The 144179-nt window shown below is 34.0% G+C and overlaps 6 protein-coding genes across 9 annotated transcripts in view; 3 read left to right on the top strand and 3 right to left on the bottom strand.

Moving 5' to 3' along the window:
• The window catches only part of LOC100248024 (UDP-glycosyltransferase 92A1), a 1980-nt gene extending 1849 nt beyond the window's left edge, over positions 1-131 (top strand). Inside the window, exon 1 of the mRNA XM_010652122.3 lies at positions 1-131. This exon is cut by the window's left edge and continues 1849 nt beyond it. The gene's annotated coding sequence lies outside the window, so the exon portion shown is untranslated.
• Positions 132-9590: 9459 nt separating this feature from the next.
• Positions 9591-10211, top strand: LOC100244617 (putative lipid-transfer protein DIR1). Its single transcript, XM_002268706.5, has one exon. The coding sequence runs from the start codon at positions 9672-9674 to the stop codon at positions 9966-9968; it is 297 nt and encodes a 98-aa protein (XP_002268742.1). The 5' UTR covers positions 9591-9671; the 3' UTR covers positions 9969-10211.
• A 14704-nt stretch (positions 10212-24915) lies between these two features.
• On the bottom strand, positions 24916-57364 carry LOC100249763 (signal peptide peptidase-like 2). The gene is made up of 14 exons (XM_002268539.4): positions 56965-57364; positions 48694-48852; positions 48273-48384; positions 48022-48141; positions 45084-45241; positions 44699-44875; positions 43186-43220; positions 42918-43074; positions 39388-39441; positions 38868-38960; positions 36943-37085; positions 35164-35234; positions 25537-25620; positions 24916-25414 (listed from the first exon to the last, which is right to left on the bottom strand). Exons 1-14 carry the CDS (start codon positions 57097-57099, stop codon positions 25311-25313), a joined length of 1602 nt encoding a protein of 533 aa, XP_002268575.1. The 5' UTR covers positions 57100-57364; the 3' UTR covers positions 24916-25310.
• A 14691-nt stretch (positions 57365-72055) lies between these two features.
• On the bottom strand, positions 72056-107999 carry LOC100241153 (prolyl 4-hydroxylase 1). Of its 3 annotated transcripts, XM_002268373.5 has the most exons (12): positions 107781-107999; positions 107155-107202; positions 98778-98846; positions 87776-87828; positions 86823-86888; positions 84419-84493; positions 77442-77516; positions 74315-74385; positions 74170-74221; positions 73988-74077; positions 72553-72645; positions 72056-72382 (listed from the first exon to the last, which is right to left on the bottom strand). In XM_002268373.5, exons 1-12 carry the CDS (start codon positions 107842-107844, stop codon positions 72275-72277), a joined length of 864 nt encoding a protein of 287 aa, XP_002268409.1. In that variant the 5' UTR covers positions 107845-107999; the 3' UTR covers positions 72056-72274. The 3 variants fall into 3 exon arrangements, with proteins under 3 accessions (XP_002268409.1, XP_019075573.1, XP_059593017.1); XM_019220028.2 differs by lacking the exon at positions 107155-107202 and having other exon boundaries at positions 107781-107991; XM_059737034.1 differs by lacking the exons at positions 72056-72382; positions 72553-72645; positions 73988-74077; ... (6 more) ...; positions 98778-98846; positions 107781-107999 and adding an exon at positions 101223-102589 and having other exon boundaries at positions 107155-107203.
• An 8518-nt stretch (positions 108000-116517) lies between these two features.
• On the top strand, positions 116518-120705 carry LOC100246273 (pentatricopeptide repeat-containing protein At1g02060, chloroplastic). 2 transcript variants are annotated; one of them, XM_002266467.3, is made up of 3 exons: positions 116518-118794; positions 118876-119005; positions 120105-120705. In XM_002266467.3, the coding sequence occupies exon 1, from the start codon at positions 116539-116541 to the stop codon at positions 118777-118779; it is 2241 nt and encodes a 746-aa protein (XP_002266503.1). In that variant the 5' UTR covers positions 116518-116538; the 3' UTR covers positions 118780-118794; positions 118876-119005; positions 120105-120705. The 2 variants fall into 2 exon arrangements, with proteins under 2 accessions (XP_002266503.1, XP_010650422.1); XM_010652120.2 differs by having other exon boundaries at positions 116518-119005.
• A 292-nt stretch (positions 120706-120997) lies between these two features.
• LOC100251412 (uncharacterized) lies at positions 120998-128836 on the bottom strand. Its single transcript, XM_010652119.2, has 6 exons — positions 128332-128836; positions 125414-125609; positions 125132-125204; positions 122188-122237; positions 121489-121602; positions 120998-121338 (listed from the first exon to the last, which is right to left on the bottom strand). Exons 1-6 carry the CDS (start codon positions 128630-128632, stop codon positions 121200-121202), a joined length of 873 nt encoding a protein of 290 aa, XP_010650421.1. The 5' UTR covers positions 128633-128836; the 3' UTR covers positions 120998-121199.
• Positions 128837-144179: the final 15343 nt, after the last annotated feature.

Below are 144179 nucleotides of genomic sequence, written 5' to 3'. Positions count from 1 at the left end.
GAAGAAACTAGCCATACTGATCTTCGAATAAGAAAAACAGAGCTTTTTCTTTCCTTTTTTCGATGAATTATTTCATAGAAAGATTGTCATCTTCCAGTTTATAAACAAGAATCCTCTGTATCTTTTATTTATATTCATTTCTTTCTTCCTTCCGATGTTGCAATACTTTTAGAGATTTTGGATTTATGAGAGCATCTTGAAAGAAGGGGCCTCAGAGTGGATCACATTTGAGGGTCCAAAATGGTGCAATGTCCAATCATAGATTAAACATAAAGATCCATTCCCTCGAGGGAGACCTTAACTTTATTTTTTTAGCATATAAGCTAGATGATGATGAAATGCTTATGTACTTATTCTCTTATGGTAAGGAGCACTCTTTGTAGCTTTATAAATTTAATAATGGATTAATGAAATTTTGGGCAAGCCCACATATGGGTTCCACCCATGAAAATGTTTTAGGCTCTTCCGACTGGTTTTAAGCTCAATATATGGCGGCATCTAGGGCTGTTTTTCACAGGCTGAGAAAACTAGATTTGAGAAGATTGTGAAGAATGAAAAAGAGAGGCAAAAGTAGAGAAATAGGGGTTGGTTTGTGGGCATTTTCTAGGACTCGAGGGGTGTGTGGTATCCCAAAAACTCTCAAGTCTCAACTACCCCCCATTCCCAACAATTCTTAAAATGAATTTAGTGCATAGGGATATAATGAGAACAAGTGTCACATGGAAGAGAGGAATAAAAATCCTAATTTCAATCACTATTTCATATGAAGCTATTGTTTTGATATTGATTTTTAACTACTTGGACGGACTTGATTCTCCCGTTCCTTAAATGACTTCAAATTTGAATAGATTTGTAAGGTAAAGATGTAAATGGGGTGGACCAGCACATGCCAGGGAAAGGCTCCCCTCCTCATCCCTGCTTTAAGCCTCGTTATTATTCTCTGTACCCGCCCTGGACACATCCCGGTTTTTTTGGCCATCTTTAGATGAGATGACTCCACACGCCATTCTCAAAAGTTTCTTCTAGAGCAGCGTGGGCATCGAACCTGCACGCATTACGAAAGTAGGCGGCCTTTGTTTGTCAAATACTACGGCATCAACTCAGGAAGGCAATATGGTCCACAGCCTTTAGTGCTTTAGGTTGCTTTCTTCCCCTCAACATTCAAGCACAACCAAGACTTGGGCCTTGTTTTGGTGCTCTGGCTGTAGGACAATTGCACATGGTGATGTGTACTTTCCATGGCCAATGGCCACATCTCATACCTTTTCTAGCTTTCCCCAGCTCATAAATTTGTCTCAACAGCTTCATCTTATCATTATTGTGATGTATTGGCCGGGGAAGGAAATATTTGGAAAAGTAAAGAGGCATTGTTTGTTTGTTTGGTTTTTTTTTTTTTTTTAAGTATTTTAGGGTATTAAAAAATATATTAAATTTCTATTTTTAAAATCTTTAGCTTTATATTATCTTTATCTTAATTATTAAAAAAATAAAGAAATAATTATTTTTGTGAGGTTAAAGACCATTTATTTTTTTTAAAATAAATAAATTAATGAAAATAAATCATTTAACTCTTAATAATATGAAAATTTTAATAAATACAAATAATTTAATATTTAATAAAATTAAATTCTTTTTAAACTTAAGTAAAAGTAAAATCTATTAAAATAAAAATTAGCTAAGTCATTGGAAGCCCAAATCATGATCATGGGTACCAACCACCAACCTCTAGACCCAAAAGGAAATTGATATTTGCCTGCATAAGGGAATGAAGCATGTGGTTTTGAATGAAACAGCAAGCGAAACCTAACCAACCATTAACACATGTCCTGCTCTACCCACATTTCAGCATCTCATGTGCCCCGATTGAAGGTAGCACCCACGAGTAGCAATGTGATTGAATGCATGTTTCATGTGTTAAGAAACTGTCATTTTTGTCATAGACATAGCGACGGAGCTAAGAATTTAGGAACATGATTTAAAATTTTTTAGGGTGTTGAGTAAAACTCAACGTCTATTACTTAATGATTTAAGTTGATTTTGAGTTAAATTATTTTTAAGTTGTTGACTTAAAACTTATTACTTATCAAGATTGTTCGATAAAATTAACTTAAATTTTATTTTAAATATTTAAGTGGACATATTTACCCTCATCAATTTTGGCTAATGTTTATATTTTTACCAATCTTAAGTAATAAATTTATTTGTTCGTGTTTAAAGTATTGTAGAGACATGAGATAACGATAAAAATATTTATTATTAAAGATGAATTGTAAATATAGAATTATAGTTGTAAAATATGTTTTATTAAACATGGATAAATGAGGTAAATGAAATTTGACATTAAGAATAAATTAACTATTTTAACATAATACTTAAAATTATTTTTTATTTTAAGTTGTCGTATTAAGTTATTTTTATTAAACATACTTAATCTACTTAATGACTTAAATTAAGTCATTAAATTGATTTATTAAATATCCACTATATCTCAAAGGAGCAAAAAAGGAGTAAAAATAAATAAAGTGCTCAATTTAGCTTAGTAGTAAAAGTAAATATTTTTCATAACATAAAAATATTTTATTTATGCTATTGTTAATTTGATAAATTAACTTAAAGTGACTTAATAACTTAATTTAAGTCATTAAATAAATTACATATCAATATGATGTCCTAAAATTTTTCTAACTTAAATATCCCTATCCCTTTATTGCTATTTTTTTTTTCAATATTAATTCTTATACCCATGTCTTATTAGAGCATTTGGCCAAGGGTAACAACTTTAATCTCTCTTATCCTTGCATTCACATTATTTCTTTTGGCACATGGAGATAGTAATAGGAATATGAATGAAAATAGAAATGAATCATAATGTCATGTAAACGGGATAAATTAGTAGAACGTTGATAAAAATGAATTTTGGTTTCCATAAGAATAATTTTTTTTTTTTTGTATTTTTAACAAATAATTAAAATCTAGAAATAATGAATGTCCCTTTTTCAATCTTATTCCAACATTCCAAAGATTTTCTTAATTCAAAAGCTTTACTATTGCTAATTAACTTTCCTAAGTCTCATTTGGGATAGTTTCCTATTTTTGGGCTTTAGCTAAAACTAAGTTGCAATTTTTAAAAGACAATATTAATATTATATAACTTTTATTGAATATAAAATGACTTCTTATATAAGTCAAAATAGAGTTGTAAATATAAAAAAATTGGTGGATTAAATTATCATTAAATTGATCAAAATTATGACTCCTTAATTTAACAAAATTTGGTCTTAACAAGAGACGAGTCTTAGTGATCGAAGCATACAAAAGATGACACGTGTAAAATTTGGAATAGTACAAAATTAAGTCTTATAAAACAAAATCAAATTAAACAATTGAAGTAAAAAAAAAATTAGAAATAAATATTCTCTTGTTGGCAAATTACTCAAACAAAGGAAATAAATTCTTCAATTGAAGTAAAAAAAGAATTATAAATATTATCTTGTTGGTGAATTTCCTAATTGAAGGAGACAAGTGCTAAAATTATGAAACCAAATTCTTTGAATTAAGCAATAAAATCTTAGGAACTTCAAATTTGATTCCCTAACTTCACCTATAAATAATAGAGACTCCCTTCAATAGAGAGTATGGGGAAAACAATTTCACATGAGAAAAAAAACTTCACAAAGAGAAAAAGGCTTTACAAATTCTAACAAGTCTTAGAAATCACGGAAATACCACATACATGTCTTCACCATTCAATAAAGTCATTCTAGAACAAGCCACTCTAAGTCATCAATTGATCTTTAACTCTAAGAAAACAATGTCATTTCCGTTCTTTGAATTGTGGTCAAAGTGACCAAATCAAAGGAAAATACTATTTTGTAAAGAATATTATCAAGGAAATTGTACGTCCATTAATATTTCAATATAAATAATTTTTATATATACACATAGTTTTACATATTTTTGCCGGACTCCCAAAATTTGTACATATACATTTCTAGCATACCTAGTGGGACATCTTTGCATCTCATTTCTTTCGCTATATATATGGCATCAAAAAAGACACAAGTTGCATATGTCAACAAGGGCAATGCCAAAATTATCATTGTTCAATCAACACATGATACCTCACATGCCCCATGACTTGTATTTTTTATCATTATGCATCTAGATAACCAAATGTTAAGGAGTTCTAAGTTTCTACTTGATTGTTTTTATTTCAATCTTTATTTGGGCACATTCTATGGTTTTTTTCATCTTGATTGTTCTTTCTAGAGGTTGCATAGTTTTTTAACTTAGTTTAGTTGATTTTTGACGTAGTGATCAATCAACTGTATTGACCACCTATTTTTCATGGAAAATTGAGTTGATTGATGTGATCAAAACAATGCTCAATCCACAGTATCAGTGAAATATTTTTCAAGTAAAATCACAAACTATTTTTTGTGGTGTATTCAATTGACTGTATTGATCAACTATTTTTCAAGCAAAACTGGGAACTAATCTTGTATTATCAAAATGATGATCCATTGATTGTATTATGAGAAAACTAAAATCCATTTTCCTTAATCGAATGGGTGATCAATCCTTCTTGATCATTGACACTTATCTTAAATTCTCTTTTGAATTTTGTTTTAATGAAAGATTAAAAAAATACCTATTTAAAAGAAAATAAAAAACTTAAAAATTATGAACTCCTTTTAAAACATCCCTAAACCATTTTGATCCCTAAAATTTACTCCATCTTCTAGTTCTTTTCTTTTCCCTTCGTGGTCATACATTCAGTCCACCACTCATCATATTCAGTGTCTCAAGCCTTTCTTCCATTGCTAGCTCCAAATTTTAGCTGAAAAGTGTTCATGTCCTATCATTTTCAATTGGTAAAAGTCCTTGATCTCCTCTTGCTTCCACTAGTGCACTAGTTATCTAGTTTGGATTTTCTTGCATTTGGACATGTTTGACCTTTTCTCATTCCATAAGTTACAACTACTATTTTTGTCTATTGCAAGCCTTGATTTAGGTTTGCTATTCTTAGAGGCAGTTTATAGTGTTGGCATTGGCCTAGCTTGGATGTTATTTTTTTCTTGCAATTTGGTGCTTAATCTTGGTTCTTTGATACCTTTAAAAGGTTGTTTGGCAAAGCTTCTACTTGTATATAATTGTCTAATCCCATGGTAGGGGTTAAAAGGAGGATGCTTTTCGTATATATGTTTACATGGATATTTAATTTCTATTTGAGCATCGTCAGTCTATTTGAATATTCTCTCTTTTTATTGGTTCACTATTTATGCCTATTGGCAATATATTTTTAGGTTTTTGAAAATATTTCTTTCTTCTCTTTATCTCTTTTTAGGATAAAAATGGGGAAAGATTTCTATAGGTTCCTATTGTTGGATAATTGCTCTTAGGTGCTACTGATTGTTTTATTTGTTGAGTTTTGGTTGTAGATTATGTAATTCCTAGTTTGTAAGTTTTGAGTGTGTGTGCCTTGTATGAGAGTGGGTTAAGGCATGCATACTTATACTTATTTATGTTATAAAAGGTTTGTTCTAGAATTGCCAAAGGAGGAGATTGTGAGAGTTTTTATCTGTTGGCATTCTAAGCCAAAATTTCCATTATTTACCCCTAGCTTAGATGCTTCAAATCCTCCCTCAAACTCTTGTCATTTCAAAGATGGTTGTGATTGAAGATAGCTAAAGAAAATAATAAGTGTTTGTTTTGAAGTAGTAGACGGATACAAAAAATTGATCATGTTGAGCATAGGCTAGGAGTTGTTGATCTTGTTATTTTGATCTCCTAATTATAGTTGTTGATTGATTAGTGGAAATCATATGGATTCATGTGGAGCATAGGCTTAGTATGACTTTATGACCTATCGATGGAACATACAAGATCTAGGTTGTCACATGAACATTACTTGTGTGACCAATTTGCACACATCAATAGAACATGGAAGCATAAAAAACCAAGAACAAGAAGGGGAAGGAGGCAATAAGAGTAAGAGCATGGATATGCAAGTTAACCCAACTAAGAAGAATCAAAGTAACAACCAAGCAAAGATATCCTAATAGCCCAGCCAACATGGATAGTTATCCTGGCAGCCCAACTAATAGAGTCATCCCAATAACAACTAGTGCAAAGAAGAGCAAAACATCAACCAAGGAGACCTCACAACTAGTAACCATTACACTATTGATTGCATTTTAGTGGAACAATGTTAAGTTTGATTGTTTTTTATACGAATGCCATTAAGGTATGTTATATGTAACAAGCACATTTGAAAGTTCCTATTTCTTTTCAATTGTTTTCTTAATCATAGGTTTTGTATGAAGTGTATTGTCACGATCCAATCCTAAACTCATTAATTAATCCTCTATAGTAGTGGATTCAACTAGTCAGTCGAAAATTTAATGTTGATCAAGATGTGATGAGTCTCACCTTAATGTATATGGAATTTAAGGACATATGATGCATAAATGTGAAACCTACTTTAAGATCAAGACTTGCTAATATATCATACATAACAACACTATTTAATATCTTACAAGCCAAAAACAATTTTACAACGAGTTATGCATCCTATGTTCCTAGTCTTCATTAGGAATACCAAAATTTCAAGTTACAAAAATATTGCATCCCATCCCCTAAATAGCTTATTCATCCTTTCAATACAAAGTCAAAAGCCTCAAAAAAATCTCAACATAAACGAAACAATATCAAGTCAATACCACACGCAATGCTTAAGTATCTTCCTCGGCTAATATCTTTTTTACTTGCATCTATTTATAAAAAGAATAGGGTGAGTCCACAACTTAGTAAAAAAATCTATGCTCATTCCATGTATATCCTTAAAAAATAAATCAAACTATGACAAACATATAATAACATGAATTTCAATTTTTTAATCATTAGCAAACATGCAATAATCTCAACAAGAATAAAAATAGTAAGTGGCCCAATCTATGCTTTACCCCATCCATTCTCTTACATATAAATAACCTAAGAATTCCTGTCAAGGAAAATTCCATTACCCTGCTTTCGAGATAATACTTTATCACAAAGAATGATAAATTATAGGACTTCCAACCAACAATAGCCATATCCTATATCAATTAAGACTCATACCAAATGTTAGAACCAATCTATTTACCTTTTAGAAAATTATAACAATAGCTAAACACGTCTTTTAGGATTATAACCCAAAGGTAGGAATAACCCAATGTCCCTAGGAATAAAACCAAAGGTGAGAAAAACTCCGTACAACTACAACAAAGTGTTCTTGAATATCTTATAAGGATTTTCAACGAAGGACTCATGGTCCCATATAACCATAAATAATATCTACAGCTACTCATAGATAACTCTCCACATTCTAATTCATCTTTTGGATATTATTCACCAGAGTTAAATACGACATCGCTTGCCATGTAAACAAACCACCTTCACAAAGCCGACCTGAACACATAACAAGCTTTATTGATAATAAAGAATGATTTTTATTTTCAGACCACCTCAAACCAACCAATACTAAGACTACTTGGACATACTTTGCTTACCCTCACAACACAATAATCATAAAATTGTTAGAAGGTGGTGACTTGTCCCATAAGTTCCCACTAATGGAAGGAATTTCTTGGACTAATTGTAAATGCAACAAGGATATCATGGCACATTTGAAATACCTCACAAGATCATATGTAATATATAAACTCTAGCACATAATCTAGGAAAATGAAACGAAGGTACAAATAGATTGAGATAAAATCTCCTACCTATGTAAATCTACCACCATTAGTTATAATAATAAACTACTATGGAACACAAATAACAAGTTTTTATTTCCTACTTATGCAATGCAACTATAAAGTTTTGATTCAAATTATTACTACAATCTCCCCCTAATTAATTTATACGTGTCTCAATTAATTTAACATGTGTTTCATAATTTTTTATGTACAAACAAAACATCTTAAAAACTCAATTAATACATATTATATACACCCCGTATGATGCATATATAATTCACCAAACCTTTTATCACTATTTCAAAACTCATCTTTAAACTATAAAAATTAAAGAAAACTAAACAAAATAAAGATGTTTATTCTTCCTTAAAAGCGGCTTAATAAAATCTTTGTGCATAACCATCCTAATAAACCCTAATTAAATCTAATTAAGAAAAGCATAATTTTAGCATCTTGGAATCAATTTTGAGGGATAATTCATAGATTATTAACTTTAAATAACCATTTTGTTGTGTCAATGTAAACGTTAATGTAAACATATTAAAAGAAGAATGCAAAAATAAAGCAAACTACACAAAAGGTACATGGTTTGGCCAATCATATCTACCTCCACATATGAGACAACATTCCATTACATGATAAAAAATATTATAGAGGACAAAAAAAATAGATACAACTATTAGATCCTTTTGTATCTCCACCTTGAACCATAAGTCAATTTGTTTCATTAAGTGTCTCTTAACTTTTCTTCACATCTACACCCTACTGAGCTCTCTCGTTCAATCAAGTGTCTCTCGCCTTCCTCACATCTCTATCTCATCTCTCTCTCTAACTCATAACTTTTTCTCCTCGTGATCTAAAATATTTATAAAAATATTCCACTAACTTTTCTTATTCTATAAAAAAATTAATTACAATCACATATAAAATTAGAAAATATCCCATATAATATTCCTTTCATCCAACCTTTTCTCCTCACCTTGATTTCTTTATTTTATCTCTCTAGTTCTCTTTCTTTCTAAATCCCACCATTTCCAGTAGGTTTTGAGGGCTACAAATGAAGCCAGACAACCCCTTACATAATGTGTAGAGAATGCATGAGATGACATACTCTAGGGCTGTCACCCACCCAAGCTTTTTAATATATAATTTTAAGCCCAACTACCTTGACTTTCAAGGTTTCGTATCAAATTAAATTTAGCACGTCATATTCTCATTGTTAAAACTTAATTACAACAAGACTCCATGTTCACTAATACACAAGTTTAAATTGTAAACCAAATATAATTAATCTCAAACAAGGTTTGATCTATAGTTAAGCTTGATTGACATTAACTTAGTTTATCCTCTAATTAAAAGTACATTTGATAGTGATTTTAAAAAACATTTCTAACATTTCTAATGCTTGAACGAAAAAAAAATTTAAGTGTTAAAGAGGATTGAAAAAATACTTTCTAAAATCACTATCAAACATGCTCTAAATGTGTTTAACAAGGAAAAATTACTAACCTAATACCATGATGGCTATAACACATCTATCTAGATATGTGTGGTTCTAAAATTCTTAAACCATTAATTAGAAATGAAGTACTCAATCATGATGGCTATAGCACACCTATCTAATTTCATCACAAAAATCATATAGATATATTCCAATAGTTGAGACAAAGAAGACGGACAAAACAAAGACAACAAAGACTTCTCCACACCACTAGTGCACTGCCCGTGACACCACACTGTGGGCATCGTGCATCCCAATATTCAGTCACGGATTGCACAATGTTATCTCTTTCCTCACCAATCTCACTATACTTCAACGCCTTCCCGTCATTTTCTCCCTTTATAAGCACAGACCCACTTCTCAATACCACCAGCAAAAGAAGAGAAACAAAAGAGAGAGTGATCTGTATATTGTAGTACTGATCTGGAGTGATGGAGGCATTCGGGAAGCTTGCAATAGTGGCTCTAGTGTTGGCATCTTTGGCCAGCAGCAATGCCCAGACCATATGCAACATGTCCGGGGAGGGTCTGATGGCATGCAAGCCAGCGGTTTCTCCTCCAAACCCTGCTCCACCTTCGGCCGCGTGCTGCTCAGCGCTTTCCCACGCCGATATGCACTGCCTCTGCTCCTACCGAAACTCCAAACTGCTGCCTTCCATGGGAATTGACCCCAACCTTGCATTGCAACTTCCAAAAAAGTGCAAATTCCCTAATGCTGCCCACTGCTAGAGTGTACATGGAGCAACAGCAAAGTGTTCTACTTAACCATATATATATATATGTGTGTGTGTGAAACATATAATAACAAAATGCTCTTCTTGAGCATTTGGAGTTTGAATGGAGTTGTTAGATATTATGGAGTGTTGATAGGAATGCATGCCACCGTTGCATGCTCCAATTTGCTGCAGGTTTGGAGTATATATCTCCTTTGTAATTCAATACAAATATTATATAAGTATTTTTAATATGCAATACTATGTTGATGAATGAGAATATAAATACCAATGAAGATGAATCACATGCAGTAGCAAGTGGGAAAGAGGAATTAAAATCCTGAAAAAGAGTGAACTTTGATTTTTATGAGGATAAATTTTTTGATGCATATAATTGAGTCAATTCTGCACCTAAGAATGATCATATAAATACTACTGTATAAGAAGGTTTTGTTTGCATCAGTGGTATACTTATATGCAGTCACATCTTATAAGTCAGGATTAAGTTATCATCTACAAGTTTCATACTAGGCATAAGATTTTTCAATACATGTGGTGATGACTAAAGATTCTACTCATTCCATCAGTCATCAAATTTCAAACACAACTGTTTACTGTTCATGTGTATGATCTAAGTTCTGTCTAAATCATAGAAAATATTAAGAAAAAAGAAAAATAGTATAAACTGTTACAGTTTTAAATTCTGTTATATGTTCTTTACATTAATTTAAACCATGGATAGTAAAAGATGGCACAAAAAATAAATTTCTTGCAAATAAAACATTGCCATATGTACATGGCCTAGGCCCCATAGAAGATGAAGACAAATGATCCTTCTTCTTTTTTGTCATAGAACATACATCCATACAAGCATATATTCATATATAATGACCATTAAAATATGACGGTTACAATAAATAATGATTGTGAATTTGATATTTGAAAGGTAATTATTTCCTAAGAATATTCTTTTTTAAGTTAAAAGATTATCCAATATAATTATTTAGATCTCGTTAAATATTCATTCCTGTAGCTTGTTGTGGAAACAATGACAGGTTACCACTCTCCAACCTCTCTCAAAAACTTTCATCCAATAAGGACCTGATGTGAATGTGTCATTGAAAATTAGGACATAACCCTTTCTTTTTTCTAAAACAAATTTTTCCTCCCTTGTTTGAAAACTCAGATGTCACTGCATTCCATTGTCAAGTCTATGATTTGGCTAGACAGCCTAGACACCACTGAACCTTGTTTCTAGTAAATAATAAAAACTCATTTCATCCATCACATTAATTCATATCAATGCATTGGGTCCTTCTAGAATTCTAAATATTTCTAATTTTAGATGATTTGTATCTTTCATAGATAATTGTATTAAGGTAACTTGGCTTTATCTACTAAAAAATAAGTTTGATGTGAGTAATGAATTCCTTAGGTCCTATTTGGAAATTATTTTTAATAACAATTTTCTGTTTTTTAGAATAAAAAAACTGAAAAATACGTTTAACAATCACAAACTGTTTTCTGTTTTCTATTATATGAAAACAAAAAACATGATGTTTTCAGATAACTTATTTTAGTTGTTTTTAGTTATTTTTTTAGAGCTGTTTTAAAGAATAATTATACAAACATATATAATGATTAAAAATAAAGCTATAGACATAGAAATTATTTTTAAAACATATTTAAAAATATTAAAAACAGGTAAAAAAATAATTTTAAATTCTCAAACAAACTTTTATTTTACAAAACATTAGGTAATAATTTTTAAAAATTGTTCTTAAAAACTAGTTTTTCAAAAACAGTTACCAAACAAGGCTTTATATGTCACAAAATGATTGAAAAATCAATTTGGAGTGAGAATAAAAGTTATTAAGTCAAAAAGTAAGAGGGAATAATTTAATCATGACCTTTCACATTTTCTTCATCAATCTTCTTGCATTAATACCCCACAACAAAATGAGGTTGCAAAAAGAAAAAAAAAAAAAAAGTGTATGGTTGAAGTCATAAGAGGCTTACTATTCTAAAATAATGCGCCTAAGTCCTACTAAGGGGAAGTTGTTTTAACAACAACAAATTTGATAAAGAAAATGCCTTCTAAGGTTCTAGATCATCAATCCCCAGTAGTTTTTCTCTCACATTTTTTAGTTGACTTCAACGATTTCAACCAACACGCTTCTAAAAATGTTTGGGTGTCTCATATGTTCATATCCGTAACAAAATTATAGCAAGCTAGATCCTAGAGCCCTAATGTGTATCTTTATCTACTCCCTAACAAAGAAAGGATATAGAAGTAATCATCCATCTTCCATAACATTCTTTACATCCATATATTTTACTTTTGGGGAAAACTAACCCTTCTAACCTAAAACTTATATTCAAAGGAAGACTTTGTTAGAATATAAGTCTTATTTTGTTAGATCTACCAAATCTTCACTTACCTGTGACCTCTTTTCTACCCTTTCACCCAACTTATCTATTCAAGAAGGAAGTTGTCTTGTCTGAGTAGTAACAAGTCCAATCATTGGATCCCATAATAGATGTTGAACCATTTTCCTCTCTTAATTCACCTTTTTCACCACATAGTGACCAACTCGTGGAAAAACATGTGGATGAACTTGTCTTTAATGATCTAAATTTGCCTACTGCCATTAAAAAAGACACCCAAACAGGCATCCAATACACTATTTCCATCTTTGTCTTCTTTAATAAATTGTCACCCTCACACAAAGGCTTCCAAAGTCACCTAAGTCCCTTAGAAATCCAAAAAAAAAATTGTTTAAGAGACAATTAGGGATGAGAATTGGAGAAATACCATGAGTGAGGAAAGAGAGAACTTGAGAAAAATCAAACATAGGAGGTTGTAAAACTTCCTAAAGGGAATAGACTAGTTGGATGTAAGTGGGTGTTCACTGTGAAGTACAAAGATGATGGGACTCTAGAAAGATACAAAATTAGATTCGTAGTTAACGGTTATACCCAGACTTATGGAGTGGATAACTAAGAAGCCTTTGTACCAATGGAAAAGATGAACATAGTTCAAGTCTTATTATATTTGGTTGTTTACTTTGGTTGGTCTTTATAATAATTTGATGTTAAAAATTCCTTTTTTAGTCTACATGGAGGCTCCATTAGGATTTGATGGGAATTTCGGCACTAATTTTATGTAGAGACTAAAGAAGACACTATATGGGCTTAATCAATCTCATAGGGCATAGTTTAAGAGGTTTGCTAAAGTCATGTCGAGGATGAAGTACCACAAAGTCAAGGGGATCACGTTAGGATAGAGCACTTTAAAGCATGATATGATGTAACGGAATAAGATTTCATTTATATATTTATATGTTATGATTTATGGTCATCCATCTATATCCATGATTACATTATTTTTTATATGAGCATTCACATCTATATCACTTGCATTGTATATGACATGAGTATATTGTGAGTTACATAGAAGATCTAAGTCATGGGCTCTTTTCAACATGATAAGTTGTTCACAATTGATTCAAGGGAGGTCTAAGGGACACTAAAGGGCATGCTCAACATAAATACATGCTTATATGTAGGAGGGTAAAGTAGAAAAACTACGAAATTATCTATTTTGTACTCCCGCTCTCAATTGAGAGAAATTTTGATTGCTTAGTATTTTGCGTGAAATGTAATGGCTAAGTCACTATGCTTGCATGAAATTCACTACCCTTGTTTCATTTGTTTTTTGTTCTCTTTATTTGTTAAGGACTAGTAAAATTCAAGCTGATGGGAGATGATTAGAGCCACAAATTGTGCTCTAATGGCACATATAAAAGATGAATTATTCAATTAAAGGTTTAATTCACCTAACTTAACTCAAATTGTTGCTAAGACCCTAGCCATGAGTCTAATATATATCTTGAGATAAATTTCAGGTTTAAGAGGTGAAAATGATGCAAGTTGCAAGAATCACTTTCAGTCATGTTAGAGAAATGGCTAAATGTGCATACAAGGAGTTCCAAGAGTTATTAAGTATGGCGAGAGTGGTAACATATGCAAATGGAGAAATGCATAAGATGAAAAATGAGAAATGAAGTGTTAGCCCAAGGGTTCTCCTAATCAGGTTTTGATAATAACAAACCATGGTTAAGTGACTAATTGGTTTGAATAGTAAAGAATCTCAGGTATATTTTTGGAAATTCATCAAATGACCAAATGGATACAAGATCGAAACTTTTGGAAGACTTTTGATCATAGGAAACAAATGTAAGATGAATGTATGGGTGCACTTAGGTTTTTCATATCTTTTCATGCATCTTTGAAAACTCAATTTATTCTTTAAAATTACGATTTCATTAAAACCCGAGTTTTATCAAATGTACCTTAGGCAAAACGTTTCAAAATTGGCATATTAATTTACCTAAAGATCTTGCCTAAGTGTTAGAAAGGAAAAGATTGAAAAAAATAGATTTTCGGGGCAAAAAGAATTAACCAGTTGAGGCATAGGCCAATCGGCTCAACCGGCCAGGGAACTGGTCGACCGGTTGCCCTTGTCCGGTCGAGGAGTGTCAAAAACACACACTCTCTCTCTCTCTCTTCTAGTAGTATTCCCTTCCTAGTTGAGGTTCCCTTCTTCCCGGTCGACCCCCAGCTCGACCGATTGAGGCTGTTTTTTCCTATTCTTAGCTCCCGAGCTTAGAAACCTATAAATTGAGAGCTCCACTTCATTTATGACATACAGAACACTTGCAATCAATTGTCTACCCACTTGTTATTGCCTTAAAAGCTCTCATTTCTTTCTTAGTGCATTAAATCCTCACTTGCATATCTTTTAGTGCACCATTGTGAGTCATCCTAGTTTTGATTTGCATTTGAGCTATCTTTGAGCTAGGTTGAGGAATTCATTCTTGTAAAAGTTGAGTGTTAAAGCCTTCAAGAGGTTTGAATCTTGAAGAGTTTGTGTAAGAGCCCATTGGAGGCGGAATTCAAGTGTAAAGAAGTTTAGAAACTTGGTTGAAGCTTCAAGTTAGTGGAACCCTCACTCGGTTAGGAGCTTGAGGAGAGTGGATGTAGGCAAGGAAGTGTCGAACCACTATAAAATCCAATTTTGAATTCTCTAACTCTATCTCTTTATTTTTTATTATATTGTGCTTGAATTTGTTGTGTTGAAAAAGTTTTTGAAAAACCCAATTCACCCCTCTTTGGTGTTTTCCTCATTTAAGCATAGCCTTTATTTTCTCAATTGATATCAAAGATAGACCTCTTGTTTAAGACCTCATAGTATAAGAGGAAATGGCTATTCCATCAAGCTCATCTCATAATGAAATTTTTGCAAAACATCAAGCTCCATTTTTTATGGGAACCGACTATCCCTATTGGAAAACTAAAATGACTTAGTATTTACAATCAACTGATTTAGGCATATGGGACATTATTAAAGATGGCCCAACTTTTCCTACAAAACTAGTTGATGGAGTCATGGTTCCAAAACCCAAGCAAGAATGGAATGAGCTTGATAAAAGAAATTTTCAATTAAATGCTATGGCCATTTTTACTTTTCAATGTGCTATGGATAGAAATGAACATAATAGAATATGTCAATGTAAATCAGCTAAAGAACTTTGGAGATTGCTTGAAATAACTCATGAATGAACAAATCAAGTGAAAGGATCAAAAATGAATTTCCTTGTTCATATCTATAAATTGTTTTTTATGAAAGAAAATGAGACCATTGTTGAGATGATCACTAGGTTCACCGACATTGTCAATGGTCTTGAAGCATTGGGAAAGACCTACAAGGAATTCGAAAAAGTGATGAAGATATTGAGGTCACTCCCATTAAAGTGGCATACAAAGGTCACCGCAATTCAAGAAGCAAAAAACTTTACCAAGTTACCTACGGAGGAGCTCATAGGGTCATTAATGACATATGAGATCAATTTGGCAAAGAAGCTACAAGAGGGTGAAGACAAAAAGAAGAAGAGCATAGCTCTCAAAGCTACAACTAAAGAAGAAGAAGATGTTGAAGAAGAAAAACCAAGTGAAGAAAATGATGATTTAGCCCTCATCACAAGAAAGCTCAACAAATACATAAGGGGTGAAAGGTTTAGATGAATAAAGTTCACCTCTAAAGAGACCTTTTTAAAAGGAATCTTCATCTCATGGTCACAAGGAGAAATGGGAAGAGAAAAGAGATTTGGTGTGTTTCAAATGCAAAAAATCGAGACACATTAAGTATGATTGTCATCTCTACAAAAGTGAACCTAAGAGAAGAATGAAGAAGGCAATGATGGCCATTTGGAGTGAAAGTGAAGAATCTTCCGAAGAAGAAAAGGAGAAAGAAGTGGCAAACATGTGCTTAATGGCAATAGATGAACTTGATGAGGTAAACTTTAACTTTAGTGATGAAGATATGCATGATGTTTTTGAAGAATTATATGAGGATTTTGAAAAACTTAGTTTGAAAAATAATTTTCTTAAAAAGAAAATTCAAGAACTTGAAAAAGAACTTGAAGAAGTGAAAGAAAAATTTTCAATTATTGAAATTTCTAAAACTCATTTTAAAAAAGAAAATGAGATTTTGAGAAATGAAAATGAGATTTTGAAAAAAAAAAATGAATGGTTGACCTCCTCTCTTTTAATTTTTTCTTGTGGACAAAAATCTTTTGAAATGATTTTAGCTAGCCAAAAATGTGTTTTTGACAAACAAGGGTTAGGTTTCAAATCTTCAAAAAATCAAAAGTATTTTAAAAACTACTTTGTTAAAGAATCCTCAAGTGCAAGTCCTTCTACCACTTGCAATTTTTGTGGAAGAGGAGGGCACATTAGTAGTACATGTCCCTTAAAAAATGTTTCTCAAAAGAATTCAAATGCAAAAGCTAAAAAGGTTTGGATTGAAAAATCCAAGGTCACTAACCCTCAAGGACCCAAAAAGATATGGGTACCTAAATCAACTTGAATTTTATTTTGTAGGGTTCAAAGAAGGATAAGTAGTTCTTGGATAGTGGATGATCAAGACACATGACCGGGGATGAATCCAAGTTTGTTTTCTTTACAAAGAGAAAGGGAGGATATGTTACCTTTGGAGACAATGCAAAAGGAATAATCATTAGTCAAGGCAACATTAGTAATGGCACATCCTCTCTTATTGAAAGTGTTTTATTAGTGGATGGTTTAAAACATAACCTTTTAAGCATTAGTCAACTTTGTGACAAAGGTTTTAAAGTGATTTTTGAAGCATCTCATTGCATCATCAAGGATATTCAAAATAATAAAACCATTTTCATGGGCCATAGATGTGATAATGTTTACACTATAAATATTTCAAAATATGATGGCCATGATAGATGTTTTTCAAGCATGCATGATCAAAATTGGTTGTGGCATAGGAGGTTGGGACATGCTAACATGGACCTTATTTCCCAACTCAACAAAAATGAACTTGTTAAAGGCCCTCCCAAAATAAATTTTCAAAAAGACAAAGTTTGTGAAGCTTCTCAAATGAGAAAGCAAATCAAAAACTCTTTCAAAAACAAAATTTTCATTTTAACATCTAGACCTCTTGAGTTGTTTCATATGGATTTAATAGATCCCTCTAGGACACCAAGTCTTAGAGGAAAATCTTACGCATATGTTATTGTGGATGACTTCTCTAGATACACATGGGTTTTGTTTTTAACTCAAAATAATGAAGCCTTTTATGAGTTTTCAAAGTTTTGCAATAAGGTTCAAAATGAAAAAGGTTTTACAATTACTTGTATAAGAAGTGATCATGGGAGAGAATTTGAAAATATTGATTTTGAAGAATATTGCAATGAGCATGGTATTAACCATAATTTTTCAACTCCTAGAACTCCTCAACAAAATGGGGTAGTTGAAAGGAAAAATAGAACTCTTCAAGAAATAGCTAGAACCATGTTAAATGAAAATAATTTACCAAAATATTTTTGAGCTGAAGCGATTAACACCTCTTGTTATGTTTTAAATAGAATATTATTGAGGCTCATTCTTAAGAAAACTCCCTATGAGCTTTGGAAAAACAAGAAACCCAACATTAGTTATTTCAAAGTCTTTGGGTGCAAATTTTTTATATTAAACACCAAAGACAATCTTGGAAAATTTGATGCAAAATCAGATGTTGGAATTTTCCTTGGTTACTCAACTTCAAGTAAAGCCTTTAGAGTTTTCAACAAAAGAACCATGGTTGTAGAGGAGTCCATCCATGTTATCTTTTATGAATCTAACAATTCTCTCCAAGAAAGAGAGAGTTTTGATGATGATTTAGGCTTGGAGACATCCACAAGAAAATTGCAAATTGAAGATAGAAAGCAACAAGAAGAAATTGGAGAAGATTCCAAGAAAGAAGAATCACCATTGGCACTACCCTCTCCTCAACAAGTGCAAGATGAATCAAGACAAGACCGTCCTAAAGATTGGAAGTTTGTCATCAACCACCCACAATATCAAATTATATGTAATCCATCTAGTGGGCTAAGAACTAGATCATCTTTTAGAAATATTTGCAATAATCTTGCTTTTATCCCTCAAATTGAACCTAAAAATATAAATGACGCTTTAGTTGATGAAAATTAGATGACTGCTATGCAAGAAGAGTTAAATCATTTTGAAAGAAGTGAAGTATGGGAATTAGTACCAAGACCTTCAAATCAAAGTGTTATTGGAACTAGATGGGTCTTTAGAAATAAAATGGATGAAAATGACATAATTGTTAGAAATAAAGCAAGATTGGTAGCCCAAGGTTTTAATCAAAAAGAATGGATAGATTATGAAGAAACCTTTGCCTCTGTAGCTAGATTGGAAACCATTAGGATGCTACTTGACTTTGCATGTTTTAAATACTTTATTTTATATCAAATGGATATGAAAAGTGTTTTCTTAAATGGTTTTATAAATGAAGAAGTATATGTTGAACAATCACCCGGTTTTCAAAGTTTTAACTTTCCTAACCATGTTTCTAAACTTAAAAAGGCACTTTATGGTTTGAAACAAGCACCTAGAGCATGGTATGAAAGATTGAGTAAATTTTTTTTGAAAAAGAGTTTTAAAATGGAAAAAATTGACACAACTCTTTTCATAAAGACCAAAAAAATGACATGCTCTTAGTTCAAATATATGTTGATGATATTATTTTTGGAGCTACAAATGTCTCTCTTTGTAAAGAATTTTCTAAGTGCATGCATAGTGAGTTTGAAATGAGCATGATGGGAGAACTTAACTTCTTTCTTGAACTTCAAATCAAGCAACTAAAGGAAGGAACCTTCATCAATCAAGCAAAATATATAAGAGATCTTCTCAAAAGGTTCAACATGGAAAAAGCCAAAACAATGAAGACTCCAATGAGCTCATCCATCAAGCTTGATAAGGATGAGAAAGGTCAATCCATTGACTCAACTATGTATAGAGGCATGATAGGTTCTTTGCTATATTTGACCGCTAGTAGACCCGACATCATGTATAGTGTATGCTTGTATGCTAGATTTCAATCTTGTTCTAAAGAATCTCAATTAAGTGTCGCAAAACAAATTCTTAGATATTTGAAAGGGACAATGGACATAGGCTTATGATATCCTAAGAATGATAACTTTGAATTAATTGGATTCTCGAATGTCGATTTTTCCGGTTGAAGGGTTGAAAGAAAAAAAACTAATGGCACTTGTCATTTCCTAGGACACTCACTTGTTTCATGGCATAATAAGAAGCAAAATTCGATAGCTTTGTCAACAATAGAAGTCAAATACATAGCAGTCGGTTTATGTTGTGCACAAATTCTTTGGATAAAACAAACACTTAGTGATTTTAATTTGTCTTTTGAGCATGTTCCTATTAAATGTGATAACACTAGTGCCATAAATATTTCAAAAAATCCCGTGCAACACTCTAAGACTAAGCATATAGAGATTATACATCATTTTCTTAGAGACCATGCATAAAAGGGTGACATTACACTTGAATTTGCAAGCACAAAAGATAAACTTGCCGATATATTTACAAAACCTCTAAGTGAAGAACAATTTGTTGATATTAGAAGACAACTAGGGGTGATTTCTTTATGATCTAATGATTGCTTAATGAATTCTTGATGAATATACCCTCTAATTGCATGAATTTCATGTCATATGCATCATATAAACACATACTTAGATAAATGGTCAAATTTTGACCAAAAATCAAAATTCCCTTGGCATTAGGCATCAAAAATTGGGGATTTCAACTGAAAAGGGTAAGGGGAGGATCACGAGACGAGAAAATGCACAAAAGGTAAAAAGTCAAACACGTTGATCGTTGACCAAGCGGTCGACCGGATCAAGATCGGTCAACCAGTTCGTTGAGGTTTTTGTTTTAAATACCCCTCCCATGCTTCATTTTTCACCCGTCTCCTCTGGTTCTTCAAGGGATGTGCCAATTCAACTGCCAATAAGGGATTTTTTATGCCATTGCAGCTGATTGAGGGCTTCAGATTGTTTTTCAAAGGCTAGGGCTTTGGATTTGGAACCTAGGGCTTTGGTTTTGGGACAGCTTCTCCTCCTTCAGCCCACATCACAGCCGATTTAAGCTCTTTTCTTGCGCACCTAAGGTTTTGGGTGTGTGCTTCTCTCTCTACCAGTCTCGTCTCATTCATCTTTACCTTTCTGATGGCTCCAAGGAAAGAGATAGTTGCCTCTAGGGCACAGGGCAAACACCCTATTGAGTCGTCTTAGCCTACTCAGACGAAGGCTGGTTGAAAGGCGAGGTCTGACACGACCCTTTTCAGCACCATGGAGGTTTATCAAAGGTACAAGCATAAGTTCACTCAGAGGAAAATGGTTCCAGGGAGAAATATCAATTTCTCCCAACTGTAGCATTTCGGATTTGAGGGTCTCTTCAGTTGAATGGGTTGGCTACCAGTAGTTACGATTTTGGAGTTGAATTTCCCGACTCTAGTGCGTGCATTCTATTTGAGGGCTACATATGGACTCGGTGGCCAAAGCATTTCCACCGTTAGAGGTATTGAGATCCAACTGGACCCGAAGAGCATCTGCCGCATTTTCGACATTGCTCTAGTTGGACTCAGGGTGTATGAGTCCAAGGCTTGGCCCACTGTGCTGGGTTTCAAGCCTAGAGAGACCATTCAGATGATGTGTGGACTTGCAGACGCCCAATGGATGGGCAAACCATCGGCACATAGCCTAACCGTGATCAGTCGAATCCTTCACCACATGATCTGCTTCATTCTACTGCCACGAGGTGGGCACCGAGATGAGATCTCATACCTTGAGGCATTCCTCGTGGACTCCATTCTGACGGGGAGACAAATTCATGTGGGATATCTGATGATGTTGCACATGATATCATGCTGCGAGAGTACGACCCGTGTACACCCCTATGGTTGCTTCCTCACTCGAGTATTCAAATATGTCGGGATTGATTTGAGTAGAGAGACAGATTTCGAGACCCCTAATATTTATGATACATATGATGAACAGTCTTTGGGGTGAATGAAGTTTAAGAAGGCCACAATGGCTCATAGGTTAAGAAAGCAGAGTGACCACCAACATAGGCCCGGGGACAGGGACAGGTGCATCCCGGAGTAGAGGAAGAGGCCAAGATGTGAGAGATGGAGGGTGGGTTAAACCCTCAGAGAGGCTTTGAGAAGAAAGAGCCCGAGCTTGACATCCCTCCACTCCAGTCCGAGGGTGTTCAATTTGAGGTCACATTCCTTAAGTCGATGATGTTTGAGTCGGCTTACATAGCGAGACCATCTTCTTGACCATCCTTCACCAAGCCTCCTCACATAGAGACATCACCTCATCAGGCACCTCACGCTCCTAATCATGCTCTTTGGATGGATTTATCTACTCAGATCAACTCTCTTGGCACTCGTATGGAGGAGCTTACAGTAGTCAACGATACTTGATTCTACTCCATAGAGGATCGCATACTCCATAGAGGATCGCATGGATCAGTATCATACTGGCTTCACCTCTCAGTTTGAGTATCTATAGTAGAGATTTGAGCGTATGGAGGATTGCATGGATCAACAGCAGGCTGCATTTGAGCATCTCCAGTAAAGGATTGAGCGCATTGAGAGTCGCTGGGAGAGTCAGCATGAGAAGATAATGGCTTACCTACGCTCCGTGTTTCCACCTCCACCTCCTCAACCTTGATTTCATTTAGACCCTCTTCGCTTCTTTTTTATGTTGCCAAAAAGGGGAGAGATATCTAGGATCTAGGAGACCTACATGCATATCATCATCATATCATCTGTTTAGATTAGCTTATATGTTTATGTTTCGTGTACATTTGACTTTACTATATATATATATATATAATATGCTATTACACTGTTTCCTATTGAAAATTCGCATGTCTTGATTATCTTGGTTTTAAATTCATAAATTTTGATTGATTGATCCATGATTGGTTTGAGGGGAAGATTTTTTATCTCCTTCTAGATAACCAAGGTTTGTCATCATCAAAAAAGGGGAGATTGTTAGCCTAAGAGTTCTCCTAATCAGGTTTTAATGATAACAAACCATGGTTAAGTGACTAATTGGTTTGAATGGTAAAGAATCTCAGGTATATTTTTGAAAATTCATCAAATGACCAAATGGATACAAGATCGAGACTTTTGAAAGACTTTTGATCATAGGAAACAAATGTAAGATAAATGCATGGATGCACTTAGGTTTTCATATCTTTTCATACACCTTTGAAAACTCGGTTTATTCTTTAAAATTACGATTTCATTAAAACCTGAGTTTTATCAAATGTACCTTAGGCAAAACGTTTCAAAATTGACATATTAATTTACCTAAAGACTTTGCCTAAGTGTTAGAAAAGAAAAAAAATTGAAAAATATAGATTTTCGGGGCAAAAAGGCTAAACTGGTCAAGGCATAAGCCAACCATCTTAACCGGCCAGGGAACCGGTCGATCGATTGCCCTTGTCTGGTCGAGGTCCGGTTGAGGAGTGTCAAATACACTCTCTCTCTTCTAGTAGCCTTCCCTTCCCGGTTGAGGTTCCCTCCTTCCCAATCAACCTCCGGTCAAGGTAACAGTAACCTACCAAAGCATTAAATGCTCCAACGGCAAGTGAACCTGTCGACCCCCAACTCGACCGGTTGAGGCTGTTTTTTGCTGTTCTTGGCTCCCGAGCTTAAAAACCTATAAATTGAGAGCTTCCCTTCATTTATGACATAGAGAACACTTGCAATCAATTGTCTACCCACTTGTTATTGCCTTAAAAGCTCTCATTTCTATCTTAGTGCATTAAATCATCACCTGGATATCTTTTAGTGCACTCTTATGAGTCATCCTAGCTTTTATTTGTATTTGAGCTATCTTTGAGCTAGGTTGAGGAATTCATTCTTGTAAAAGTTGAGTGTTAAAGCCTTCAAGAGGTTTAAATCTTGAAGAGTTTGTGTAAGAGCCCATTGGAGTCGGAATCCAAGTGTAAAGAAGTTTAGAAGCTTGGTCGAAACTTCAAGTTAGTGGAACCCTCACTCGGTTAGGAGCTTAAGGAGAGTGGACGTAGGCAAAGAAGTGTCAAACCACTATAAAATCCAAGTTTGAATTCTCTAACTCTATCTCTTTATTTTTTTTATTATTATATTATGCTTGAATTTGTTGTGTTGAAGAAGTTTTTGAAAAACCCAATTCACCCCCCTCTTGGGTGTTTTTCTCATTTAAGCATAGCCTTTATTTTCTCATGAAGGTTATGGAGAGAGTTGGAGAACAAGCAAATATAAGAAGAAGGTTGGAGGCCGAATCTCGAAGTTAAACTTAGGAAATGGAGTTTAAGGTCTAGAAGATGCACATACTTCACTTTGAGGTAAATTTTGAAGGATTTCTTAAGATCAATTTTAGTCAAGCTATATATCATTTTGAATCTCAAGAAGTCATGAGTTAAAGACTTTGAATAATATGTGAATTGAAACTAAAATAAAGAAGTTATGGTCGTTTGAACCAACTAGGCAAAACGAAAGGGGCATTTCGAATTCAAAATGTATGATTTCAAAATCCAACTCACCAATTTGAAATCACACATTGCTAGGGAAAACCCTCCACTTATGACTTCAAAATCCATTTCGAAATGACCCCTTTTTTTATATCAGACAATGCCAAAGAATCCTAACTTACCATTTCAAAATCCAATTTGAAATCATGCCAAATTCAAAATGGGTGACTACCGCTTTGGGATTTCACCTTCTCCACCTCAAGAAGTGCATCTTAAGCACTCTAGGTCACGCACAATTGGAAGTCAAGATGTTATTATTCTTTAGTTATGTTTAGGTAATTATTTGGTAAATAAGTGGCCACCTAAAACATGCCACATATTAGTTTTTACTTTTGCTAAAAAAAAAATAAAAAAAATCCAATTTTAGGTTTTATGAAATATACTTGAAAAAACAATCACATTAATCTTTCAATTTGTGGTCCAAACACTTGCTTGATACCATTTCTAAACTCTCTTAAATGAAAAATCTAATCAGGATAACATTTTTAAGGTTTAAATTTTTTTTAAAATAACTAGGATGAGTTTTTAACTTAAAATATAATCATTTTTATTACATGGCAAAAAAGAAAAGGAGAAGGTGACGTGAGAGACAGCCTCCTCTATCCTCATCATCCAAAGACAAGACCTGGTAAATCAAAACTATTTATTTTCCCAAATCGTAAAACAAGCCCAGTTATATTTTTGAATTAGAATCCAACAGAACTTAATTATCTAAGATAGTCTCCAAGTGTTAACCATCAGAGAAGTCAGCACCCATTAAGATATTGAGATCACTTCAGATTAGTAAGAAATGTCTTAATCCTATCATCTGCATGCCTAATCCTGCAACATCACTTTTCCCTTTCTAAAACTGTTCAAACGCCCAGCTTGCTAACATTCTAACTGAAAAAAAAAAAGAGTAAAACCTATATCCGAAGAAAACTAGAATGAAATTGAAGTTGGTGTGCTCGTGTTCTGAAAATTCAACAGAGCCATAAGAGTAAAAATAAGTTCTTATTATCAAGGTTAAACGAACAAGGCAAATAAGTTAATGCACAAGCTCTGAAATCAGGGTGATAAACCAGAAAACAACGAATTCATCTTGTAAGACAAATAGTTCAGAATATGTTACAACATTAACAAGAAGTCAGTAGCAAACAATGAGGAAAAAGTTACTAGATACAAGAGATGATATACATGGAAATGGTTTCCAGGGGTGAGTTGCTTTTTTAAAGGCTTTGAAGTCCATCACTTATACCAATTGTGTTTCTCACACAATGTTGGACTGAGATCCGGATTCAGGAAAGATGTATGAAGCCATATCTTTCCCATCTGCAGCTTCTGCATCAGTGTAGTTCACCCGCATCCAGCTTAAAACTGATTAGATGCTCTAAGCTTCTCCAGGTCTTCCCAATATGGGTATAGGCACAGACGTGCCATGTTCCCATAGATGACCTAGCTCACCCCTCATCAGACCCAAAATAATAGTGACACCTGAATAACAGAATTGGAACAGGAAAAAAAGATCAAAATGATAATAATACAAATTCATGCCATCAGCAAAATAAAAGACGTAATTCATGCTATTTGTTGTCACTTGTCACTTGAGTTGTTACCTAGAGTACATGGAACAAGATAGAGGAGTGCAGGTTGACCATGCCCATTCATCAGATATAAGCCTAGGTAGGTAAACAAGAGACCTGCAATACCGTGAATCATTCATTATCATCAGCAAGAAACTCCATATGGCAGCTAGCTAAAATGAACTCATTATGAGTTACTTAAGTGTTTCTGGTGACCAAATAAAGTACTTTAAAGTGAAATTAAATGGTCTTCACTCACTCATTCAGTGAATTTGATAATGCAAATTGTTTATCATCTAAAAAAATAAGGTAAAACTTAATTTCAGATATGCCTAAGATTTCAAACACAATATGCTAAAACTTTGAAGTTCTATATTTTTAAAATGACATTGTTGTCTTCTTTCTCTACGTCAATCACTTTTCTTCATCAGCTGAATGATTCAAATTATAAAACATTCTCTGGGCCAGATGGTTGATGGGAAATAAAAGTTTGTTCATAGCAAAGCTATGTGAATGGGATCTGGTAAATAATGATTTTCTTCGTTTTACCTGCCATTGCTTTTTTCATATTTTTATTGGTCAAGAGTATTTGCTTCCTATACACACGACAATATTTTATCTTCGTTCTCTCTAGTTAATCGATATATTTCCCAATAGGAATCTCATGATGCAAAAACCTGAATCAATTGAAAGTGGATAAATAGTCCTTAAAGTTTAACTTACAAAGGAAATTTTGAACTCTCATGATGCATAAACATGAGCAATTGAAAGTGAGTAAATAGAGTCCCTCTAAAGTGTGACAAAATAAGAAACAAAAAAAATTGAATATCACAATGGAATCAGCATTTACAATACATTATAAATGTCTTATAGCTGGATCAGAACATGAATACATCAAACACTCAAAATGGATTTTTAAATGTAGTTTAGCTACAATTTCTGTCTTGACTCCTTTCCATAAATTTATAATGGGAGCTGCTAAAACCACTTACGATGGGAATACATATATATAACACCACACACAAAGAAATAAAAAAATTTATTGCACTTCTAAAATTTTGTAAATCACTATTACTAAATAACCGAAAGCATAAGAAAAAAAATTGTAAATCAATCAATTCAGACTTAATATGTCAAATAGTTCAATCAAACTCAACACTAAAATTTCAAACAATACAAATAAACTTTTCATTTTCATATATTTAAAATTTGAAAGGCTACAGTAGTAACTAGTACTACAATTTTCAATTTTACAGGAACCCCTTTAGCTACAATTTCTGTCTTGACTCCTTTCCATAAATTTATAATGGGAGCTGCTAAAACCACTTACAATGGGAATACATATATATAACACCACACACAAAGACAAAAATTTATTGCACTAATAAAATTTTGTAAATCACTATTACTAAATAACTGAAAGCATAAGAAAAAAAATTGTAAATCAATCAATTTTCAGACTTAATATGTCAAATAGTTTAATCAAACTCAACACTAAAATTTCAAACAGTACAAATAAACTTTTCATTTTCATTCACTTAAAATTTAAAAGGCTACAGTATTAACTAGAACTACAATTTTCAATTTTACAGTAACACCCAAATTGAAGAACAAAAAGCCTAACCTACTAGGTCATAAAACAAAACTAAGCCCACAGTCTATGTATGTTTCCCTTAACAAAGCCAATACCTTAGACAAACTCCTTAACACCCTTCCTGATGGACCCATAAACCACTATACAATGGATTCCCTTAACTTATTAGGAAACCACTTTTCATACCTAGGCATAGTTTGGATTGACTTATGAACAGGAAAAAAACTTTTTAAGCTCAATTAGAACTTTTGTACTTGTTTTGGAAATTTTATTAAGAGTTTTTGACATGGAAGCTCATTTTTGTCTTATGCAGAAAAAATATTTCATATTTCTTGAAACTTCTGTAACATCAAATTTACCTCTTTAAAATTATGGTTTTGGCATCAGCTATAAACAAGCTGAAGCAAAAAAACAAAAAGTTATTTCAATAATCCTATTCTTTATATGCTTTAGCTAGCCTTAAGCCCTTCACTGACCAAAGTAAAGTTCTACCTAGCTGGAGAGCTGACAGCAACAGTGCCATGATCAAGATGTATAAGCAGTCAATAAAGTAATGATAATTTGCAGACCAAAACTTTAACCTAGTGGGAACAAGGGGATACTGGCATTATACAGAGTTTAGTGAGTTCTTCAATAAGTTTTATTTTACATCATGATATTGATGAGTTTTTGGACTGTTTATATAGGAGTTACCATATTTATGATAATATAAAGAAGTATCTATCAGTTTGTTAAGTCTTAGGAGTTTACTAATTAACTGGGTGTGGTAAAATGTTTTCTAGTCTTCCAATGTAAGCATACAATTCTACCTATCCATAAAAGGCCTTACTAATATGCAAAGTTGTTAACTCGTAAAATGTATTGTGTATCATTTTTTTATTTTTTTTGTATTGTGTTCTGTATCACATCATGTGTTGTAAGTTTCTATGTAGTGAAAAATTAAATAGAAAAAATATGCATATATGTACATATATATGGGAAGCATGAAATATAGAATAATATATAACCAATTTTATAAAAGATAGTACTATATGTGTTGTTGATATATATGTCTTTATATGTCATCTCCAAAGTTCAACTTTTTATATTTTCAAAACTAATACATTAAGTAAAGTTTTTATTCACCAATTACCATCATTTTCAATGTCAAAATTCAAATCATTCAAATAAAAATTCTTCCAATATTCATTGTGAGAATAAATTTTCTTAACTCCTAATATGACTTTGGACAACAATGTATCTTTTCATATTAGGATTACTTACCTCTCTCTGCTCTTTATGATCAATTTCTAATCTTACTGCATATTTTAAATAATTAATACAATAATTCTTCTAGGAGAAAAAATAAATAAATAACTTTGATTTTTCTTAAATATTATGAAAAATAGTTGGAGTATATATTGTTGTATTGTTATGCATCACAAGACAAGCTTAAGATATGATATGAATTACCATAAGTATCAATTTTCATAAAATAAAATAAAAAAATGTACCTTATCGTGTATCCTATGTTTTTAACAACTATGCTTGTATGCATTTGAAAAGCAAATGAATGAGGATAAATGATTTTATGATTATCATGAGTGATGTACATATCATACAAGTTGAGGCCTTAAACAAGGAATGATTCCTAACTCTTACTAGAGTGATTCTAGATTCTAGTCCATACTTCTTCCTGTTGTTTCTTTAATTTTTACCTAATTGAATTTCCCAAATTAAGTTTTACAGCCCTGAATTCAAGTCTTTGTATTTCTCAGCTTCTATTCTTCAAGTCATACAGCAACAAGGAAAAGCAAACATACACGTGGAAACAAGCTCCTTCAAGCCTGTGACTACTTGGCACTACCAAGGCATTCCCTATGCCACAATTCATTTGGAAGGACTATTTCCCAAGAACCACCCACATGCCTCTCAAGCCCTTTCCATTAAATGATTTATGAAAGTGACCATTATAGTTCATTATTGCTATGCTAGAGATTAGGGTAGAAGAATCCAAAGGAGCCATAGTCCTAAAGAGAACATGAATAGCTAAGAATAAGCATTAGCAGCAATGGGTGGAGTCTTTGCTAACAAGAATATGATCCCTAAAACCACAAAGATCAGAAAGTCCAAAACTAGATGATGAGGAAGCAATCATGAACTCCTTCTAGTGGTGCTTCTGTTGCTCCAAGTCAATGGTAAAAGGCTGATACTACCATAACTGATCCCACAAAAATTTTCTCATTCAACTCATAAACCCCAGAAACATTGCTCTCTTGCAAAAACAATGTTTGCAAAAGTGGGGATTGAGGAGATTAAGGACAGGGTGTGGAGTTAATGGTGCATAAATAAGATGGCCAATGCTCGTAGTAGAAGAAATTTGATGACCAAAGTGAGAGTTAATTGTGCTACTCTGACAAAGGTTGACGAGATTAAGGACAGGGTGTGCAGTGCTTTTCATGCTCTTCTATCCAAGTCAGGAGATTGCAGACCAAGCATTAGGGACTTGTTTTGAAGTGTTGGGGAGTCTTAGTTCCAAGAGCTTAGAGGAGCCTTTTTTCTAAGGAGGAAGTTTTCAATGTGGGGACAAGGCTCCAAGTCCAAATGATTTTACCATGACTTCTTGGCAGCTTTGTTGGGACCTTGTTAAGCCTAAGACCATGGGCTTTTTTAGGGAGTTTTTCACTCATGTCACTTTCCAAAGAAGCTTAAGTTCCACTTTCTTGGTGTTGACTCTTAAAAGGGTGGGGTGGAGGATTTAAAAGACTTTATACCTATTAGTCTTGTAGGGGGATTGTAAAAGCTGCTAGCTAAAGTGTTAGCAAATAGGCCTAAGAAAGTGGTGGGAAAGGTGATTTCAAATTTTCAAAATGCTTTCATAAAAGGCAAGCAAATTCTGGATGCAGTTCTTATTGCTAGTGAAGCCATTGACTCAAGATTAAAGAGCAACTTGTCTAATCTTGTTCTAAAGATAAATATTGAAAAGGCTTATGACTATATTAATTGGGATTACTTATTGGCAATCATGTCTAAAATGGGGTTTGGGCAAAGGTGCATAAAATGACGTATTTCCACAGCAACCTTCTCCATTCTCATTAACGGCACTCTATCCAATTTCTTCCAGAATTATAGGGGGTTGAGGCAGGGGGATCCTCTTTCCTTACTTGTTCATTTTGGCTATGGAAGCTCTCAGTCAAATGTTTACTAAGGCCAAGAGCAAGGGCTTCATCACAGGTTTTAAGGTGGGTAGAAAGGATGGGGAGTTGTTGGAAGTGTCTCATCTCTTGTTTGCCGACAATATTTTGATTTTCTATGATGTCAATCCAGATCAGTTGAATTATTTGAGTTGGGCGTTTGTGGTTTAAAGCAAACTCCAGCCTAAAAGTAATTCTAGAGAAGAGAGAGACTATTCCTATCGAGGGAGTAGCTAATGTGGAGGAGGACTTAGCCTCGATGTTAGGCTGTAGAATAGGGAAGCTGACAAAAGGTCTCATTTAGTTAACTAGAATCTAATGCCCTTGGGAATTAAGGATGGGGTCTCAAAATACGCAACCTTTATGTCCTTAATAAAGATTTTTTTGGTAAGTGGAATTGGAAATTTTCTACAAAATCCCTTATGAAAACAAATTGTAACAGGAAAGTTCATAGACGAGAATAAGAGTGGGGATATGGAAAGCCATTAGACATGAATGGGAGGCGATAAAAAGTAGGTCTCACTTTTTAATTGGGAATGGGAGAAGGGTTAAATTATAGAAAAACCTATGGTGCAAGGATCAAACTTTGGAAGAAGTCCTTCCGAATTTACTTTTCGTGGCCTCCAACAAAGAGGGTTGGGTGGCAAATGCTTGGGAGTTGGAAGGGGAAGGGGGTGACTAGAGCCCCCATTTCTCAAGGCAGTTTAACGATTGGAAGATGACTGAAGTGGAGAGTTTCTTTCAAAAATTACATTTAATGGTAATTAAAAGGGAAGTAAAGGACAAACTAACGTGGAATAAATCCAAATGTGGCAAGTTTTCAATTAAATCTCTCCATTCTTCCCTATCTAGGGGTCATAGAGTGCCTTTTTCTAGCTAGTATTGTATGTTGGGCTTGGGCACAATTGAAGGTTAGCTTTTTCGCCTAGGAAGCATCTTCGGGTAGAATCCTTACTCTTGACTAGTTCAAAAGGAGGGAATAGACTTTCCCTAGTAGATGTTACTTGTGCAAAGGTGCGGAGGAAACAATAGACCACTAGCTTCTTCAATGATCCAAAGCAAGAATGGTGCAGCATCTAATTTTCTCTCTTTTCGGAGTGGAGTGGGTTATGCATTCTACATTCTACATTTAGAGAGCACTTGTTGGGTTTGCATGGCTCTTTTGTTAGGAAAAAACAGGAAAAAAAAAATATATGGAGGATCACTCCCTTATGTTTGATGTGGACTCTTAGGAAGGAGAGAAACAGAAGGGCATTTAACAATGTTGGGCAATCCAACCAAGCAATCAAATCTGTTTTTTTGTTTACTTTTGGGACCTAAGCTAGGGTATATATAGAGGATCATACAATGTCATTATTAGATTTCATAAATTGGTTGAGCTTAAAATAAGGAAACGAGTCTTTTTATTCTTTTCCCTAGTCGCTACTAAGCTTTTCTTTTTTTTTGTATACTTCGTGTGTACTATGCTACATCTCCTTTTAGGTGCCTATCAAAAAATAAACAAGAAAGCACAATCAAACATCCTCAAAGAGTCTAAAAATAGTCCATGGGTCCTCTCAAGCAAAAAAAAATACACTGAAATGCAAATGAAAAAATCAGCAAAAAACAGCCAGCATTTTAATCATCCTCTGCCCAAGCATACCACGTAGGACCAATTTGAACCAAAAACATCCATCAAAATAACCCCAAATTTCAAATCCAAAATAAGGAGTAAAATTCTAAAAATCATACACACACAGAATCCAATTAAACAACTTCAAAATAAGTCCTAAAACATTACCATAATTACCTAAAAAACTAGTAGATCCAACCTTGCAAAATTTTAGATTGGGATGATGACATTAGCATGATATCATTATGATGTGAGCATAATCTACCAAGTTGAAATTATAAAATTGTGATTCTAGGTTTTAAAAGGAGAAAAAAAGAAGAAAGAAACAGATGGAAGATATTTAGGCCGTGTTTGGTAACTGTTTTTTAAAACAGTTCTTAAAAATAGTTTTTAAGAATAGTTTTTGAAAATTGTTCTCTAAGGGCCTGTTTGGTTAGTGTTTTCAAGAACTGTTTTCTGTTCTTGAAAACAAAAAAACACTAAAAACTTGTTTGGTTGAGAAAGTTGTTTTTGTTTTTCTTGTTCTCCGTGTTCTCAAAATGGCACTTTTTAGAGAACAAAAAAAATGTTGTTTTGCCTGTTTTTTTACTATTTACAAAACAAAACAAAAAAAAAAAAAGCCATAAGAGAACAATTGTTCTCCGTGTTGTCAGTTTTTTTATTTTTCCTGTTTGGATACTGAGAAAAGTGGGGAATGAGAAAGAAAACCAAAAAAAAAACCTGATTTTTTCCATTCCTCAATTTTGATTTTTCTTGAGTTGTTTTGTTCAAGAAAAACAAAAAAAAAAAATTGCTTAAGGACATGGAAGAGAAAGAAAACGAGTTGATTATTATTGAAAGGATTTTGTAGGTGATTTTTTTCTCAGTTTTGAAGAAGATGAGAGACGAGAGAGTGAGGGTAGTAATATTGGGTAAAGACTTTTCTCAATATTCGAATGGTCAAAGATATTTTTAAGGGACATGAGGGTCATTTGTATGGATAAAATGGGTGGTAAAAAAAAAAAAAAAATTCATACATAAAGTGAAAATCTATTGGTCAAACATATTGGATGGTAAAATATATTGGTCAACACAAATATAACATCATCTTCAGCCTTGAGAATCCCTTGAAAAGTGACCATCTTCAAACTTCACCTTACTTGCATTTATTTTCATGTCCTATTTATTTTATTTACAAGCTTATCAGGTAAAAATTAGTTGTAAAAATTAAATTAATTCTTTTTAAAACTTTTCATCTCATCTTAATAGAATATACTATTAATTGAAAAAAAACACTTTATTAATTGGAAAAAAAAAAACATCTTTCAAACATGTTTTTTGTTTTACTTGTTCTAAAAAACTTTTTTACTAACTCAACCAAACATGTTTTTTTTGTTTTTGAGAACAAAAACTGTTTTCCAAAATTCAGTTCCCAAACACAATTTTTTTTTCTAAAAACACCAAAAATTGTTTTTAAAAACTGTTTTTAAAAACTGTTCTCAAAAACTGTTTTCCAAAACAGTTTTCAAAAACCGCAACCAAACAGGCCCTAATATTTTGTAAAACAAAAGTCTGTTTGAGAACCTAAAATGCTTTTAACTTGTTTTTAATATTTTTAAATATGTTTTAAAAATAATTTTTATGTCCACAACTTTATTTTTAATCATTATATATGTTTGTATAATTATTTTTAAAACAACTCTCAAAAAACAAGTAAAATCAACTAAAAACAACTAAAAGTTCTCTAAAAACACCCCGTCTCTCATAAAACAGAAAACAGTTTTTGATTGCCAAACGTGTTTTCCAGTTTTTTTATTCTAGAAAACAGAAAACTGTTCTTAAAAATAGTTCCCAAACAAGGCCTTAGGTTTTAGTCTTGGTCTTGTACACTTTCCTATACCTTTCCACCTATTTATATTATTAATGCTAAAAAAGAGGAGATTGCAATAATACCCTTACCATAATATGGCAATAAACTCTAGCATAGCAACAATAAATTCTAACAATAACTATTTCATTCTTCTTTTAACCTCAATATCCTTCACTAAATCTTAATCCTCCCCCTCGATGCAGTTTCACCCAAAAAATAAAGAGATTGTTAATATATTTAAAATAATTATGCATTCACAAAATACTGTCTGAACTAATACTATCTCATCAGATTTAGCATGCAATATGGTTTTCAAGGATGAATCGGGTATTGACAGTTCAACAACATTTTATTCTTAAACAAAATCCCTTTTTAAAAAATTAATTTCATCTATTCCATGCCTAGAACAGGAGTGATAAGATTGCTTCTCTACCCTTTCTTTCCCTTACCTTGACAAGCTCACATATCAGAATAAGTTCCCCGTCCTATGGCCCAACTTGCAAAACTGATCATCATACACATTCAACTTAGCCTCACCATTTCCTGAGCTTCCTTTCTAAATACCCCTGACCTCTAAGGCATCACTAATGTCAGTCCATTTCAACTTCATCATATCACACAAAAATGCATGATTATCTCAGCCCATAGAAAAAACGGTTGTTATACAATAACACCTCCTAACCAATCTCTTTGATTCTCAAGCTTTTATGAAGCAGATGCTTCTCATACTAATAATACATTCCTTAATGCTATTACGTTAAAAAAAAACCATCGAACAATTGAACTTGAAACTCAATATTTAAAACTTAATAAATTTTAAAAAAAAATGTCTCTAAGATTGCATTTTTTCTTTGTTCAGTTTTTATCATATGGTTATAGACAAACTGTCTAAGTCAGTTATGATGGTATATTGTCCATGTATCTAGATGGCATCCATAGCAAGAAAGTGCAGTCAGTATGTCACCATCACTAATTTAGGACATCATTAGTGTGATAATGCTTAATACGCTCTATAAGAATAGTGAAGGATTTTTTTATTTTTTATTTTTTTTGATAGGTAAGAATAGTGAAGTTATTGCAGCAAGATACCAAATTTGTACATTTTCTGCTCCAGTTACAAGTAATTTATCTCAATGCTTTGTATTCGTACTAGTAGGTATGTTGACCATCTCCTATGGTTTGGAAACCACATATACGAATGCAAGTTAAAAACACTCCCAATTCACATGAAACACGTCACACTGCATAGAAAATGGATAGCATCAAGCTAGAAAAAGGCACTCGCCAATCTCATTCTGCTAGGAAAAGACGTTGCAAGCAACCCCAATGAATATATTGCATTCCACATAAGCAACCAACTCTGATTTTATGATTGAAAAGAAATCAATAAAACAAAAATGCAGGAAGAAACATGACAAGTAAAAATACCTACCACATCCATAGCCAATTGCCAACCAAAGGAAATATCCATTTGTCATGCCCCTTTTATTTGTTTTGTCAAATCTGTGACAATCAAACAGAAAAATAAACCAAAATATTTTAGATAAATTATGCACAAAATATTTTAAAGGTGGACAGATATTGGATGTAGTCTTAGTGGCAAATAAGGATGTGGATGAGAAAAGCCAAAGGGAAAAGGGGACTCCTTTCCAGATTAAATATTGAAAGTCTGATCACATGGATTAAGGTTTTCTGGACCATGCATTAGAAAGGTAATGCTTTAGTCCAAAAATGGAGGTTATGAATTTGTTGTTATTTATTATGGTCAATCAGTTTTGCAGTGCTAGCAAATACAAGCTCCAAAGATCAATAAAGACCTTTAAGGATTTAAGACGAGGCAATCTACTCTCACCCTTTCCTTTTACCATAGTGGTTGATGTTTTATGCAGATTGTTGTTGAAATCTAGGACTATGAGTTATGAAAAGTATAGGTGCCTACCAAATAGAAGATGAGACATGCATCCATAATTATCACATCCCACCAAGCCTCACTTATGTATTGAACATCAATACAAATTAACCATGATAATTTACATGGCTTATGATGCTTCCCAAGCGTTAACTTGAGCTTATCTACTAATTGGTAAACCACACTGTCACAACTTCCACAATCAATGATTAGCTTGCATGCAATTTTGTTCATTGTACAAATGGTATGGAGACAGTTTTCTGTCAATCCTCTACATTCCAATGCCTTGGAGTAACAAACTCTTCCATATAACCAAAGACTCACACTTGTCACCATTAAGGAAATTGCCATCATCCTCCTCAAGATAGTAAATACACATTGGATCTCCTTCACAATTTGCCCCATAATCTAACTCTTCCTTATGTTCAGAAAGACAGATTCCCGCATTACAAAATTTCCTTCTATCACCATATATAACATCATTATCGTCACTCCAAATTTTTTGTTCAACCTCAGTCAAAAATAATCATCATCATCCTCTTCCAAGGGATTAGCATCAATCACTGGGTCAATAACTTTGGCTTGGCAATGTGATAAGCCAACATTTAGGTCAACATATTAAGTTGTCTTGGTAAGAACTCTACTCATTTTAAAATTGTTGAGGTAAAAGTTTGGCTACACCAAACACTTGATGACATCGACCTCTTGGTTGTTGTCATTGAGGCATGATCAAGAAAATGAAGGCTTCCATCTAAAGCTTTAATACCAAACCTGAACTATCTTACCAAGAATGAATAATCTAATGTTGTTCACAACAATTATTGAAATGAAATTAAGAGAACTAATGACAAGAAGGAGAAAGTTAAAGCAAAGTCATGTTGCAAAATACAACACATATATAAGTAAAGAATAACAATCTTGACATGGTAGTCATAAATATTTATAAACATAATAATTATAAAATTAAAAGGAAAATAATCCTAAGCATAAGGAATCTCATATGATTTTTAAAAACTTAAAAAATAAAAATAAAAATAAAAAAAGAAGAAGAAGAAAAGGAAAAAGAGCTGCTTTTTTTTTTTTTTTTTTTTTTTGGTTGGTGCAGCAATCTAGGCTTGCCTTCTTCTCTTTGATCAGATTTTGTTCTTTTTCGAAGGATATCTTGTCGTTCATTGTAATCACTAATTCATAGTGATGAGTTTGTTGATTTTTATTAAAAAAACTTAAAGGAAAATATAGGATCCATAATCATAACCTTCACTGTTATCTCACTTACTGGAAACTTGACAGTGTAAAGAGTACCTGAAAGCAAATGAAATGAGCAAACCAGGGAAGAGAATGTCCCCAAAGCCAATCATATCATAACCACCCCAAGGATCAAAGAAACGAGGAACTCTCAACAGCATGGGAATGGATTCTCCACCACTGTTGTCACCACGAGCAACCTATCAGCACAAAAGAAGAGAACTCATACCAGAAATTTGTCTAATTGTGGTGAATCTAAATATTTAGGTTGTCATTCTGAATTTATAGGTGTTAATAGAATCACAGTGAACAAGAACTGGGAGTACAAAATAATCCTTTGACATTCGGAATATGCAGATGTTAATAGAATTAGTGAACAAGGACTAGGAATACAAAATAATCCACTAACAGGAAAAGTTTCAACTAACTAGAAAGAAGTTCTAGAATATGACCATAATATAAACTACGAAGACCTTTGAAGTGATTGTCTCATAATGCAAATATCATTTCCTAATATTCACAACATGTGATAGGGGCAATAGGAACAGTCTAGAATTTACGCTTTTAAGATATAAGCTAGAATGTATACCAAACTAACACCTGGCCACACATGCAGTCCCATACCCCTATGTGGAGATAAATTAGCTGTCATATCCACACATAGAAAGACAAATTAGCAGTTACAGATTACAGATAAATAGATGGGGGAATAAATAGTAGGAGAGACTCAAACTTGAGACCTTTAGTTAACTATAGCTCTGATAATACGTAAAGCTACCAACTTTCCTAAAAGGTTAGCTTAAAAACATTCTTTTGTATGTAATTTGTGGAGTTGGGCTAGGGTGTATATGGGAGAGGAGTCCTCTTCGCTTTTAGGCTTTTTGGAGTGGCTAGCAACTCCTTAAGGGTTGGTGAGGTTGATTGTTTATGTGCTTTTGGTTTTTAGGCTGCTATGTATACTACCTGTATGCTTTGTGGCTTTTCGCCCTTTAATATATTTTGTGTTCATTTATCAAAAAAAAAAAAAAAAAACATTAGATACATGTTACAAGGTTGGATCTAAAGCACAGAAATTCACACCTTAGGGCTCATTGACCTGTGCATGACTCTTCCTCCCTCCCTCCCTCTCTCTCTCTCTCACATCTAAGCTTACAGTCATAGTAATCAGGCCAAAGTCTCCCTTCCTCCTCCTTCCCTCTTTCCCATCATGTCATATCAACTAGGAAATTCATCTCTCTCTCTCTCTCTCTCTCTCTCTCTCTCTCTCACATCCCCAACTAAGCTTACAGGCCCAGTAATCTGGCCAAACTCTCCCTTCCTCCCCCTTCCCTACTTTCCATCATGTCAGATCAGCTAGGAAATTCATTGGAATTTCAAGCATTTGTTAGAACTTTCAGTGAAAAATGGCCAGTATATTTATTTGGACATCCACCAAAATCCAAATTTTTTTCCACTTCTTTTCCCAGCTCCCCCTCATGTCAGATCAGCTAGGAAATTCATTGGATTTCAAGAATTTATTAAAAACTTCAGTAAAAACATGTCCAGTATTGGAGAGGAGTCCTCTTCGCTCTTAGGCTTTTTGGAGTGGCTAGCGGCCACTTAAGGATGGGTGAGGTTGCTTGTTTTTTGCGTTTTTGTTTTAGGCTGCTTTGTATACTCCCTGTATGCTTTGTGGCCTCATGCCCTTTAATATATTTGTGTTTATCTATCAGAAAAAAAAAAAAACATGTCCAGTATATTTATTTGGACATCCACCAAAGTCAAAAATTTTGATGAAAATCTTTATTGGATAACAGGTATCAAATTTCATGACATAGGAAATATTCAACTTGATAAGCAATTTAGCCAATTTTTAGCACACAATCCATACACCTACACCACATCATGTCAAAACAGATATTTCATGTAGTTTGAAGTGTACTTTCAATATAATACATACACAAAGATGTAAACAAGAAGTAGCATGTTGTATAAAGACTTACTGCTATCATAACACTGTCTTTGAATATTACTGGTGATATGAAGACCCAGAAGATGTCATAAACAAATGCACAACAAAGAAGTACAGAAGCAACCTGTGTGAAGATAACAAATGTCAGGCAAGAGTGTGTAGCATGAGTTATCAAAAGATTCAAAACATTAAGATAAGTGATTTCTCATTCTTCTTATAAATATAAATATATATATATATATATATATATATATATGATGACAGGCAAGAGTGTGTAGCATGAGTTATCAAAAGATTCAAAACATAAAGACAAGTGATTTATCATTCTTCTTATAAATAAATAAATAAATAAATATATATATATATATATATATATATATATACATATGTGTGTGTGTGTGTGTGCGCGCGCGCGTGTGTGCGTGTGTGTGTGTGATGTCAGGCAAGAGTCTGTAGCATGAGTTATCAAAAGACTCAAAACATTAAGATAAGTCATTTTCTTCTTATAAATATAAATGTGTGTGTGCGCACCAGACTAACAATTTCATTACCTTGATATTAGGCAATCGAGCTATCTGCAAAACTGTTATCATTAAACTAATACCCTGTCAAGCAGAAAAAAAGGATTTTGCTAAGTAATGGAAAGGAGATGTGAGGATCAACAATATCACAACTAAATCCAACAAGCTATACACCTTCAAGAACAAGGAAATATACCAATATAGAAAGACAATATACAATACATTGCAGTGAACTTTCTGGAGAGAAAATGACCAGGAAAGGAGAAAATCAAGAGAACTTAAAACCAACACAAAACATGATCACTTGCCCTTTTCTGTTGTAGAATATACTCAATGAAACATATTGAACCACTACCAAGTTACGTATATAATGCTAATGGAAGCTTCCTAGAATCCTTAAAGCTTAAGGTTGTCTTACAAGTAGGTGGTGGGAATTAAAAAGATTTGAAAGAAGAAAGAGAGAAGTAATTGAAGGTTGAATAAGTCTGTTCGGACGTGTGAAATTGAAAAAGAAATCACTTCTCAAATAACCAGATATTTCCAAATCAGTTTCAAACAAAGATAATGCATATCAAATAGAGATATATGCATCTATGAACCCAATTCTAATTTGATATGCATTATTTGAGAAGATATGACCATCTGTTTATTTGTTGTTTACTTCTATCAAGTTGCATTATGTATTTCTTACTAAGCTGTCAAGCTCATCTTTTTGTTTAAACAATTTCAACTACCAGTCAACAGAGCAGTGAGCTAGGATTAGTCACATCTGGATTGTTGGCTCAGTTTGGATTTGGACTTTGGATAGTAGTTGTTGGCTCAGTTTGGATTTCAGATTTTAGACCTATTAGCTTGGTTACAAGTTTATATAAGATAATTGCTAAGATCTTATTAGGGCGTTTACGCAAAGTCCTCCATGAAACAATCTTTGGCTCTCAAGGAGCCTTTGTTGAAGGGAGACACATTCTGGACGCTGTGTTGATAGACAATGAAGTGGTGGATGAGAAAAGAAGGTCGGGGGAGGAAGGGGTGGCCTTCAAAATCGATTTTGAGAAGGCCTATGATCATGTGGATTGGGGCTTTTTATAATCATGTGCTAGAAAGGAAGGGGTTCAGCCCGAAATAGAGATCTTGGATGAGGGGTTGTTTGTCTTCATCAAGTTTTGCAATCCTAGTTAATGGGAATGCAAAGGGTTGGATTAAGGCCTCTAGAGGTTTGAGACAAGGAGACCCCTTTTCTCCTTTCCTTTTTACTTTAGTAGCAGATGTTCTAAATAGGTTGATGATCAGAGCAAAGGAAACTGGGCTAACTGAGGGCTTCTTTGTGGGAAGGGACAGGACTAGAGTGTCTTTGCTACAGTTTGCAGATAACACCATCTTTTTCTCTAAAGCCTCTTTGGAACATCTTCAAAACCTCAAGATTATCCTTTTGGTTTTTGGGCAAGTACCAGGATTAAAAATCAACTTAGAAAAAAGTACCATTTCAGGTATTAATACAAGGCAAGAGTTGTTGTCTAGTTTGGCCTCGATTTTTTATTGCAGAGTGTCAGAGTGGCCTTTGTCTTATTTAGGTCTTCCATTGGGAGGGAACCCAAAGACAATAGGCTTTTGGGATCCGGTCGTTGAGAGAATATCGAGGAGGCTAGATGGTTGGAAAAAGGTCTTTTTGTCTTTGGGAAGGAGGATTACTTTAATTCAATCAAGTCTGTCTCACATCCCTAGCCACTTCCTCTCCCTCTTCAAAATCTCAGTATCAATAGCCTCAAAGATTGAGAAGCTGCAAAGGGATTTTCTTTGGTCTGGGGCGGGGGAAGGGAAGAATATCATCTTATAAGATGATATGTTGTTTGTAGGCCAAAGGAGTTGGGAGATTTTGGGTTTCGGGAAGACTTCTTTGAGAAATATTACTCTCTTAGGGAAATGGCTTTGGAGGTTCCCTAGAGAAAGGAATGGTCTTTGGCATAAGGTTATTGCGAGTATTTATGGGACACATCGTAATGGATGGAACGCCAACATGGTGGTTATATGGTCACACAGATGTCCTTGGAAGGCTACTGCTCAAGTTTTCCAAGATTTCTCCCCTTTTGTCCACCTAGTGGTGGGGAATGGGGAGAGAATTCGTTTTTGGGAAGATCTTTGGTGAGGTAACCAAACTTTGTGCTCTCAGTTTGTTGGTCTTTATAGAGTTATTTCTATGAAAAACCTCACTGTCTCAAATGTCCTTGGCAATTCCTTTCCACGGTCTTGGAATTTTAATTTTCGTCGTAATCTTACTAATACAGAAATTGATCTCCTTCAGATAATCATGTCCTCCCTTAGTTCAGTGTTTTTCTCTCCTTTGGCAGATTCAAGAGCTTGATCTTTGTCATCATCGGACTTGTTTTTAGTGAAATCTTTTTTCTTGACCTTGTCAAAAGTCTCAAATCCTATCTTGTTCCTTCCGGCCAAGTTTTAGTGGAGTTCAAAAGCCCCCTCAAAGGTTAAGGGCCTCGCTTGGTTAATAGAACATAGGAAGGTAAACACCAATGACAAGTTGCAATTGAGAAAACCCTACAAATCCCTCTGTCATCAATGGTACATTCTTTGCAAAGGAAATGGAGAATCAATCGACCACCTTTTCTTCATTGTCCTGTTACCATTGGACTCTGGCACAAGCTGTTCAATCTAGCAGGGTTGGCTTGGGTCCCTCCAAGGAGTATTGTGGACTTGATGGTTATTGATTTTAAAGGTTTGGGGAATTCATTAAGAGGCAAGACACTTTGGCAAATCGCTTGCCTCACTTTGTTATGGATGGTGTGGCAAGAGAGAAACAATAGGATTTTTGAGGATAAGGGGAGAACGGAAGAGATGTTGTGGGACTTGCTTCTTTTCTATTCCTCTCTTTGGGCCTCTTGTACTGCAACTTTTAGCGGAGTTCCTCTTAGTGTTTTACAACTCAACTGGACTGCGATTTGCATTTCAAAAGTTTGAGAGTGTTGGGGTCTTTCTATGTATTTAGTTTTCTAAAGTTGGGTGTTTTCTCTTTTGTTCAGTTTTTGTTTTTGTGGGAAGGACCTCTCATCCTTCTCTTGTTTCTTCTCTTTCTCTTGTATCTCTTCCTTCTCTTGTATCTTTTCATCTTTTAATATATTTTCTTCATTTCTGATTAAAAAAAATGATTATTAGATGCTCTGGTTACTATTAGTTCCACCACTATGTTGTTCTTAGCTGTCTGTTGTTAGCCTTTTTTTTTTATCAGATTAGGATGATGTGAAATGATTGTCATGCCCTTGGTTTTAGGGTAGATCAGAGCAGGGGCATGAATGAACATGACAGATGCATTAAACAAAGCCTATGAGCCAGACAACTTTTAGGCTTCGGCTTCCATATAGTTAAAGTGCCTATATCATTAGCATATAAAATAACTCCCATAATGTGAATTTGCTACTCTGTAACAGAATTCTAGACCTAGAGAGTTCAGATCTACATATTAAAACGGCAATTATGCCCATTGCACAAGAAATTAGAAAACTAGTCTGGACACTATTGTAGAAACAGAGATACTAACAGGAAGAACTTACAAGCACATCTTGTCCGATCCACGAAAATGATGCCTTACGAGTTATCGCCCAGGCGATAGCAAATGACAGACAGAACAATAGCACCCCAAGAGAAAGAACAGTAACTTCTCCAAAAAGAGGCAAATTCACGGTCTTCCGCTCACTATTTTTGCATCCTCTGTTCCACAAAAGAAAAAAAAAAAAAAAAACCTAGGATCAGGAAGGAGCCAAAAGAAACTGTAAGCCTAAGATGGCTAGTCGAATGGTAACAAAAGGATTTCATGCATACCTTAGTATCAGAGTAACTATACAAGCATGCATTCCCTGAAAGGAAAAAATCTCAATAAGCACATCCAGAATTTAAATACCGGGATTTCAAGCAATTCATTTGTTGGTGTTGTTGACAGAAAAAGAAAACTTTTATTAAAAAAATGAAAAAGAACAGCTTCCATTCCATTTACGTTCATTAACAAACAAAGTGCCCCTCACATCATTAACAAGAAAAGAAACTTTATTAAGAAAAGAGAAAGTAAAAATAAGAATGTGATATCCTTCCCTCTAATACTGAAAAATCTAGATTGCATCCAAGATCACCAATCAGACTGTAGACACATTTCAGGTTCATATATCTAGATTACGCAGTTCAACATGTCTTCCAATATGCAAAGCATCAGTTTTTAGTTAATAGTGTAGAATCTAGGGAATTAGGACTTTCACCAAATCAAGAAAGAAAACATTGAAAATCAGGAGCATAGGATTTGACAAACTTAAACAGTAAAATCAGAAAAAGATATTCTCAGTAGTTTAACTGATCCATTAGCAGACCACATTTTGAGTTTCCACAGGCAAACTGCCTTTTTTTCTCTGTTCTTGCCCATAATTAGAGGGCTTGGAGAAATTATTATGTGATTGGACTCCGGACCCAAATAGCACAATATCATTAGGATTTCTTTTGTTATGTGGTAATTAAGATGTTCTATATCATTGGAAAAAAAAAATCTATTATATTTTTGTGTTCTTCATGCATTTGACACTGGCTTATATTTGGCAAATTTCAGAAGCTAACTCATGATTCTGGTTGCCAAATCAAAAGTTGCAAAAGTGAAGCATCCGACTGTATTTGGTCAATTTGATATCTATAATGATAGTTCAATCAAATACCAATATCTATAGATGTACAATAAAAGGAAAAAAGAAATGCATAATAACAATCAAAATCTCAAGGTCAAAGATTACACTATGAGACCATACTCGTTAGTATGATCATTTTCAGCTGCTGGATATTGGATTAACCAGCAATAAACATTCTACATTTTTTTTCTCTTCTACATGCACCAGGCTCTTACCCCAAATGAAGATTGATAAAGGAAGTACAAACATGACAAATATTGTTCACTCCAATAGTGTGCAATATTTTTATTTTTATTTTTTTGATAAGCAAGCAAGGAAATAAATATCAAAAAAAGAAAGAAACAGCTATACACCAAGGAACCCAATACTTATACAATAGGTACCAAAAGGTATTGCCAGAAAGACACAGAACTCTAAAATAACAACTTCATCCCTCATATAGAACCCACCCAATCAACAAAATCAATTAAAAGCATTGAGCCTTCTTCTATGTACATGCAAACCCAAAACACTAGATTTCTAAGAAAAGAACACTTTAGCGCTTGAACTGGCTGCTCCTCACTTTCGAACACTCTTTAACTCCTTTCCTCCCAAATTATCCAATAGTATGCAATATGTTCTAATTTCAGCAACAAAAATAAATGAGGAATAATATGGAAAAACTATATTACCTCAACACCACCGATGCAAAAGAGTACAATCAGCACCCAAACAAACCATGATGACATAAAAAAGTAAAGCAGCACCAGAAAAGTGGATGCTGTTATGACAAAACCTACAGCACCCTTTGCACTAATATCAAGAACTTCCTTCTCTGGATCATCTTTCGTTGCCCCAGCTTCAGAAGCCTAGCCAATGAAAAAAGAGAGTCCATCTCAAATGCTGAGTCCCATTAATCATTATCTATTACACAATATTTAAAAAGTTAAAAAATCGAGTAATTTCAAATTTTCAACACAAGTTAGCTATGATGCATATCAAGACATCTGCAACAAGCATTCCAATTAAAGAAACTTAAATGTAAACTTCAAGATTCAAAAATGAAGGATAATAAACCTTTGGTGACAATTCATTATAGCGCTCATCATTCTGCTCACATGCAATATACTCTGACCAAAGTGAAGCACAGACAACAGTTCCAACAGCCATCATCCATAAGAATACTACCGCAGAATCTACGACTGGACGAGTTGGCGCATATAATAGCAGTTCCACTATATTGTACAGTAAAGGGTTAGCCATATCTACATCATCAAATATAAGCAAAATAAAGAAATAAAAGGTTCATGCACATCACATGAAAATGCTTCTTTTTTCTTCTTTTTCTTTTTTTCTTTTTCTTTTTTTCTTTTTTTTTTCTTTTCCTTTCTTTTTTTTTTTTTTTTTTTTCTGTTGAGGTGGGTGTGGGTGTTGATTGGGGGGGGGGGGGGGGGGGGGGGGGGTGGTGGGGTGGTGGTGGTGGTGGTGGTGGTGGTGGTGGTGTGTGGAAGGGAGGGGTAAAATGGGATTGTAATAAACTGATTCTTTGATATGAATTTTCAAGTTCAAGTGAAGGACAAGAAATCCTTCCAAAAATATAAAAGTAAGAACTGCATAAAATCAACAGTAAAACAACTATACAGCTAAAGGATTTGACAAGAACATGTACAAGCCAAAAGAAAATCTCTAGAAACCCAAGGGAGTAAAAAATCAGCCACAAAAGAATTCTTGTTCTGCTAACTAATCTGCAACATGATTAATTAAATGCAAGTCCAAGAGATAGAACAACCCCAAGTAGCTAGCAACACCTAAAATTCAGTGAGTCACCTATCATAATTCCAAGGACCTCTCTCCAATTTAGATACTTATGAGATCATAACAGAAAAATTCCCTTCCGGCCATAAATTGGGTAGACTGACAGCCCTACAACTAGCCATTCAAATGAGTTAAAATCTCTAGTTAAATGGTCAAGCTTTCTCTGGCCGATTCTTGAATGGCTCTAAACACTATATACAGTTATGACTTTGATCACACCTCTAATCCCCAGCTGATTTGGGCTACCCAAAGTGCACCCATAAAAATTTAACTTGAATCGAGGGATCCATTCAGGAAGCACCTATTGCCTACCTCTTTGACCTACAACATGCAATTGATCTCCTCCTTCCTTATACTTCCACTTCAATACAATAAAATTGTTGTTTCTTATCAAATTAACAAAACAAAAATTAAAATTAAAATTAAAAAAAGAAAAAGAAAAAAACCATCAAAAAGGAGAGTAGCCCTTGGGGAAGCCTACACAACAACAAAACCTAAAGATGGAAATGGATTTTATTTTTTTTTAATAGACAAAAAATATATATCAAAAGCACCAAACAAACGCACAACCAAGTACCTAGGTAGAATACAAAATGCACCAAGAGGCAAAGAAAAAAAACGCAAGGAACCCTACAAACACAGCCCCCTCATGAATACCCCAACCAATAGATAAAATCTATCATGGTTGGGGGAACCCCATCTATATATACATCCTAACCCATAACATGAGGTTGCCAAGAAAGGAGGACTTAAGGCTTTGATCAGATAATTCTTTACTTTTGAGAACACAGTAATTGGAAGTGTTCCAAATTACAAAATAATATTGGCTACCAAAAAACTATATATTTTGATACGCTAGGAATGAATTAATTAAAGAGCGCCAAGCAAGAGGGGCACCATAAGTACATGGGATATACAAAAGGGCATCAAAAAGCAGAGACGAGACAAGAACAACTCTAACGGACTCCCAATCAATATTTACAACCCAACCAATCAATAAAATCTAACACAAAAGAACAACCAATATTTATTACCAAAAGTAATAAAAATAAGGATACAGGAATACAAAATTACAATCAAACAAAAGAAACTAATATTCCATCTAATGTTATCTCCCTCCTATAAGAGTTTCTAAGATCCAAATGGAGGTTTAGGATAAAAATATAAAATAAAAATGGACCAAAAAGGAAAGCTTCATTATTAAATCTCTCTATGGATAGCTAAAAAATAAAGAAGGGACAACATTTCAAGTAGGAGGTGTATGGGCCTCCATCTCCATCAAAGTGGCATTTTACATTTGCATAAAAGAGTGGGAAACAATATGGCATTGATCAATTAGGTCATAAAGGGTGGGCAGTTCTAATTTAGGTTGCATCCACAAAAAGGATGAAGAAATAGAAAACCATTTCTAATTCACTATGCATAGCTCAAAATCGTTATATATATATATCGGGAGCTCAAAATCGTTATATATATATATCGGAAGCTCAAAATCTTAGGCATGATCTTTGTGCTTTCTCGAGTTCAGTGTTTTCGCCCAAGATCACAGCAGGTTTTAGCTAGCTGGTGCAGAAATTTGAACAGAACAGAAAGGAAGAAGGCATGGAGGACAGTCCTGCTCTGAATAGCACAGTAATTAAGAAAGGTCACAATGGGAGAAATTTTGAGGATTGAACAACCAGAATGGAAGTTTAGAAAGATAAAATATAAGAATTAAAAATTTAAAAAAAAAAAAAAGCATATTCACTTTACACGCAAACAAAAGAGACTATGATAAAGGGAAATTGGTGCATATTCATCAATAGTATGGGTGGTTCAGAAAGAAGTAGAATTTCCTGTGTAGTTTTCTTTTTTCTCTTTTTCTATCAGAAACAATAAATTCAATGAAATGAATTCAAAGGTACCTCATGGTTACTTCTTTTTGCTTCTTCTTTCTAGGACTGTGCATTCTATTCTTCATATGTACCCAAAGGCGCCCGTGGGCAGCTTATTATACATATATATATATATATATATATATATATGATTTTTTTTTACTGATAAAAAAAAGGCATACTCAACTTATAAAATTTATTATCCATCAATTCACCATCCAATATCTTTTGAAGGTTCCAACAGTCCAGGTAAAGAACAGAAACTCACACATTTGATAATCATAAAGTAAAAGCTGAATATAAAACTATAAACCTCAGGGATTCACCTTTCTTTCCATCTGCTATAGATTTGCTGAGTGTATCTCCTCCCGACTTTGGAATCATCACGACAGGAATTGTAATGTTTACAATGGTATCATTTTCAGAACAAACCATCTTGTAAATATCTTCAAACCAAGGGGAAAACAAAAAAGAGGCATCAGATATAGAATTAGAAAAAATAGAATGACAGATACTATCATGGCCAAAACATTGGATTCTGAAATACAAATAACATATGTGCATTGACAAGTGCAACCTTCTTTGTCATTTATCACCAACAAGGCTGCAGCATCTCCTGACTGTGCAACTTTTGCCTTAGCCATGAAGGAACAATCCCCACGTGTGGACAAAGCAATAGAGCCCGAAAGCTGCAAAAAGAATCATTTGTTGGCACTCGGTTTTATTACAATGACACTTACCAATAATACGATGCTTTATCCATCATTTCCTAAAATATCTATTCAAATTTCAAGCTTTTCCTGAAGTTCTTATAAAGTTCAAAAGGCATATTGTGTAATTTTCTTTGAAGACAATTAACTCCAACGGTTTTCTATCCACATCAAATAGAATTAGAAGCTCCTAAGAAAATATACATAAAATATTCTTAACACTTCCAAGTAATTTTCAACAACCACATAGTAGATGGGAAAAATCAATCAGGAAACCCAAAACAAAACCTCTGAAGAAGAATCAGAACAGCAGTTCATGGGATTTGAAAAAACAGCAGGTAGTCTGAGATGATCATGAGCTTCAGTAGGCAAAGAAGCACCAAATCTTGCAGTTAACCCAACTAAACTTTCATGTTCCTTGCCATCAACCCAGTTCTTAACCTTGACCTGAAAATTTAATTCAGTAAACACACCAAATCAGTCTATTTGCAATTATAATATTGGTTGTATATTTGACATAGACACAATTTCAAAACATAAAAATGTTTCTGAGTAACACATGACATCTTTTTTGTGAGGCTTCATTTGTCATTGTGTGAAAGTTATATTGCATGGTGTTGAAATATTTGATAGAATAGTGGTTTAATTCATTTTTCCTTAAATAGATTACATGGCTATCTAGAATTATTCTGTATTCCTAGAAATCAGATGTAATTAGAATAGGTTAGTTGTATTTCGTTTTCTCTTTTGGCCTAAGAGAAGTCAATTTTGTATGTATTATATATGTGTACAAATGTAATTAGAATAGGTTAGTTGTATGTGTTAGAGAAATGATAGAACAGTTCCAATTTTTGAGCCTTTAAGTGGATACAAATGTAAGCATCAAGTGAGGGTGTTTATTTTAACATCTAATTCATCCACAAACTCACACATCTTAAAAATCCATGGACTTGCCCAAAAAGGAACCACATATGGGTATGAGTGTACTTTCTTCCCTTTTTTAATAGGATGGACCCCATCTTGCTTTCCAAGAACCAAAGATGGCCTAAGTATAAGGTAAAGCCCAAAGATGACTAAAGGCATCAAAGGAAACCAAAATAGCTTCAATGCGCCCCCTCCAACGAATCCATCTTCATAGTTCTAAGATAAAGCAGCCACAACGGCCAATCCATTCTTTCTTATCAATAGAAATAAGATGGTTGTTTCTAATTAAAAAAACACCCATCTGAACCATGTTAAATGAGAAAGTGTGTCTGAGATGTCATGGGTGAGAATAGTGGTGTTTAGTCACAAATCAGTCATGGCAGCTCAGCTAGTTTGTTGGTCTTAAGACACAATTTTCTGTTTTTATCAGAAGCAATATATATATTGATAAGTAAGAAATTGTATTAAAAAAGCACGAAAAGAGCGCAAGAGTATACAGATCATATACAAGTAAAACAAGCAAAAAGTAGAAAAGAGGGTACAAAAAAATACTCTCTCCCTCACCCAATACCCAACCACTCTATAAAATCAATCAAATGCGTATACCCATCACCTATATACACCCTAACCCACATAGAGAAATTGTTTAGGAATAAACTTTTTAGCCTTTGATCAGAAATTGTTTAGGAATTCCTCACTATCAAAAAATCTCTTGTTTCTTTCCTTCCAAAGCGTCCAAAAACTGCAAGTAGGGGCTGCTCTCCAAGCCTTACTACGCCTTTTCTCTATAAAAGTCCCATTCCACCCAAGGAGGGATTCCCTAACTATCTCATAAATAACCCACCGAACACCAAAAATGGAGAACACCAATTGTCATAGTAATCTCGCCTTGTCACAATGAAGAAGTATATGGTCTATGGTCTCTAACTCTGTTTTGCATAAAGCACATCCATTGGCCAAAGTCCACCCTCTTTTTTGAAGCTGATCCAAAGTCAAAATCTTTCCCCAACAAGCCTCCCAAGTCAAGAAACTCACCTTTGATGGAATCCAAGGGTTCCACACTATTTTTAAACAGAACGGGATTGTACAATAACATAGAATAAAGCCCCCTAACAATGAAGACCCCTTTGTTCCCACCCTTCCATACCACTGTATCCTCTTGTTCCCTTTTCATTGAATGACCTTGAAGTAAAGAAAGAAAGCGCTCCATGGCACCCAACTCCTAATCATTCAGGTTCCTAACAAAACAGAAATTCCAATTGCTACCTTCTTCTCTATGCTCCCACAGATCAGCTACCCATGCCTCTTTGAAATCAGATAAGGCAAACAAGGACGGAAAAATCTCACATAAAGGCTCCTCACCACACCACCAATCTTTCCAAAACTTCACCCTCCTCCCATTACCCACCTCAAAGGAAATCATAGAATTAAAAAGCTCCCAATGCTTCTCAATCTCTTTCCATGCCCCAACTCCATAGAATCTCTCACCACTCTTGACCTCCACCCCCCTTCCTTCTCCCCAAACTTACACTTAATGATTTTCTTCCATAAAGAATCTCCTTCACTTGCAAAATGCCAACACCACTTACAAAGGAGAGCCTTGTTGAACAACGAAAGAGAACGAACCATAGTGGAGGACAGAGATGAAAATAAGGGAGTATGGTAAAGGAAGAAAGTTTTTGGTTGCTTCGAAGTTTGAGAGGGAACTTAAGAAGCTAGAAAACTCTATTAACTATGATGTTAATATATCTAAAAAAGGAGGAAGGAGGAAAGAAAGATGGGTTGTAGTGTCAGTTTGTCAATGATTATTAAAATTCTTTCTTGGAATATGAGAGGGGTAAATGATGCTGAGAAGAGGAAGTTAATTAAGTTGGTGATTAGGTCCCAAAGAGCAAAGTTGGTTTGTCTGCAAGAAACAAAGGTTCAAACAATGACGATGGATCTTGTTATAAGTCTAGGCGTGGGGAGTTGCTTAAAGTGGGGTTCAGTAAATGCGAATGGTGTTTAGGGGAGGATCTTGGTGTTTTGGGATTTCAAAGTGTTAGAGTTGTTAGATTTGGAAGTGAGAGAATTTTCTATCTCTTGCAGGTTTAGAAATTGTGAGAATGATTTTGTGTGGGTGTTTGCAAGGGTGTATGGGCCCTATTCTGGGGAGGAAATAGAGGGTCTTTGGGAGGAGTTAGGGGCGATCAGGGGGTTGTGGAATGATCTGTTGTGTGTAAGAGGTGATTTCAATGTAGTAAGATTTCCTATTAAGCGTACTAGTGGCTCAAGGTTGAATGTGCAAATGAGGAGGGTTTTTTATGTTATCAATGAATTAGAATTAACAAACCTTCCACTAGCAGGGGACTCCTTTACTTGGTGTGGAGGTCAAAACAATAGCTCAAAATAAAGATTAGACGGGTTCCTAGTGTCTGAGGGTTGGGAGAGCTATTTCAGTGGGATGATTCAGAGGGTATTGCCTAAACCTATCTCAGATCACTCCCCTGTTTTGTTGGAAGGGGGGAAGGGGGGAAGGGGGGAAGGGGATCATAAATGGCCCAACTTCTTTTAGGCATGAGAACATGTGGTTAAAAAAGGAAGGTTTTTTTATCTGCTCAAAGGTTGGTGGGTGGGGATGTAATTCTCAGGGTCTGCTAGTTTTATTTTGGCTTTAAAGCCAAAAGCTCTCAAGGTGCTTTTGAAAAAATGGAATAAAGAGGAGTTTGATAATGTCTCAGTAAGGAAAAAAGAGGCCTTTAAGTACATAGGTTTCTAGGATGCGAAGGAAAGGGAAGGAGTTTTATCTTCAGTTGAGGAAAAAGCAAGAAATTTTGCGAGGGAGGAGTTTAAAAAATGGGCTTCAATGGAAGAAGTTTCTTGGAGACAAAAATCAAGACAAATATGGTTAAAGGAAGGGGATAAAAATTCTAAGTTTTTCATAAGATGACTAATACTCACATAAGGAAAAACTTCATTGCCAAGATTAAAATGAATGGGGAATGGCTTACAAGTGACAGGGAGTTGAGAGAGGGAGTAGTGGGGGCTTTTAAATCTTTTTCCTCTAAGGAAGGGGACAGGAGGCCTGGTATTGAAGGGTTATCTTTTGAGGCGTTGGAAGAGGAGGAGGCGAGGAATTTAGATGGGGTTTCCTTGGAGGAGGTGTTGGGGGCACTATTGGAACTGAATGGCGACAAAGCTCCAAGCCCAGAAGGCTTTTCGATGAATTTTTAGCATTTTAGTTAGGAGTTTGTGAAATTTGATGTGCTGAATTTTTTTAATGAGTTCCATGAGCATGGCAATTTTGTTCGAAACCTTAATACGACATTTTTGGTTTTGATACCCAAGAAAAAAGGGGCTTTCAACGTCAAGGATTTTAGGCCGATAAGTTTGGTGGGAAGTCTCTATAAGTGGTTGACAAAAGTATTAGCCAATAGGTTGAAGAAAGTAATGGGAAGGGTGATTTCTTGTTTTCAAAATGCTTTTGTGGAGGGAAGACAAATTTTGGATGCAATGCCAAATGAGGCAATTGATTCAGTGCTAAAGAAGAAAGGTAGTGGTCAAGTTGGACATTGAAAAGGCTTACGACCATGTAAATTGGGATTTCTTGGTAGCAATCCTTGCTACAATGGGGTTTGGGCACAAATGGATAAAGTGGAAAAAGTGGTGTATCTCTTCTCCAAGCTTTTCTATTCTAATCAATGGAACCCCCTCCGGATTTTTTCAAAGCTCTAGGGGTTTGAGACAAGGGGACCCAATTTCTCCCTACTTGTTTGTGATCGCTATGGAAGCCCTTAGTAGGTTGATTTTGAAAGCTCAAGATGGTGGTTTCATTTTGGGTTTTAAGGTTGGGGGAAAAGGGGGTGATGGAGAGGAAATCTCTCAACTCCTTTTTGCGGATGATACTATTATTTTTTGTGAGGCCTCTTAAGAGCAAGTTACCCCCTTGTGTTGGGTGCTTAAGTGGTTCAAAGCCATGTCGGGGCTGAAAATCAATTTCGAAAAGAGTGAGGTAATCCCAGTAGGGGAGGTGGACTTGTTAGAAGAGTTGGCTTGTGAAATAGGTTGTAAGGTGGGAAAACTACCCTCTTCTTACTTAGGGCTCCCCTTGGGGGCCTCTTATAAGTCCGTGATAGTGTGGAAGAACGTTTTCAAAGGAGGCTTTCGTTATGGAAGAGACACTACCTTTCAAAAGGGGGAAGACTTACTCTACTTCGGAACACTCTTGTCAGTTTGCCAATCTATTTTATGTCCTTTTTTACTATCCCTAGATTGGGGAAATTGAGATTAGAGAAGATTCAAAGGGATTTTTTACATGAGGTGGGACTTTAGAGAAGAGAGTTCATTCAGAAATCTTTACATCTCTATCTCTTCAAACTACCAATAACAAAGTGAGGCAAGTCACACACCAAAGTGTCATTCCTCTATTAGCACCCCCTAACCTTATAAAAGAGATAATCATTATATATGTCATGTTATTGGGTGGAACGCAATCTTTCCTAGTAAAGCTGAATAACTTATGCCAAAGCCTCAAAGTCCTAGGGCAATGTAAAGAAGATGATTAATCAATTTTGCTCTTTAGGCACATAATGCAACAGTTGAAGATGAAAACTTTGAAAAGACTCCTCTCTTGTTGCAAATCACTAGTGTTGATTTTCTTATAGGCCACCAGCAATGCAAAGGTCTTAACCTTAGATTTTCAAAATTGATTGGAAAAAAATGCGGTTGAAATCAAGGACATAGAGAAAGCAAAAAAGCAAGACTTTACAAAAAAAAAAAAGCCCAAGGAAGTCAATAATCAAAATCTTACCTCTCGAAAATAAGTAGATAAGTATGATAGGACAAGAGATGTTTGAAAAGTCCAAGCTCCTAAAATTCCAGATCAATCAATTTGCATGGAAAGTTAAATTTCAAATTGAAGAGGAAGAAGAGAAAGCTAAAAAGAATGAAATATGAGTGTCTTTAATCATCACAACTCTAAAGAGCCCTTGAGGCCTGGATCAAGTGATAAAAGGATGGGGAGGGTTTGTGGGAGTTTCCAGGTTCAAGTTCCGAAGGAGCAAAAATTTACCTATCAAAAAAAAAAAAAATAACTCTAAAGAAATTAGGATATTAAGCACAAAGTGGTTCATTTCCCACCATAGGACAACAAAGTACTAGATTTGATTGACATGGAAGTGGGTGCATTCCCTATTTCTTGTCTTTTCAAAAATTATGAAGACAGATTCATATGGTTGTTCTCAGGGGTGTACAATCTAGTCAAAAGGGAGGAAAGAGTGAATTTGGGAACTATAAGAGGTCTTTGGGATAAACCTTGGTGCTTATAAGGAGATTTTAATATGTTACATTCCCAAGGGAAAAATGAAACTGCTCAAGGATATCGTCCGATATGTGGCGCTTCTCGGAGATCATAAGAGAGTTGAACTTATGGGATCTTCAATTAGATGGTGTGCCCTTTACTTAGTGTGGAGCAAGGTTTAAAAGATTGGTGAAAGGCAGAGAAATATCACTAATATAATGGGTTATTAATGGCAATGGAAAGAAAAAATAGGCAAGAATAAGTTGCTAGGAGTGCACCATGTCAATAAATCGTGGAAAATCTACGATAAATCGTTTGAAATTTTTATTTTTATTTTTACATCGTCAAAAAATAGAGTCGATATGGGACCTAATTTATTTTTATTCCTCTTCTCAGGCCTTAACAACTAAAGCTTTCAAGGGCACTCATCTCAATCAAATTCAACTCAATTGGAATTTAGTGAAAAGTGTAAAATACTTTGGTCTCATTTTGTAGAATAGCTAATGTATTGATCCTTATAGAGAGTAGAGCCACTATTCCCTTGTATAGTTTCTTGTGGTATTATACCAAGGTATATATCAGAATTTGTATATTTGGGAAGAATTCCTCATCCTTCACATGTACGTTTAAATCTTTATCAATGAATATTCTCTTTTCGATAAAAAATAAATAAATAAATAATAGAAACTAAGACAAAAAAAAATGCTTCATCAATTTTTTTTATAGGAAACAAACACTTTGTTAGTAGCAAGCAAAAATACAAGAATGAGATCTTCTTCATGCTAGTTTAAATAGAAAGAGTACAAAAGGGAAAGACCAGCAAAAACAAGAAACACATTGAACCCATCAAGGGACCCTAAGAGACAATAAGAAAAACTATAACTAAGGGAGGCATGAAATTCCCAACAATTTTTTTTTTTTTATGAGAAACAACAATGCTATATATTAAATTAGGTTGTAAAAGGTACAATAGAAGGATGATGAAATCCCCAACAAAATCCTCTAATGAAAAGGACATTCACTTAGGAAATTCATTTGTAATCTCATCAATTGGCTTCACAATTTATATGAAAAAGCAACTTTAACCCTTGATCAATCTAAAATTCTTCCAATCCACACCTTCAATTTCTAGGGCCACCCTTGCTGCACTAGGACACCCAAGAAACAATGGCTAACCAGCCCCATCCCCACCCCTTTAGCCTGAAAATTATTTAATGCCCAAAGATGTCGTGTTCAAAAATCTTCTAGAAAAACTAAAGCCTCGACTTCAAAGGCTAAACTAAAACTAGCAATCTTGGAGAAAATTCATTTCATGTTGTTATAATGGTATCTAAAAAACACCACCAATGCCTATTTGGCCCTAGGTCCCAATTAAATAGTCATCAAAATTTAAGCTTACAAAACCTTACATGGGGTTTCTGCAGGTATTCATCCCAATTAAATATAGAAAATCAAAATTTAAGATTTGCTTTTAACAGCTATAGAACCATATTTCATTCAGTATGAGACTGCATCCAGGCACTAGACACGTGAAAGATGTACAACATGTAGGTGTTTTTGTTATGTTAAGCTTGGATCTCTTAAACCTTACAGAATGCCATTCTATATGCCAATATGCTATGTGCTACTAATTATGAGCCTTAAAGAAGCCATATTATACACCTCATTAATCTTTATTGAGTCATATTATACATGTCGCTAATCTTTGTCGAAAAAAGTGTTATGCAGTAGGCCTGTTAACAACCAATAATCATGGTAGAAGAATACTTTATCAAGTGCTACAACATAGCATTCATAAGTAACAATTATCTTCAGTTTCGTCTTTTCCCCTTTTTGTGTGTGTTGTTTTGGGGCACTGGAAAAGGGGCTCACAGGCCTTGTATGTGCTGCAAAAATATTATTTCTAGCACACATGCCAGAAACAAACCCTATGATGAAACCTCAGGCCGCAATAATATGCTCAATCGGAGCTCAATCACTATACAGTATATACAAATCCAATTTTCAAAAGTGAGACTCCTGGTTTTCTTCAAGAGAACATCAATTACCCAACCCCTTTCACCATTCCTGTTAAATTGATTAGCACTCCTAAATTGCATAATTCCCCACATTCCCCCCACCAAAAAACCCTTTTTTTCCCAAAATATCTTTCGAAATCTCCCCATTCTGGATCCCCCACACCTCCCTCAACAGCCACACCCAAAACAAATGAGCTCTTAATCCAAGGAAATTATTAAAAAGAAAAAAAGAAAAAGAAAAAGAAAAGAAAAACATAGCATCAGATCAACATCTTAACCCCCAAGGAAATAACCTCAAAATGCAGGAGGAAGAGGAGGGGATGAGAACAAGAAAAATACCAATTGGAAGGTGTTGTTGCAGAAGGGGGATTTAGGGCCGGAATCGTCCTGGTCGGAGGCATCGTCGGCGGCAGCCAATGGCAGGGCGACAAGAAGGAAGAGAAGAGGGATCGCGAGGAGGCGGAGAGACGCCATGGAAGCCACAGTTGACGATTGCTTGGGAACGAAGAGATCTTTTTCCGAGAAGGATTTTTGTTTTTCTTTTTCTTTTTTTCTAAATTTTTTTATTTTTAAATTTTTCTTTTACTTTTCTTTTTTATGTTTTAAGGTATGCGGGGGCGTCTCTGTCTGTGAGCCTGCCGTCTCCACCGCATTGGCGAAAAACTCGTTTGGAGAGAGGGAAAGGCCGAGACAGGTTTCAGAAGGGCGTCGGTGGACGGTTGAAAAAAATGGGGTGTCCACGCCCAATGAATGATTGACACGTATTATTCTAATATTTTTTATATTTTTTTTTTAAGAGAATTGTATTTAAAGGTGAAATGCATGAGGAAAAGAGCCTTCTATCATACATATTTTAACTTAAAAGACTTAAATAAAGTGTAAAAATTAAATTGAAGGATATTATCATTTATTAATCCTTGAAATATCTTTAACCATTACATAAGCACAAAGAAAATGTGAATTTCAATTTTTTACGGTTTTTTTTCATTTTTTATTCCCTATTATGTATTACACATTTCTGAAAAGCAATAATGTTTCTTTTTTTCTTTTTATTTTTAAAAATATTGAATTATTTTACTCTTATTATAAGCAAGGATAAATTTTTTGAGATTTTTCATCCAAATATTTTTTATCTTTTTGTATTTATTTTCTAGTTTAATTTTCATTTTTTATTTTAAATTTATATTACCCTTGTATTTATATTTTTCTCTTATTTTTAATTATTTTCTATATTTTTCACATTAACCATATTTAAAAAAATTAAAAAATGGACTATCATTTCACTATATATATATTCCTTTTAGCTTTTTAATTTTTAAAGTTTTTATTTTAAAAAAAATTAAATAAATTTATTGAAAAAATAATAATATTATATTAATAATTTTTCTTATCTAGATAAACTAATACAAAGTATTTTGACTCATAACAAGAAATTTGTCAACACAATTTTTTTGTGAAACTTTAGAAATTAAATTTCAAATACATCATGTTAGATAAAATTTTATCTAAAAATGATTGAAAATGATATTTAATTTTTTCTATTGACTTTCAAGCTTATTTAATTTTTTATTTGAAAGGTAATAGAGCATGTCTAGAAAAAAATATATAGTTTTTTAAATAAATGAGTATAAATATATTTTAAAATTTTAAGATAATCTTAGTAAAAATATTGATAAATATGATTATAATTTTAAATATAGATTCATTTGGATAAAATTTCACAAAAAAGAAAAGTGGAAAGAAAGAATATTACTAAAACTATAAAAGCAAAATATACAATTACAAAATTTTGATAATGAAATTTAAAAATAAAATTCGAAATAATTCTTAAGTGAGAATTTAAGTGGGAAAAAAATCCTGAGTGAAAAGAAAAAAAAAAAAAAGTTTTTCAAAATCACTTGAAATCCTTAACAAAAAAACAGTCTTGTATACTTTTATATAATTAGTAAATTTGTCTTATATAGTTAGTTTAATATCCTTATACAATAACTTAAATTTCATACATCCTCTCATAAAATATTTGACAATATATCAATTAACCATGTTTGCATGGGTTTGGTTTAAAAGAAGATAAAAAATTGTTGTATAATTTTGTTCTACAATCATCATAAGTGAGGTACCTATGCAAATGACCATATACAAGTTAGAAAAAGTGCATGAGGTGAATATATGTTTAATTAATACATGTAAGGAATGTCATCTATCCTTGGTTAGGGGAAATAAATAAACAAATTTTTTAGAATCACTTAAAATCCTTCATAAATGGTAGTTGTCACACCCTCGAAAATCACCCTAAAATTTTCACCTGGTGCACGGTGCTAAGAACCCTTCCTTAGCCAACCTTCTCTCCCAGCCTTATCAAAACGCATACAAACAATAGCAAACCAAAGGAAACAAGGACACAACGAGGTTACAGGAAATCCTTCCCAACTTGTATTAATCTCAACTACAAGATATAAAATTGTTTCCCTGAGTCAGAGAGCAATGCTTACATCCCAAGCATTCAGAGACTACTTTCCCTCTTGTCTCTCTCTTCCCCCTCTCAAGGCTGCAGGAGCCCTTTTAAAAGACTCACCCTGCAGTTTTTTCCCTTGGTGGTTATGCAACCATCCTGAACTGCTTGCACAACCACCCACTGTGGGATCCTCCCTAAAAAGTGTCGCATGGCTCCCTCTCCCTTGGACACACAAACGGCCCCTTGCGACACGTGGCATTGCTCATTCCACCACGATGGAAATTCTCCCTCATTCCACCCAGATGTCTCACATCCGGAATTCTGTCTGGCCAGTGTTCTACCTTATCTGGATGTCTCACAGCTGCAATTCTGTCCGGCCGACATCTCACCTTCTCCGGATGTCTCACATCGGCGCCTACCGTCGGATGGGAGAGGAGGACGATTCAATTTCCCCGGGCAGACATGTCCGGATCCTTCGGTAACGCCTATCCGGAGTGCGCGCTTGACTTGTCTACGATCCCCACACTTAGCTCCTGGGGTTTGAACCACCAAACTTCTAGGCTTTCCTTGCTTTCCGCCTAGACTCTCATGGGTGTAAGGCCTACCCATGAGGCCCATTTCTCTGGGTCTGAATCAAGTGGCTAAGGGGCTGACAAACCCATCCCCGCCTGCTGAAGTCAACGCCCTCGTCGACTTAGACTACCAGTATGCCTAGACCTCCTTCTCAAATTGCCATAAAGTAACATCTCTTTCCCATGAAGCTTCGGTTTCTGAAATCCCCTTCCACTAAACCAAGAAATCAGTTCGTCGGTTCTTTCTGCTGTATCCCATGGTCCTGTGATCCAAGATCTTCTCTATCTCCCGATCAAATTGTTTCATGACCAAGGGAGGGGCTCGCTTTGTCTACACCCTCTCTGCATCCAAATCCTCATGGTAAGGTTTCAGAAAACTTACATGGAAGGTCGGGCGAAGCTTGAGCCTCTCAGGCAGCTTCAACATGTATGCCACCTGCCCAACCCGTTTTATTACCTCAAAGGGTCCATCATACTTGGAAATAAGTCCCCTCTGCCTTGTCTTGCTGCTGATCTTCTTCCAAATTTGAGGAGTCAATTTCAGGAGGACCTTGTCCCCAACCTGAAATTCTAAGGGCCTTCTATCCCGGTCTGCGTACTTCTTCATGCGTCTGGCCGCCTTTTCCAGACTGTCCCGGGCTTCAACAAGCATCTCTTGTCGGGACTGCGTCATTTTATAAGCTGCAGGGTTGTTACCTCCTGCCTTCTGCTTTGCCACCTCTAGAGGCATCCGAGGCTGTACCCCAATGGCTAACTCAAAGGGACTCATCCCTGTTGCTGAGCTTTTCTGCAAGTTGTAACACAATTGTGTAGTGTCCATCAAGTCCACCCAATTCTTCTGTGTTGCAGTCACATAGTGTCTAAGGTATTCCTCTAACAAGGCATTGATCCTCTCTGTCTGCCCATCAGTCTGAGGATGGTTGGCTGTAGAGAACTTCAACTCTGAACCCAAGAGTTTGAACAGCTCAACCTAAAACTTGCTTGTAAATCTTGTATCCCGATCACTGACTATGTCCCGTGGCAACCCAAAGTGCTTGACAACGTTGCTAAAGAACAGTTTAGTCGCTTCCTCCGCAGGGCAAGCATCAGGGGCAGATATAAAAACAACATATTTTGAAAATCTATCCACAACAACAAAGACAGATTTAAAATCGCGAACTTTTGGAAATCCAGTGATGAAGTCCATGGAGATGTTTTCCCAAGGTTTCTCTGGAATGGGGAGGGGCTGCAGCAACCCTGCAGCCTTCTACCTTTTAGTCTTGTCCATTTGACAAACCAAGCAGGACTTCACATAGGCTTGCACGTCCTCACCCATCTTAGGCCAGTAATAGGATCTGGCTAATAGGGTCAGAGTCCTTTCTTCTCCGGGATGGACTGCCCATTTCGCATCGTGAGTTTCTCGCAACAGTTCCTTTCTGAGGCCGCCTGTAGGAACATACCATCTTCCTCCTTTTGCCACAAGGAGGTCACCTTCTAGCCAATACCTCCTAATCACACCCTCCTTCACTTGCTGCTTCAGCCTGCCATATGCAGCATCCTGCTCCGCAGCTTGTTTGATTTTCTCATTGAAGTCAAAGATGACTTCTGAGAGGGTTGTGATGTAGGCAATCACTTCTCTCCTGCTCAAGGCATCAACTACAGTGTTATGTTTCCCTGGTCGATGCAACCACTCAAATCTGAAGTCGGTCAGGAACTCCTGCCACCGTGCTTGTCTGAGGCTCAGTTTCTTCTGGGTTTTGAAGAAGGTATTGGCCACATTGTCCGTGACCACCATAAAGATACTCCCCAGCAAGTAGTGTCTCCACTGCTATAGGCAGTGAACCACAACAGTCATCTCCTTCTCGTGAGTGGAGTACCTCTGCTCAGCATTGTTCAGCTTCTTGCTCTCAAACGCCACAGGGTGCCCTTCCTGCATCAAGACTCCACCCAAAGCTCTATCAGAGGCATCAGTTTGGACTTCAAAGGGTAAGTCCAAATCTGGCAACCGCAGCACAGGCTCAGTGGAGATGGCTTCCTTCAGGCTTTCAAAAGCCATCTAACACTGCATGCTTCAATCCCACTGATTGTCCTTCTTCAATAGGTCAGTAAGGGGAGACACCATCTTTGAATACCCCTTAATGAACCTTCTGTAGTAGTTAGCCAAGCCAAGGAAGGACCGCAGCTCCGTCACTTTGGTATGGACTGACCACTCCATAATAGCCTGCATCTTGCCCTTATCCATCCTGATCAGTCCTGCACTGATCTTATGTCCTAGAAATGTGATCTCCTCTTGAGCAAACTCACATTTCTTTGGCTTCACATAAAGCCTATTCTCCCTCAATCTCTTAAACACCAATCTCAAGTGTTTCTCATGTTCTATTAGTGTCTTGCTATAAACAACAATGTCATCTAGATACACTACCACAAACGCATCCAAATAGTCTAACAGAACATCATTCATTAAATTACAGAAAGTAGCAAGGGCATTGGTCAATCCAAAAGGCATTACCAGGAACTCGTATGAGCCATACCGAGTTACACAAGTCGTTTTCCCCTCATCTTCTGCTGCAATCTGCACTTGCCAATAACCTGATCTCAAGTCCAACTTGGTGAAGTAAGAAGCTTTTGACAATCTGTCAAATAGCTCAGTAGCCAAGGGGATTGGGTACTTGTTTTTTATGGTCACCTTGTTGAGTGCTCTATAGTCCACGCACATGCGGAGAGAGCCATCATGCTTCTTTTGGAAGAGCACTGGTGCACCATATGGGGCCCTTGAGGGCTGGATCAAGCTTGCATCCAGCAACTCCTTCAACTGCTTACGCAATTCCAGCAGCTTTGCAGGGGGCATTCTGTAAGGGGCTTGTGTCGGAGCCTTAGTTCCAGGCATCAACTCTATCTTGTGGTCAATAGGTCGTCGTGGTGGCAGTTCCTTGGGGAGTGCTGCAGGCATGACATCCTTGAACTCCTTAAGGATACTGACGACTGAATCAGGGACTTCCATAGACTATCCCTCCTTGATCTCGATCAAGGCTGCAACATAGGTCTCCTGGCCCCTCTTCAATCGTTTCTTCAACTGGATAGCAGACAGCATCTCGGGTTGGCCCTTGCCACCATCCTTTGCCCTCAAAGCTTGCACGAAGCAAGGTCGCTTCTCTTCCAACACCATCAACCCACCAAGGTGTGGGATCAGGGCCACCTTAGCCCTCAATAGGAAGTCCACCCCAAGGATCAAGTCAAAATCGTCCAAAGGTACACAGAGTAAGCTACACATACCTTTCCAGTCACCAATTTGCATGGGGACATTCTTTTCTACCCCTTGGATTTTCTGAGCTTTGCTGTTTACTACCTTGATCCTACTAGTGTCCTCTTCCAACTTTAGTCCCAACCTGGCTGCTTCTTTGGTGGCCACGAAATTATGAGTGGCACCACTATCCACCAAGGCCTTCACCTGCACACCATTCACTATTGCATGAATATGCATTAGAGACTTCTGGACTGGAGTCTCACCATGAATCACGTTCACAAGTTGCAGGGGATTGACTCTAGGAGGAGTGTCTGGGTCAGAGTTTCCCTTATCATCTGCAGTCACCAGGGCTGAGAGTTTTTCTCTTTTGGGGCAGTCTTTGGCTCGATGTGGGCCATTGCAGATGAAGCATCCTATCATCCGAGTGGTCTGCTGCACAACCTTTGTGGTTTTCGCCACTGGTTTTCCTCCTGCAGCAGGCTTTTTGTTCTGCTTCTTCCACCCAGACTCTTTAGTCTTGCCCTCAATCTTAGCCTTCTTGCCCCCTTCTGACATGGGTCTCTGCGTGATGGAGATGGCACCACCCATCTTGTAGTCCACCAAGCAGTCTGCTGCAGCTATGGCAGCAGGGAGATCACGAACCCCTTGCCTCCTGAGTTCCGCCTGAGCCCATCCTTGCAACCCAGACATGAAGTTGAACAACTTGTCCTCTTCGGACATGTTCTTAATGTCCAGCATCAAGGAACTGAATTCCTTGACGTATTCCCTCACAGATCCGGTGTGTCTGAGTCTTTTTAGTGTCTCCCTAGCCACCCAAGCCGTGTTGGTGGGAAGAAACTGATCCTTCAATTCCTTCTTCAAAGTCTCCCAAATGGTGATTTGGGGCCTTCCAGACTCTGCATCGTCCTCCATCCTAGTTCGCCACCATAGTTTGGCATCACCAGTCAGATACATACTGGTGATGGAAACCTTCTCGCCGTCAGGAACATGAGTAGCCTTAAAGAACTACTCGATGTCCCATAAGAAGTTCTCCAGTTCCTTCGCATTTTTGTTGCCATTGAAGCCTTTGGGCTCTAGGACTCGAACTTTGGAAGGGGCTTCAGGGCCTGAGGCAGATCCCTGCAACACCGCCTTCTTAAGGATGACGATGTCTTCTCCATAGGACTGCAGGGTCTCCTTGAAGTCATCAATCCGGGACTGCATCTCGGCTTTGAACTCAACCAACTTCTCCTCAAAGAAATTGTCATGGGACTCCAACATACTCCTCCGCACTTGGACTTCTCCCCTGGTGTGCTCTGCCCACGAAGCCACTGTGCCATTCTCACGTGGCCATTCTCCCAGCGCCTCTTCTATTTGAGTCATCCTCTCCCGTAAGGCCTCCATTGCACTACCACCAGCCATCTCTGGTGCTTGCTCTGATACCAACTGTCACACCCTCGAAAATCACCCTAAAATTTTCACCTGGTGCGCGGAGCTAAGAACCCTTCCTTAGCCAACCTTCTCTCCCAGTCTTCTCAAAACGCACACAAATAATAGCAAACCAAATGAAACAGGGACACAACGAGGTTATAGGAAATCCTTCCCAACTTGTGTTAATCTCAACTACAAGATATAAAATTGTTTCCCTGAGTCAGAGAGCAATGCTTACATCCCAAGCATTCAGAGACTACTTTCCCTCTTGTCTCTCTCTTCCCCCTCTCAAGGCTGCAGGAGCCCTTTTAAAAGACTCACCCTGCAGTTTTTTCCCTTGGTGGTTATGCAACCGCCCTGAACTGCTTGCATAACCACCCACTATGGGATCCTCCCTAAAAAGTGTCGCGTGGCTCCCTCTCCCTTGGACACACAGATGACCCCTTGCGACACGTGGCATCGCTCATTCCACCTGGACGGAAATTCTCCCTCATTCCACCCGGATGTCTCATATCCGAAATTCTGATTGGCCAGCGTTCTACCTTATCTGGATGTCTCACAGTTGCAATTCTGTCCGGCCGACATCCCACCTTCTCCGGATGTCTCACAGCCGCCGCTTGCCGCTAGATGGGAGAGGAGGACGATTCAACTTCCCCTGGCAGACATGTCCGGATCCTTCGGTAATGCCTATCCGGAGTGCGCGCTTGACTTGTCCGCGATCCCCACACTTAGCTTCTGAGGTTTGAACCACCAAACCTCTAGGTTTTCCTTGCTTTCCGCCTAGGCTCTCATGGGTGCAAGGCCTACCTGTGAGGCCTATTTCTCCGGGTCTGAATCAAGTGGCTAAGGGGCTGACAGTAGTCTTGTACACCCTTGTACATTTAGTATATTTGTCTTGTACACTTAGTGTAAATACCTTGTATAGTGGCCCAAATTTCATATGCCCCCTACTCAATGTGTGCCCATAAGTAGGTTAATCGTGTTTCCATTGGTTTGGTTCAAAAAATAGTGGAAGATGAAAAAACAAAATATTCCCTCAAACAACATTAGTAAGATAAGTATTCGAATTGTCACATGCAAGTTAAATAAAATGTATAAGATGAGTGTATGATAGAGGAATGTGTGACATGAGAGTGTGCAATCCTTAGATGGTAAGACAAAAAAAAAGTTGTTCAAAATTGATTGAAATATTTTATAAAGGATAACCTTATACACCCCTTATACAATTAGAACAATTGTCTTGTATAGTTAAAACATTTGTCTTGTATAGTTAGAACATTTACCTTGTATAGTTAACATAACACCATTATACAATGGTACAAATTTCATCCACATGCATACATTATGTGTCCACATATGATGTGTGAACTATGTTTCCAATTATTTGATTTACAAAATAATATAAAGCGTAAAAATAATTTTTTTTCCTCAAACATCATTATTAAAGTATTTGAATTGTTAAATGAGAGTTAAATAAAATTCATGAAATGAAGAATTTGTGGTAGGAGAGTGTACAATTCTTAGATGACAAGAAAAAAAAATTGTTCAAAATATACAGCTTTATACACCCTGTGTATAATTAGTATAATTTTTTGTACAATTAGTGTAACAATCTTGTACAATGATATAAATTTTATATATATATGCATAAATTATGTTCACATGGGTGTGTAAATTATGTTCCCAATGATTTGACATTTAAAATAATTAAAACAAACAAAATCATTATCTTATTTTATTTTCAATGCAAAATGTAATTAAAAATAAGACAAAGAAATTACTTAAAAACTATTATTTAAGTCAAATTTATTTATTTATTTCCTTTTATTTTTTGAAAATAAAGATAAAATAATAGAAAATTTATTTATCCATAAGAAATATAAATATAAGATTTGTTAGAAAATACCAAATTTATTTATCTATTTCATTTTATTTTTGAAATTAAAGAAAAAAGAATAAAAAATTTATTTAACCACAAAAAAATATTAACATAAGATATGTTATAAAATATAAATAACCTCAAATTTATTTACTTATTTTATTTTATTTATTTAAATTAGAAAGTAATTTATTTTAATAGATCAGAATGCACAATTAATCTATTACTTTGTTAATTATGGATATATTAAAATTTTCTATTACACAAAAAAAAAAAAAAGAGTAATAAATATATATAATTTAGTTATTTAATTATTTTTCATGTAAAAGATAGTCACACAAAAAAACACACAATTGATCAATTCCTTTATTTAATTGTAAACATACTATATTTTATTTTATTTTATTATATTATTAAAATAACTAATGGAAAAAATAAAAATGGATAATCAATGAATGAAATTTAATTCTTTTTATTATTTTCATATAAAAAAAATAGTACTAAGTACTAAACAAGGTTTTCAATTTTTATTTATAAAAATAGTTTTCATTTTTTAATTAAAAGGTTTTTTAAAAAGAAAAAAGAAAAAAGAAAAATCATATTACCATATTTTTTTAGAAAGTATTTTTTAAAATAGTTTTTGAACGTAATTTTTCTTTATTTATAATTTAAAATAGAAAATAATGTTGATTTTCAATTATTTATATATATAAAAAAAGTTTTTTAAAAAATGAAAAATCCAAATGGTTAAAATAGAATTATTCAGGGTGTGTGAACAGTGGTGCAATAAAGACCAAAAAAAATTTATGGGTATTTTAATTCATCACTATTTTATATCCTTAAAATCAATTAGAGGTGATATATGGATCTTTGGTCAATTTTTACGCCCATCTCACCTCAAATTATAATTCTCCTTTTTTTTTTTAAACCATGTTTAGAAATTGGAATGATGGAAATACAATAATTCTCATTGTACTTGTATAGATTATTTTGTCGGCTTGTTTGATCATTGAGAAATTTGAAAGAAAAGAAAACAAATGGGGAGAAAATAGTAAGAGAAATAAAAAGGAAAAAAATTAAATTAAATTTATAACTTGCTTCCTACTCCTTTAATGTATTTTTTTTTATTTTATATATATATAGAGATCATATAATTTGAAATGTATTTTCTATATTAAATCAAATATGAGAACATTTTTTTCCTTTGTTACTTTCACTTAAAGTTGAATATGATCTTTTTATTGGATCAAGCTACTACTAGGGATAACAATAGAATGAGTTTTTTTCAAATTCTCATCCTGCCCGTCTTAATGGCATGAGTTTGAAATTTAAATAAGCAGGTCAAGGACTGATTTGAGATTTTTTTTTTAAAAAAAACCTAGGATGGGTTCAAAGCAGATTCGATAGTGCCTCGTCCCACCCTGCCTCACCCCATCTCGATTATATATAAATAATTTAATTTTTATTTTTTCATTTTTAATATATATAACAATAATAATAATAATAGGTTATAAGTTATAAAATATATTTATTTTAATGTAATTAAAATAAATTGTTAAAAATATTTAAAAAAATCAAGAAAAAGTTAAAATGGGTGGATATGGGAAATTCGCATGTCCACCATGCCCAGCTCTGTTTAATCTTTTTAAAAGGACGAGATGGAAATTAATTTGAATAAATGTGCAGGATTGAGATGGGGGCAACTCATCCCGAACCTGTCGGTTCGTTGCCATCCCTAACTACAATTGTTGTGCCTTGATATTAGTTGCAAGATCAAGTGGGTTGAGGTTGAAAATCACATAAAAGAATGGGTCCTAATAATATGGAGAACATTAACTCATTTTTTTAGTTGTCATCTTATTCTTCAAAGTGTTGTGCTGGTGAACACCTTCTTTGGAGTAAACGAAATTGAAATCCTTCTTTTTCTGAATTTTGTGTCTCCTCTAGAATGTCATATCTATCCTATACTATTCTCCAAAGTTCTTACACAAACTTAAGAGACACGAATACTAATCCTCCTGTCTTTCATTTCAAAATTTGAGATGATGTCTTAAGGATGCTACATCAAATGTACTATTAGCAGACAACATCCTTTTTGGCTTCTCGCACATGCCACCCCATTCCTAAAGACTTGAGTGCATCATGTTTTCTTCTTTCAGTCTTATACAATATTCAGTGGTGACAAGGCCATACGTCTTTGGTTTTCTCCTTGATTTCTTTTCACGTCTTGAATTTCCACTTAGCTAATATGGCTATTCCAAGAAAACTAAGACAACCCTGAAGCCGTGTTTTGATACGTATATGAGGTCAATAGGTGAATTAGGGTTCCCTTGACTTTGTATATGGAGGACCCCAATTTTAATCTGATAACTCTTCATTTTTTTTAGAGATAAAGAAGTTTCTTATTTTAGTGACTAGGAATAGGCAACCAAATCTTTCAAAAAAGACTAAAAAAATGTGTGCATGAGATGAAGCCAAAGCTACAAGTTCGAGGACAACTTAGGAACCTCCTTGGCAAGATGATCCACTGAGTTAGATAGACATCACAAGACAAAAATCAAATATTGTTATTCCAAATGTTGGCAATGCACCTAGTGAGGTAGGTTGCTTAACTTCATTGGAAATGGTTTAGTTTGTTAATGTCTCCAACTTTCCTGAAGATTAAGCAAGAAATGCTTCTCCAAAATTCTTAAAATTGTTTCCTTTTATTCTAGGTTCTCATATGGGCATTACTTGTTTTTATGCCATCTTACTAAATGAGATAGAAAGACAACACTTGGCCTTTATTCCCTTTCTTTTGTGTTGTTCCAACAAATTGCTTGAATTCAATATATCTATCTCTCCCATCTTGTGGCACCTCAGGTACTACCAACTTTCATAAAAACAATTGTTGTTAGGAAATGCACATACCCTACCCTTATAGTGCATTCACCCAAGTGCCCACGATATTTTGACAGGTCAATCCTCCGATCTGCCCCCCCCCCCTATTGATTCGAACATGTGATCTCGACTCTGATACCACTTGTAGGACCTCAGGCGCCACTAACTTTTCTAAAAACAATTGCTATCAGGAAAAGCGCATATCCTAATCTTATAGTGCATTCACCCAAACACCCACGACATTCGAACATAAAGGGAGTTGATAAACGCAACCAACTTTCCAATTTGCCAATAAACCCCTTTAGGCGATTTATTAATACCTTTATATATATGATTGTATAACATAACAAATATTGTTGGAAGAAATTATGACTTCAAGGGTAAGATCAATATTGATATCATAAAAATCAAATAGTTTGATAAATACAATGAATTTTACACAAGGATAATCTTAGTGAATCCTCATGCTATTCTTAAAGAAAAATAAATTTTATCAAATTGAATAAATACAAAACAAATTAATATTAAATTTTAAACAACTTTTTTCACCTTTATAAGGGTATATTTGGCACATTTAAATTGAAATGAAAATGAGATTCAAATCAAAATGAATCACAAGGCCATTATAAAAGAGGAATCAAAATCCTAATGACTATGAGATTTGGTTTCCATATTAATGAATTTGTTATTTCCATTACCATTCTTAAAAACAATCCAAACATATTCAATTCTCATTCTTTATTCATATTCCAAAAATAATATAAAGATAATTCAAATATCGAAAAAGACACGTGTTCCATGTACTCATTTGAAAATATATATCAAATAAGAACTTATCTTTTCATATTTCAAATCACATGATGCAATACCAAAATATTTATCTTCAATGGGTACTGTCTTCAACTTCAAAACGAATGAAACTTTAATTATTTTTTGAAAATTTCTATTTTATCTTTGAAAGTTTTCCGACAAGAACCACTTTTCTCCTCAAATAATACCATTCCTAAAAGTCCCACTCTTGAAAATAAATTACCTCATAATGCCATCAACTATGTTAGGCTATGATTATTATTATTATTATTATTATTATTTTCACATTGGTGAATGAATTATTAATTTCTTTTTTAAGGAAAAAGGAATGACAATGATCTCTCCAAAATAAGGGAGGACTAGTAAAGTAGATTTGAGAAGCTTAATGTAATATTTAGTTAGTGGAAAATTCTAAAGAAAGAAGAAAATATTTAGGAAAATAATTTTATGATGATTTTCCTATAAAAAAATATTAAAGAAAATTAGATATAAATAAAATTTATAAGTTAAAATAATTAAAATAAGCTTGAAATAACAAATAAAAATAATTTATTGACTTTAAATTTAATTTTTATTTTTATTTATTTTTTCATTCCTTTCATTTTTCTTTTCTATTTTCTTTCTCTAACACTTTCCCTCAAAATTTTCAAGAACCAACCATAGCCTAAAAGATGTGGAAAATGAGGAAATATTTGGGGGGTCATATGGTATTTCTTAGTTTATTTATACATTAGTAGAGATGAAGTAAAATTATTTATCATTTGTAACATTAATAATATTAATTATTCCATAGGCATAGAAACCTCTGCATGTGCCACTTTCATTGCAACGTTTAACAAATTTGTTGTGACATTGACATTTTCCAATAATTCAAAGCTGCTAAATAATTGAGCCAATTGAACCAATTGAATGAGTCTTGACAAGTTCGATGGCTTCTCTATTTTAATACGTAAATTACAAGATTCTCCTCTATTTTAAGTTTTAACTTGAATCGTATTCAGGAAAATATATATATATATATATATATAAGTTGCTTTGAAAAAAAGAATATTTAAATTCTAAAGCTTACCTACTCTCACGTATCGAACATTCTCTAAAATCTTACATATATATATATATATAAAAGATATAAGAACCATACTTAGATGATAATTGGTAAAACTTATTACTTAATGATTTAAATTAAGTTAAATTATATTTAAGTTATTGACTTATATCTTATTATTTAATTTTTACTTTAAATATTAAAATTATTTGATAAAATTAACTTAAAAATTATTCTAAATCATCAAATTGACATCTTTTATTATCATTAATTATAATTAGGACAAATGAAATTGAATAACCGTTAAGATCATGAAATAGTAAAGGAAATAATTGAGGTAATTAGGATAAATATGCATAAAATGATAAAAAGATAAAATGAACTTATTACCTAAAGTTATTTATTTTACTTTAAGTTATATCATTAAATTATTTTAATAAATATACTTAATATGACTTAAATTAAATTATTAAGTTGGTTTAGGAAATACCCACTTACATTGAATAAATAATGACTTTAAAATTTGTTTTTTAAAAAAAATTTCTAATATGAAGAAAATTTTACTACCTCAAATGTCAAAATTTTTTAAAAGAATTTTTAAAGATATAAAGTAAATCTACGAAATATTTTACTTTTTATGTAGAATTTATTACTATTTTTTTATTTTAAAGTAAAAAATCAAAAAGTATATCCAACATTCTTAATAATTTAATTTTCTTTACTTAATTTCCTTTTCCTAAAATTTTTACATGACAGCTAAATAAAAAAACTTTATAAAATTTTCTTACCTTCCTCATTTGTTACCTAAATCTCTCCACTGCATAGTCAATTCAATGTTTAAGCAATAAAAAAAAGCATTTGTACAATAAAAAATCAGAGCTAAACCGTAGCTGAGCCTAAATAGTAGGTACAGCTATCACCCTGATCAGAAAAATGTAAATAATAAATCTCACTAAGGCCAAATCAATCTGTTAGGTTTCAATCTCAAATTAAACCTGGTTTCAGCTGTTTCTGGGCTCACCTAAGAGATTGAAAATGCTAAACCCAAGAAGACGGCCAAATGAATAAGGCTTCAGGGGGTTCATTTGGATGGAGAAGAGACCTCTCTTCCTGCTTGCTTTCAGGACTCTGAATGAGTATGGTTTTTAAGTCATGGTTGGGACATAAATCAAGTTCATTTTGGTCTGCCTATTTAAGATTTTATACCACTAAAAATTTGACTAAGAGTCTAAATTTATGTCATATCATACACAATTCCCATCCACTTGTTTTTTGAAGCAAGATTTCTGTAAGAATGAGGAAAAAGAAGGAAAAATGCTCACTGAAAGGGTGCGTCCTTTCGATGTATGCTGGAGATGTTGAAGGGATAGAGAAATTAGTGGGTTGATCTCTGCCTCATCCATTTTGTAGCTGACCACTTCTCCCCTGCCAGTACTTCGCATCCGCCATGGATGCTATTTGGGTCTGATTGTCCATCTAGTCCCTGAAAGAATCCAAACAAATCAAATTATCGTGTGGTTAGTGCACCATAACTACCTTCATTCCATCCAATTATTATATATTTGAGGTAGGAAAGGGCTGAGAGGTTTGTGATTAGATAGATGTGTATGCTAAAGAACATGGTATTATATGAAGTAGTATCAAGGAACAAACCATGCTCCAAAAAAGCACTGCATTTCCTTTAACTGGTGCCACAGACAACCCTCTAACAGACTTCCCACCACAGCGACAAAAACCAGAACCAGCCTGAGATCATTCATAAATTAAAATAACTAAATGTGATAAGAAGTTAAACAAATGAAACACAAACAATAAAATAAAAACTTTAGATTTGTAATTGAGGAGCTTCTGTAGATATAAAACTGAAACAAGGCAAAATCAACTCAGAATGTTCAAGAGTGAAGCCTATGAAACTATAACGGAACTGAAGCAGATGCAGCATTTATTATTGAAGCCTATGAAGTCTCAGTTAAATGTAAACAACCATGCCCTATAAGTGTTTATCATCCTCTCATCATTCGATCTATCTTCATAGGTGGTTTCCTATTTGGAAACTATTTTTGAAAGCAGTTTTTTGTTCTTTAGAACGGGTAACTGTTTTCCAACTTCAAAAATATGTTTGACGAATCTTCAACTAAAAACAGTTTTTTAAGAAATTGTTCTGAAAACAAAGTAATTTTTTAGAACAAATTTGAAGTATGTTCAAGTGTTTTCTTAGAGTGTTATGAGAAACAATTAGAACATAAAGAAGAACAAATTTAAAGTATGTTCAAGTGTTTTTTTAGAGTGTTATGAGAAACAATTGGAACATAAAGAACATGACAAAAGTTTTTGCATTGCACATGAGTGCATGGTACCTCGATTGAAAATAGCTTGAGAAAACTGTTTTTCATATTGAGTTGCAAACAAAATTTTGTTCTGAAAACAATTGAGAACTGTTCTCAAAAACTGATCTTGAGAATTGTTTAAAAAAATTTTCCAAACAGATTTGTAATTTCTCCTCCATGTTTTCTTGATCCCCCTTAGTTTGGTAGCTACTATACATTGCAATCCCATATAAATCTCCTGATCTAAATTTGAATTCTGGAGTTCCTTGCATACCCATCAAAAGACAGAAATGTAATTTGTACACATCAATAAGACATGAATGATAAAAGCTTCTTTGTTTATGGGCCAGGATATTGAGCAGTTAAGAAAAAATAAGTTCAATATATAAGCTAAACCATGCATATTAAGATTAATGAGTGTCAAAATGAGAAAAGATACCACAGGAAATGAATACTTCTATGAGTCTACAGGTAGCACTAATTGAAAGGAAGGAGAAGAATCTTTTAAGATGGCTGCACATGTGGAAAGAAGACGATAATGAACCATTAGGGTGGATTGGCTTGAATCAATTTGAAGATGCCACATCAAAAGAGGAATATACCAAAGAGTGCTTGATTCCAGACAGTGAGAAATGAATGGTATTTAACTTAAAGAAGGAATGCCCCTAGATAGAACCAAATTGCAGAAAATAGTTCAAGTTGTTGAAAGTTTTGATTTACAACATTAAAAGAACAATAAGTATCAAGTTCTAACTAATTACCATAGGGAAATATGTTTCTCCCCCCTCAACATTATCACTTAAATAAATGAGCATTGTTGCTACTCGTTGACCACCACGCTTCAAGTTAAACTGCAATTGAAAATCTTTGCACTCATTACTAGTTCACAAGGCTAAAAGATTGAAGGAAAGGTCACTAAAAAAGGCAGGGGTAAATAACTTACAGAATCAGAGAAGTAGTCATGGTGAGGCTTGTAGAACTGACTCTTTTTATACCTGTGCTTCTGCAGATGTTAGCCTTGTTACTGTAACATATTAGTCTCCCTGTTCATGAGCTGTATTTTACCAGTAAATAAGTTAGGTCCCCACCTCAATACTTGGATGAGCTCCCCATTTTCAACTGGAACTTGAGAATAGACGGATATTCGTTTTTCAATGGCCTGATTGCGAAAGAAAAGTAAAGAAACAATTTACTACAGCATTTTGCCAAGTATAATACTGACAAGAATGAAGGGCAACCTCATCAATACAATTTCAGAAACAAATCTGCAAGGCTAAGAACTCAACATGTGCATGACATGTGTTGTGTAAGCACAGAAATGAGACACAACATGAATTTACCAACATGGCAATATAAAAAATGTATTATACACATGACATAAAAGTTTGATTAATTTATGTAAAAGATTCTAATCTGACAATTGTCTAACCAGGAAGAAACTCAACAATATATATTAACAAATCATGGACAGACATACATATATATATGCCAGATGGTTTGCTGTCTAAAAGTACCATCATTGTCCACAGCAAAACAAAAGAGTTTTGTCTAAGGAATGCTTGAGCTTTGCAAGCCATGTTACATGAAAAATTATTTTATAATTCACCGTACACATGAGAAGTACCCAAGAGTGCTGGAGGAGCATCCTGTCCCATGGACAAAGCAAGATGATTCTTTGAAGACCATGCAGTGTCTACATAAAGGACCGCTACTGATACTTGACATTAATCTAGGATGCTATAGCTATAAAACACTCTTTATTTTTATTTTTTTAAATTACCCAAGAAACTATCAACCCTTTATTGATGATTTTTTTTTTTTTGATAAGTATCAACCCTTATTGATGATGGTCTGCACCTAGTATCTTAATGAATAGTTTACCCGTCATGTCTCAGGCACATGCATGTAATCTACTAACAATTTTAATGACAACTAAATAGTTCTCTGAGATGCCCCTAAAAGCTGAAATTATGCGCACGCATGGACATCTTAGTACTCATTCCTTAGCATTTTACTTCTATGATTGCACAGAAAAATACTTTTTAGAACTAGAAATAGTAACCTATAACTTCATGCATGGCAAGCAGTCAGCACACCATTTTTCTTTTACTTGTAACTTAAAATGGATGGTACAGGCTAGTCAATGGTTGAATGCACCCGTACAAACCTGAAGGAACAGACATAAACTGTTGGACAACCCACAGCTGTTCCAAAAGCCTTCCATAGGTGGCACAACAAAGACCTGAACAAGGATACTAAGCACTTAGGTGAGCCCTAAGGATTCAATAGAGATCTGGGTATTTTAGCCCTTGGGTGGGTCCCACAGTGCAGCCAAATCTACCAATCAAAGAAACAAGTGGACTTTCAGAAGAGTATCAAATCAGAAGGCAGGGTTGGAGAATTCCCAACAGATGCTATATGTACAACGAAGAAGAAGAAACGTGTGATCACATGTTTCTTCATTGCATAAAAGCACGAGTTTTGTTGCAGTAGATTTTTTGCTATATTTGGTGTACAGTGGGTAATACACTCTTTAGTTAGGCGGTTTCTCCTAAGTTGGTGCGGTTCTTTTGTTTGAAAAAAAAGAAAAAAGGCTTGGAAAGTTGCTCCATTATGCGTGTTCTGAACCTTAAGGAGAAAGCGAAATAGGAGTGCTTTTAATAACTGTGAAAATTTGGATCAAACAATTCAGAGTTCTTTCTTGAATCTTTTTGGGAGTGGGTAGGATTGTATATTGGGGACAAATCGTTATCGTTGTTAGAGTTTGTGGACTGGATAGGCTCTTTGTAGTGCGCGATTGCTGGTTTTTGTATTCCCACTCTTCTTTTAGGCTTTTTGGTTGCTTTGTATATGTGTATACTTCCTTTTTTTTTTAATATACTTACACTTACTAAAAAAAATCAAATCAGCCAGTCAAAAAAAATGCTGAGCTCTAGAGTGAATTCTTATGTGTTCAAATGTGTATCACTCCCCCAAGCAAAATGTCTGAATATCTCTATAACTACAGTACACAGCTGTCCCTTCCTCTCCATCTCCCTATCTACTCCTCCCCACACCCATACCTTCTCTATTCCCCATCTCCCCTGCCCCTCACCATCCCCCAACTCCCTCTCCCTCTCTCTCTCGTAGCCACCCGTCCAAATATCTCTTTGACTTTACTAAATGCCTCTCTTTCTCTCACATACACACAGTACCTTCTTAAGTCATGTACTCTCTCAATCATAATAGGAAAAAACCTTATCTCAAAATTTTGAAGTCGGTCCTATTCAAATTTATATAACTCTCTTTTGCATGTGCACTCACACACACACACACACACCCTAGTAAGCATCACAAGGTAAAACACAGTTTGTTCCTTCATTTTTAATAGGAAAAAAGTGAATATATATAAATAGGGCCTAAGAAATTGGCACACCAAAGTATACACAAGGGATACATTTAGCATCAAACAGGCAAGCAAGAAGAAGAGAGAACAAACAAGAAAGCAACCTCCCTCTCCTTACTTGGGGCTAAGCCAATCAACAAAACCTATATAGTCAGAAAAAGATCATCTATATACACGCAATTCTTTCCTTCTGGATAAATTATTTTATTTTCTGGTATTTTATATGGTCCATAGGAAGGCAGATGGGTGGTTGGGGTTTGGGAGGTGTACCTCCTTAAACCATGCATTCTTGACCATATTAGGAATTGTCATTAACCTAACTGAAGTTGGCCATATTTTAAAGAATTAGATGATTTACTGTGTCTCCAAATCCTACTAACTGGGACAAGAAATCTAGCACCTACCAGTAACATTTCAAATTGCATTCACATAAACCACTTAGCAGGTAACTATGCAATGAATGACATTTCCAAACCTGCATATTACAGAAGGAAACATTTCCCGTAAAATGCAAAACAAGAACCTACAAATGCCACTCAGATAATAAAAAAGAAAAAAAGGAAACAGGAAATATGAAAACAATGATGATAACACCTAAATTATCAAATAAAAGTTCTGCATCAAGAGGGCCACATCAGCCATTAGTAATGCAGGTATGGTACCTCAAAGGAAACTCAAAGCATGTCCTGTTTTGTGGAGAAGTTCAGATTATAAGCTTAATTCAACCACAGTGTTTTACATTATGCAAGTCTTTTTCTGTATATGAGTGAGGATTTATACTCTGGTTATATGAAGCTGAAGAAAAGTAAACTTGACTTCAGACCACTCACCCGTACAATTGGATATGTGCTGTCATCAGGACTCAAGAACATGCCAGAGCTTGTCCTAACATCACTCTGAATTCCCTGAAAATAGACACAAAAAGAAAAGATCAATCAACCACATAGTAGACACCACAAGAAACCCCAACCCCAACCCCCACCCGTACAATCCCAACCAATGAGGAAAGAGAGAAACTAGGAGGGAAAAAAAGCTAACCAAGAAAGTTTTTTTCATATGCAGAATTTTGAATTAATCTATAACCACTACATGCCTTTCCATTTTAACAATTGCAAACATATAACTTCAGAAAATTTCCAATGGTACAAAGCAAGCATTTTAGCTCTTACCATATGCCTTTTCCTTTCACCAAATAAGACAGTTTCCAGTGGAACAACTAGGAAAATTTTCCATGGTTATTCTGTAATGGCACGTTTACTAAACATTTTAGAAAAGGGAATGGGAGGAAAGGTAATCAAAATGGGAAGGAGAGGTCATGGATGGAATCTGAATCAAAATCAGGAATTTAATTTATGTATTTACTAAACTATCAAGAAAGTGCATGAGAATGAAAAAGATTTGACTTTGAGGCATTTATTAATTATAAGAAGGGAAATTATATTTGCATCCACCAAATTGATCTTTGCATCCACCCTATTTATACATCCACTTAAAAATAATAATATTATTAATACATCCACCTACAATTTTAAAAATACCTTAAACACCTTTCTCATTCTTCTCTCCCACACCCATCTTCTTCTTCCTTTTTATCTCAACTTATTTCTTCTCAACCACAAATCTAAGAGAAAATTTGCATAGCCAATTCTAATTTTTTTTTTATACATTTTCGTTTGAATCCATATAACATACCACATGAATGCCTTTCAAGACCTATTTTTTATATAATTTTTGAGAAAAAAAACTTGTTTTAAGAATAGTTGAAAAATAATTAAGAAGAATTTAAAATGATTTAGAAGTGAGAAATTATGAAAAAAATGCAATATAATTGGACAACAAAATTCTTGTGGTGTTTGGACCTAAAAGGTTAAACACCAGGGAAATGTTCAGACCTAGAAGTTCAAACAATGAGGAAATGTCTAAAGTTCGAAGGCTGAACACAACATAAATGTCTGGAATGTCAACATATAAGGCTGGACATAGTTCAATTGTTTGGTAGATAGGTGTTTAGAGGTATAGTTCTAGACACCTATAAGAGTGTCTGAATGTGAATGTAAAGTTCCGGACATACTTTGTAGTTTTGGACGCCTATAATAGTGTCCCAATGTAAAGTTCCGAACATTTGAAGTACATCCGAAAGTATAATGTTGGGCATTTATGAAACATTCGACCCTTCAACACTAAACACAATTTGAGACGCCTTCTTCAAACTCCAAAATGTGAAAAGAAATACAAAAAATATTATAAACGGCATATCTCTACACTTGTAATATCATTGAAGAGAATTATTTGTTTATCCATTGGTGAGAAACATAACTTGCTTGATAAATTTTGTTAAGGTTATGTAGACTATAGAAGAGGAGAAATGAAAGAAGAAGAAGAGTATAGTTTAAGGATTTCATTAACAAGCATATTAAAGGGTGGATGCAAATATAATTTCCCTTATAAGAAATGGAAATGAAATGTATAATTTACCACAATGACCTTTTACAAAATCTATATTAATATTTTTTTAAATAATTACTACATTTAAGAAATCAATATTATTATATAATTTTAAATATTTAAATATTTTATATAATATATAATATTTTTAATAACTCTAGAAAGATATATTTTATATATTTAAATAAATAAAATCTTAAATAATTTCAGTATATTTAAATATTTATATAATAGAAAATAGACAAATATTAAAATATTTATTTAAATATTTTAATAAATATGCATTATTACGATATTTAAATATTTGATAAATTATTATTAATGATAAGGACATTTTTGTCCAACTCGAAGTGATTATAGGAAACAAAATTAGATTCCCATGATGGGGGAGTAGAAACCCATTCCTCCAATTTGAGAAATGGGTTTCCTCCCAATGAAGTGGGTCCCAAGTTCTATTTTGTTTCCAAGTGAAGTAAGGGAATCACTCCCTTTCCTTTGATTCTTTTGGATTCAAGTAAATATGCACTTAGGTAAGAGACTAAGTAATATGTAAATGGAGCAACATGAGACAATATAATCAACAGGTGATAAAATCTAAAGGAAGCATCTGGCAGATATTGGATATCAAATCAATCTGTTTGGAAAGAACATACAACAAAGTTAAAGTTAGGTTCACATGGAAATTACCATACATCAGAATCCTATTATAGCTGAAGACTTCAGAGGTCATATTGAAGAACCTCATTGAAGCAACACTTTAAACATTAATTATGATGGCTTACAAAGTGAAGAATGTCATTCCGAAAACTCAAGTGAAAAATGTGGAAATTACATAAAACCAAGGGAACATTTAGAAAGTATTTGCAAAAATTCTTAAAAACAATAGCATTGATCTTACAAACAAAAGACAAAGGTCTTTACAAACCAGAAATTTTTTTAGGACAGGAGCAAATCGATTGTTGATCTGTGGGAGAATGTATGTTAGCTTAAAATTTTTAACAATGTATGTCACCAAGGAGTTTTATCAATTCATTGTTAGTATTATTTTGTTGAATTGGAGATCTGCTCGCCTAAAGGGGTCTAATGGGCCGTGTCGGGCTGGCACAACCCAATGTTTAGTGGGCCTTATGGGCCCACTTAAAAATCATGTCATGCCAAGCCGGTCCATGCAAACCAAATAGGTGGTCCAGCATGGCCCATAAGCTTGCAGGCCAATTGTGCCGACGGACTGTGCCGATAGCCCACAACCCATGGGCCACTCACTTTGTTAAAATTTTTAATTTAATTTTTCAAGTCATTTTGTCTGAATTTTTTTCATTATTAGATAAAATTTCTTTTTCGTTACTTTAAAGATCTCTTATAATTATACCTATTTATTTTTTTATATTTATCAAGTTTATAACCTTACCCCTTGAGTGTTATTCAACTTAGTTAGCTCTCGATTTGTACACATTAGTGTTGAGTTATTAATGCTGATGTTGTTATACTTATATGGGCCTTTTGTCTTTTTTGTAAAGTCTTCCTTGTTTTGTGGAGGTTTACTTAATTTCTTTTGATCAGGTTTATACATCATGGGGAGGACTTCATATCATTTTCATGTTTTTATTATCAATGAATACATTTGTTTGTTTCTAATCAAAATTTGTAGAAATGTTAATTTTTTGTTTTTAAAAATAGGGAAAAAAAATCATATCTAAATTTGTTTTTTTTTTTTGTGTCAAAATAACAATAAATTTAAAATATTGGAATGTAAAAGAAAATGAAATATATATATATATATATATAAACAATTTTTTATTCAATATTTCAACAAATAAAATGAAAAAAATATAGAAAAAAAAATTGAGAATTGCATCGCTATAATTTGGGTACATCCCAACTAGTTTATCCTTTAAATTAGTCGTTATATAGTTGTTGGGATGGATAATACAGACATTTGACATGAAAAATAAAAAATAGCTATTGATTCACTTTTTTACCCCTTAAGCAAGTTGTTATATAGTGGTTGAGAGGTGTATTATAGATATTTAACATGTAAAAAAAAGGAAAAAATAAAAAGTAATATTTGAACGGGCCAAGTGGGTTGGCACGATGGCAAGACGAGTCACCTCTTTAGGCCCAAAATGGTTGAAAGGAGCAAGTCGTGCCGGAACAGATCGCTACAGTAATTGGGTTATGCCAACTCAGCTCGGCCTTTTAGCATGTCGGGACACAGCCAAAATGAGTGGCCCGACCCATTGGACACCTCTATGCTCACCTCATCTATAGACAATAGGTAGTTGTGGGCTGAGTGGATGACTACGTCTATAGGTTCACTGAAGCTTAATTTTGGTGATTGCTCCTTAGTTACTTCAAAATAGATGGGGGATGGTGGTCTAGTTCAAGATCATAGTGGTGACACCATCCAAGCTTTCTCCAATGCAGCAGGATTTCAGTTAGCCATTGAGCATAGAGCCTTTTTCATTTCTAGGACAACTAAAATTTCCAAGGGATTTAAGAGTTCCAGCCTCACAGATGAGGGAAATTTGGTTACAATTATTTTTTGGGTGGAAAATAGGTGGGCAGGACATTAAAGATATGACCCAGGATGTGGAGAATTTTGGACCCTGCAAGACTTTTTTAGGCTGTCAAATTTCTTGGAAGCCTATACTGACAAATAAGGAAGTCATTAGACTGACCAAAACAGAAGCCATTTCTATTTTTAACTTTGCTTGGGGGATTTCATGCCCCTACTAGTCACAGATCCATTCCATTCTCTGTTTGAGGATTGAGGTGCTTGGGGTAGTTAGTTCTAGGCGCATTGTTTTCCTACATTCATGTACGTCCTTTTTTTTCCTTAATTTAAAGTTTGTTTCTAAAAAAGAAAGGGGGAAAACAATGGACCAATATGAGCCTAAGGTTGGACAACAAAATAGGAAGTCACTGTTGTTCTTTGCTGGACAATTTTGTCGGATACATATCTCACCAATATGCAAGTTGAACAGATGTCTCATAACCAAACCACTATCATGTCATACTTGAATTCCTTTTTTTTCCCCTCGATAGGCAAACAAGAATATATAAATGATGCCAATCAAAGAGTTGGTGGGGGGCACCCTAAGTCCACAAGAGGTATACAAAGGATGCCAAAACAACAAATAGAACCACCTTAAACAGGCACATAAGACACTCTCTCAATAATTAACACTCAACCAATCAATAGAATCTAACAAGGAAACAAGACCATCTTGAATATGTTGGAGTCCATTGAAGAAGGGTGCAAATAAGAGAGTCCATTAGCACTTGATCTAAACGTTGAATTCCATCAAAGTATCCTCCAAATATTTTTTCTATTTTTGCTAACAAAACTCCCATGCAATCCCTTTGGCAAAATCTTTCACAAAAAAAGTGAGGACCCAAGAAAAGCTAAAGAGAGAAAACAACAAATGCTAAAAACCTCTTGCCTTTCCACAATGGATTAGTATGTGATTATGGAAAGGCAAGGGGTCTTTGGCATTTGTTGTTTTCTAAGGTTAGGAACCTTTCCCAAATGGCCTCTTAAGAAAAAAAAACAACTTTTAAAGGCACTAAGAGTCCCACACTACCTTTAAGGGAAAAGCCACTCCTCCATCTGATTCTAAGGAAGAATAGAAAGATTTCATGAAGAAGCTCCGACTCTTGCTAGCCTTCCAAATCAGCTTATCTTCATCCTCAATGCACTTCCCAAGCACTTTAAGTCTCCTAAGTAACTCCTCAATGCTATGTAACTCCCAGTCTTGAAATTATCTTGTGAAACCTGGGTTCCACACAACCTGCCATTTACGACCTTCCAAGTATTCACCACCAAAGCCTATTTATTAGAAGCAAAAAAGAAAAGAGAGGGAAAAATACCTTTAAAGGAGCATCCCGCCACCAAACATCATGCCAAAATCTTGTTCTAGCCTTAAAGGCTTCCCAAGCTCCTCTTATTGTGTTCCACAAGCCAACACCATGCCCCTCCCTCCTTACAAGAGAGCACCATCCTCCAAGTTCTTCCCCAAACTTTCCCATTATAACCCATCTCTAAAGGAACTCCCACCCTGAAGTAAATCTCTAATAACATTTTCCGAACAAAACTTTATTAAGAGAGGACAAGACCCTAATATTTAGCCCTCCAAATTTCCTATCTTTGCAAATGGAAGAGCAATTGATTGAGTGAGGTTTTTTCTCAAGAGCTGCTCCACAAGAAATCCTGTTGAATTTTTTCCAATCTTAAAGCCACCACTTTAGGAATGAGAAGAATAGAGATAAAATAGATAGACAAACTGCAAGAGAGTATTTTTAACCAAAGTGAGTCTAACACCCTTTGAGAGATATTGTCTTTTCCAAAAGGCTGAAGCTTCCCCACTTTGCAACCCATCAAAGAGGCAAACTCCTCAACATTAGGGACCTTCCCCATAGGAATCAATTTGCTTTTATCCAAATTAATTTTCAACCTTGAAGAAACTCCAAACCAAAACAACTTAAGTGAGTCAATTGATCTAAGCAAGGCTCACAAAAGAGCAGGGCATCATCTGCAAATAGGAGGTGAGAAATCTCCACTCCCTGTCCTCTTTTACCACCTTCCTTGAAGCTTGAAATGAAGTGACCTTCCTCTGCCCTTCTCTAGAGAATACTGAGGGCCTCCATCACTACCACAAATTGATAAGGGGATAAAGGATTCCCCTACCTCAATCCCTTTGACCTTTGAAAGAAACCAATAAGTGATCCATTAGCTAAGACCGAAAACCTAGCTCTTGAAATGCAGAGTTGGATCCAACCAACCCACCTCTCCCTAAAACCCATTTTCTGCAACACTGGCAAAAGAAAGTTCAAGTTTACATGGTCTCAAGCTTTCTCAATGTCCAACTAACAAGCCCCCCACCCCACCCCACTTTTTTCAGCTCCTTAATCTTGAATTTATATCCTCATTTGCAATTAGGGTTGTGTCCACTATTTGCCTCCCTTGCATAAAAGCATTTTGAGATACAATTCTTAAATGGCCATCTAATATAGTTCAACTATAAAGATCAAAACATTATAGACCTCAAAATACCAAAAGAAGTAATTTTCTTATGCCCGCTTTTTGGAAACATCAAAGTACAATGTGTTTCCACAACCACACAATACAAAAACCTGACACATGTTTGAGTTATAACGTAACTGACAAAAAATAAATAAATATATAAAAAATAATAATTTAGCATAAAAAGACAGGTGATTCAATGAATGAATAAATGCCAAAAGAGATACAATTTTATTAGCATATATGGGAAGAAAATGATAAACCACCAGCTTGTAATTAGAAAGGAACAAAGAAAGAGGAAACCAAAACAGATAAATGAGATTTGCAGGCCATACATACTTTCCCTGTTTGTGCATCCACTACAGTGGAAATCTGAAGGAGAGGCTCCGCCATAGCTCTAAGATAGTCACATTCCTGTTAGGGTTGTAGAAGTATTATTCTTATACTCAATTTCACAGCTTCATATGCAAAATAGAATCTCTTTATTGTCTAGTAATCAAGCAAAGTATTGTTTTGGTTGCTACAACAGTAGAGAATTAGAAAATATTGCCAGATATTTGCAATGCATTAGATTAACTGATTTGAAATATTGTCCAATGTGAAAGGTAAACAAAGAAAAGACATTCAACAGTAGTGATATTCTTCAGTATTAAAAGGATAACAAACATACAATTATGTCAAGTATGAAGGAAAATGCAGCATCTTAGAAAGATTTCGGAAAAAATAAGTACAACAAGATGAAAATGAGATAATTACACTCACAAATAGTACTTCTCTCTGACTTACCCCTTTTTATTTTTTGATAGACAATAAAAGATTTATATTTAAGGCAAAAAAAGAGAACACCAGAGTATGCTGGACCTATACAACAAGCATAAAAAGGCACAACCACACAAGAGAGAACACAAAAAACAACTCTCTTTCTCTCTGGCCTATACATGATTTTGTTATATATATTTTTTTATCTATATAGCTGTCCCCTTCTTCCCCGCAAGAAGGCCTTCCTTTTACCTTGTTGATCAGCTTTTGTGCATTTTGGAAGAATCTTAATCCTTTGTTATATTTCCAAATATCAATGAATTAAGCTTGTTTCTAAGGAGAACAAAGTATAAGGAAAGACTGGAAGACATTTCTTTTCTAGAACAATAATTTAATTGAAGTATGAAAGGTCAATAGAGAATGGCATCATATGAAACAGAAGGAAATCAATTTCTTGAAACATTTCTGTGAAAAAAAATAACATTTACAAAATTTAAGCTATTTTAGCAACCGCTATGTTACAAAACATAGAGCTGAAAGGGGAAAAAAGAGTACTGACCTAAGTTGAGGCTTTTTCAAGTTGTGCTGAGATTACAGCAATGAATAGTAAAAAAGAACCAATAAGTAAATAAACAGTGAAATATGAACTTTATAAATTTACGTCAATTAAATATTTCTCCTTTTTTAACCAGAAACAAAAATATTTTCATTAAAAATGAGAATACAAGATAAGGATAAGAAATCCTACCCTAATTTACAAAACCTGATCACAAATATTTATCTTTTCAAAAAATATCATCATTTTGTGAATGTTATAGATCGTTATAGGTCGACCTTGAATATCAAATTAAAACCAAAGCCCAACATTTAAAGTTAGCTTTTTATTTTTATAAAATATTCCACACTTGCTTTGAGCATAATTTAGATTGCAAAGTTTAGGGAGATCTGAAATCATTTTTAAATCAGAAAAAACCATTTCAGTACATTTAAACAGAAAGGAATAGAACAAATCCTTCAGCCAAGCACATATGCATGTGTATAAATGAAAAACACCTAACAAAAAGGGCATAATCAAAGTACACAGGCACCAAACAACCCAAAAAAGAAGAAAATCAAATAATCCCCTCCTTGAACTAGAAATCAACCAATCAATAAAGTCCAGCAAAGACAATGAAACCTCATCAATGAACTTTCTTGACCAAAGAAGAAAAGCATCGAGGAATGACTTTTTAATCGCATAGTCTGAATGCTCTGCATTTTCAAACAATTGATGATTTATCTCTTGTTGTATAGTCTAAAACAAGTTCAACAGAATAGTCCACCATACATTCCTATGTTTTTTCCCTACAAAACCCACTTTCCAACTCAATAAAGTTTCTTTAACTAAAGAGGACAGCACCAACTCTACTCCAAACAAAGGGAAGTAGAGCTGAAACAAGATTCTTGTTTCATCTACTTTTTAACTAAACCAAAGTCAAAATCCTCCCCCATGCCACTTCCCAAGCCAAGAATCCTACCTCACTAGAAAACCAGTCCTCCTACTCCAAATAAGAATAGAAAGCTTTGACTGAAAACTTCATGTCCTTGAAATCTTTCCAAATCACTCTATCCCCAACACTCCTCATCACTAGTCACTATTGAAGCCTCTTAGAAAATGACTCTCCACTGCCAAACTCCCAATCATGGAATCATCTTAGGAGGTCTTCAATATCCTACCCCTTTGGATTCCTCCCATACTTTCACAACCCATGCATCCTAGAACCAACAATAGAGAACAAAACAGAGAAAGCTATACTCAAGGGCAAGTCAGCACACCAAATATCCTGCCAGAACATCAGCATTTATACAAAGATTTCAGAATCTGATTTATGATCATAATTAATTCCCCACAAACTCAACCTCTACTTGGACATTTGGATAACGCAGATCCAACATCATCATACCAACTAAGAAAAGGTAATCACAAATGTTAAATTTCATCTACCTCTGAGCTCAAAAAACTATGAAGTAGAATGATTCGCGGTGACCAGTTAAGTATTTCAGGTTTGACCTGCATCAATAAAGATAGGAAACTGTGAGGCAAAGTCACAAATACCAAATTCTATAGAAAATTAAAGAGAGGGCAAGAGGGCAAGGGAACAAGCTCTCAGACAAGTTTCCAAAGAATTTTTAGGTATTCCTGTGAGTTCAATTCAATTGAACAGGGGAGAGGCATATCATATTGGCAGAAGGATAGATGAGGATTGCATGGAATAAGAACCTACTTTTTTTTATTCCTTGAGCTAAACATCAATGCTTGTTCTGTACGAAAATTGAGGTTTTGGGGACTTGTATTGCATTCAGATATCACTATTGCAGTGAAGTCAAAAGCCTTCCCCAAAACAATGGGGTTGTGATTAGCTGTTAAGACCAATATCTTAGTCTTGTTAGAATGCTCGACTGAAGCAGGTTCATTGAGATTTAACAATCTTGTAGTGGAAGACGACTCAGGAACTGTTATGGTCTTTGAGGAAGAAACATCCTTGATACTGAGAGCTAAGATTACAAAATTTTGATATTTCAAGGGGGTTGGGTTGCTCTTTTACTTGGATCTTAAATCAACCAAGTCATGGATAAGCTAGCCCAATAACAGGTCTTGGAGCTTCAGGCATCCATCAAGGATTTCAAGCCTCACTGAGAAGTAGCACTTTTAGAGTTTTTGAGCCCTCGTAGTCTTTGGTTTTTGATGTTTTTCCAGTTCTACTCTTATAGTGAGTACTGGCTTGAAGCTTACCCTTCATTGTGTTTTAAATTTACTTGATGAATTATTTGTTTGTCCGGAAAAAATAAAATAAAATTGATTGAAATATCCAAATCTAGTTCTAGTTTTCAATAATGTGGACCTCAAGACCCAAAATTTAACCATAAAGGTACAGGGGGGAAAGGCCAAGAACATACATATCCAATACGTAGAATATCTGCATCCTTGTCATTTACCCACTGAGAAATACCTGAAAGTCATGATGATACACAAAATGTTGGTACGTTAAAAAATTTATTTTTCTAGGACTTAAATATACATGGAAATACACATGAAATGTGTGTCTGCTAGACATTAATAAATGAAGGTAAATGACATACACAAAGTAATCCAAATTTTAAAAATACTCTTGCCAGGGATAAATGCTTCAAATCTAGTGCACTCAAAATAGATAAATAAATAAAGAACAAGAATAAGATAGTCATTTATGAATAAGTCACCAAACACATCTAACTTGGAACAAGTTAGACTTCCCAGTATCATGCAGAGAACTTTATAAAAACCAATTTCTGGCCATTGCCTGGTGATCTTGGATTCTAATCATATCAAGTGGAGGTCATTGCTTTCCAATTTAAGAACATAAAACATTCAAATTTTGTTCTTCAATCAAGCACTAGTGAGAAGAGGGTTTGATCAAGGGATAGGAGGATCATAAAAACTTAAGTCTAGTCTTAGGAGGCTTGACGATCCAAGGGCAAGAATAGCTTTTGTTCTTAAGGGCATAGAATATATCAACACTCTGGAAGCCCTTGGTCAAATGACATAAACCTTAACATCTCTTATATTGTGAGGTGATTATGCTTCACAAGCAGTGTTTTAAATGGATAATGAGGCTAGTCTAGATGCCAAGCATTGTGAATTAGCATTACGAGATATAGCATGAACACAAGCTAACTAAGGCCTAAACCTCACACTATTATAGCCTTGAGGCTATAGACTCAAGGATGTTGAGACTTAAGGCTCAAATATTCAATGGATTGTAATGAGGTTATGTGGCCTTTGTGGGCTTCTGGCAGATGTTTACAAGAGACTTAAGCCTCAATAATCAACAAATGATTTTATCCTTGTATGGGTTTTGGAATAGATTTACAAATTGTCTTAGGTTTAAGGTTTGAGGAAACCTTTTACAAACTAAGGGCTTAGTTGGCTCCAAATGAGTCCTTAAATCGAGTGGGAAAAGAGAGATTAAGAAGAATAGAGGAATGGCTAGGTACTACAATGGAAGCTCATGCATAACCATTATTTTATTATTGATTAATAAAAGGAAAAATGTCATTGCAATTGATGGATGAAGAAGAAGAATTGGTGAATATAAACACTTATAGGGAGGATAATAAAGCAATTGAATACTATTATAATTCTTTGTAGCATTGCCTAAATAAGGCCAGACCTAACAAGATGTAGGCTTTAGCTTAAACAAAATGATGGTAAAGCACAAAATTATTTGATTACGCCACGACAAAGAATTAGATTCAAAAGAGAAAAAGATGAATTAAATTAGAAACTATTGGCACTAACAAACAATTATCACTAATTTTATGGTCTTTTTATAGTTCAATTCTTATTGATTTTATTAGTTTTTTTTTTATTTAATTTTTTGATATTTTTCTTTCCTTCATCATTTTGTTTAAGCTAAAGCCTACATCTTGTTAGGTCTGGCCTTATTTAGGCAAAACAACTAAGATTTCCTTTAGCCTTTTAAAACATTATTCACAAGTAAATGAGTTGGAGGCCAAAATTGAGGTTGAATAGGATTAAAGAAGTGGACTACAATTCTGAACTCTTTTTTTTTTTTATTAGAAACGAAGAAGATTATATTAATATAAGAACAAATACAGGAGAGATAAAAGAGACAAGAGAAAGAGAATGTGCATTCAGGAGACAAAAGTGCAGTGTATGACGGATAGCATTGCGAGAAGTATAGGATCAGGGAGATTCCTAGGCTGGAGAGCAGTGAATGCGGAGGGAGCATCAGGAGGTATTTTTATATGTTGGGATAGAAGGGCCCTAGACATGCTAGATTGGGAGGAGGGTCAGTTTACCTTGTCTTGCAGATTTTGTAATATAGAAGATGGAAATGTATGGGTTTTTACGGGAGTGTATGACCCTTTTACTAAGGTAGAGAGGAATGCTTTATGGGAAGAGTTTGGGGCGATCAGAGGGCTGTGGGAGGATCCTTGGTGCATAGGGGGGGATTTTAACATTACTTTGTTCTCAAGGGAAAGGAGTGGGCAGAGGAGGATTAGCTCAGCAATGAGAAACTTTGCTGAAATTGTGGATGATCTTGGGCTGGTGGATCTTCCGCTGCAGGGGGGAGATTTTACTTGGAATGGGGGTCTACATAATCAGACTTGGGCTCGTTTGGACAGGTTTATGGTGTCTCCTAGTTGGATAGATCAATTCAGTGGGATTAACCAGTGCAGGCTGCCCCGACCGGTGTCCGATCATTTCCCAATTATGCTAGTGGGGGGTGGGATAAGACAAGGCCCGACCCCATTCAGATTTGAAAATATGTGGCTTAAGGCTGAGGGATTTAAAGAGCTTGTACGCAGCTGGTGGCAAGGAATCGATGTTAGGGGTAGTGCTAGCTACAAGTTGGCCACTAAAATGAAGGAAATCAAACAGAAGCTGAAAGTGTGGAATAGAGAAGTTTTTGGTAAGCTGGAGAGCAACAAATCTGCAGCTTTGCAACAGGTGGAATTTTGGGATAGGGAGGAAAATGACAGAATTCTGACTATGGAGGAAGTAGAACTGAAGAAAGAGGCAAAGGAAAATTACAAAAAATGGGTGATTATGGAGGAAACTCATTGGAGACAACTTTCTAGGGAGATATGGCTGAAAGAGGGGGATAGAAACACGGGCTTCTTTCATCGTATGGCAAGTGCCCACCATAGAAATAATTGTATGGAAAGAGTTAAGATTAATGGGGAGTGGTTCCTAGAGGAGCAGGAAATTAGAGAAAGAATTGCTAATGCGTTTAAAGAACTTCTTTCAGAAGATATGGGGTGGAAGGCGGATATTGGGAGTCTTCAGCTAGATCAGATCAGTCAAGAAGAGGCTGAGATGTTGAAGAGGCCCTTTACAGAGGAGGAGATTCAGGGGGCTTTAATGGAGATGAATGGGGATAAAGCCCCTGGTCCGGATGGTTTTACTCTGACTTTTTGGCAAAGCTGTTGGGAGTTTGTTAAAGAGGAGATTATAGAAATGTTCAAGGAATTCTTTGAGCATAGCTCTTTCCTTAAAAGCCTTAACAATACTTTTTTGGTTTTGATCCCCAAGAAATGTGGTGCTGAGGATCTTGGGGATTTTAGACCTATCAGTCTATTAGGGGGTCTCTACAAGTTATTGGCTAAAGTGCTGGCCAATAGATTGAAGAGAGTGGTTGGTAAGGTGGTCTCAAATTCTCAGAATGCTTTTGTGAGGGGAAGACAGATTCTTGACGCTTCTCTAATAGCAAATGAAGTGATAAATTCATGGCAAAAACGAAGAGAAAAGGGTCTTATATGCAAATTGGATATTGAGAAAGCTTATGACAGTATCAATTGGAAGTTCCTATTGAAGGTGTTGCAGAAAATGGGCTTTGGGTCTAAGTGGGTGGGGTGGATGTGGAGTTGTCTATGTTCAGCTAAATTTTCAGTGATGGTTAATGGAGTGCCTGCAGGGTTCTTTCCTAGCTCCAAAGGCCTTAGACAAGGAGATCCCTTGTCTCCTTACCTCTTTGTCATGGGAATGGAAGTGTTGGATGTTCTTATTAGGAGAGCTGTGGAGGGGGGCTTTTTATCAGGGTGCAACATAAGGGGCGGTAGTGAATCTCCATTGCATATCTCTCATTTGTTCTTTGCGGACGATACCATCATATTCTGTGAGGCTAAGAAGGACCACTTAACTCATTTAAGTTGGATTTTGTTTTGGTTTGAAGCGGCTTCAGGACTAAAGATTAACCTTGCAAAAAGTGAGATCATTCCAGTGGGAGAGGTGGTGGGGATGGAGGAGTTGGCTGTTGAACTAGGGTGCAAGGTGGGCTCTTTACCTTCTCAGTACTTGGGTCTACCCTTAGGGGTACTCAATAAAGCGCCTTATATGTGGGACGGGGTGGAAGAGAGAGTCAGGAGAAGACTAGCTCTTTGGAAAAGGCAATATATATCTAAAGGGGGAAGAGTTATCTTAATAAAAAGCACCTTGGCTAGCATGCCAATCTACCAAATGTCACTCTTCAGGATGCCCAAGATGGTGGCTAGAAGACTTGAGAAAGTGCAAAGGGATTTTTTGTGGGGAGGAGGACAGATGGAGGGGAAAACTCACTTGGTTAATTGGGAGGTTGTATGTACAGATAAGACCAAAGGGGGGCTAGGCATTAGAAAGCTAGCCTTGTTGAACAAAGCATTACTTGGCAAGTGGATATGGAGGTATGCTAGTGACAAAGATAATCTTTGGAAACAAGTGATCAAGGTGAAGTACGGGCAGGAGGATTTCGGGTGGAGGCCAAAGAAGACTAAGGGGGCGGTGGGAGTAGGGGTTTGGAAGGAGATTTGGAAAGAATCAGAATGGTGCTGGAATAACATGTTCTTCAAAGTAGGGAAGGGCAACACAATCAGGTTTTGGACAGATGTGTGGTGTGCAGAGACAGCGCTGTCCCATTGTTTTCCTCATCTCTTTGCTATGGCGGTACAAAGGAACACAACGGTTGAGGAAATGTGGGATCAAAATTCGGGTAACGGAAACTGGAATCTAAATTTTCTGAGGGACTTCAATGATTGGGAGTTGGGGTTGGTTGGAGATTTTCTTCAGATTTTGAGGGGCCACAAACCCTCTGGGGTAGAAGACTCAGTCCTGTGGAGTAAAGGAGGAAGGGCGCATTTCAGGGTAAAGGAAGCGTATAATTTGCTGGTGAGATCTGAGGATACAGGTTTTCCTTCTAGAAGCATTTGGGTGACAAGGGTGCCAACTAAAGTTTGTTTTTTTGCATGGGAGGCGACGTGGGGGAGGGTGCTGACTTTGGATAGACTTCAAAGAAGAGGGTTACAACTTCCAAATCGCTGCTTTCTATGTGGTTGTGAGGAAGAAAGTGTAAATCATATACTCATACACTGTACAGTGGTTAGAGTTTTATGGGATATAGTGTTTGGTTTAGTAGATGTGAAATGGGTTTTCCCAAAAACTGTAAAGGATGTTTTAGTTAGTTGGAGGGGTTCATTTGTGGGAAAGAAAAGGAAAAAGATTTGGGAAGCCACTCCGTTGTGTATTTTTTGGACGGTGTGGAAGGAAAGGAATAGGATAGCTTTTAGGGAGGGGGTGTTGAACGTTCAGAAGTTAAAGAATATTTTTGTTTGTAACTTGTGGAGTTGGGCCAAACTGTATGTAGGTGAGGAGGCGTTCTCCCTTATAGGGTTTCTTGAGTGGATGGCTTCCACTTAATGGGAGTTGTTTTTGTTTTGTTGTTTTTGAGGCTTAGTTGCCTTGTATACCCCCCTGTATACTTTATGGCGTCTTGCCTTTTGAATGAATTTCCTTTACTTATCAAAAAAAAAAAAGAGAGAAAAAAACCAAGGGAAGGATGAGAGGTCCTTCCTACACAAATTGAACAAAGGAGAAAACTCCCAACAATAGAACTCTAAAAACATAGAAAAACCCTCTCAATCTTCAAACTTTTGAAACGTAAACCTCAATCCAATTGAGTTGTAGAATTCTGAACTCTTTTAGCCAACAACAACTGGAAAAAGAAAGGAGAAGTCAAATCCATCCATGTTATTGATGAATGTGACTCAAAGGATAAAAACTCTATAAAAAGAGTTGTTAAGATTCTTCTACCACTCAAAGATTATGGTTAGAGAACCTTGGTTGGTCCCATATTTTTTTGGGGAAGATGGTTTGGCTAGAGAGACCTTTCTAGGAGAATGAGATTAGAGATGCAATCTTTTAATTGGATCCAAATAAATCACTCAGTCAATATGTATTTGCTATGGCCTTTTACCAAGATGGCCAGAAGATTAATAAGAGGTGAGGTAAGACAACCCTAGGTTGGATGTTTACAATCAAATATGTGGGCTAGACCTTCACTATATTTTAGGTTTTAAGCAATAGAAATATGATTAAAAGTTATGGTCGCTCGAAAAAGTAAAATTTTAAAAGAGAAAAGAGAGAGAGATGATGATGAAGGAATAAGATAAAGCCTTAGAATCTCACTAAGGTTTTCTAGAAATCTCACCTAGAAGAAAAACAATAGTCTCATCTTTGGAGGTTACAAGTTTCAAGAAGAAGTATTGATACTACTCACATCCATAAATCACTAAGTTGCATCAAATAGACTTTAACAAACTACAAAAAAAAAAAAAAAAAAAAAAAAAAAAAAAAAAAAAAAAGAGAAAAGAAAAGTAAAAAAAAAAAAAGGAGGAAACCCAATCCATATATTAGCATATGAAGACTCTTTTTTCTTTCCTTAAACTCTAAAATCTTCTAAATAAATGGAATTATAAGAAAAATAAAAACTTTCTCAAAACTAGAAACTTATGGCCCATTTGGCAATGTTTATATAAAAAGTTCTCAAAAGCCAATTGTTGAAAACAATTCTTAAATATTTTTCAATTGTTTTCAAGAACAAAATTTTGTTTAGGAAGTCAAACATGAAAAACAGTTATTCTCTCATGAAGTTGATGTGCATTTATAAGTAATGCAAAAGTTTTCAAAGTATTATTCATCTTTTTAATTATTGCTCAAAACACTAAAAAAATAACAAAAATAAAAAATAAAAAATAAACCTAAAAACACCTTAAATTTATTCTAAAGAACCACCTATTTTCAAAACAAATTCTAAAAAAACTATTTTCTATCAAATGTGTTTTCTAAGTTAGAAAACTGTTTTCTATTTTCAAGAATAAAAAACCATTTTAAAAAAACAGTTACCAAAGCTTTATAGAAACTTCCTGTGATAGAAGTTTCTACTAAAGGAAATTTTCTAGATTATAAAACCGACTCAAATAAAAACTTCAAAAAGAAAAGAAAAAAAGTCTCTTTCTAAGAAGAAATTTCTAACAAAAGTAGAATTTAGAAAATAGGAATTTTGAGTATGGAAACTTCTCGCTTGAGAAGAAATTTCCAAAGGAAATTTCTTGCATATTTGTAAAAGTAGAGCTCTTCTTATTAAAGAAGACTTGTTAGACAATAAAAATTTTGGAAATATAGAAGCTTCTTTTGAGAAGAAATTTCCAACCAATTTTTTTCCAAATTGTAAATAAGATTCAATTAAATAATTACTTACAAATTATGAACCAAGAAAAAACCAAAAAACTATAACATTTTCCTTTTCTTCCTTCCTTTTCTCAAAAGGGTGTAGGATACTCATCCCCATCACGAGGTCCTTGTGAAAGCTTTTGAGTTCCATTCTTGGGGACCGATTGATCACAACACTATACCTACTTTTACATTGCTGGTTTTTGACAGGCATTATTTTTTTATTTTTTTATTTTTTTGATAGACAACAAAAACGTGTATTAGAAAACACCAAAAAAGGAGCCCACCCTACGTATATAGGCAGTATGAACAAAACAACCTAAAGCAAGCAACAAATAAATACAAGGTTAGCCCACAAAAATAGGACAAAGCTAACCACAAGAAAGAGCATCTAAGAAATTCAAGATAGAGGGGTTCTCCATTTCCAATTAATCATGGGACCACTTTAAAAGTGATTTAATGGAGAACTCCTTCAATCTTTGATCTGAGAGTTCTTCATCTTTGAAAGTCCTATAGTTGTGCTCTTTCCAAATACACCAAAATAAGCAAATTGGAGTCAAACATCAAACTATCATTCTCTTTCCATTCAAGGAGCATATTTCTCACTAAGGCCAAAAACACCCAAATCAAGCTAAAGACCACTAACAAAAAAATCCATAACACTCTTGTCTTATCACAATGCATCAAGATGTGATAAACTAATTCTTCACTATCTTTTCAAAGGCTATATCTATTGACCATGGGGCATCCCCTCTTCTTTAACGTATCTTCCCCCAAACTGCTTCCCAAGCAAAAAAACACATTCTAAGTGGAGCATGGGATTCTCAAATCTTTAGCTAGAGTACTAAATTATTCTCAACACTTAGGGATTACTAATATGACTTGATATTGAAGTTTCTTCTCCTACCATGTTTTCAAAGTAAAGCGTCCTTTCCTTCTTGCACTTTTAACGGGTAAATAAGCTCCAAAAAATGGATCACCTCCTTTATCTCCCAATCTTGGAAGTGTCTATTTGGCCCCGCAATCCCATGGAACACAACGAGAACATTATATTTTCATTACAAGGATAATTGTGATATCCTACATCAGATAGGGGAAAAAGTTTCTAATATTATATATGTATGAGTTCCTTTTAACCATATAAATGTGTTTTAAACTGTGAATAATATCTACATCTCCCTAAATTTTCCATGAATAATATTCCTCCAGAAGCCTCCCACTCAAAAGAAAATCTCCATAACCATTTCCCTAGTAAGGCTTAAGTAAGACCCTCCAAACTTCTTGGCCCTAGCCCTTCATACTTCTTAGCTTATAAACATTTAACCAATTCACCAAGTGGATCTTTCTTCTTTCTCCTATATCTACCCATAAAAAGTGTCTTTGAATTCTCTTTAATCTAATCCTTACTTTTATGGGAATTGATAAGAGACATAAAATAGATAGGGAGGTTTGATAGAGTGCTCTTAATAAGGATAAGTCTTCCTCCTTTGTACAGGTACTATTCTTTCCAAGCAACCAATTTCCTTTCAAACCTCTCCTCGATTGAATCCCACAAACCCCAAAACTTATGAGGGGCCTTAAGGGGTAAACCAAGATAAGAAGTAGGAATTCCCCTTCCTTTACACCCAAAAAGAGAAATCGCTCTATCCACATCCTCCACTTCTCCTCCAAGAATAATTTCACTTTTTTTGAAAATTTACTTTCAAACTCGACACCATTTCAAAGTAAGTGACTATCCACTTCCAATATTTCAATCAATGCACATTCTTCTCACAAAAGAGAAGTATCATTTACATATAAGACGTGTGAGACTTAAATCTCTTCTTCCCTCTATCCTCAATCTTAAAGCCCCTAATGGAACCTCCCTACTTGGCCTTTGCAATTAAGTTACTAAGGGCATTTATGACCAAAACAAAAGGATGGGGTGAAAGAGGGTTCGTTGCATCAAACCTCTAGAGGTTAGGAAGAAGTTTGTGGGGATGCCATTGACAAGTACTGCCAATCTCACAAAAGATACACAAAAGTGGATCCACCATCTCCATTTAGGACCAAATCCCATATTTTCTAAGATCGAGAGAAGGAATTTCCAGCTTACATGATCATAAGCTTTTTCTATTTCTAATTTGCAAAATAAACCCACATTGGAACTTCGCTTCCTCGAATCAACTGCCTCATTTGCAATCAAAGTTGCATCAAGAATCTATCTGCCTCCCATAAAAATTGATTAAAAAGGAAGGATTGATCCTCAAAGTAGACTTTAAGGAAACATTAGAAAATGTTGTGATATCCTTGACCATCCCTTTTTGCATAAAGGCTTTGGCTATAGATGATATAGATGGATAAGGGAATGACTATCAATTGCTAGCTTTGTGATTCCAATTAATGGAAGGGCTAAGGATAGATTTTGAGGTTTCTAGAGTCTACAACAAGGAGATCCACCATCTCCTTTTCTTTTCACCCTTGTAGTTGATGTTCTTGCTAGATTGATTCCTTTTTTCCATAAAATTTTAGTAGATTGATTCTTAAGGTTGAAGACTTTAGCCTTATGAAAGGCTTTCGTGTTGAAAGAAAGTAGGCCATGATCTCTCATCTCTTGTTCATATATGTTACAACCATCTTTACATCTACTTCTACATCAGAACTCTTTAATCTTACAATCCTTCTAAGAGTCTTTGACATATTGTGAAGTCCCAAGATCAATCACAAGAAGAGCTCTTTTTTTTTGGATTAAATGCCAATCAAACATGTCTAAGACATCTAGCCTCCTCTTTAGGTTATGAAACTAGGTAAATGGCCCACTAGTTATTTAGACTTTCTCCTAAAAGGTAAACTAGGAGCTATTTCTCAATGGTTTCAAGTTTCAAGCTTCGTTCCTTGTGTTAGTTCAATTTTTGACAATTGATTAAAATCTTAGGGAGTATTGATGCACCTATTCCCCATGATCCCCTTTTTTTTTTTCTTTCTTTTCTTTTTTTTTTTTCTTTTTTTTTCTTTTTTTTTTTATGGCATGGGCAATAAAATAAAATATATTAACAATGCCTCAAAAAGGGCATATCAAAATGTACACAATGTATCCCTTAATAATCCATGAATCCCTAGTTGCGAAAAAGGAGCCTACAAAATTGAACTTAACTCAACCCTTGTGATGCGATATCAAAAATGAAGAATTTCTACAAACATCCTCTTGGATTTGTACAAAAGGTTCCAATTAAGCAATAAAGGCCCTCTTGCTAATGAGTTGTTGTGTTACTTTTCTCTTTGGCAAGTGAACAAAGGATGATCCTGAAAATAATTTAAGATATGCTAGCTATTGCTTTTTAAGGATTTTGAAGGGATGCTATGGGTAAAATCTTTTGGTTTTGTGTGCTACTTGCTATTTTATGGGTGATTTTAAATGAGACAAATGGTAAGATTTTCAAGGATAGACAGAAATCTATCGAACAGTTAAGGCATTTAATTTACTTTTTTGACATCTATTTGGACATCATGGTCAAGGGATTTCTAGACACCCCTTATAGTATGATCTTGCTAAATTGGGGGGTTATTTGATCTTCCTTTTAAAGGAGTACTTTTTCTAGGTCTTTTTACCTTTTTGCTTCTAAATGTCATGCATTCAAGGTTGGGGTTTAGCTGCGGCTTTGTTAAGAATATTTCTTCCAATTATATATTTAGGCTTCCATTTTTACTAATATTTGCTAGTTTCATATGAAAAAGTATAATAGGAATTTCACCAAAAAGAACTTCAACTCTCTCCTCAGTGTAGCCTAATTAAAACACAAAAACATAAAATAAAAAAAACAATTGATAGAAGTTATCAAACAATGAATATTCTTTATAGAATAGCTCAACTATAGAAACTAATATTGTAGCTTTTATTTATTACAAACAGACATTAATAGTAACCATACCAACCTCCATGTAGCTGAAGAGAGCCATCATTCTGTCTCTTATGCACTTTTCTAAATGATGGAAATGCCTTACCTGCAAAGGATATGGTTTGTAAAAAATTATCGAACATAAAAAAAAAAAAAAAAATTATAACAAATAATGATATGACTTTAAAAGCATAGGAAGGTAAAAATGAAATTCCCTTGGCTATCTCAAGGTACCATATTGTGCCAAAAGTATATAATTATATAAGATTGCTATATAGAATATGAAATTCAATTTGGACAAAATATTTAGACAGGATATAAGAATTTCTATACTTGAACTAGATTCTTTTCTTTATATTCACATTGATCAAATTTGGAAAATGTGAATGAACAATTTCAACAAGGGAAATTTAAGCACATCCACCTTTTCTCTCTTCACATCCACCTCTTTTTAAAAATAAATATGAAAAGGCAATATTGCCTTCTTCTTCTTCTTCTTCTTCTTCTTCTTCCTTTCCTTCTTTTTCCCCTTTCTTTCTTCTTTCTTCTTCCTCCATCCGTTCTTCATCTTGACTTCCTCTTCATTTTTATTTTTATTTTTTCTGGTTTTTTTAAGAGCAAGATAAATTGGAGAGAGAGGTAGCTATGGCGTGGCACAAGTGGCCACTGTGACCACCGGAATGCCATGGCCACCCCCCCCCCCCCCCCCCTTCCGCCTTTCTTATTTGGTTTTTTATTGAGAAAAATTTTAAAATAAAAAATAAATAAATAATAGGAGGTAGAGAAGGGGGTGGTCATGGTGTGACCACCGGTCGCTGTTGAGAATGGTGGCTGTGAAAAGAGAGAAAAAAAGGGAGAATCCCTAATTATTGTTATTGAAAAGCCATAAAGAATACACATTGGACTTGGGTATATATATACATGTTAGTGGGACCCACAATACAATAAGGAAAGAAAAGGAAAAGGAAAAGGAAAAGTAAATAACCTAAATAACTGTACACAATCTAACACTCCCCCTCAAGCTGGAGCATATATGTTATATGCACCAAGCTTGTTACAAATGTATTTAATTCTAGGACCTCTGAGAGATTTAGTAAAAATATCTGCTAGTTGATCATTTGAATTGACAAAACTAGTTGCCACACATCCTGATGCGATCTTCTCTCTAATGAAGTGACAGTCAACTTTAATGTGTTTGATCCTTTTATGGAAGACTGGATTTGATGCAATATGCAAAGCGGCTTGGTTGTCACAGATGAGCTTCATCTGTTCATCCTTTCCAAATCTCAACTCCCGAAGAAGATGTTTCAACCATATGAATTCACATGTTGCCAGAACCATAGCTCGATACTCGGCTTCAGCACTAGATCTGGCCACTACATCTTGTTTCTTACTCTTCCAGGATATTAGGTTACCTCCAATAAAAACACAATACCCGGAAGTGGAACGTCTATCTGTGGGTGAGCCAGCTCAATCTGCATTTGTGTAGCCAACAACCTGGGCATGACCTCTATTCTCGTACAACACACCTTGGCCTGGTGTGCTTTTGATATATCGAAGAATGCGGATTACAGCATCCCAATGGCTATCACATGGTGATTGTAGGAATTGACTAACAACACTTACAGGAAAAGAAATGTCTGGACGAGTAATGGTGAGGTAGTTCAGTTTACCTACAAGTCGCCGATATCTCCCAGGATCTCCTAAAGGCTCCCCCTGTCCTGGTATAAGTTTGACATTTGGATCCATAGGAGTGTCTACCGGTTTACAACCTAACATACCGGTTTCTTCCAAGATGTCTAAAGCATACTTCCTTTGGGAAAGAATCACACCGGAATTGGATTGAGCTATCTCAATCCCTAAGAAATACTTGAGTTTCCCCAAGTCTTTAGTCTGAAAGTGGGTGAAAAGGTGTTACTTTAGTTTCTGAATATCATTCTGATCACTGCTTGTAATGACGATGTCGTCTACATAAACTACCAGATAAATACACTGCCCCGAAGAGTTATGATGATAAAAAACGGAATGGTCTCCTGTACTGCGGAACATGCCAAACTCCTGAACAATAGAACTAAAACGGCTAAACCATGCTCGAGGAGATTGTTTCAAGCCATATAGAGAACGGCGTAACCTGTACACTAAACCAGACTCCCCCTGAGCAACAAAACCAGGTGGTTGCTCCATATAAACTTTCTCAACAAGATCCCCATGAAGGAAAACATTTTTAATATCTAACTGATAAAGAGGTCAAGAACACATAGCAGCCATGGAGAGCAATAGACAAACAGAAGCTATCTTGGCAATAGGAGAGAAAGTGTCACCATAATCAAAACCATAAACCTGAGTATAGCCTTTAGCAACTAAGCGGGCCTTAAGGCGATCAACCTTACCATCAGGGCCAACCTTAACTGTGTAGACCCAACGACAACCAACTGTAGATTTACCTGAGGGTAAAACAACAAGATCCCAAGTGTCATTGGAGTGTAAAGCAGCCATTTCATCTAATATTGCCTGTCGTCAGTCTGGATGGGAAAGAGCCTCAGGGTTGCTCTTGGGAAGAGAAACAGAAGATATAGCAGAAACAAATGCAGAATAGGGTGAAGATAATCGATGGTAACTCAAAAAATTGTAAATGGGATGAGAATTACGAGTAGATCGATTACCTTTCCGAAGAGCAATGGGTAAGTCAGCAGAAGGAGGCAAAGCCGGGGCAAGAGAAGCTGAAGGGATAGGAAGTGAGTCAGTAGGTACCTCGGCCAAAGAAAGAGGAACAGCGACACGATGACGGCGATAATAAACCTAAAGTGGGCAATAAGGCACTGCATCAAGTGGGGAGATAATGGGAAGGGGTAAGACTTCAGAAACAGGAAGAGACTTAGAGGTGGAGAAGAACGGTGAGTCCTCAAAGAAAGTGACATCAACGGAGAGAAAGTAGCGATGAGTCTCAGAGGAATAACAACGATAACCCTTTTGAAGTCTGGAATATCCTAAGAAGATGCATTTTGTGGCTCTGGTAGAAAGTTTGTCCTGTCTAGGAGTGAGAATATGAACAAAGCAAGTACAACAAAAAACACGAGGAGGAAGGAAATAAAGTGGTTGGTCAGGGAAAAGAAGGGAATGAGGAACCTAATCGTGTAATACAGATGAGGGCATACGATTAATCAAATAACATGCTGTAAGAACAACGTCCCCCCAAAAACGAAAAGGGATATGACTATGGAGAAAGAGAGTACGAGTTGTTTCAACAAGATGTCGATTCTTACGTTCAACTACCCCATTTTGTTGAGGAGTATGAGCACAAGATGACTGATGAATGATCCCATGTTGGGACATAAATGAAGTAAATGGTGCAGAAAAATATTCCCTAGCATTGTCACTGCGGAACACACGAATAGAAATATTGAACTGGGTTTGGATTTCAGCATAAAATTTCTGGAAAATAGAGAATAACTCAGCTCGATTTTTCATTAAAAATAACCAAGTACATCGAGAATAGTCATCAATGAAAGTAACAAAATACTGAAATCCTAAATTAGACGCGGTCCGACAAGGACCCCAAACATCAGTGTGGACAAGTTCAAAAGGAGACTTTGCCTGATTATTCAAACAATTTGGGAACGAGAGACGAGTATGTTTCCCAAGCTGACAGGACTCACACGCAAGCGACGACAAAGATGAAAAACTAGGGACCATTTTCTGGAACTTGGATAGACTAGGGTGGCCCAGGCAACTGTGGATGAGGAGGGGAGCATCAATGGAAATGCAAACTGCAGGAGTTGAAGGTGAGGTGAGGTGATAGAGGCCTTGAGACTCACGTCCTATGCCAATCGTCTTCCCCGTACTCTGGTCCTGCAAGGTCACAAATTTATCAGAGAAAGTGATAGAACAGTTAAGAGTGCGAGTTATTTTGCTGATGGAAATAAGATTAAAAGGACACTCAGGGGCATAAAGGACAGAATGGAGAGGTAGGGAAGGGAGAGGATGAGCGAAACCAATTAGCCATAGTTTGGGAACCATTAGCTAAAGTAACAGTAGGTAAGGCAGAGGTAGTAGTAATAGAAGAGAAAAGATCCTTATTACCAGATATGTGATCAGAAGCGCCATAATCTAGAATCCAAGGTCCAAGAGAAGATATGTGGGTAAGACAAGCAGAAGCATTACCAGTCTGGGCAACAGAAGCAACAAAAGCAACAGAAGCTGACTTGGTGGCCTAATAGCGGAGATAGTCATCATACTCACTGTCAGTGAGGGAAATACCCTGAGATGTGGAGGAACTGGGAGGCTGAGGCGACTGAGGATCAGATGACTAGGCCACGTGGGCAGTGCGGGGAGGCCGCCCATGTAACTGATAACACCGATCACGAGTGTGACCAAGCTTATTGCAATAGGTGCAATGAGGACGTTGGCCTCTACCTCGGTTACGACTGCGTCCTCCTCGAGAGTTAGTTTGAGAAACTAACACAGAAGAATCTGAAGTATTATCAGATGGCAAAGTCTGAGTGGAGGAGATACGGAGGAGGCGAGCAAACACATCATCCAAGGATGGAACAGAGGAATTGCCAAGAATCTGATCGCGGACGGTCTCGAGATTTGGACGGTGGCCAATAAGCGTAAGAACCATGAAGAACTTGTCAATCTGTGTTCGTTGATCCCCAACATCAATAGTAAGAGGCATCACGGTCAAGAATTCCTCCTTAAGAGAGGCAATATGGCCAATATAAGTAGATAAATCCATGTCTTGTTGTCTGACATTGACAATAGAAGAAGTCACCTTATAAAGACGTTGGATATCATTCATGTATAGCCCTTTCGCCTGATTCCAAAATTTAAACCATATTTTGTAGGCCCGAAGATGAAGCAAAATCTTAGGATCAACTGATTGCCATAACACACTACATAACTGTGCATCTATCTTCCTCCATTGTACTCTGTCAACCTCAGGGATATCCACCTCCTGCGTAACAAGGTGATCCTCATAACCTTGACCCATAAACCAAAGCTCCACAGAGGCAGAGGCAGACCAGGACAAATAATTTTCACTACCAACCAATTTCTTCGAAGTAATCATAGAAGATCCAGATATGACAGAAGAAAAAGTGGAACTTTTAGTAGTCATATCTACTTATCTGGAGAACGAAATATGTTTGGATCGAAGAGAGCCCTAATACGGCTTCAGATCGCGGCTGAAAGAAGAAAAACCGAGGATCCACAGCTGTGAGAGACCAAATAGTAAAGAAAAACAAATGTGGCACTACTGGAAGGGTAGAAGAACACTTCCTAAGACACGTGCAGGGCTCGGGGTGGAGAGGAAGTCACCAGAGGTCGCCGGAAAGGCTGTTTAGAGGGCCGGCGGAGACAAAAAACCCAAAAAAATGCACTTTCAGGGCTCGGATGACACAAGCACAGATGGAGGGTGGCTAGACAGCGTCAGGCGAGGCTGGAGGTGGAAGCGCGTGGGCGGAAAGTGCTCCACGCACCCTCACGCGCCGGCGCGTGAGATTCAGGCCGCCGAAGAAGAAACACGCATGGCTGGCGCGTGGCTGAGATTTTCCCTCCAGTGCTTTGAGAAAACTTGAAGATCTCCTTGCGCACCTGATGGTATGGTCGGTGTCGGAAAAGGACTTCGCCGGAAAAGTCGCCGGCGGTGAGGGTTTTCTGACGATGATACGATTGATCGGAAAGCTTTAGGAGATGGGAAGGGTGACCGAAATGAAACACGGTCACTGAAAGATTTCCCAGAATGGATTCACGGATAAACCAGAAATAATTAGGGTTTTTTTCTCCCTTGGCTCTGATACCATGTGAAAAGAGAGAAAAAAAGGGAGAATCCCTAATTATTGTTATTGAAAAGCTATAAAGAATACACATTGGACTTGGGTATATATATACATGTTAGTGGGACCCACAATACAATAAGGAAAGAAAAGGAAAAGGAAAAATAAATAACCTAAATAACTGTACACTATCTAACAGTGGCATGCCACAGCCGCCTTTTATTTTTTTTTATAAATAAACACAAATATATTAAAGGGCAAAAAGGCCACAAAGCATACAGGGAGTATACATATGAGCTCAAAACAAGAACGCAAAAACAAGCAACCTCACCCACCCTTAAGCGGCTGCTAGCCACTCCAAAAAGCCTAAGAGCGAAGAGGACTCCTCTCTAATATAGCCCAACTCCACAAATTACATACAAAAGAATTTTTTAGTTTCTGTATAGCTAAAGATCCTCCCCTAAAAGCTAATCTATTCTTTTCCTTCCATACCGTCCAAAAAATACACAACATGATGGAATTCCAAATCTTTTTCCTTTTTTTCCCCAAAAAAGAGCCCCTCCAACTGAGTAATGCCTCTTTATCTGACTTTGGGAACACCCACTGAACCCCAACAAGGGCAAGGACGATCTCCTAGAGGGCCCTTACCACTATACAATGTAAAAGAATGTGATTTACATTTTCCTCTTCACAACCACACAAAAAACAACGGTTAGGGAGCTGTCATCCCCGTTTTTTAAGCCTATCCAAAGTGAGAATCTTCCCCCACATGGCTTCCCAAGCAAAAAAGGCAACTTTGGTTGGGACCTTATCCACCCAAATGCATTTAATCGGGAAGGCGCATGCATTGGGAATAACCAGCACATTATAAGCATCCTTAACCCCAAATATGCCATGACCCCCACCTTTCCATAGCACTGAGTCCTCCTCTGAAGATATCCTAAAGTCCCTGAGCATATTAAGCAATCCTCTTATCAAGTCTAACTCCCAATCATTAAAATCTCTATAAAATCTAAGATTCCAACCTCCTTGACCAAGGCTTGAGTCCCACATCTCATTGACCGTTGCATTCCTATGGACTGCCAAGGCAAAAAGCTGGGGGAAAGTTTGGGACAGCGCCGCGTTGCCACACCACTGATCAGTCCAGAATTTAACTCTAGTCCCCTTCCCCACCTTAAACTTTATGTTATCCCAACACCACTTTGCCTCCTTCATAATCTCCTTCCAAACCCCCACTCCATAAGTCCCGCGGGCTTCTTTAGTCCTTCACCCAAATTCTTCCTGACCATATTTCACCCCAATCACCATCTTCCAAAGATTGTCCTTTTCAAAGGCAAATCTTCATATCCATTTACCCAGCAATGCTTTGTTTAAAGGATCAATCTTCCGAATGCCTAGGCCGCCCTTCTCCTTTTGGGTGCACACCACCTCCCAATTAATTAAGTGAACTTTCCTCTCCAAGCTTCCCCCTCCCCAAAGAAAGTCTCTTTATAATTTTTCAAGCCTTTTTGCAACAATCTTAGGCATTCGAAAGAGGGACAGATTGTAAATAGGCAAGTTGGCCAGTGTGCTCTTAATTAGGGTGATACGCCCACCCTTAGATATATATTGTCTTTTCCAGGGCCAATCTTCTCCTCATTCTCTCTTCCACCCCATCCCGTATAGAAATAGCTTTGTGATGGGCTCCAAGGGGCAGCCCCAAGTAAACAGTGGGCAGAAACCCCACTTTGCACCCAAGCTCCACTGCCATTTCCTCAATCTCTTCCACCTCACCAACCGGAATTAAGACGCTCTTATCTAGATTAATTCTGAGACCGGAAGACGCCTCAAACCAAACTAGAATCCAGCTTAAAGCGGATAGTTGCTCTTTCCTAGCTTCACAAAAGATGATTGTATCATCAGCAAAAAGAAGATGGAAGCCACAGCCGCCTTTTATTAGTTAAATCAAATTATAAAAAATTAAAAATTAAAAACAAATAGCATGAGGAGGAAGAAGAAAAGAAGGGAAAAAGAAGAAAGAAAAATGGAAAGGGAAGAAGAAGAATGGGAACAAGGGTTAGGGCTATGTGGGAAGAGGACGAAGAAGAGGGTTGGGGTTAGGGTTGAGGAGGGTAGTTTTGTCATTTTAAATTTATAATTTATTTAAAATCAAAAATGAAAAAAAGAAAAAAAGGTGGATGTGAGGAGAAATCAGGTGGATGTATTTACCAATTCCCTTTCAACAATATTTCAGCAAATTCTTTTAAATTTAATTAAAAAAAAAGTTTAAAATTTCAATTGTCAAACCTAAGCAGGATGGTTGTTCACTTCCTTCAAGTAAAAAAATGAAAATGAAAATGAAAATAATAAGTTAATCATCAAAATTTATTAGATCATGCTTGCATTTTGAGCTGCTCTGCTTTTTAGTTTTCACTCTTCCAATTATTTAGCGCAAATTTTAAACTCAAGCCAATAAGTCAAAGCATGAAAGGAAGGAAAATAAGCCAGTATATCTTTAGAGAAAAACAGGCTAATGAATATAACAACAGGAAGTTTGAATTCACGAAGAAGCATAGGTTGAACTAGCCTAACAAAAAATTAGAAGAGAGACTATCAAAAATCAAATATGGAGATTCAATTAAAAATGAACAGCTACTATACCATCTACTTCTTCTAATCCTCCGATGAATTCTAGTTGCAACAAAGCACCTGCAGAGCCCAAACATAAAAACCTCAATACTAATACTCTTTAGCATGACTTTGATGATGATGGTCTGTTAACAACTCAGATCACGTTCAATCACAATGTTACTTTATCATCATATTCATGTTTCAAAAGAAAAGACAACTTGAAGTGAACCATATACTGCTTTTTCGTTATTCCATCTATGACGCAGGGAAATCCGTAAAAGAAAAAAAAAATCTTCACAAAAATACAGCACACTTCAGTACTTTAATTCTCTTTCCCCTTCCCTCACCCTTTCCCAAACAGAACCCTAACATATCACCATAAAAAAGGGAACTATTTAGGGACTAAACTTACAATCCAAGATTTAAAAAAAAAAAGAAAAAGAAAAAAGAAGAAAATAAAATCATTTCCATTTACAGACTCAATTCTCGAAGCTTTGAAAACAAACACAAAAAACATATCGCTCCACACCTGAAATTCATCTCCCCCCCTCACAACAGAAAGTGATCTGAGCAGAGGAATCGCAAAATATTGGAAGGAAACTTAGGGGATCGGATGGTAATAAGAGAAGAATGAAAAGGGGGAAGACAGAGATTACCGAAGATCATTCCGAAAGAGACTAAAGCAAGGAGACCAATTACGAATTTCATTGGAGCCGCCATGGAGAAAACGAAGAGACTGACAGAATCAGAGACCGAGTGCGTGGGATTTATGAAAGAGAGCCGAGTGTTGCGCTCGCTGTCTTCGCACTCGGGTCTTGTCAGATGCCGTTTCTCCAGCTATCACGTGACACCGCTTCCAAGTTTTTTCTTCCAAAACCGTCGTCGTTAATTACTAATTAATTATATTTAGCACAGCGCGTGTTTGGTACGTGAACGAGTAGTCGGAATCCTATTCCTTTCCTGCTTTCATTTTACACTGGATAACTTAAATCGATGGAAATCGAATGAAAAATAATTCCAACCAAAATGAAATTTCACTTATTACATTTCTATTTTGATTCCTTAATACAAATTTTTTTTAAAATACCTTTTTTAAATAAAAAAAAATTAAAGAGGTATTTTGATTCGTCAGTTATTTTTAAAAACACTTTTTAAAAATTAAAACATTTAAGACATTTTTAGATAAGTTGTTTTTAAAAATAATTTTTTATTTTAATTTTATAAAAAACATAAATTATAAATTCAATTTATATAATATAAACTAAATTTAATACACATATTATTAAAAATAAAAATAATTTTTTAATTATAAATAAATTAAAAATAAATCATTTTTAATAAAATATAAATATTAATAATATAATAAAATCATAAATTATATTATTTCTAAATATTATTAAAATATATATATTAACATTAAATTATTTATTTTGTTAAAAATAAATAATAATTCAAACTTAATAATTTCTAATAATTTTTATAAGATTTTATAAATATTATAAAATATAAATATTAACATCTTATAAAAGTAGAATTAATTTGTTTTGTTAAAAATAAAGAATAATTATTCAAAATTAATAATTGATAATACTATTTTATTTTAAATGAATATAATAACAAATAAAATTTATTTTGTTAAGGTATAAATGTGCTGAATTTTTTACATGCATTCATTTATTACTCGATTATGAAAATGATCTTTTTAAAAATAAATTATTTTTAATAAAATATGAATATTAATAATATAATAAAATCATACCTTGATTACAAGATTTATTGATTCTTAGGATATCCGTAAATTTTGGAGAACATTTTCTAACCCTTGGTCACTCGCTCCTGTGTCTCTACCTTACATTAATCTTAAAGTCTCTATTTATAGAAGAAATTGACGAGCTTAAATTTGGTTAAAATCCACAGATGTAAAGTGAGATTGAATCCAAAAATAATTGCAGAAGACAACTGGCTTCTTTCTTTCTAGTGAAAACTTTAAATCTTTAGAGGGATGTTGCAAGTAAGAAGGCCAGATATTAGCACGTTTTCGTTTTGAAATCAAAGTTGCCAGTTTAAACGACAACTTTTATATATAGAGATATTACATTAAAATCATTTATTTTGTATATAACTTTTATTCTATCTACATAAAAAAATAAAAAAATAATTAAAAAAAAAAGTCTAATTTGGATTATATTAATTATACAAATATAAAAATAGGTTTATTATGTGAGAACCATAACATTATTAGTCTTTTTCAAATGAAAAAATGATGATGATAATGATGATTAGTCTTCTTCAAATGAAAAAATGATGATGATGATGATGACGGTGATGATTCAATATAGTAATTTATTTTAATTTTATTTATAGTATTATATTTTATTATAATTTCATACATGAATTTCTAAGATAATGATATTTTAACAATAATTTATTTTTGTTCTTTTTTTTTAGACATTCATGCAAAGTTATAGATTACTTAAGGTTGATATTAAAAATTTGGTTGTTCTTCCTTGCATAGTGGACATATGGGTCAATCTGGATAAAAGATTCTTGAAATCTTTTGTATAACTATATATTTGTATATTTGTCTCCTTATATTTATTTTGTAAAATAAATAAATAAATAAAATAAAACTCCATAAAAAAGAAGCAAGAAAAAAAAAATCATCATATTAAGTACTATTCAAATAGTGACTAATAAGAAAAATCAACATGGGAAAAGAAATTTTCATTTCCTACCTAAAGATGTCTTCTCGTGTCAAAAGACTTCATACACATAAAGAGAAATTGGTTCAATTGGAGTTCCAACTATCCCAACACTTTATGATGGATTTCAAAATTTTCAAGCACATGGATTTCAACCAATTTCAAGGCTGACATTTTTTTCCTATAAATATGGGTTCAAAGTTCATCACAAGGCAGAGGCATAAGAGCGAATGATCAAAAGTTAGAAAGTGTTCTTCAAAATTATCTTCTTAGCTTTTGTATTATCTTCTTTCAAAAATCTCTCTCTTTGTATTCATCTATTGTCAACTAGTCAATCTGCAATCAAAACTCTCTTGTAATCAATGTATAATTTTTAATACAAAAGTTTTATTTTGAGATCAATTTCTTTGTTCTTATGTTCAATTTTTTGTTGTAAATTAAATAGAATTAAACATTAAATATTTATGTTTTTTGTTTGAGTTCATAGCACACAAAAGATTAATTTTGTCTATGAACTTAAACAGGAAAATAGAAATATTTAATATCTAATTCTGTTTAATTTATAACAAAAAATTGAACATAAGAACAAAGAAATTGATCTCAAAATAAAACTTTTGTATTGAAAATTATAACTTGATTACAAGAGAGTTTTTTTATTACAAACTGGCTTATTAACAACAGATGAATACAAATGAAGAGATTTTTTAAAGAAGAGAATACAAAAACTAAGAAGAGAATTTTGGAGAACACTTTCTAACTCTTGGTCACTTGTCTTTGTGTCTTTGCCTTATATTGATCTTGAAGTCTCTATTTATAAGAGAAATTGATGGACTTGAATTTGTTTGAAATCCATGAATGTGAAGTGAGATTGAATCTAAAAATAATTGTAGAAGATAGCTAGCCTATTTCTTCCCATCTTCAGGTGAAAGCATTAAATCTTTGTAGGGATGTTGCAAGTAAGAAGGCCACGTATCCACACATTTTCCTTTTGAAATCAAAATTGCCGATTCAAAAGACAACTTTTACTATTTGAATACTATTCAATACTATTTACCACCATTTGAATAGTATATATATATTTTATGTACTGAAGTTTTTTTTTATTTACTAGATAAATATGAGGAGACAAATATATAAAAATATAGATGTACAAAATATTCTTGATATCTTTTCGACTAAGCATTTCCAACAGATGTTTTTCAAACACCTTTTGAGCTTTTTTTTCAATGACGTAATCCTTTGTATATTTATCAACAAGATAGGAAAATTGAGTTTGGAATAAAAGAGGGACTTTTGGAAAGACATTTACAAATATGATTTTTTGAATATTGTCCTCGGTGATAAGATTATAGTTAGAAGAACTATAAATCTCAAAATCAAGGTCTCTTGCAATCATTCTTAACCTTCAATGTTGTATTTGTTTTTTTAGGCTGACTTTAGTACAGGGCCAAGGGTCCTTTGTACCAAACAATTGATTTTTTTTGTGATTGGATTTGAGAAGGATTAGGTGTTGGGATGGATAGACTCCTTTATCATTTGACCATTCAAGAGACTTACTTTCAATGATGAGTTCGACTAATTTGAATTATCGGATGAAGGCATTTAATATACAAATTGCTAATTTCATTCCAAATCCACCAGTTTGCTTTGATAAAGTAACTCATAATCTATGGGGAGAGCAGGGGTTAGTTCTATTGACTCATTATTGAATTTGATGACTATAAGCCTATATTTGTTTAAGTCAATATTGACTTTGCAAATACTATAAGTAATAGCACATTTATAATCATATATTTTTAATAGAATTTCCATACACATGGGATCAAGCTTCGGACATTCAATATTGGTATTGTCATAATGAATATGTCAAATGAAACTCATCCCTAAAATAGTAACTCCAAAAGTGTTACAGTCAGCAAGAAATTGCATTATATGTTATTGCTTAGATTTTTTTATAAATTAAGCCTTTTGACTTATTATTTGTCTAAGGTCTCGGGGGAGATTTAAATTCTTTTGTTTGAAAAATGAAATTTTTTATTTTTGAAATCCTAGGCTTTCATCGAAAAGTTTTGGAGATTCATTTTGAAAAGATTTTGAAAATGTCGCTTTTGACTCTTTAGGAATTTTCTTGTAATTGAAACCTTCAAGGTTTGTATCTATCGAGAGGCAATGCATATCATAACTTGAAGGGTTAGAAAAACTGTCTAAGTTATCATTTAATTATTTAAAATGAAAAGACAAAGCATTTAAAGCTTTTAACTTTTGGCTATCACTTTTTGTGTTTTACAGGTTGTCTAAAATGCATTTTTGTGATCTATCTCAACTTTCTATTTCTTTATGAATCCAAAATGATAGATTACTTTTAAAAACACTAGAAGAGTGAATTTCCCAAACTTAATATGTTTTTTCCCTATCTGTAAAGAAAATTAAAAAATTAGTACACTTTTTGAAGCATGAATAAGATATCTAATTAGTTTATCTTTAATATACCAAAATTGAAAATATATTGAATTTATTAGGGGCAAATAATTATGAATAAAAATATTTAAAGGGGGTTTTGAATATTTTGAAATCAAATTTGTCGATTTATAAGAATATGCACAAATACCATCACAATCTTTTTGATCATTTGATTCATCCTGACTTTACTATTCACTTGATATTTCTTGAGTTACTAATATTTGATTATTTTCTTCTGATTCGTGGTCTTCATATGAATCTTCATTTTATTTATTAATCATTAATTCTATCAGTAAATATTTAAGTTTATCACTGGTTTCTAGAGAATTGATTTTGCTTTCCAGTTTACGGTCTTTTAAATAATGACCTACTTTGCCACATTTACAACAAGTTGGAGTTATTGGAGTTTTCTTTTTTAGAGTTGTTTTGTTAAAAGGTTTTGATTTATTAGAAATAATTTTTACAATTTTTTTTTTGAAATTTTGACTCAATTAATGGTTTTTTACCTTCTGTATTATTTTGTTTATTTTTTATTTTTTAAGAGGCTATTATTGTATCATACCCATAATATGAACAAAATTTTCCTAATTATTTCTTTCTATCTTGTTTTTCTTTTTTCATTTGACTCTTTAATTTTAGGTCTGTGCAAAAAGCTAAACCTTCATTATTAATAAAAGTAATTAGTTCTCCATGTGTTAATGACTTATAAAGAATTCTTTCATTGTGGATATTTTTTATTCTTTGTCTAACATTTTCAACAAATAAAGTTGGTGAACCAGATATAAATTTTTCTTTCCAATAATGACTTCCACAATTAGGTTTTGATATAACTTTAACTAAAAACATATCTCTATACCACTTAAAATCTTGAAGTTTTAGACATCTAAAATTATTGAGGATTTCAGAAGTTCTTTCTTGAAAATAGATTGGATCTTCTATAAAATGTTTTGTTATTACAAATATTAAAGAATTGACAACGTCTTTTTCATAAGTTTGGACTGATATTCCTTCTTCTTTGATTTTGTCTTTTTTGCATTTAATATGTATTTTCTATCATTTTGACTCAACTAATGATCCCACCAACCTTTAAGCAAACCAGTGAATCCTAAGACTAAGACATTAGCATAATGAAATTCATAATTACTAGTCTTGATTCTATAGGCATTAGTAGTCATCATCATTTCATGAAGTAAATTAATTATTTGATATTCACTCATTCTATTTATATTCCATTCATAAAAACTACTACCATTATAACTAGCAGCTAATTGATAATTTTCCGAAAAAGAAGGTTTTGAATAATAATTTTTTCTACTTACAAAATTATTAGAAATTGCATTAATTGTTGAAGGGGGGGAGGGGGGTTGACTATTGAATTTGAGGACATTTTGAATTGTTCTTCTATTTTATTAACTTTTGATTTTTTTTATTTATTATAGTTTGAATTTGATTCTTATTTTGAGTAATACCATTAATATTAAGTTTATCTAATGTAAGTTGTATTTCCTTTAACATTGTTTCTATTGGTGTTGCGAGTTGGTTTTATTAATTTATTTTGTTAAAAATAAAGAATAATTTTTCAAAATTAATAATTGATAATACTATTTTATTTTAAATGAATATAAAAACAAATAAAATTTATTTTTTTAAGGTATAAATGTGCTGAATTTTTTATTACATGCATTCATTTATTACTTGATTATGAAAATGATATTTTAAATTATTTTATTTAATCTATAATTAATTATTCAATTTTTTTAATTTCAAATTATTCTTAAAAATTACAAATTTAGTAAAGAATTTAAAGTCTTAATTATGTCTATTATTTTTTATAGTCATTATGTATATTTTCTTTTTTAGTTTTAAATTATTTATGAAAATTATTAAACTTATTAATAAATTTAATACAAAGTCTCACTTGATTTAAAATTTATTTTTTCTAGTAAAAAAAGTGGAAGGACAGTTCTCTATTTTATTTTTAAAAAAAATTGTTTGTAAAAAACAATAACCAATGGTGATATAAATTTTTAAGAACAATTTTGTTTTTAAATCACACACCTAAATAGGTTTTTATTATTTAGTTAAAAAAAAAAAACTCTTAAGGGATTTTTTAAATAAAAATAAAAAATATTTCAAACCAAGTACAACATGAGATTTTTTTTAAATAAAAATAAAATTTTATTTTAAAACATATGTGCGGATATTATTGGCATTTTTTTTTTCATTTTCATTCATATTTTTACTCAACTTTGAAACAAAATAAAATTGTCATTCCAATCTTACATTCATATATACATCCAAATACAAGAATTGAAATTATCAAATTCATTCCTCTTAAAAAGGAAACGGGAATAGGAAAAAAAAAAAAAAATCATTTTCATTCCTCATTTGCGTGTACCAAACATGCCCATAAAGTTTTGGAATACAGAAAAATAATGGTAAAGGATTGTGTATATCCATGGTATAGATCGAAGATAAGGTTTTTTAGGAAATCATTTTTTAAAATAATTATGAGAAAACAACAATAAAGGATAGTATATAACTGTGGTGTAGATTCGAAGATAAGGTTTTTTAGGATTTTTTTTTAATTAGTTATGAGAAATAATTTTTGAGAATTATATTTGTGGACCCCGCATTTCCGTTCGATGCGTTTCCACTCGATGGCGAAACTCGCTTTTTGTTCATTTTGTGAAAATTTGATGTTTTGAAAATATTTGAAGTCGCCACTTATTTTTGTTTTATTTTTTTAAAGGGAAAACAAAATAAGAAAGAAAAACCCTAAGTGTAACTCCTTATTTTGGAAAAGGTGGTCTGTGAAAAATCGGATCGGGTTCGGGGGTCAGGTTACTTATCGGGAAGGTACGGTAAAGACCGTAGCACCCCTCTAAGTCCCTAAAGTCGAGTCTCTACTAATAAAATGAAGCCGACGTGACGATCAATAAGAAAATCAACGGATACTCAAATCGACCGTGCACAAAATGGGAGTGGATGCGTACCTATGCCACGAACGAGCAATGCGCGGTTTGCTGTCCACCCCAAAAATGGCTCCTAATGGTCTCCTCTACTGTTTTCCCCCTCTTCCCTCTCAAGGCACTCTCCGCCCCTATTTCTATCTTCCCCCTCAAACCATTACCAGCTCCCCTATTCATCCCTCAGCAAGCATGGCGCCTTCAACCACCAGCATGGGCGGGCAGCTGATGGATCACCACGCGTCCCATGCTGCTTGTGTCTCCAGAAAGAAGTCCCCCCTACTTCAAAAAAATGAAGGAAGAAACCCACTCTCCCGGGTGTTCCCCCCTGTTTTTTAAAAGGGGTCTACAATATTCTATTCAATAATTATTTTTTGAAAAACACATTTTAAAAACTAATGTTTTATTGAACAAAAATCTATTTGAAAACTTGAAATATTTTTAATTTATTTTTTATATTTTTAAAAATATTTTAAAAATAACTTTTACATGAAATATTTTGTATTTAATCACTCTCCATATTTATATAATTATTTTCAAAAATAATTATATCAAATTGAGTTATATAGTTTTTTAAGGTTATTCTCTAATTTACTTGAAGACTATTTCCCATGTTTTAATTTTCTTTTTAAAAAATCACCATTTTTGTAATATTTTATTTTCAATAATTCTTCATACTTCTTTAAAACTTAGAAAACAAAAAACATCTACCGGTTTTTTTGGATGAAAATACGCGTGAAAATAATAACAAACTACTAAAATATGTTCTAAAATATATTTTTTTATTATTAAACATGTTTTTCTATTTTAAAAAATAGAAGAAAAATATTTTTGAAAACAACTTTTGAAAAACCCTAAATTTTTTACATTGATTTGTAGAAAATTTAAGAGAAAGTATAAGAAAAGAAAAAAAAAAGATAAGGAGGAAATATTAAAAAAAACTAAATTTAATATTAATAAATTATTTTCATATTATAATTCGATCTTAATTATTTTTTAAATCCTTTATATCAAAATTAAATAATTTGAAAATATATAATTTTTAATTATATTTGATGTTTTTTTTCATGAAATAGAAATTTAAATAAAAGGCTTCTTATCACACGAGTTCATAAGATTTTATTCAGTCGTTTTCTTTGATAAAAATATTAAATAGTCGCTCATACTGCTAAATATAGCCTTAAAACAAAAATCTATTTTATTTATTTTTAATTAATTAGAATTATTTTAATTAATTCTTAGTTTTTATAGGTGGCGTTCACTTCTACTCCTACAATTCTCCCATGGCCTCCGTAGGCCATTCACCACTTGCATCCTCTCTGAAGCGATGCTCCTCCCACCTCTCTTCAAATCTGAGCTCTACTCCTCCTCTCAACTCTCTATTAATTCACACTCAGTTCATTTCGTCAATTTCCTCTCAACAACCCATCAAAATCACTCCCAATGAAGGACTCAAAGCGGCTACCAAAACCAAAAGATCCCAAGCCATGGCTCGTCTCATCAACACTGAACCATGGTCGCACGAACTCCAGTCGTCTCTGGCCGAACTCGCCCCCTCCCTCTCCAAGACCACTGTCCTCCAAACCCTCCAACTCATCAGAACCCCTGCAAAAGCGTTGCATTTTTTCAGATGGGTGGAGGCCAAAGGCTTCACCCACAATGAGCAATCATATTTCTTGATGATTGAAATTCTGGGTCGAAGCCGAAACCTCAATGCGGCTCGGAATTTTGTCTTCTCCATCGAGAAGAAGTCGGGTGGGGCGGTTAAGCTTGGGGATAGATTCTTTAATAGCTTGATTAGGAGCTACGGATGGGCAGGGTTGTTTCAGGAGTCGATTAAGGTTTTTAAGACGATGAAGGAGATTGGGGTGTCGCCTTCTGTGGTTACATTTAACAGTCTTTTATCGATTGTGCTTAAGCGGGGTCGAACCAGTATGGCAAAGCAGCTGTTTGATGAAATGCTTGATACGTATGGGGTTACGCCTGATACGTACACTTTTAACATTTTGATAAGAGGGTTTTGTATGAACTCAATGGTGGATGAAGGGTTTTGGTTTTTCAAAGAAATGTCGCGTTTTAAGTGTGACCCAGATGTTGTTACATATAATACTCTTGTTGATGGCCTTTGTAGGGCAGGGAAGGTGAAAATTGCGCATAATGTTGTGAAGGGTATGGTCAAGAAAAGTCCAAATTTGAGTCCCAATGTTGTTACTTATACAACTTTGATTAGAGGGTATTGTATGAAGCAGGATATGGCGGAGGCTTTGAGTTTGTTAGCAGAGATGGTTAGCCGAGGACTGAAACCAAATAAGATTACTTATAATACGCTTATTCAAGGGCTTTGTGAGGCTCAGAAGCTTGATAAGATAAAGGAGATTTTGGAGGGAATGGTAGGGGACGGAGGATTCATACCTGATACATGTACCCTCAATACATTGATCAAAGCCCACTGCACTATGGGAAAGTTGGAGGAAGCATTCAGCGTATTTGAGAAAATGTCGGAATTACGGGTCCAGCCTGATTCAGCTACATACAGTGTGCTGGTTAGGAGTTTGTGCCAGAGAGGGGATTTCAGGAGAGCAGAGGAGTTCTTTGATGAGTTAGCAGAGAAGGAGATCTTGCTTCATGATGTAGGATGTAAGCCTCTTGTTGCAGCGTATAATCCCATGTTTGAGTATCTTTGTAGTAATGGGAAAACAAAGAAGGCTGAGAGAGTCTTTAGGCAGCTAATGAAAAGAGGGACACAAGATCCTCCATCTTACAAGACTTTGATCCTGGGGCACTGTAGGGAAGGTACACCAGAAGCTGGGTTTGATCTCTTGGTCCTGATGTTAAGAAGAGATTTTGTGCCTGATGCTGAGACTTATGGGTTGATGATTGATGGCCTTTTGAAGAAGGGTGATCCTGTTCTTGCCCATAAAAGTCTAGAGAAGATGTTAAAGAGCTCTCATCTTCCTACTACGGCTATATTCCATTCCATACTTGCCGCACTTGTGGAAAAAGGTTGTGCTCATGAATCTGCTAGCCTTGTAAAACTGATGTTAGAGAGAAGGATTAGACAAAATATTGATCTCTCAACACATACTGTAAGGTTACTCTACAAGAGTGGCCTACAGGATAAAGCATTCATGACCATTGGGTTGCTTTATGAGAATGGATATTTGGTTAAGATGGAAGAATTGGTTTCCTTTCTTTGCCAGAGTAGAAAGCTACTAGAGGCACAGAAAATGTTGCTATTTAGTTTGGAGAAGCGACAGAGTGTCGATATTGATATGTGCAGCACAGTTATAAGTGGCCTTTGTAAGGCCCATAAGGTTTCAGAAGCATTTGCTTTATACTATGAATTGGTGGAGAAAGGAATGCAACATCGCTTAACCTGCCAAGAAGATTTGAGAATTTCCTTGGAGGCTGAGGGAAGGTTGAATGAAGCCAAGTTTGTTTCTAAGAAGATGCCAGAAGTCCCAAAACAGTGGCAATCAGATAGAACTGGTCCAAAAGTCAGCTCTAGAATGGCAAGACCTTGATGTTGTTTTCTTCTTGTAAGATATTCATGATTGGAAAATCATCATAAATTCCTAAGGCATGGAGACGAGTCTCTGATGGATGCCTTGTATATACAGCTTTCAGTACGAAGAAAGGAGTTCCTCTGGAGTTCAAAGATGAAGTCCTTTAATCCATTCCACAGAATTGAAGCATCAAGGGATCAAGAAAGGGCAGGGCTGGTGTGGATTGCTTACTTTCTAACATCAGGTGATGGTATTCGAAACTTATTTTTTAACCTTGGTGCTCTAAGAATGCCCATTTTACTTGTCCTAGTCTTTAATATCCTCCAACCAGAAATATGTTAATTTTGCAAAATTCACGTTCACCTTAAAACATTTATATCACCGAAACATATAACCAGTAGGTCATTTGTAGGAATCCTCAATGATGCCAAAATCCTAAGTGAACCATTTACAAAACTTCCAACAATATCATTTGATGAGGATGTCATTTGGTAAAATCATCAAATCATTATAGATAATTTGTATGATGTTGCTGAGAGGAGAGGTGTGGTATTGTTGGACTTCAAGACGCTTCTTTTTTTAAGTGAACTCAAAATTGGATGTTTGGGAAACATGATATGGGAAATAGAAAATTGTTTCCAAGAATTGCCTCCCCCATGCAGCCAAGGAGGCATTTGGGAGTTTGGCACATTCCTCTGTTCTTTTCAATAATTAAAGTCTGCATATTACATTTGTAAAGGTTATATTATCATCATCAATGCCTTTGGCTAAGTTTTGAAAAACTACTAACCAATTGTAGGATGAGCATTACAGAATCACACAGCTAGTTGCCTCAAATTATGGACAAATAGATGAAGTTGGAGCCATACATGCTCTCTTCAAAAAGGCAAACTCTTCTTTTATAAACAAGATGGACAAGATTCCAAGATCATGCCTCATTTTATCTCTTTGAAATGTGTTTAATCTGTTAAGGAAAAAAAAAGGCATAATGATGTTGCCATAATCCAAATCTCCAGCTCTTGGAAACAAGAGAAAGACCATGTGAAGAAATTTATTTAACTGAGCATAGCATCTAGGGATTTTCATTTTTCTCTGTTGTTCATCCACAATGAAGGAGCATTGCCCATCCGATCTTTAGGTACAACACTTGGGGAACCTTTTTAAAGGAAATATAGAAATTATTGCTCAGCAATTCTGTGGTGTCCTACGTAAAATAAAATATTTGAGGGCTAAGGTGAAGTTTAGTTGCCTCCTGACATATGAGAATTCAATTGTTTTTATGTGCTTAGATTTGAATGATTGCTTACCATTACCATTAATGCTACGGTGTAATGATATGGCAGTGGACTACAGCAAATCATCCAGAAGCATGAACCAACTCTCAGGGGGCAGTAAGGTGGTGGTGCATGGAACATTTTCTGCCATGGTAAAGCGAAGAAAGCCTCTCTAGGGTGGTGGTGCCAGAGATGCTCGAAAGACATGGGGCTCACAGAAAAGTAGTGAAGTCCACCTCAATTGGTGCCATTGTCCTCATGGATGGAGCAGATTCTAAAGTCATATGCCATCCCTATCATGGTGGAATTTATGTTGCCATTGAGCATCACCTTGGGGTAGTTGGGGATTCTGATTTGGTTCCTCAAGATCTGATTTCTTACTTTCTTAAAGAGGATCTTGTTTTGAAAAGCTCTTTCAGAGAAGGTGGTCGTCTTGGCAATGGAAATTGCTTAACAACATTATTAGAACTGTTAGAGGAAAATAAAAGCAAGAGTGGATGGGTAAAAAATAAACTTGTTTCTCCTGGTGATATTTACTACATTAGCTTTGTGACCTCAAATGCAGTTGGGCAATTAGTGAACCTTATTGTAAATGAGGTTAATTGTTAATTGTTTCTTGAACAAAGAGTCAGAAGCTTATCCTAATGACAAAAAGAGACCATTTCTTTTAGCTTTTCTTCACATAAAAATAGCTTGCCTGGAATTGAAATTGGGGGCCTGAAATGACAAAATTTTTTCTTCACAGTGAAATTGGGGACCATTTCCAAAAACTCCCTTCAAAGTGAAAACACCTGGCAGCATAGAAAAAGTCTCACTTACTCAGTAATAATATTAAAGCTTTCACTTTCTGCTACTTGATTGTGGATATCAATCAAATTTTTTACTAATTGCAGTAATCAAACATCCAGAAAGGTAAAGTAATCAGATTCTTTCCTCGTTCCTTTTTAACTTTACAAAAAGAATAAAAGGAATCAATCATAAATAAATGATCTTTGAACTAATCAATGTAGATGTAGAACCATCCAAAAGCACACAAAATTTTGATCATTTAAGCTACAAAAATGTATGACTTTCCTTCCAGAAGGAAACCTGCAATACACCGGAAAATTGAAAGGGTACAAGCACAACATACAGCTCAAAATTTGTACCTGAACAAGCTGCTATTTATTGTTCACTAACTTGTTTGTTCTGTTTTTTCTTACCGTCAGTCCCAATTGGTATTCTACCAAAGAGACAGATCTGTGTATCACCTTGAAGAAGTCGTTGGTGAAAGTAGTTCTTGTACAAGTCCCAGAACTCTTCCCTGCCCATTGACATGCATTGTAAGCAAGGGAAAACATTTTAGATAAGAGATTTATCCATATGACCATAAGCTTAAATAGGGGTTTTCTTTTCCTGTCAGGTAAGAGGGAAGTGGTTCAAATGATGGAGACAAGTAAACCAATGATCTTACCTGACTTGTGGAAGCGTAAACAAGGAATATCCCTTGACGTCTGTGTGCATGTCAAGCACAATTATCGATAATCTTGAAAGCCCTAATGCTTCCACGTCAATTAACTTCTTGATCCTGGAACCAAACAAGCATATTATTCGGTTGAAATAAAAATGAAGTTGAAGCAGAAATGAAAGAAGTTGTAAAGCATAATAATGTAAGGAATAAGAAGACAACCTACTCTTCAAAAGCAAATAGTGAAAAAATGGAAATCAACCAAAAAGTAGGGAATCTGTTGCTTAGCTCCCCTAGATTTTGAAAGTACAAAATGAAAACATATTTCTTTTGGGAACAGAAACTTGCTGTTGCTTTTAGATATTCAAAAATGAAGATAGCAGTTAAAATGGAAAAATGATGAAAGCCAACAATTGGAGTCTTAATCACCCCACTGAAAAAGTCAAAACATTGGCAAGACATATAGTCTTAAGGAGAAAAAAAAAATTTCCAACAAGCATTTACTCTTCTTATTTTCTTCAATTCAGACAATTTCTCATTATATTGGCAGAAAGCCCAAGATTACTATATCCTCACAAGCTACTCCACTCAGCCCAAAACCTGGAATCTTAATTACCCTTAATTTGAAAATACCTAAATTCACAGCCAAATATGCCTATTTCCTTCAAAACTAATGAAAACCAAGAACAAATGTGGGTCACTAACCTGCTAGGTGTACCGCTGGCAATATTAACACGGTTCTTTAAAATGGATACCTGCATGAACCAAAAGGCGAACATTATAGTACATATTTAGAGAATTAGTGAGAAATGATCCGGTTAGAATAAAGTAACACAACTAAATGGAATTTAAATAATATAAGTTCATTCTGAAGTCTATGCTATGGCAAACTGGGGCAAAGTCTGTAATCAAGTCTCTTAAAAAAGGAAAATGAAGTATTTCTTCCTCACAGCCAGGAAAAGAACATTCATCGTCAAGAACACCATTGAAATAAGCATTCAATTCTAATTTCACAAGAATGTTTATAGTCTACAGCAGAAACATCCAAACACAATTATCATGATAAGCATAATAGTCCACAATCTATGGAACCTCCTCAAAAAAAAAACTTCCATGCTTTGTACATTCAAAAGAATACACAGATAAGAGAACAAGATAAAAGAAGATGGAAACTCAAGAACTCTCAAATATTTGCCATAACCTTCATCAGAAGATGATTTCAATACTTCTTAGCCTCCATCTAGTGACAAAACAATATCACAATATTTTCTTAAGGCATAAGCAATTGATCATAACCATGCATCTAACACAATCATTTTTATAGAAGAAATTTAAATTTTGTACTCAATGCCATTGTTTATCAAGGCTTTGCCATTATCATTGTTGATCATGTCATGACCTAGCAAATGAACACAACAATTAAAATGATCAAAGGGTTTAATGAATCCACCAGAGAAAATCATGATATCTCTTACTATTTTACAAGCTAGTATGCAACTTAAAAACAATCTTTAAATTAAGGAAAAAAAATAAAAGAAAATAGATTTTATGCCCAAGGCACACAAATTAATAAGTAGGAAAGATATAAATGGGGGAAGTGAAAAGGGAAAAAAACAGAGAATATTGGGAAAGCTTAGCAGCTTCTTTTTTTTTCTTTTCTTTTTTGGGTTTAGCACAGGAAATTGCTCATAGATCATAAGGCTGATGCTAGTATGAAGGGGCTCCAAGAGGGAGGCAAGTTTGACACTCATATTGGAAGGGACTTAATTGCGCAACTAGTTAGGAGAAGGGACTTATGATCTATGCATTAAAGTGCTATTTTTGGTCTGAAAAATCTCTCACATGACCACTTAGGTCTATGTTGCCACCAAATTGTTTTATGAAAGTGGAGCCTCTGGTCTTTGCTCCCTACCTACTTTTGATGACATGATATTCAAGACCCCACTTGGACAACATTGTCAAACCTTCAATTTTTACTCATATGATAATTGATGGCACAGTAAGAAGATGAAAGCCAAAATATTTTCATTTGATTCTTTGTCATTTGGGCAACTCAAAATCTGTACTCTTGTCTATAGCAAAACAAAATCCTAACACCCAACTAAAGACCTAAGGCAAACAATGCCAAGTGTGTATAACTTAAAAACCCTAAGACCATGTTTGGGTACTAGGAATAAAATTGAACTTCAGTATTCAATCAATGTGGAATAAGATTCTCCTTAATAGAGTTCCAGGGAAAAATCAATTACAAATATATAAACAGTAGAAAGTTCTTGGAATTCTAACTGCACAAAAAAAAAAAAAACTTAAATATTTATGGTAAAGAAAACATTTACTTGAAATAATACCAATATATAGACCCAAGACTGAAAACTGTCGTAGGAAATCGTAAACAGTGAACTTTCCCAATCAAACCACCAAAGGCATGATAGCAATGCCTTAAATGTGATTGAGAAAGCAGGAGGTTTATCATTTTATCTTTTGTACATACAAAATACTATTCTTGTTAGATATCAAAAGATCAAAAAAAAGGAAGCTTGTTGGGGCAGAGCAGATCAGTTTCTTTCCTTAATTATAGCAACAACTCTAACCTGAAGCTCAAAACTTTGGAACATATGATGTAGCCACTTGTTCTGATTGGGAAAATGTAGAGAGGTTTCATATTTCAAAGAATAGAAAAATGTGAAATGAGTATCATAAATCAATTCTGTTCCAGATTGAATGATTTGCAGGACAGCAGTATTATTTCAGGAGACTATGAGATCCAAGGCAAAAAAGTATCCCACAAGCTTAAGCAAATGTGCAATAATGATGCAACAAATAACCTACAACTGGGAGAAAAAATGCAACCTATATAGAAAAGTTGGGACCCTATCTCTTTGGGTTCGAAAATCATCCATTCCACTTATTGTCTCCTTGTAAAACAATTTGATTGAAATTTATTGTTCACAGTCAGCAACCATTGTGGGGCATCCTGGCTGCCCAAACACCTTTTCTGTTGGAACATAATCCATCAGAGATGATGCTTTTTTAATTCCTTCCCAATCATGGAAGTCTATTATAAAATTAGTATTCTGAATCTCCTCATCCTCCTCCAGCACCAAATGGACCACACATGCCTCCTCATTCACTGGAATTATAAACTAATTCGGGAACCACATCTTAAGAGATCCACCCACAGACCAACCATCATGCCAAGACACCTCCTGCACATCTTCACTGTAAACCACATCAAGTCCTTGACTCCTTTCTATGATTTTATTGGGAACTTTATAGCCTGAACAGCACATAACCATTTGTAAATCAAGCCCTTCATCGTTGACCCAGTCAACATCTTATTGAGCCTCAACCTTATGCTGATAGCACCTTCAACTACAATTTCAACAATGCCACTCCTTACAGGTGCGGTTGTAGTCTTTTGTGCCCATACCGAGCTATAACTTTTCTCTAACTACCAAACATTTCTATCATACAGGATTTATCAATTTAATGTCCCGTTGAAAAACCTCTCCTTCAGTCAAGGTATGCATGGTCAATAAGTAATCCCACATTCCACAAACACCTCTCCAATTCATTCCTCCCATTTTAATATTTAATGTACCAATGAAGTTGCATGGAGAACAGAGAATCTAGATGTTGGAGTGACTACCTGATCATCAACCTTCATATGCTTTGAGAACAGCTTGGCAGCAGGGCATTCTCTAGTCAATGGCCGTAAGCCCCTGCAGAGAGCACAAAGTATTTTTAAGTGATAAGGTACTCGAGAAAGTTAAAGAAAATAGAAAAGGAAAAGAAAAGGAGAAAAAAAAAAGGGCAGAACAATGGGTTCTTTATTATTTTTACACTTCCATTATTCACAATGTTGCTTGGTGTTTAGCAACATTACATCATACCATATCCATTGAATAAATATGAATGAATAGACTGCTACCTAAGAAACTCCAATGATCGTAGAGCAGATGCGCTTATGATAAGAACTGCTGGATTGCCAGGATCAATTTTTCCTTCCATGAGCTGACCCTCACAAAGCACTTCTTTCCATGAAGGCCCGAAAGCAGCCTTCACTTGTTTCCCTAAGGTGCTAACCTCTTGGTCAAGGCCTTGAGATAGATCCAAAACGCATGCTTCTGCATATTTCGAGGGAAGAAAAAAAACAGCCATACAGAGACACATGTAAGCTTATACATCCTTTCTAGAGAGAAACAAAAATGTAAAATCTTTACATCAACAAGTTTTCATGAACCCAATGCATATGCATCACTAATCACAATTCAACTAACAGAAAAGGGTTTTGTCAGCTATGCAGTTAGCAATGAGACTAACAGCAATGTTAAGCAATATGGCAACTAAAATGAACAAGAAAATCTGATGAAATGAATTTCCATGTGATCCCCAGAAATCAAGTAATAACCTACACACCTCTCTTTGATAGTTCGATTAGATGATGTATAGAATATTCTTTTTTAGCGTTGAATGGATTAGCACTAAGACATCTGTTATACTACTCTTTAAATTTGCATTTATCTAAGAGCTAGAAAATATTCAGTCTCTTTATTATCACAGAATGGAGAAGCTAGATTTATAACCCAATGATGGGGCCTAAAAATGATACACAATTTTATTTCATCTTCCAAAGAATAGAATTATGACCTTTAGATTCAGTCAACACAGTCTTAGTTCCAACCACTTGAAATCCGTTTTATAAATCCTTTTTAGAAGCTGAAATCCTTTATTAGATCCTTACAGATCATGTTGTTTCTTAGTGCCTCTAACCTCATCCTTTTTGGCCTTTCTCCTATGTTACATGGAGTAAATTACATCAGTCCAAGGCTGGTATGAGTCAGTGTTAGATTCATTCAATACCCAGATTTTAAGACGCAAAATAGAGCCAAATAATCTAATTTCACTTTTCTTTGGTTCAATCTCTGCAGACAAATTAATCATATAAGATACAATGTCCAACATCAGTCTAAAATTAGTGATATATCAAAATAAAAATTTGTAATTCTTCTTCGTTAGACACACTGCTGGATGCACCTTATCAATAGGCAATGTCAGACACATTCTATACCCAAATCCATGTCTTGGTGTTTCCAAAATGGGTAATTCTCAGGCTTTGAAGTGTCCATATAACATTTTCTCTGTCAGAAACAACATAATTCGTTGCATTGAACTTGGAGGTGCAGTGAAGGAAGATAATTTCTTCCAAGATTTATAAAACACTTATCGAAAAGGAAAAGTATATAATGTACCTCCAAATGTAAGAAAAACACACTATGACCCAAGATTGCACTATACATCTCAAAGAAGTAAAAAGTCTCTAATAAAGGATATCAAGTGTTTATCCCTCACTTGGCTAAATGCTTTGTTTCTTGGTTAGCAACACACTTGGAGCTTGAGAAAAAGAACATCTTAAATCATTTGCAACATCAATAATTTGATGGATCCAATACTTCCATGGACCTCTTTCCCTCTTATATATCCAACAAAAGAGAATAGCGGAATCACCCTCAACACATAATGCTAAAATCTCAGAACTTTAGGATATGACAAACCCTCTAAAATAGACTGAATCTCTATCGCAATAGGTATACCCTCTCCCTCCGCTTTGGAAAATGTAAATGCTCCTTCAATCCAAAGTTACCCTTTGTTTTTCCAAGGGACAATCATCAAAAACAAACTTTATAGAACCCATTGAAGGTGGAAACCATGTTGGTTGAATCTCCATTTAACTTCTTGGATCTACATATGCGAATTCAATTTAGCATTAAAAGCTCAAATGGGTACAACAAAATGCATTTGTGACAAGGGCCACAAAGAAGTATAGAGATAAACCAAGCCCTAAAGAGCTTCTATAGATCTCCGTCCTAGGAAATTTTAGCATTCCTCTCTAACCACAATCTAAATTACATTGAGACTAGTCATATACCATAGAACCCAACCTCTAAAAAGACCCCTAAAAATTCTAAAGGATATAACTATCTCTATCGCACTTTATGTGGGGAGGGCACTCAATTTTAACAGGTCTGAATAGTTCATGCCAGAGGTCTGAAGCTAGTGAACAGTTTTAAAAAAGGGTTTTGGCTAAATAAACCTAGCTCCCATTAGCTTGAAATTTCATCAAACACCTCACTTACCTCTCATTTGTTATTTTCATTCACCTCCCCTTTAACTCAAAATAAAGGAGGTATTTGACAAATTTTCAAACCCTCTGACTCAAAATAAGAGAGATATTTGATGAATTTTCAAACCAATAAGGACTAAGTGAATTCAAATCAGGGGAGGTGAATGACATTAACCCGTTTTAAAAAAAGATGGCTAGCAATATCTCTATTAGCCAAGCACATAACATTAGCCAAATTTTTCTCCATATAAGCATAAGCACATTGCATGAGATTTTTGTGAATGCTTAGAATCTCTTTTCAGTAAAGCTGGGAGGGATGATTTTACAAACGGGTTTCCAAAAAGATGTTTTAAATTTTAAAATTATGTTATACATTAGAAAAAAAAATCCTCTCCTTTGCATAAACCTACTTAGAATATCTCCATTGAGCTCAACACAAAATTTCTCCACCCGAATCCAATTTGACTTAAGAACTTTGATATGTTAATTATCATCATATTTCAGTTTTCTTTCTAATTGCCACAACAATCCAAATAAGAAAATTTGAAATTTCTTCCTAGTTCATCTCTTTTCAATCTCTCATACTCTCCAACATCCAAACGGAAGCTCAAAAGAATATGCAAATGCGTTTATCTTCATTGTCGTGCATTTAAACTGAAACGAAAATTAAATATGAAAAAAAAGTGCAAAAAGAATACTAAAGAGAAAGGAGAGGAGGAAAGAACCAGTGAGAGAGTCGGATTCGAGGGAAGAAAGCTGAAGATTATTGGCGGATTGAAATTGGTCCAGAAAGAAATTCAGCTGCTGTGAGGGTGAAATGGGCTCTGCTTGAGGCTTGGGTTTCTTGGCTCCCACCTTGTCGCTGCTGTCGTTTTTGTTCTTCTTCTTGTCAATGTTATTAAGCTTCTTCTTGTTGTTGTTGAATTTAGATTTTGGATTAGGTGCCTTAGGGCCCAGTCGTGAGGGCTTCTTCATCTTCATCATCTCCTTAGGGTTTAAGGGCTCCCCCACTTTCCCGCTCCCCATTCTCCTGCTGTTTTTCTGCTCCCCTCCTAACTCCCAACTCAAAACTTGTTTCTAGGTTTCGAGCCTTCGACCTTATAACCCGGTTCATGATTTTCACGGTTCGGACCGCCGGTCCAACACCGTGGCCTATACCCACGGTACCTGAGCCTGGAGGGAGGAGCATCCTTTCTAAGAAATATTTGTGGCGAAAGGATTACTTAATCCACCCGTTTAGGTTATGTTTGGCTCCAAAAAAAAATACAAAAATAATAATAATAATAATAATAATAAAAATAAATTAAGGAAAATTATGAGAAATATTAAAGAAATTAAATATAATTAAGATTAACTAAAATTTTATATATTTTTAAATTATTTAATATTTATACTAAATAATTAAAATAAGTGAAATAAGTTTAAAATAATATTTAAAAATAATTTATTGATTTTAAATCTATTTTTTATTTTTCTTCACTTTTTCTTTCATTATAATTTTCTTTTCTATTTTCTTTCATTTAAATTTTCTGAAACCTAACATAGTCTTAGAAATTAATCCACATTTATTAAAAATTATAAATATACTCTCCATCACATTATTACCTTTTTAGTTTCAAAAGAGCTTGAACCTAAGATAGTCATTAAAAATTTGATAAAAGGTAAGTTTATTCAAAAAATAAAGAGGTTATTCTTTTGAATATCTTTTATCTATTTTAATCAAATAACCCTTATGAGAAATTGCTTAAACAATAAAAATTAAATACGACTTTAGTACTCAATTAAAAATATTATAACAATTAACACAATTCAGTAAGGCGGAGGACAATGTAGTATGAATGGATTCAAGGATGGATAAGACCTTATTTGATAACTATTTGTTTTTTTTAAAAAAATTATGTTATCCATAAAAAATAAAATAAAACATATTTAACAATAGAAAACAAAAAATAATTTTGCCATCTCTTAAAAATAGAAAATGTGATTTTTTTTTTATATATATAACATTTTTTTAGTTCTTTTCAATTGTTTTGACTTTTTTTAGTAATGTTTTTTAAAATAAATAAATAAACAAACATGGAGAATGATTAAAAATAAAACATTAAATATGAGACAGTTTTTGTCAAAAATATGTTAATTTTTATTTGTAATGCTTTATTTTTAATTATTTTTAATTATTTTTCATATTTGTATAATTATTTTTTTAAACATGACTCAAAAAATAAGTGAAAATAACTAAAATATGTTTTATGAAAATATCATATTTTATATTTTTAAGAACATAATACTATTTTTTATTTTTCTATTGTCAAACGGGTTTTTTTTTTTTTTTTAATCCTGGGCAACATAAAACTATTTTAAAAATAGTGACCAAATAGGGCTTAAGTTTTTTTGTTAAATCTGCCTTGGGACAATAGTTTCAATAGCTTTTTGAATGAGTGTAATTTGGAATCCATGGTACATTTTAAAGCCAGTTTTTTTCATGTGGAAACCAGTTGGAGAAAGGTGTTGATCTTAAACAAGCTTTAAAGAAATGGTGGTTATTAGTTAATAGATATTATCTTTGTACAGTTGAAAAACAATTCATTGATCATATCATCTTTCATTGCACTTAGACAAAGGTCATGTAAGAGTTGTTGTGGACCCCGCATTTTGCTTGATGCGTTCCCACTTGATGATGGAACTCTTTTTTTATTTATTTATGAAAAATTGATTTGTTGTTTAGAAAATGATTTGGAATCGTCACTTATTTTTATTTTATTGTTTTTTTAAAAATGGTAAACAAAATAAATAAGAAAGCCCTAAGTGTGACTCCTTATTCGGAAAAGGTGATTTATGAAAAACCAAATCGGGGCTCGGGGGTCAGATTTCTTATTGGGGAGGTACGGTAAAGATTGTAACACCTCTTTAAGTCCCTAAAAAATGGGTCTCTACTAATAAAATGAAGCACATATGACAATTGATTGATTAAACGTGGATACCAAAAGATGATCATACACTGGGAGCCAAAACAAAGCGTAGAGAATGGTCAGAGTGAGAACGGGTGCGTACTTTGGCAGCAAGCGAATAATGCGCTATCATGAAATGGGGTTAGTGTACAAGAATGAACGTAAAATATATCACATGCATTACCAAACAGAATATGAAATCACTTATGACACGCATGACATTTTATTCAAGTTCATTTTTATTTTAAGTAATACTTCTTTGATGTTGGGCCCCCACCAAAGCCCAATTTATCTTTCATGAATTGGTCTCACAAGTTCCATTGTTTTAGAATTATGAAAAAAAAAAAAAATCATTCTTGCTTATGTAAACTCAAGAGAAACAAAAGATTATTTGAAAATAAAAAAAATTGTGAAAATATTTATTTGAAGGGAAATGTAGCAAGTTTATTTAAATTAGGATTTTTAGTAACTTAAAACCCCAATGAAAGATGAAAAGTGATAGAATTAAAAAATATTTGAAAATTGGAGTGAAATTAAAATTATTCGAAAAACTAGAATTTGAAAATTTGAGTTTTGAAAATTAAATTTAAGAATTGGAATTTCAGAAATTAAATTTAAGAATTGGAATTTTGAAAAATTATTTGAGAATTGGAGTTCCAAAAATTAAATTATGAAAATTGGAAACTTGAAAATTGTTTAAAAATGGAAGTTTTGAAATTTAGAATTTTGGAAATTGGAAATTAAATTTGGAAATCAGAATTTTGAAGAATTATTTAAAGATGAAATTTTAAAAAATAAATAAATAAACAAAATAATAATAATGATTAAATAAATAAGTGTGAAGAATGAAATTTTGGAAATTGAAAATTGAATTTGGAAATCAGAATTTTGAAGAATTATTTAAAAATGGGATTTTTAAAAATAAATAAATAAATAAAATAGAATAATAATAACGAAAGTAATAATGATTAAATGAATAAATGTGAAATTGGAATTTTGAAAATTGAGAATTAAATTCGAAAATCAGAATTTTGAAGAGTTATTTAAAGATGAATTTTTTTTTTAAAATAAACAAACAAATAAATAAATGGAATAATAAAAATAATGAAAATAAAAATGATTAAATAAATAAATGTGAAAATTGGAATTTTGGAAATTGGGAATTAAATTTGAAAATCGGAATTTTGAAGAGTTATTTAAATATGGAAATTTTAAAAATAAATAAATAAACAAAATAATAATAATGAAAATAATAATGATTAAATAAATAAGTGTGAAGAATGGAATTTTGGAAATTGGGAATTAAATTCGGAAATCAGAATTTTTGAGGAATTATTTAAAGATGGAATTTTAAAAAATTAATACATGAATAAATAGAATAGTAATAAGGAAAATAAAAATGATTAAATAAATAAATGTGAAAATTGGAAATTTGAAAATTGGGAATTAAATTTGGAAATCGGAATTTTGAAAAGTTATTTAAAGATGAATTTTTTTTAAATAAACAAATAAATAAATAAATGGAATAAAAATAAAAATAAAATAAAAATGATTAAATAAATAAATGTGAAAATTCTAATTTTGGAAATTGGGAATTAAATTTGAAAATCGGAATTTTGAAGAGTTATTTAAAGATGGAAATTTTAAAAATAAATAAATAACGAAAATAATAATGATTAAATAAATAAGTGTGAAGAATGAAATTTTGGAAATTGGGAATTAAATTCGGAAATCGGAATTTTTGAGGAATTATTTAAAGATGGAATTTTAAAAATTAAATACATGAATGAATAGAATAGTAATAACGAAAATAAAAATGATTAAATAAATAAATGTGAAAATTGAAATTTTGAAAATTGGAAATCGGAAATTTGAAGAGTTATTTAAAATTTGAAAATAATTAAATTTGAAAATAATTAGAGTATGGGAAGTCAAGGTTTTGAAAATTATTTTTTTTATAAAAAAAAAAAAATGGGAGTTTTGAAAAATTAAATTAAAATTGGGGCTTTGAAAAATTAAATTAAACTGGAGTTTTGGAAAATTATCTTAAGATTAAAATTTTGAAAATGAAATTTTCGGCATCAAAAGTTGAAGAAAACTAAGAAAATAATAAAACCAAAAGAAATGGTCTTAGCATCATAACGTGTACAGGCACCACAATAGCACTACAAACCCATTTTTATATTGCAATAATGTCATACCCATACCACTATCCCATTTTCCAATGCACATATCTCTCATATTCACACTACAAACCCTTTTTTTTTTATGCATGTGTCTGCCATACCCACACCACAAGCCCATTTTTCAAAATTATAACGCAGATTTCACCTTTTCATCCTCTTCAACACCACCACCACCATAACCATTAAGAGTCCCATAGCCAGTGCAACCATGCATGGAAATATCGGAGCTTGAACTGGAGCTGCTCCACGGCAAGAGGCGATTTCCACCTTCTTCAACGGAAATATGGAGGACAAATGCATTCCCGTGCACATGAGTAGCGAGCAACAAGTTAGGTCGATGTGAATGGAGTTGAAGGTGGGAATGTGGTGACAAGTTTGGTGGATATGGAAGGTGAAAATATGAATGGTGGTGGGCATGGTGGGTATGAAGGGTGGGAATATAAGTGGTGGCCATGTACATAGGTTCATGCATGATGGGGATGAATAGGAAGAGGTTTATGGGAGAGTGGGTGATGGAATCAACTGCCGGTGGTGGGTATGGTAGATGGTTTGGTGATGGTGTAGGTGGCGGTGGTGTAAGTATAGTGGGCGTCAATCGGAGGTGGTAGAGCTGCGGCGCGTGAATGAGATAACCCCATGGATGCCCAAGTGTAGTGGGTATGAAAATGGCGCACCCAAAAGTAGTCATGTGTCCAAATAAGAAACAGAAACAGAGGAAAACAATAATAAAGAAAAGTCCCTAGAAATAGAGCATAACACAATGAATAACATAAACCAAGACCTATCTCATGATGAAATCAATGAGCTTATGAATAGGTGGAGACCAAAACCACAGAAAGAGCGACCTAAATAACCTAAGCACAGTCATAGAAATCTAGAGAAGCAAAAGCAATGAACACATAACCAGTAATATCCATGTCTAAGCAGTGAAGGGGAGCCAGAAACAGCAAGAAATACACGGGAAGGACAAAAATAATGAGGAAGAAAATCAAGAAATAGAAGTGTTCACACCTTGGAAGTTCTTCTCTCAAACAAAAACTTCTCCTCAAGCCTCTCTACGTGAACTTTTTTTTTTCCCTCTCCCTCCCTCTTCTCTTCCAGCTATCTCCAAAGAAAACCTTTCTTCTATGTCCATCCCTACCGGCTTCACTGCTCCTTGTTCAGGGAAGATGTCATCCTTAACCACCACCATGGCCATGGTCACATCCCTTGCCACACGTCCCATGCAGCTCATTTTCTAGAAGTCGTCCCCCACTCCTCCAAAAATGAAGTGTCATCCAATTCCTCCTTAGGTGCCCCTCAAAGGTGGCGGGAAATACTAAAATAAAAAAACAAACATTAAAATGTAATAAAACAATGCAAAGTCCAATGGTCTAAAAAAAATGGGTCTATAGTTGTTTTTCATTCTGTTTGGTGTTTTTTTGGGTGCAATCATCATTAGTCAATGAGACATTTTTTAGAGTGGCATGGATCTTTTATGGACAAAAGAAGTGAAAAGGATTAATGGAGGACATCTCTCTAGTGCATTTTCTTACACTATGGAAAGAAAAGAAATTTAAAGATGAGGAGCAATCGGATCATGCTTTAAAAAGTTTTTTCTTAGTAACTTTTTATTTATTTATTTTTATTTTGTGGGTGAAGTTGTTCACAAATGTAGGTACTATGTCTTCAATTGATTTTGTGTTGGTTAGGCTTGTGTTATAGGAGAAGAGTAATTTTTTGCGTTATTTTTTTTTAATGTGCCTTTTGATGTTAGTTGTACACATCTTGGGAATTTTAGAGTGATTTTTTTTTAACACTTATTTATAAAATTTTATAATTTGCATATATATATATATATATATATATATATATATATATATATATATATATATATATATATATATATATATATATATATATATATATATATCCTATTGAATTTATTGTACTCGTTTGTATTCTTTTTCCTAAAATTAGGTTTAGTCTACCTTGGCTGAACACTTAACACTATACTTTCATTCAAATCTTGATATTTAATGAAATCAATACTGAACAAGCTAGGGATTCACAACTAGACTCAAGGACAAGATGAGAACTATCAAAAAAGATAACACACCGAGAAGTAGCTATATTTATAGAAAGAAGATTTGTGGATAGATGACTAGTTGAACAACCGAGTCGATCACCAATATAGATGCGAACAAAGCACCCACACCTATGTGTATGTTGTCAACCCTTTGTCTTATTTCACCTAAATATCCACATCTTCATTTCCCTATGCATCTACTATAAGAAAAAAAATGAGATAGTCATAAGGCTTTAATAAGGGCCAAAAAAAATTATAACTAAAGGGTGTGTATAGTTGCTTACGAGGATGTTTGCCTCTACTAAGTCATGACCATACCTCAAGGTGCCAAACTAGGTATTGGCTTATGGGCGAGGTGGTGTCACGCCCACAACCATAGAATGGTTTTGTACAAGGCATCTTTTGCACCTTGGAAATGAGCTTAATATGACCACAATGGGCTAAGCTATAAAAATAGGGTCCTTATATAAGCATCGATTCTTATTTATGTAGTTTCATCTATTTCAATATTCCCATTTCAATATAAGGAGACCACCAACTCCAATGATTCCTAATTGTGACCATGGTGGATTAAAATAAATAGGATAATTACATGTTTCTATTTTTCTATCACAATTTAAGGTTTAGGCACTACTCTATTTCTATTTTTCCCTTATTTTTTTTATTTCTTTTCATAGGGTTCAAATAGCCAATCCCATTTTCATTTCCACTAGAGAAATATTTTATCCTTAGAATCGTCAATTTTTTTCTTATTGAATATGAAACAAGTGATAACAATTTGAATAATGTAGATTGGGGTTAGGGTTTTTGTTTTTTATTTATTACTTTTTCCAATTTTGCTTGGATGCCTTCTTGTCTTCAGGCTCCAAATGGTTTGGAGGCTGGGAATTTATTTAGAGAATCTAAATTGAATTGGAATAGTTCATTGCAAAGTATGGCTCCCAAGACTAGAAGTGTTAAAGAATCTTCAATTTGTTTGGATATTTGCACAATCAAGCTATTGAATTTTTAAGTATGTAAAAAGAAAACAAATGAGAAAAAGAAAGGGAAAAAAAAAAACAAATATGGTGTATTATTTTGTGATATAGGATGGATGAAAATGGGTGGGGCAGGGGTAAGATGTGACACTAAAGACATTATTTTTTTCCCTATTGTTTGGACTTGTGCCATGGAGGGATTGTATGAAAGCTTTTATTTTGGTCTTGCTTATTAGATTAGTGAAATTTTTTTGCTAAAGCCTTCTCCTCTCTATGACATTGGAAGTGGTCCCTCTAGCTCTCCACCAACATCTTATTGTTGAGGCTCTATTTGTATTCAAGCTTCTAAACACTTTTTTCTCCATATAAAATAAATAAATAAATAAATAAATAAAATAAAATAAAATAAATATGAGTTCAATTTGTAATAATGGATTAGGACAATCAAAATATTTAGCTTATTGACCACTTGATTAACAATGTAAAGAATATCCATGCTTGAGTTCCAAATATTGGGATACATCAACAAGTAGGAATCATATTAAGATCAAGTGGTGAGCTTTTTGGTGACTCAAATCAAATAAAATGAAATCAATAATAGCATCCCCTCTATGCACTTTTTGATATAATTTCATATTCACCTTTAATAAAAAAAGAATTCTTTTTGGTATATTTTGATAATGAAGTATGGATTTGGGATGTTTACTTCTTTTTTTTTCCAAAACTTGGTTTTAAATTGACACCATGGTTTTAATGTATAACTAATAGAATTTACATTGGCGCATTCTAATTACACATCGTGAACCTTGATTTATCGTGAAAGTGGGTTCCAAATTGATGTGAGTTGTATAATTTAGTTAAAATGCATCTTTTTATATGTGGAAATGTAAGTTTTGATTCACTAATATGTAAATATATAGAAAAAGAAATCCAAAATTTTTTAAATCAATATTATCTTCATCTATTTAAAAATAAATTGAAATACATGCACTTTTTAATGAGTCATCCAATTATTCCCTAAAATGTCCATTTTACTTGTCATATCATCAATATCAATGACAACTGAACTCCTCCATGTAAATGTTTTCCATTATTATTATTTGGGAATTTTTTCCTAAATAATAATAATTTATTCCCTCTTACATTGTTAAAAAAGAGAGCAAAGAGCAAAGAATGATTGCATTACAAATAATCTAATCAAGTCTTTTAAAATTTGACTTGGTAAGCTTAGAGGCAAGCTCATTATCCACAAAATTAATTCCATTATAAACAAAATTATGAGCCAAGCTTTGAAGAGATTCTAGATGCATCTTTATGAGAGACAATTGTGACAGCAAATGTGAAAAGATTGATCAACAAATAAAGGCTTGATAATAAGAATTACAGTGTTGTGTCTGCAAGGGATTATAAATATGAAGTGAGTGAAGAGCCATGTGGTAGAGATTTTGTCAAATTTGAAGGGTGAGAGTGTGGGTGTAAGGTTTGACAAATTTCAAGAGTTCCCAACCACCATGCATTTTGAGCCAAAGAGGAACTCTAGAAGACCATCGTCATCCTTATTTTCATAAGGACAAGTATGTGAAGACTTATGATAGAATGATTCAATCAGACGAGACATGTTGGCCAAATACCACCCCACCAATTTGCTGTTGAAACCCCCATCATTGAAACAATAAACCAACCGGTTAAAAAGAGAAAAAAATGGGAGAAGATGATGAATTGGAGCTATGAAACAAGCGTAAGAGGATGACTTTTTTTATTTTTTAGCGTTGATAATTTGGCTAAATTAAGAGAATTTTTTTGCAATTAGGAGATTTTTAGCTTAAACAATTCCATTGAGACTTCTTTAACTTTAATCATTAATTTCTAATTAGGAATTTTCAAGTTGTATAAGAAATTGACTCCACTAATAATTACTTAAAAACCCACTATTTTTTGTTCAAAATGTTAGGTGACTTCCACGTCAAATATATGATATAATCCTTATGATAAAATTAGTCGACTATCTCATGTCTCTTCAACTTTTAGGTTATGTTTGGTTCCCGTAAGAAAAAAAATACTAAGAAAAAGGACTTTCTCTTATTTGATCGTCCTATGAAAAATACAAAAAAAAAAATTAAATATAATTAAAATTAGTTGAAAACTTATGTATTTTAAATTATTTAATTTTTATATCAATGGGTTAAAATAGGTTAATTGAATTTGAAGTAATAAATAAAAATAATTTTAAAACTTTAAATGTATTTTTTATTTTTGATCACTTTTTCTCTATATTTTCTTTTCTCTACATTTTTCCTCAAAATTTCAAAGAACTAAAGGTAGCTTAAGGGCTTTTCAAATGTCCTTTTACATTTAAATTCTAAGGTTTGACTTATAAGAATTATTAAATAGTCTCATTTCAAATATAAATACTAATTTTATTAATAGAAAAATCAACATACTCCACTCTAAGAGAAAATAAAAATAAAAAGTTGAAGTAACAATATTTAATAATTTTGGGATTAAATTATTGGATTTTGAGTAATAGAGAGAGTGAAAAATACTCTAAAGATAGGTGGAGTAAATTGCATTCAACCATTGCAAAAGGTGGTTAAGACTCAAGAATAAGAAAATTTTAACCAATTTAAATTGTAAGCCTTTTCCCCTAGTTTTAGAAAACATGATCCATCACAACCCTCCAGTTGTGTTTTGACATTGTGTACGATTTTGGTGCTCAAAATTCTGAACAAAAAAAGTCAACTTCGAGTCCTCTACCTTCTTACCCACTATCATACAATGGTGGATTCACCACCCAAAAAGCTTCTAGAAGTTGACTATGTTCAAGGGCTTGGTTCACAAGATCACTTCACTTTTAGGACCCAAATTTTTTATTCAAACAATGATCATGAGCTGACTTCTCTCTCCATATATACATGCCTTATCTTCTCTGAACTCACTTTGTATTTAATATAAATATTGGACCCTCTACATATGGGAGAGAGGGTGGGAGGGCATTAATTTGAATTGGTGGTGCCCCTTTTTGCAGTTTTGGGGATGAGCCTTGTGGGTATGGCCATCCAATGAGTTCATGTAAAAGGCAAAAGGACCCCAAAAAGTAGGTCCATTATGGTCCATAGTGGTGAAAACAACTTATATGAGTGATCTATATGGGGGAGATTTCAAAAGAGTATCTCATAAACTAATGATTGAAGACATGTTTAGTGATGGTATAAGAGGCATTGACCAAACTATGAGTGCAATGCAAGTGTATTGTTTATTAATGAAGTCCTTCACCAAACTAATAATAGTGGACTATGAAATATGCTATGGCAAAATAACAAATTATTTAATGTAGAAAGATCACAAGTGGAGCAAACCAAGGAAAGGTCAAAAGTTAAAAGCCAAAAGTCAAAGGTCAAAAAAAAAAAAAAAAAATCTAACACCATCTTGTTTTAAAGTTTCATTAAGGAGATAAAAGAAGATATTGGGTAAAGATTTGTTAGTGTTTATCTTTGAGGACATTAATATCGAAATTAATTCTAATCTCTATCTCTATATGACTTCAAAATTTTCGTACATCCACCATAACAAAGGGAAATTAGAATGTGAAAATTCAACTCATTTCATAAAGTTCTATTACAAGTTCTTATGTGGTGTCCACAAAATCTCCAAGAATAAAGAAAAGCATGAAGGTTTGGGAATAAATCCATCAAAGAAGCCAACCTTATTCTTGGGGTTGCACTTATTTGTTGTACATCAAATAATATGACTATAATATCATAACAATTTCTAGAATAATGTCTTACTTCATATAAAAGAAATACAATATTCTATATATAGATCGTCTTACATATTAAAAAATAAATAAAAATACACAAAATATAGGAAGAGAATAAAAGTTAATAATAATTATAGATCAAAAGTTAAAAGTTTGTTTGATCATGTGATTTAAAAACAATTTTTTATAATTTTTAAAGAATAAGTAAGAACTGTTTTCATCAATTTTAAAAAAACATAGACTCACTTAGTCATACTTTTTTAAACTTCTTCTTAAAAACTATTTTTTGTTATTTAACTTAAAAACTATTTCTTAAAATAAGTTTAAGAGAACATGGTCTACTCTAAATTACAAAATATGAGTGATGAATTTTTAGAATCCTCCACATTTTCAATATCAGTAGTCTTCTTTTTTATTTTTAATATCCTTTTAAGTGGAGTACTGCAAAGTTCCCCTTTTATCTTAAATATTTAATTCTACTCTCAAATGATTACATTCAACCAAAAATATAAATTAAAATTTTGATAAATTTTATGGAAAATTCTTTTCCATTTTTTTTAAACTATAAAAGAAAGAGTTTTAAAATGTAGAAATTTCCTTTTAATTTTTCTAATACCATCATAAATATAATTTTTCTAATACCATCAACAAGAAGTCAAAATAAATAAATATAACAAAAATTCTTTATATGCTCTTTTTTCCTTTTTATTAAAAATTCTTATAAAAGAGATTATTTGATATTGAGGCATAATTGTTGCTTAAAAATATTTTAAATTTAAATTAAGACAAAAATTGATTAATGACAATCTTCAGGTTGTGTTTATTTTTCTAACTTAATATTGAATGTAATTTGTTTTAAAGGATTTTTTTTTTCACTTATTACTTATTTTAAAAAAAAAAAATTGACTCAATAAAAAAGGATAAAATATTTGATTTTTTTCAAGATTAAAAATAATTTTTTGAAACAACCAAACACAATGTTAACATAATCCTCACTAAGAAAATAAAAGCTATGCTTAAATGAGAAAAACATCCAAGAGGAGGGTGAATTGAGTTTTTCAAAAACTTTTTCAACACAACAAATTCAAGCACAATATAATAAAAAAATAAAGAAATAGAGTTAGAAAATTCAAACTTGGATTTTATAGTGTTCGGCACTTCCTTGCCTACGTCCACTCTCCTCAATCTCATAACCGAGTGAGGGTTCCATTAGCTTGAAGTTTCAACCAAGCTTCCAATCCTTTACACTTGGATTCCGGCTCCAATGATCTCTTACACAATCTCTTCAAGATTCAAACCTCTTGAAGACTTTAACACTCAAGTTTTATAAGAAAGAATCCCTTAACCTAGCTCAAAGATAGCTCAAATACAAAACAAAGTTAGGATGACTCACAAGGGTGCACTAAAAGATATACAAGTGATGATTTAATGTACTAAGAAAGAAATTAGAGTTTTTAAGTCAAGAACATGTAGATAGATAATTGATTGCAAGTGTTCTCTATGTCATAAATGAAGTGGAGCTCTCAATTTATAGGTTTCCAAGCTCGGGAGCCAAGAAAAGCAAAAGGCAGTCTCGACCGATCAAGTTGGGGATTGATCGGTTTACTAGCCGTTGGAGTATTTAATGCTTTGGTAGGTTACCGTTGCCTCTACCGGAGGTCGACTAGGAAGAAGGAAACCTCAATCGAGAAAAGGAAGCTACTGGATGAGAGAATGTTTTTGGTACTCCTCGACCGGACAAGGGCAACAGGTCGACCGGTTTCCCAACCGATTGAGCCGGTTGGCCAAAGCTTCGACCGGTTCAACCTTTTGGCCCCGAAAACCTATATTTTTCAATTCCTTTCTTTTTTAACACTTAGGCAAGGTTTTTAAGTAAATTAATATGCCAAATTTTAAATGTTTTGCCTAAGGTACATTTGATAAAACTTGGGTTTTAATGAAATCGAAATTTTAAAGAATAAACTGAGTTTTCAAAGATGCATAAAAAAGTATGAAAAACCTAAGTGCACCCATGCATTCATCTTACATTCGTTTCCTATGATCAAAAGTCTTCCAAAAGTCTCGATTTTGTATCTATTTGGTCATTTGATGAATTTCCGAATTTATACATGAGATTCTTTACCATTCAAACTAATTAGTTACTTAACCATGATTTGTTATCATCAAAACCTTATTAGGAGAACCCTTGGGCTAACACTCATCCTCTTAATATTTAACAGAAAAAAATTAAAAATAAAAAACAAATAACCTAATACTTAATACAATTAAATTTTATTTAAAATTAAGTTTATTATAAGTAAAGAAACAAACACCATATAACTCTGACTTAGCAACAAACAAAGTTTTTCTATACAAAAATTCATTAAGATGATTTTGAGGAATGTGATGCTTTTGTATTAAATTTGTTTGCAATCAAAATTTCGCAATTCAAAATTGTTATGTTACATCAAAAATTGACCATATTCTATTTATGATAGCAAACTAATTTTTTTTCACTTATAAAAAAATTAATTCTTATATTTAGAATTAAAAAATTTGAAATAATTTTGATAATCATGTTTGATTAATAATATTTTTCCACTTTTTTTTCTTTAAATTTTGTTTTTAAAATTTAACAAAAAAAAAACTAAAAATATAACAAACAAAAAAAAAATCTTTTGATTTTTAAAATTTTTAAATAAACATTAAAATGGAAAATTAACACATACTATATCACTTACCCTCTATTTATTCATCTTTATTAAATCAATAATATTTTGGTCTCGTATAAACAAATCATGTGAAAAATATGTTTTCATACATTCATACGAAGGAAACCACAAAATAGGAACCAAGTTTATAAAATATAAATTTTAAGTAGTTATCTAAAAATAATTAGTATTTCATATATTTTTTAGTCAAAGATACTACATTTACATTATGTTTGGTTTCCAAAAAGCATTAAGAAAAAAAAATGTTAAGAAAAATTATTTTCTATCAAATATAATTAAAATTAGATAAAAATTTATACATTTTTAAATTATTTAATCTTTACATGAAAAAGAAAAAATAAGTTAAATGAATTTGAAGTGGTATATAAAATATAATAATCTAAAAATCTCAACTTCTTATTATGTATATAATTATCAACATGCCCTCTAAACCCATGCAAAAATCTATTAAAAAAATTGCCCCTTAAATACATGAATTAAAAAAAAAAAAATTCCATCTTTTTTTTTATTCATAATAGAGAAATAAAATAAAAATATTAAAATATCATCAAACATCTTTCTTATCCAACACGTTTTCCATATGCAAAAGCACCGATCTCTTTTGATTAATTCCTTTTTCACATTTTCCCATGCAGCCAATTTAGTCCACCCCATTAATTCATTTGAATGGTTCAATCCCATGCTTTCACACTAAGCCTTTTGCTAAAAGACAACTTAACTTTCCAAAAAAAAAAAGTAATAATAAATAAATTGGAGCTTATTTAATTATTACAAAAAAAAAAGAAAAAAGAGGAAGGTGTTGAAGGGTCAGCGTCGGATGGATCGTTCATCATTTATGATGCATGTGTGATGCCTAAAGAATTTGATGGTTTTTGTTTTTTTAGGTTTTTTTTAATAATTGATTTGAATATTTTTCTGCAGTCTCTTTTGGTTTCTTATGGGCTGGCTGCCAATTTTCCAATAGGATTTACCTAGTCGTTATGACATCAATCATACCTAAGCCTTACGTTTGCTTCCTAAATCAATAAATTACTAATTTTACTTTTCAAAATTAAAATTATAAAAATTTAATTTCCTTCTCCAAATGATACATAATTTTTAAATGGTCAAAATCCATAATGGGAAGGCAATACGAGATAAGAAAAAAAAAGATAAAATCATTAAAAAAAAATTAGCCATATTTTGTGTAATTTTACTTTAATAAATGGTTTTATACAAGAATATTTTTAGAAAAATAAAATTATTTTCGTATTCTCTCATAATGCGTTTGATAGTAATTATAGTAAATATTTATGTTCTTTTTAGCATTTGAAGAAATATTAGAAACATCATAATTACAGTCAAACTTAAAGTTCATTTAGTAATGATTTTAAAAAGTGTTTTTAGTATTTTTAATATTTGAATGATGAAAAATTTCTAAGTGTTATGAAAATTAAAAATACTTCTTACAATCACTATCAAATACATTTAACTTTTTTTAACATTTTTAATATTAAAAATATTAGAAATATTTCTTAAAATTACTATGAACTTTTAGTCTAAATTGTTAAAACGATTACCATAATATCTCATTTGGTTACTTTTATATTCATTGACAAAATAAAAATATGTATTTTTATTTATTTTTTGAAATTTTCAAAATTTGTGAGCTAGTCGACCTCAATGTCATCACCACCACGTAGTTAAGGTCATCACCACCACGTAGTCATATAATTTTTGTTGTTGTTTTTTAATTACTTTCCTTTATTTCAAGATTATTATTATTATTGCAATTAATATTATAAATAAAACCCATAAATATTATATTTTCCTTTTAATTCCCATACAAATACCTTTTTTGACAATTATATCTTGTTATGTATAAGTTTTTTCTGCTAATATTTAAATTTCCATGTTATTCTATAAAATATACTTAATTTATGTTTT

The sequence above is a fragment of the Vitis vinifera genome, chromosome 5 (genome assembly GCF_030704535.1).
Source record: "Vitis vinifera cultivar Pinot Noir 40024 chromosome 5, ASM3070453v1".
Lineage (NCBI taxonomy): Eukaryota > Viridiplantae > Streptophyta > Magnoliopsida > Vitales > Vitaceae > Vitis > Vitis vinifera.
The sequence above is the reverse complement of the archived record's forward strand: the minus strand, read 5'-3'. Positions and strand labels throughout refer to the sequence as shown.

Coding starts and splice junctions, on each gene's coding strand:
- LOC100241153 (XM_002268373.5), bottom strand. CDS start 107,844: ATGGCGGCTCCAATGAAATTCGTAATTGGTCTCCTTGCTTTAGTCTCT. Junction 84,494..86,822: donor ATAGTTTTTTGAGCTCAGAG/GTAGATGAAATT, acceptor CAACCCTAACAG/GAATGTGACTATCTTAGAGC. Junction 74,386..77,441: donor GCACATATCCAATTGTACGG/GTGAGTGGTCTG, acceptor TTTCGCAATCAG/GCCATTGAAAAACGAATATC.
- LOC100246273 (XM_002266467.3), top strand. CDS start 116,539: ATGGCCTCCGTAGGCCATTCACCACTTGCATCCTCTCTGAAGCGATGC.
- LOC100244617 (XM_002268706.5), top strand. CDS start 9,672: ATGGAGGCATTCGGGAAGCTTGCAATAGTGGCTCTAGTGTTGGCATCT.
- LOC100251412 (XM_010652119.2), bottom strand. CDS start 128,632: ATGGGGAGCGGGAAAGTGGGGGAGCCCTTAAACCCTAAGGAGATGATG. Junction 125,205..125,413: donor CGATCATTGGAGTTTCTTAG/GTAGCAGTCTAT, acceptor TGCTCTCTGCAG/GGGCTTACGGCCATTGACTA. Junction 121,603..122,187: donor GCCAGCGGTACACCTAGCAG/GTTAGTGACCCA, acceptor GTTTGGTTCCAG/GATCAAGAAGTTAATTGACG.
- LOC100249763 (XM_002268539.4), bottom strand. CDS start 57,099: ATGGCGTCTCTCCGCCTCCTCGCGATCCCTCTTCTCTTCCTTCTTGTC. Junction 45,242..48,021: donor TATAGCAGATGGAAAGAAAG/GTGAATCCCTGA, acceptor TGTACAATATAG/TGGAACTGCTATTATATGCG. Junction 44,876..45,083: donor ATAATGAATTGTCACCAAAG/GTTTATTATCCT, acceptor TTCATTGGCTAG/GCTTCTGAAGCTGGGGCAAC.